The sequence below is a fragment of the Hyaena hyaena genome, unplaced genomic scaffold, assembly GCF_003009895.1.
Source record: "Hyaena hyaena isolate Hyena2069 unplaced genomic scaffold, ASM300989v1 scaffold_1513, whole genome shotgun sequence".
Taxonomy (NCBI): Eukaryota; Metazoa; Chordata; class Mammalia; order Carnivora; family Hyaenidae; genus Hyaena; species Hyaena hyaena.
The window spans coordinates 117,117-261,295 of NW_024082146.1; the positions used below are offsets into that span (position 1 = coordinate 117,117).

The 144,179-nt window shown below is 38.8% G+C and overlaps 1 protein-coding gene across 4 annotated transcripts; it reads left to right on the forward strand.

The window, feature by feature from the left end:
* The first annotated feature begins 354 nt into the window (after positions 1-354).
* Positions 355-67,107, forward strand: WASF1 (WASP family member 1). Of its 4 annotated transcripts, none has more exons than XM_039223968.1 (9): positions 355-541; positions 47,184-47,344; positions 52,712-52,846; positions 58,171-58,324; positions 59,406-59,550; positions 61,016-61,188; positions 63,031-63,210; positions 64,301-64,929; positions 66,243-67,107. In XM_039223968.1, exons 2-9 carry the CDS (start codon positions 47,212-47,214, stop codon positions 66,398-66,400), a joined length of 1,707 nt encoding a protein of 568 aa, XP_039079899.1. In that variant the 5' UTR covers positions 355-541; positions 47,184-47,211; the 3' UTR covers positions 66,401-67,107. The 4 variants fall into 4 exon arrangements, with proteins under 4 accessions (XP_039079899.1, XP_039079901.1, XP_039079902.1 ...); XM_039223970.1 differs by having other exon boundaries at positions 59,406-59,523; XM_039223971.1 differs by having other exon boundaries at positions 59,406-59,523; positions 61,019-61,188.
* Positions 67,108-144,179: the final 77,072 nt, after the last annotated feature.

Consider the following 144,179-nt stretch of genomic DNA (forward strand, 5'->3'; position numbering starts at 1 on the left):
GAGATTGGGCAATACCACACAGCCCCAGGAAATGGGGGGGAGAGCCGTTTTCATGGTCTCTGTTGGGTGAGTGGGCGGAGGCCGAGTTTTCCACCACGGCTGCACCTGGGCACTGAGAGCTGAAGAGGAAAGTGAGACTCTTACGTTGGAAGACCTTGAGTGGTGGAGAAAAGCTCCTGATGGGAAGGATGGGAGATTAGGTGGCGAGGTCCATCGCCCCCCACCCCCCCCCGCTTCAGACGCGGATCTCCGCGCCCGGTTGTGGAGCGTCGCGCGCGGGGAGGGGGCGGGTGGGGGGCGGCGGCGGCTGCTCACGGTGTTGTTCGCTCGCGCGTCGAGCACACGGTGGGTCCGGCGACCGGCGGGCGCCGCAGGCGGCGTTCCCAGTAGCCCGGTGCCTCGGCCGCTGCCCGGAGCGGATTCCACTCCGGAGCCTGTCGCTCCTGGAGGCTCTAGGTGGAGTCCTGGGAGCTGAAGGGGACCGGCGGCCGCCGCCGAAGCATGAAGAAGGGATAAGGCAGGAGCCCCCCATGATTTCACGGTGAGCGCGAGTCTCTCAGGAATTGTTTTTTGGTGGGGACAAGGTGCTGGGAGAGGAACTCTTTCTCACTGGCCAGAACGGATAGAGGTGTGTGTGGCGGCTCTTGCCCGGCAAAGGTGACGGGGATGGGCGCGCCTCCCCCGCGACGGCCCCCACCCCCATTCCCGGCTTCCCAGAGCTCCGGCCGCCCACCCGCCAGCCGCGCCGGGTGCCGAGGCGGCCGGCCGGCCGGCGCGCCTGATCTCGGTTGCAGGGACCGCCCGAGGCTGCCCGAGGCGGGGAGACTGCGGGTCTCACCTGGGGTGCCACCGCCCGAGCGCCCCTGCCCCGCCGGCCACCCCCGTGCCTCTCGCTGTGGGGGCGGCTTGCCGCACCGGGTGGCAGCGAAGCCCCCGCTCGCGCTACGTGCGGGAGGCTCTGTAAAGCCGGCTTGTGTGCGTGTTTGCAACGCGCGTCTTTATATTACGGACATAAAGGTAAAGCGAGTGCGGGGATCCCTTTCTTCCCCCGAACGGGGGTGGGGGGCGAAGCGGGGCGGTCGCCTCGGATGCCTGGTAATGGGGGAGTGCCTCGGGCAGAGTTAGGGAGCCGCTTACTCAGCTCCGTCGTCGGCGGGGCTCGCCCATTGTGCCACCCAGATAATTATTCAACTATGCAGCATCCATTGCACCTTTCCCATTTTTCTTTTCCCCTTGCTACAGCATGCCCCCTAGCTTCGGTACTCTGACGCCTTCTCTTGCTTGCACTTGGCGGATGATGAACTGGAATAATGATGAAAAGAAAGCACATCTGACCTGAACGTTCACAACCTGCCCTAGAGCCGATTAATTAACTAATCCCCAGCTAGGCTAGATACTTTAATACGACTCAGTCTAATCCTATTCTTTTCTGTGTAAGGTGTGCTTTGGCTTATAATTTAATTTTTTCTTTGGTGTTAGATTCACATATTAGTTAAGTCTTATTTCTTGTCCGGTAATTGATTTCTTGGTGATTTGTCCCACCTTCTGTTCTTAAATGTGATATATGTGATAGGTAACTTTCATCTTTCTAATTGTTGATAGTACTGTGTCATAATTACAAATGCAGTCTGTGAACTCTCAGGAACAGTTTTTTCCGTATCTAAGTTTCTGTTAGAAAGTATTTTTATTTATGGCGGATATTTAAATAAAGTGCTCTTTCAGGTTTTGAATGAGAAAAGTTTTGTATTTCTTTATTTTTCAGTAATGAAATATTTTATTGCTAATCAATCCTAGCCTTCAGTTGAATGAAAAGAAGCGTGTAATATATTAGCTGGGGTTTTAACTGCCATAATGAGCATTCCGTAATTTCTCTAAATTCTATTTTTTATTCAGTTCTTTGCAGTATCATGTATTACTTGTTACGGAATTTTTCTTACGTTTTTCCAACTTCTTTCTACAAGGATGGGCAGGTTCCAGGTTTGCATGATCTACCTAAAAGATGAAATATTTTTTTGAAAACAGAAGGAGCAACTGTTGGTTACTTGATTATTATGTTAAAAACTGTTTGCCTTTCATTATTTAAAAATAAATGATTCACTGCCAAAAATAAGTGTTTCCTTTTTTTTATTTGTAATCCTCCCCTACCAGCTTTTCTCCTTTAAGCTTGTTGCCATAACCCTCTTGATAAAACAGAATTGCACATAGGCATTGCAGAGGCAATTGATTTAAGGTACAGTAATTGTTTTATGTCCTTTGGAAGTGGCGCACATATAATATAACTTGATGGTGTAGGATCAGTTGCTTGGTTAGGAAATGACCTTGCAATTTACAAAATGGACACCTCTGTGACTTGGTTTCCTTATATGCAAATGGAGGAAATACTTATTAATGCCACTGAGAAGTATGCATAAATTCAGTAAAAATGTTTTCATAATGGTTTTAAGGAAAATTTAAATATTTTAGCTGATGGATGATGAAAATCCTTCAGTGTAAAACACAAGGAAAAAATGTCAGGATATTCCATGGCATGTCAGAGTGGCTGATTTACATTGAATTTTACTTTGGAGATGTATAGCTCTAAATTGAAAAATGTTTCTCATCCATCAAGAGTTTTTATAAATTTAATAGACATTATAGTTAGCATCTATATGTAGCTATAAATGTATAGTTTATATTGATGAAAAAAGTTACATGACTTGATAATAAACAAATAGAATCCTGAATTAAGTTTGTAAAAAAAAAAAATTTTTTTTCCAGAAAACGTTAAGGCCTTTATTGAAATATTTGTAGATAACGTGATCTAAAATACATAGTTTTGATCATTTGTAAGGTATAATATGGAGTTTTATTATTTGGGTTTCTAATTAATTGCATATTCAGACATAATGTAGTAATAATGTGTAATATTACATTTAATTGTACATTTTGCTTTATTTTCAGAATAAGTTAAGCTATCAATTTCCAAGTGTTTGGTATTCGTTTTGACAGAAATAGTATTAGTAGCTTTTGATTTCCTTATTAGAGTATTATTAACTCAGTTAATTTTTATAGCAAAAGCTACTATTATAATATTAAGTTATTAGAACTTTTACCAAAGTTGTATTTTACCAGGGCTTTGTGGGGAAGCTTTATATAGATGATAAGTTTATTGAAATGTCTTTAAAATTACTATTGTATAGTTTCTCTTTCTGAGAATGAATTTGATTGCATTTTTAATGTTTTCGCAAATGACCAGCTTAACATTCAGCTGTCATTATCTCTTGGATAAATACAGTTAATTAAAGGTTTTTCTAAGTTCCTTGAAGACAGGAACTAACCTGATGTTTATTGTCATGAATCCAAAATTGCTAGCATAGCGTTTAGCAAATAGTAGGAACTCCTTTTTGTTGTTGCTGGACAAATAAAATGAATGAGTGAAGAGTATCCATTGATTTAATGTACCAAATAGAAATTTTTAAAAATAAATTCATCAAACAGATTTTAACTCATGAAAAATAGCTTTATCTCAGGAGAAAAGAGAAAATGTTTTGGAGGTGCTTTGAACTTTATTTACCTATTCAGATAGCATTCCTTTACTGATATAGTTTTTGGAAAGAGCACTAAATACTGCATATTGTATGATGTCAACCTTTCATTTATAAAATGATTAATTTTCTTACCCCTTATAGGTCACTTCATGTTGTTTTTGTTGTTGTTTTTCCTAAATTTGATGAGTATAGAAATGTTTGATTATTTTTTACTTGCTCAGTTTTTTAGTGAAATATTTAAAAGATGTACATAAATTACATCCTGTGCTAAATGTGCCTAAATACTGAATTTTAAAAATAAATGACTTCCGAGGTGGAGTTTTTATAATGTACAGAGTCTTGTATTTTTAATTTATCACATTTAGTTTATAATTTTCAGTCTTTGTGTATTGCTCGTTCTTAATTTAGCATGAGATCTATATTTTAAAACTTGGAAAATGGTTTCGAACTTGGAACTTTCTCAAAAACTATGCTTAGTGGTTAGATTCACAGACAACCTACCAAATTCAACTCATAATATACCTAAGTTATAAGATTAGGCTAAAAATACTAGAGAATTAAAGAATTAATAATTAGGATAAATGTTATATTGAAAATACCTACACTATGTACAACAATTTTTCTTTGGGAAAATCCATTCAGAATGGATTTGGTAATGCTAGGAATACATTTCTCTTATGTTAGACATGACAACATTTTTAGGAACTTGTCCTTTAACACCCACTGGACATGAAGAGGAGGATCTTCCTCAGTTCAGTGAGCCTCACATTATATGGGGCAAGAGGTGAAATGAGAGAAACTGGAAGGAGCTAGGGTCTTCTATGTGACGTTTGACAAATCATTTTCCCTTTCAGCGTCTTTGGTTTTCTCTATTATAAAATGAGAAGGTTGACATAGTCTCTGAAATTCCTTTCAGCTACAAATAAAATTCAAAGGCACTTGAATGCTCACTGTAACCACTTTTTTTTCTGAGAGTTCACTTTTCCTTTCTAATGTTACTGCTTATATACCTCCTCTCATGGAGTCTCTTCTTTCTACATCTATCTCTGAAAAGATTATAGTCATGCTTATAATCATTTTCTGTCATGCCTATTCTCGGAAGCAAGACTTTCTAGGTTTTAAAGGAGTTTTTTGTAACGTTTGTTACTTTGTCTGCTTTTATTTTTATTCTACTTTATTTTTTAACTCCTAGCACCACCAAGAAACAGAATTAAGATACTTTGCTTTGTTCTCTTCTTTTGTTTTTTTATTGACAGTGTTTAAGTCAAGTCAAGGTAGGTTATATTTAAACTTGGGAGAGTGATCATATCTGGTGAATCTCCAGAGAAATATTTTTTGTAAGGAATATTATTGGAACTAAGGTTTTGGAGTGGGTTTATGAAGGTAAAATGATGGAATATGGCCTGGGAGTAGAGTTGTCAGGTACAGTATGAGATAGCTTACATTTTTGATAGATCTTGCAGTCTTATTTTGGGTACTCTAGAACTTTGGGCATGGGAAGAACATGAGTGTGGTGTGGTTGGACACAGAGTGAAAAATTGAGTTTATGAATTCCTTGAGAACAGAAACAGTTTCATTGGTGTTTTGCTTGGTGGTTTTGTTTTGCTTTGCTTCATTTTTGTGTTTCCAGAATTAATTCTTTAAGTTAAATGGATATTTGAGTGGATGCAGTTACTTCAGAGATTATCAGGTAACTCTCTTAGGTGGAAAGATCAGGATGCTCTGAGAATAGGGGTCATGAAACAGAGCTATGATGCTCATATATATTGGGATATTTTGTTGGTTTTTAATTCATATCTGGAGGTTAATAATATTCAAAAATAATATGCGACATGTTCTCCCAAGTGGAAAAAATTGATATTACATGTTATATATGCAAGTCACTGTATAGCCACTGTTATATTTTTAATTTTATTTAATTAATATTATAGTCATATTAGAATTTAGTGGAAGAAGAAGGTTAGTGGAAATAAACAAGTGGTTTATTCTCAGCAGAAACTCAGGTTTTCTGGGATGCGCTTTCTCTTCCCTTTTCCTCAGTAAGTTACTCTGGAGCAACCATTTCAGTAACTTGATAACAGTAATTCTGCCTGCCTGCTACTCTTCCCCTCATCTGTAATTGGTCAGTCTAGTGGTGATACCACTTGTCCTGTGCTAAACCGATTATTCACTCCACATAATGTTGAAGACCAAGTAGGTGCTAAAAGTATACAATGGAGAGCAAAACAGACATCTCCATACTCTTGGAGGTAACAGCATGGTTAGACAGATTATGAACAAATGTACATTTCTGTAATTAGAAATTGTGCTAAGTGCTGTAAAGGAAAAGAAAAGGGAACCTGATTTACCTTGGGAGACAGAGGGTTCTTTAAGGAAAAATCAGTGGAAGTTAGCTATGAGAAAAAGAAAGAGATGCAAAGAATACATGTTAAATAGTTTGGAGGTGGGAAAGAACTTGGTAGCTTCAACTAAGAATTGAAAAAAGGCCAGAGTAGATAAAGCTCAACTATATAGGGAGCAAGAGGGATTGTGGCTTAATGTAAGGTTGTAAAGGTAAATAAGACTCAGACCATATAAGGCCTTCTTAATTAAGTCTTGTTTCAGTTAGGGCTCTGAATTATATTTTAAGTGTATTGGGAAAAGCCGTGAAGGGTTTTAGTCAGGTTAGCAACTGGACCTAATCTAATCTGTCTTTTAAAACATGACTCTGGAAGATCAGTCACAGTTCTGTCCATTTTTGTTGGTGCAGTTCTAAACAGCTTCACTAAGCCAGGATGCTCAGAACTTTTCCTGAATTCTAAGTGCCCAGAGTTTTGAATAATTTGTTTTTTCTCCAGTGGCTGAAACTATAAGGCATAAAACTCAGAAACTGTTAATGGTGTTGTTTATTGTCATGTGAACTAAAACAGAGGCATCTGGAAGAAAGAATAAGAGAAGCAGATTATATAGAGTTCTGACAGTATTCACCTGTCTTTGTCCATGGTCCTGAGATTGGGTTCTAAGAGACACCTAAGTGTAATAATAATAAAAATCTTTGTAATAAGTTGTTTGTTTTTTCCCCCATAAATTAGTTGGAATTATATTTCTGGTACTTGGCAGCCAACCAACCACGTTCCATCATAGATTAATTTGTACAAGGTCACATGTCTAATAAAAATGGTAGAGGTGGAATTTGAACACAGATTTTAAAACTCTTTTTTTTTTCCTACCACCCTGTGCTAATAAAGTACCACTTATTAAGCTAATGGCTCTAATGGAATTCTAAGGAGGTAGAAGTTGGATGTGGTTGACACCTGCTAGATGATGATGGCAGCAGTGTTTTATTTTGGGTATGTTTGACAATGATACAGCTTCCCACCATTCTTTCCTCTTGAGTAATGTTAATCAGGTCTACTGTAATAAGTTAATGTTTCCATACTGACTAACTCATTTGAAAAGAAAAAGAGGTCACCTGAGTGGCTCAATCGGTTAAGCATTGGACTGTGGTTTTGGCTCAGGTCATGATCTCCCAGTTTATGAGTTCAAGCCCCAAGTTGGGCTCTACGCTGACAGTGCAGAGCTTGCTTGGGATTCGCTCTCTGGGATTCTCTCTCCCTCTCTCTTTCTGTCCCTCTCCGCCCCCAAATAAATAAGTAAAAACTTCAAAGAAAAAGCTTGCATATCACCACCAAAAATGTGAAGTCTATCAGTTTTTCACATTATGCTATGAAAGTAAGCTTTTTGAATTTCCACTCTTTATTTAGACTCCATTGTCTTATATATCTTTTGGGCTGGGATGAATTTTATACATGTGCTAGAGATGATGTCAGATAATTGTAGAAAGGTTAAGGAAAAAAGGAACAAGAGAAGCATTTTATATTTTAGCTGAGGATGAAGACTAGCAATCAAATATTTTGTTGATATATTTGGTTTCATTCATTTTCTCTGTTGATTTCCTGTTTTCAATTTTGTTAATTTTTACTCTTATTTTTTGCTGCGTCTGCTTGCTTTAGGCTTCTATGCTATTCTTATCATAGTTTCTTAAGATGGACCCTGATTACTGATTTTAGATCTTTCTCCTTTCCTAATGTATGCATTCAGTGCTCTAAATTTCCCTCTAAGCACTACTTCTGATGGATCCCACACATTTTGATAAGTGGTATTTTCATTTTCACTTCAAAGTATTTTAAAATTCCTCTTGAGATTTCTTTGACCCATGTGTTATTTAGAAGTGTGTTGTTTAATCTCCAGATATGTTGGGATTTTATAGCTATCTTTCTGCTATCACTTTCTATTTTATTTCCATTGTGGTCTGAGAGCATACATTCTTTTAAATTTTGGAGGGTGTATTTTATGACCCAGAATGTGGTCTATCTTGGTGAATAGTCTATCCGAATTTAAGAATGTGGTTTCTGCTGTTGTTGGTTGTAGTACTATATAAACGTCAATTAGCTCCAGCTGATTGATGGTGTTGTTCAGTTCAATCCTATCCTTACTAATTTTCTGCCTGTTGGATCTGTCAGTTACTTACAGAGAGGTGTTGAAGTCTCCTTAATAGTGAATCTATTTCTCCTCCCAGTTCTATCAGATTTTGCCTCACATATTTTGACGTTCTGTTGTTAGGTGTATATACATTAAGGATTGTTATGTCTTCTTGAAGAAATTACCCCTTTATATATGTAATGCCCTTCTTTATCCTTGAAAAATTCCCTTGCTCGGAAGTCTGCTTTCTCTATAGTTAATATAGCTATTCTTGCTTTCTTTTGATTAGTGCTAGCATGTCTCCGTCCTTTTACCTTTTATCTATATATATCTTTACATTTAAAGTGGTATCTTGTAGACAACACATAATTGGGTTTTTGTCATTCACTCTTAACACTCTCTTTTAATTAGTGTGTTTGAATCATTCACATTTAAAGTATCTATCATACTGTAATTTTTCTATTCATTACATTTGTTCTCCCTCCACTTTTCAGCCTTCTCTGACTATGAGTGTTTTATATGGGCCTATTTTTTCTCCTCGCCTTGTATATAGATTATACATATTTTTTAAGTGTTTTTTTAGTGATTGTCCTAGAGTTTGCAATATATATTTACAACTAATCTACGTCCACTTTTTAACACTCTGTGATTTCACAGGTATTGCAAGTGTACCTTAGACTCCTCATAATGGAATATTCCCAATTTCTCTCTCCCATCCCTTATAACATTGCTGCCATTCATTTCGCTTATCTATATACTATAACCACCTGGGACTTAGTGGCTATTACCACTTTGAACAAACAATTATCTGATATAATCAGAGAGGATTAAAAAAATAAAGATTTTTATCTTCCCTTTATCCATTCTCTGTGGCTCTTTACATAGAATGGAACTTCTGACCTTTTTCTCTAAAGAATTTTCTTCTTGCAAGGCAGGTCTACTGGTGACAAATTCCCTCAGTTTTTATTTGGCTGAGAAGAGTCTATTTCTTTCTCATTTTTGAAGGATAATTTCTCTAATAACAAAATTCTAGGTTGGTGGTTTTTTCTTTCAACACTTGAAATATTACACTCTACTCTGTCTTTTTTGCATGGTTACTGATGAGAAGTCCAATATAATTCTTATCGTTGTTTCTCTGTAAGTAAAGTGCTTTGTTTTTTTTCCCTCTGACATTTCAATGTTTTTCTCTTTGTTTTTCCCTCTGACATTTCAATGTTTTTCTCTTTGTTTTTAGTTTTCTGCAGTTTGAATGTCATATGCTTAGGTATAGATATTTTTGTATACGTCTTGCTTGATGTTTTCTGAGCTTCATGAATTTATGGTTTGGCTTCTGTCATTAATTTTGGAAAATTCTAAGGTATTCTTCACACATTTCCTCTACTCTTTTCTCTCTTCTGGTATTTCTTATGTATATGTTATGCCTTCTTTTATTTATTATTCTGCAGTTCTAAATACTCTGTTTTCTTCATTTTCTTTTCTCTTTGCATTTTAAATGTTTGGGAAGTTTCTACTGATACTTCTTCAGTCTCATTGATTTTTTCTTTAGCTGTGTCCAGCATACTGATGATCCTATCAAAAGCATTATTTATTTCTGTTACAGTGTTTTTGATCGCTAATGTTTCTTTTTTATTGATTCATAGAGTTTCCATCTCTCTGTTTATAATATCCATCAATTTGTGCATGTTGTCTACTTTTTCCATTAGAGCCCTTGGCATGGTAATCATAATCCTTGTAAATTCCAAGTCTGATGATTACAAAATCTGCTCTATATGAATTTGGTTCTGATGCTTGCTTTGTTACTTTTAAATATGCTTGTATTTCCTTTTAGCATGCCTAATACTTTTTTGTTGAGAACCAGACATGATACATAGGCTAACAGAATCTGAAGAAGGTAGGTATTTTATATGAGGTATTGTATTTCTCTGACTAGGAATTGGGCTGTGTTACTGCTTGTTGTAGCTGTAGGTGTCAGAGGTTTCACTCTCCTCTAGTGTTCTTGTTTGTTTCCCTTGTTGTCTTCGGGTTTCCCTACAAATACCTTCTTAAAGAGAGTGTGAGCCTTGCAGTTTTTCAGCCATAATCCTATTACTGTGTAGGAGTCCTGTTTTAATTTTTTTACATGTTTACTTTTTTTTGAGAGAGAGACAGACAGAAATGAGGAGGAGAGGGGCAGAGAGAGGGGGAGACACAGAATCCGAAGCTCCAGGCTCTGAGCTGTCTGCACAGAGCCGATGCAGGGTTCGAACTCATAAACCGTGAGATCATGGCCTGAGCTGAAGTCAAACACTTAACCAACTGAGCCACCCAGACACCCCTGTAGGAGTCCTGTTGATGTCGTGGTAAGCTGTGGGAAGTGGGGAGGTAGTCTATAATACTAGCTCTTTTTAAAAGGATTTTTTTTAATGTTTTATTATTTCTGAGAGAGAGGCAGTGTGAGCAGGGGAGGGTCAGAGAGAGCGGGAGATACAGAATTCGAAGCAGGCTTTGAGCTTGCTGTCAGCACAGAGCCTGAGGCGGGGCTCAAACCCATGAACCGTGAGATCATGACCTGAGCTGAAGTCGGAGGCTCAACCAACTGAGCCACTCAGGTGCCCCAATACTAGCTTTTTTTTTTTTAAGATTTTATTTTTAAGGAATCTCCACATCCAACCTGGAGCTAGCACCTACAGTCCCGAGATCAAGAGTCACATGCCCTACCAACTGAGCCAGCCAGGCAACCCTATAATCTTATGTTTAGATATCAATCTTTTACTCAGTCTGTACCTCCACAAGTGCTTCTCAATTTTCTCAATTTCTCTTCCTCTCCCCCCCATCCCTCCCCCCTCCCCCCAATCGTAGGTATGTCAGTAAGGCTAGAGTGGATAGGAACTGGGTAGTTTTCATTTCTCCCAAGTTGAACAAGGCTCTAAAGTCTTTTCCTTTGCTTGTGGAGAATTCTCTGGACTTGTTTTAAGATGGTTATTGTTTTCCTTCCTCTAGTGAAGCATGAGATTTTTCTGATTTTCCCCATGAGAACCTTGTGGGGCATAAAACCTAGGCAAGTGTAGCAGCCCCTCTCAGACTAGACCCTCTTGCCCCCCAAAAGTTTTAAACTCGCAAGCTAGTCCACAGTCAGCCTCCCACAACTTGTTTGAAGTTACCATTTAAGTGTTCATATCAGTTCCTGGCTTCTGTGCTTTCATCTTCAGTTAGTTAATTTATATTCTCTGTATTAATTGTTCTAATTTCTTGTGTGATAGTTTGTCCTCTGACCTCAGTATCTCAAGGACCAAAGATAAAGTCCATTAGCTCCCGATTTGTTCAACTTTTATTTTGTTGTGAGAGAAGAATGATGATTTCCAAATTGCATGTTGGAGTGGAACCTAGAAGTAACTGTAGATTAAAAACAACTGCATAGTATTCCACTACATGGATATAACAAAATTTATTTCACTTGTTCCCTACTGTTAGTCTTTTATATGGCAAGCCGTACTCTGGTAAAACTCTCCTTGAATAAACTGAAATTTTGATACTAATGGCTATGTTTCAGTTATATATATCTCCTCATGTAATTACCCAGAGATTAATGAGGAATTGACTGTATTTAAATCAGAAGATTGGATTTAATTCTTAGTGCTTTCACTTATGTAATATTGGACCATTTTACTTCCTATCTGTTTCCTCATTTGTAAAATGTGAATGATAACCACCACCTGGAAGAATTGTTATAAGATAAAACTGTATATTAGAAGGTATTTGTGAGCTCTAAAATACTATATAAAAGTTAGGTAACATAGGGGGTGCCTAGATGGCTCAGTAGGTTAAGCGTCCAACTTCAGCTCACTTCAGTTCAGGTCATGATCTTACCGTTCATGGGTTCGAGCCTCATGTTGGGCTCTGTACTGATGGCTCAGAGCCTGGAGCCTGCTTCAGGTTCTGTTTCCCTCCCTCTCTTTCTGCCCCTCCCCCTGCTCACACTCTGCTCCTCTCTCAAAAATAAACATTAAAAAAATATTTTTAAGTAGGTAACTTAGGTTTACTAAATTGTGATATACATTATGAGATTTAATAAATAAGCAAGCACCTTGGTAATTAACTAGCTTGAGACCAGGCTGTCCAGGACTGTGTTTTGAAAGACAATTCAATTTATTGATAATTCTAAGAAAGAAAGGACAGTTGATTCTGAGGGAGATAGCTAAGTAACACCTTAAAAAATTGATGAAATAATATGTTGATAGGATTTGATAGGGAATATTGCTTAACTTATGATAGAATACTTCAGGTTTTATGAAGATAAGGACTAAGAAAAATAAGCAAAGCCATTTTTATATAGCTCTGCTACTGGGCAGGCACTCACTGTATTTCTAAAACACTTAATAAGACTGTTAATCAGATAGAATTTAGATATTTTACTTATTCCAATATTATTTTCCAAATTACTTAGTGATTTTTGAGGTAACAGAGTTTTTAGTGACATACTCAAAAGTGTGATCTGTGGACCAGTAGTGCCAGCACCATCTGAGAGTTTGTTAGAAATGCAGAATATTAGACATTAGGTCCACTCCATATCTGCTCAATCAGAACGTACTGAATCAGTTTAACAAGATCCCTGGGTGACTGGTATATACATTAATGTTTGAAAATCACTGACCTAGTATGCATGAATCTTTTTTTTTTTAATTTTTATTATTTTTTTAATGTCTTTATTTCTGAGAGAGAGAGAGACAGCGTGAGCAGGGGAGGGTCAAGGAGAGAGGGAGACACAGAATCTGAAGCAGGCTCCAGGCTTTGAGTTGTCAGGCTGATACGGGGCTTGAACTCACGAACCGTGAGATCGTGACCTGAGCTGAAGTTGGACACTTAACTGACTGAGCCACCCAGGCACCCTGTTAGTATGCATGCATCTTGCAATATAGAAAGGCCTTTGTCAAGGTTTTCAACTACATCATATCTCTGAATGACTTATGGTTTAAAGAGAGAAGTGCATACTGGGTTAAGTGTAACTTTACCAGTATTGATAAAATTATTCTAAACAAAGGGATGCACTAATCTATTTTTAAAATCTTACACACTTAACAAAGATGAGAATAGGTTTTTTCTAAACCTGGTGATCTATAGATCAGTATTGAAATAAGGAAAGAAAGTAAGGTTAATTTTTAAACTTGTAAAAAGTGGTAATGGTTCCTTCCTGTAACTTGACTGAGAATTTAGAGTCCATTTTCCCAAAAAATTATAGCTTCTCCCTATAAAAGTAAAATTTGTAGTTTAATTACTTTTTATGGGAATAGTTCTAAAGGTATTATGCAGTCCTCTGCTTCCTTAAGAATAATATGTGGAATGTAACTAAACTTTTTCTAAATGAAAAAAGATTTCCCTATCCTCTACCAAAGCCTTATATGTATAGATGCTCTGGGATAAACTGATTAATTGACTCATTATGAAAACCTACTGTTATGGTAGTTGGTTGTAATACAAAGATGTTGGTTATTAGAGTATATAGGATTGTTTATCCATGTAACAAGTTATCCTGCATTGCTGGCCAATGTTACTGTGTTTGGTACTTTGAAGTTTATATTTCTCTGTCAATATTTACATGCCTGCTTCTAGCAGTTTCCCCCTGTAAATTGTTGCTTCTGATCTACTGCATTCTAGGAAACCAAATGAGATTATACATCATAGGAGGGTCTTGGCCTCTCTATTAATTAATTAATTAATATTTATTGAGCAGCTGTTATGTGCTAGATTCTGCTAAATACTGAGTATTCAGTGAGGAACAAAGCAATCCTCATGTGGGGCTTACATTCTTGTGGGGGAAATAGGCAATAAACAACCAATCTAATAATGATGGGAAGTAATAAGTGCTATTAAGAAAAATAAAGCAGGACATAGATATAGAAAGTAATAGGAGGAGCCACTACTTTTTTTTTTTTAACGTTTATTTATTTTTGAGAGAGAGAAACAGTGTGAGCGGGGGAGGGGCAGACAGACAGAGAGACACAGAATCTGAAGCCGGCTCCAGCCTCCAAGCTAGCTGTTAGCACAGAACCCGACACGGGGCTCAAACTTACAAACTGTGAGATCATGACCTGAGCTGAAGTCAAATGCTGAGCTACCCAGACGCCCCCAGAGCCACTACTTTAAATAGTTATTAGAGTGAGGGGAGTATAGACCTGAATGAAGTAAAGTGAGATATGATAGGGTTTTTTTTTTTAATGTTTATTCATCTATTTTGAGAGCAAGCATACGAGCTGGAGGGCAGGGAGAGAGGGAGAGGGAGAGAATCCCAAGCAGACTCCGCGCTGCCAGCACAGAGCTTGAGACAAGGCCAAATTCATATACCAGGAGATATGACCTGAGCTGAAACAAGAGTCGAATGCTTAACCGATAGCCACCCGGATACCCCAAGATACAATAGTTTTTAAAAGAAGAATGCATAAATTTAGTACAGAGACTGGGGCTTCCTCTGCCTAGAATTCTCAGGTGTTTATTAAGGTATAAGTTTTAAATATTTCTGCAGTTTTAATTTTGTTGTATAACATGGGAACCAAAAGTATGGTAGCCATCACACCATCTAAGAAATTTTATGCTAACTTCTGGGATAAAAGGTAGGCTGAAAGATACAGTTAGATGATAAAATGTTGGAACTTTGAAAGGCTTAAAAGAACTATTATAGTACAGGAATCAAAATCAGATTGTTCTAGAAAATTTAGGATTTAAAATAATACTGTAACAAATGTGTGCTGAAGAAATAGAATGGCTTCCCATGTGGCCATACTGCTCCTTACTTAATAGTAACAAATAATAACAATAATACCACTTTTTGAGCCCTTATTATATGCTAGGCACTGTACAAGGCATATGCGATATGATCCTCACAAAAACCCTGTGAAAAGATATAAGTTCTAATTTTTATGAGGTACAAACTAAGGTTTAATTGTAGATTGCAACAGAGTCTCAGTACCAGCCCAAATTTAATTGCTTAGTCTCATATGAAGCTTACTCCTGACTCAAGCTTCCTCTACATATAGGGGGAAACTGGAATTATTTTGATTACTTATTGGGGAGCAAAACTGGAGGTATGTGTTGGAGATTGGTTCCGGAGTTCAGGCCATGCACAGTAAAAATAGTGTACCATATTAGTGTACCATAATTAAATAAATATGACTTACAGTTACTTTGCCAGGAATTCACATACAATGAAAAGATTAGTGAATTGATTATAAGGAATGCAGTACTTTGGTTTAATTTAAAGATGATCTCAAATTCTAAGTGGTTTGGTGTTGTTACTAGAAATAGAGAAATCTTAAGAATGAGTAAATTTTCTTTTTGGGGAGTCTTGGATAATGAATTTGAATTTAGATGTGTTGAGTTTGGGTTAATGAGACATTCTTGTGTTGTCTGGCAGACTGATAGCGCAGGACTAAATATTTACAGAGATGTTGGGGTTGTTTGTGTAAGTAATTCTGGGGTGAGTTCAAGATTTGAAAATAGATGAATTTATGAAGAAGAGAGTGTACAAAGAATGGGGTATAAGAAAACTGTTGACTCCTGACTTAGTATTTACAAGGTAGGAATTAAAAGGAGAACCAGAAGAGGATGCTGAACGTGTGATCAGAAAGGATCTAATATGTTGCATTCTGATATGGCTGTTCTTTTGGGACCAGAAGGTGAAGTGTTATAGGCTGAGTCACTTCTCCTTTGAAGAGGAATCTGAAATGCTAGTGACATAGGCGTGGAAGCAAACCCAGAAGTATGTTGATGCTTTGAAAATAAAGAATGAAAGGATTACAAGGACTTTGGTAAGGACAAAAAATTTTATAATGAGGAATTGAAGGGGGTAGGATAGAATATTTAAATCAGAAAGGAACATTTCAAATATGGAGGACTTTGAGGTAGAATCTGTACATAGACCCTTGATGTGTTTAGTAGAAGGGAAATTGCTAACTCCTCAATCCTCAGGTCTGGAGGTACTGACAGTGGAACCCTCAGGAGAAGTGGGATGTACTTTGAAGAGCCTTGTTCTAATCTGTATTCTTCTAACACTTGATTTGGGGTTGGCAAGCAGTACATATGAGGTGGGACTCTTCAAGGGAGGAAAGGGGTCATGGATTACTAGTGAGTGTTCAATTATAAATGTATTCTCTTTCTTGCTTGCAAAAATAAATCTTTTTTCATTGTGATAGAGGCAGCCAACATCTATATACATTATGTATAGTAGATCAGTATTAATGTCATAAAAATCATTATTTTCATGGTCAGTCTAGCGAAGGAAGTAAATGAATAAAGCACATCTCTTTACCAATTTGTATATAAAGGAATTAGTTTCATTAGCATTAAAAAGAAAATGTAAATTTCTTTTCTGTAATGTTATACTAAATACAGAAAGATGGCATTAATGACCTGTCATCAGTTGAACATGAATTTTAATATATATTCCTTGTAGTGGGGATGGATTTATGATTCTCCAACTAATTTTAAATTCATTAAATTCACTCATTAAAAGTCTTACTGTTATATGAGAGGTCATGTTAGGAGCAGAAACTGCTGGTTAAAATAGTATTTATTGTAATATCCTTGTGGAGTCTTTTGTAGGGTAAAATGATCGTTATAAAAGGGCTTTGAAACCACTTTCTATTAATATAGGTTGTTACTGCTATAGGCCACAGGACTAGGACTGTAGATAAGACCATGATTTATATTTTTTCTGAAATATTTTAGTGTGGTATTTAAATGTTTCTAATATAATAAATGACTAGACTAAACACTAAATATTTGTTTTAGTACTCATTAAGTTTATTATTTTTAAAGTGATTCCCTTTACCAGTCATATTGAGGTTAAACTAAAGAAAGATGGTGATGATTTATTGAACATTAAGTTACTTATTTTACTTAATTTTTTGTTTCTGTTTTCATCTGTTTTTCATCTGCAGCTGTGTCCTCAAATAATGCTAAAATTCTCTATAGTTGATTCTATTTGAAGATGACAGTAAAGCATATAAATTTTTTACATTAAATATAGATATATCTCACCTTAAGAAAATTTAGTATGAAATCATTAATGGAGTGAGTGTAACTAAAAATAAGAAAAAAGATCCAAGGACTGTGTCGTGTTTGGAATACTCTAAGATTTAGACATACAGAAGATGAGGAGAAGGTGGCAGGAGGAAAGCCAGGAACTTGAGGTCTCCTGAAAACAAGATTAAGAAAGTATTTTCAAGGAGTGAACAACTGTGGAGGATGTAGTTAAGAGGTTGAGTGAGAAGAGGCTTGAGAATTAGCTTCTGGATAGAGCAAATAACCATAGAGAGATGGTTTGGTACAATGCTCGGAATAAAAGCCTTTAAGGGATGGATTTAAGTGAGAATTGGAGGAGAGAATCAGAACTCATTCAAGGAATATTGCCATAAAGGAGTTCAGAGAAATCAGGGGAAGGGCACGGGGTGGTAGGTTTGCCAGAGGGAAAGGTTGGGACCAAGAAAGATTTGTTTTTGTTTTTGATGTTTTTTTAAGAAGGATGAAATTATAGCATGTCTCTATGTTGATGGCAGTGATCCAGTAGAGGAGAAAACAGTGATGCAGAAGAAAGAGAGGATAATTAATCCCTACTGCTTAAATAGGATTTGGGGACTGGTCTGGAACTTTGCCATGTGAAGTGGTTTCTGTGGAGAAATATTTTACTTTGACATAGGCAAATTACAAAGTCTAGTCATCCAACTCATCTTCTATTTTATAGCTGTGGATTATTTTTAGTGATGGGATAGAAATTGTTAAAGTTGCAGACTTCCCAGTTTCCTATTGTGATTACTGCATTTATTTTCAAGTCAAGAATAGGACTGTCCTGTGGAAAGAAGATAGCAGAGATCACTCATCTACCTGAGCTTGTCTGAATTTGCACTATGCTTTAATCCAATAGTCTGCAAAATTTTTTGCTTGAATATTTCCAGAAAAATTTTTGACAAACCATGTTCTCTTGCACATTGAAGTTGATGTCTAATATTATTATCCTAAGTTTAAATCATCAGTTGTTTTGTTTATAGGTGGTAGGAAATAAGCATTTTATAGCATAATGTGAGTATTGACTCTATTGGAATAAATAATGCTATTTGATTAAATGAATTTTTGATAGCTGTATTGAAATGTAATTGACATACAGTAAATTACACATTTGGATAAGTTTTGGCTTACGGATGCTTTCCTGAAACTATCATGACAGGATAATGAATCTCACCAGATTTCGTAGTCTTCCTTTGTAATTTCTGCATCCTGCTTCTCCCTGCTCCTTCCACCAACCTCTCCAACCCCACCAACCCCCACCCCCACTCTAGGCAACCACTAATCTACTTTCTGTCACTACAGGTTAGCTTGCATTTTCTGGAACTTTATATGAATGGAGTTATATAGTATATACTCTTTTTTGTTTGGCTCTTTTCAGTCCGCATAATGATTTTAAGATTCCCCCATGTTTCATCCATAATTATTAGGTCATTTTATTGCCAAATGCTATTTTATTGTATGAATACTATTCCATATAGGAATTTGTTATTCATTCATCTGTTGATGGACATTTGGGTTGTTTTTAGGTTTGGGCTATTGGAAATACAGCTGCTGTGGACCATTCATGTAAAAGGCATTGTTTAGACATATGCTTTCATTTCTCCTGAGTAAATTGGTAGAAGTGGAATGGCTGGGTCATATACTAGGCACAAGTGGTTTTCAAAGTAATTCTGCTATTTTATATATTTTATACAAGCAAGTTATGAGTTCAGTTGCTCTACATCCTCACCATTCTGATTTTATTTATTTGAAAACACTTTTTTAAATGTTTTGCCAATTTTTGAGAGAGAGAGTGCAAGCAGAGGAGGGGCAGAGAGAGGGAGACACAGCACAGAGCCTGTTGTGAGGCTCAAACCCACAAAGGATGAGATCATGACCTGAGCCAAAGTCGAATACTTCACCAACTGAGCTACCCAGGTGCCCCCTCACCATTCTGATTTTAGCCATTCTAATAGGTTTGTAGAGGTATCTCCTTGTGGTTTAAATTTGCATTTCCCTAATGAGTAACGATCTTGACCATCTTTTCATATACCATTTGTATATTTTCTTTTGTAAAGTATCTGTTCAAATCTTTAGCCATTTTTCTATTGGGTTATTTGTTTTCTAATTGAATGTGAATTTTTTTTTTAATTCTGGATACATGTGCTTTATCAGACAATTGATTGCAAATATTTTCTCTTAACCTGTGGATTGTTTTTTCATTCTCTTAACAGTGTCTTTCAAAGAGCAGAAGTTCTTAATTATGTATTCCGATTTAGTAGTTTTCAGTTTATGGATTGTACTTTTGGTGTTGTATCTAAGAAATCTGTACCTAACCCAAGGTTACAAAGATTTTGTTGTTTTCTAAGAAGTTTTCTCACTTTACAGTCTACATTTAGCTCTATGACCTGTTTGTGCCTGGTAAAGATCAAAGTTCTTTTTTTTTTTTTTTTGATGTGAAAAATTGACTACATGTGTGTGGGATTATTTTTGTAATAAGTATTGAAATCCAATTGTATAAGTCATTCAATAGTGTTTCTGTTTTTCAATGGGCTATGTAGGTTACTTACTTCTTGAGTGAGCCTTAGTAGCTGTATCTTTCAAGTAATTTGTTCATTTCAATGAAGATGTTAATTTATTGGGATAGGTTATTTATAATATTCCCTAATCTTTTTTAAAATAAATATATTTACGTAAGTAATCTCTACATCCAGTGCAGGGCTCGAACTCTCAACCCTGAGATAAAGAGTCACATGTTCTTCTGACTGAGCCAGCAAGCACCCTCCCTATTCTTTAATATCTGTAGAATCTATAGGTAAGAGTTGTTATCACACCACTTATCCTGGATATTGGCAATTTGTATCTTTTTTTTTTTTCCCTGATCATCTGGCTAGTGGTTTATCAGTTTTGTTGATATTCTCAAAGAACCCTTTTGTGGTTTCATTTTTTTTCCTCCATTACTTTTCTGTTTTCTGTTCCATTGACTTCTCTAATCTTTATTATTTCTTCCTTTTTTTACTTTGAGGTTAATTTGCTCAATATTTTCTAGTTTTCTTGAGGTGAATGTAGTTGAGACCATTCATTTGAGATCTTTCTTCTTTCCTAATGAGATTTTAGTGCTATAATTTCCTCTATGTACTACTACTTTAAAGTAGTATTACTTTAACACCTTCCCTCAAATTTTGATATGTTGTTTCCATTTTCAGTTAGTTCAAAATAACTTCTAGTTTTTTTAATTTTTTCTTTGACTCAGGTTTATTTGGAAATGTTTTCTTGTTTCCAAATATTTTTATATTTTCCAAGTATTTTTCTGTCATTGGTTTATAATTAGATTGTGGTCAGAAAACATACTTTGTAGGATTTGAATCCTTTAATATTTATTTATTCTTAGCACAGACTATGGTCTCTGTTGGTGAATGTTACTTATATACTTGAAAAAATATGTATTCTGTTTTGAAATAGAATGTTCTATAAAATTAGGTCAAGTTTGTTGGTGGTGGTGTTCAAGTCTCTATATTCTTATTTTCTGTCTACCTCTTCTATCAGTTATTGAAAGAGATGTTGACATTTCTGACAGTAGCTGTGGAGTTTTAATTTTTTCTTAAAGTTCTATTTTTTCTGTACTTTAAAGCTGTTTACTTACAAGTTGTGTAAACATTTCAGATTTTTGTGTCTTTTTGATGAATTGACTTTTATTATTTTGATTTTCTTTATCTCTAGTAATAGTCTTTCTTTAAAATGGACTTTGAGATTAATAGTCTCTCCCACCTTTTATTCATTAGCATTATTATTAGCATAGTATGTCTTTTTTCCATTCTTTTACTTTTAACTTATCTGTGTCTTCATATTTAAAGCAGATTTGTTGTAGGCAGCATATAGATGGCCCTTGCTTTTTCAAGTCCAGTCTCACAGTCTCTGCCTTTTAATTGGCATGTTCAGGTCATTTATGGTTAATGTGAATATTGATATGATAGAGTTTAAAAAAAATTTTTTATGTTTGTTTATTTTTGAGAGAGACAGAAAATGAGTAGGGGAAGGGCAGAGAGAGAGGGAGACACAGAATCTGAAACAGGCTCCAGGCTCTGAGCTGGCAGCCCAGAGTCTGATGCAGGGCTTGAACCCACGAACCACAAGATCATGACCTGAGCTGAAGTTGGATGTGTAACTGACTGAGCCAGCTAGGTGCTTCAGTATGATAGAGTTTAAATCTATCATTTTTCTATTTGTTTTCTTTCTGTATTGACAATTCATCAATCCTGTTTATCTCCTTTTTTGGTCTTCTTTTAGATTGAGTAGTTTTTTTTTGTTTTTTTTTTTTTTAATGTTTTATTTATTTCTCGGAGAGAGAGAGAGAGACAGCGTGAGCAGGGGGAGGGTCAGAGAGAGAGGGAGTCACAGACTGAAACAGGCTCCAGGCTCCGAGCTGGCTGTCAGCACAGAGCCTGACGCGGGGCTCGAACCCATGAACCGCGAGATCATGACCCAAGCGAAAGTCGGACGCTCAACCGACTAAGCCACCCAGGCGCCCCAATTGAGTAGTTTTTTTAATGGTTCCATTTCATCTCTTTTGTTGGCTTAATAGTTATAAGTCCTTGTGATGTTTTATAGTTTATAGTGAACACCTTTGACTTACCATAGTCTACTGTCAGGTGGAATGGTGGGTTTTTCACAAATTAATTCATCCTGCTTTCAAATTAACATTATGTCCTTTAGGGCTCTTACTCCTTTGGACTTCGAAATCTACCTGATTCAAATCCTAGCCATGATCCTTACTCAGTATAGGATAGTTTACACTTTCTATGCCTTAATCTTCTCATCTCTAAAGTGGAGTTAAACTCTTTCATACTCTTGTGAGATGTAAAACATTTAAAATGGTAACTGACATGTAGCACTATAGTTGGTAGCTACTTTTATTAAAAATCATGTTGATGAAAATGTCTTATAGATTTCAGTTAGCTTGACATAATTCTACTTCTTAACCACCCTAGTTAAAATACTTAGGACTTCTTTAGATTACCCACTGGCCTGCCACTCTTCTCTCTTTCCCAGTTTGAATCTGTCCTCTTGCCACATTAATCTTTCTCCAGGGGAACACCAATCATATCCTGTCATTTCTCTGTTCAAACTATTTCTGCCTAACAACTACTCACTTTCTCCAGGATTAAGGACAGGCTCTTCATCCTGACAAGCAACATAGCACATAGTATCTGTCCTTCAACTTTCTTTAACTGCTCTTTTAACTTTATTCGATATAGCTCAGTCAAACTGCAGTTCTCTTTCTTCCTCCAATATGTACCTTACAGGTGACCCTTGAACAACATGAGTTTGAATTGCACAGGTCCACTTACATATACATTTTTTATAGTATAGTACTGTTAATATATTTTCTTTTCCTAATGATTTCAATATTTTCTTTTCTTTAGCTTACCTTATTTTAAGAATAAAGTATATACTACACCTAACATACAAAATATGTATTAATCAATTATTATCAGTAAAGCATCTGGTAATAATAGACTGTTAATGATTAAGTTTTAGGGTAGTCAGAAATTACATGTGGATTTTGGACAGTGCAGTAGTTCAGCACCCTTAATCCTTGCATTTTTCAAGAGTGGCTTCCTGTCTCTAAATTTGTTGTTGCTGCTTTGTATGTCTGAAAAGTTCAGGGAGCAAGTATGTCTGAAAATTACCTTTTGTAACATTTACCTGTGTTTGCCTGTCATAATCCTTTACATCCTTGAACTGTCATTACATGTTAACCTATTACATGAAGCTTTGAATGATACGTAGCTGGCTGTGGTCTTTCCATTCGTTATTTCTACAGTTATCCTGTGCTTTTCTTATATCACTACCCTTACACTACCTTGGCTCATACAGGTCCAAGTTCCTTATCTGTAATTCTGAAGTCCAAAAGACTGTGAAGGTCAGGAGTATTTTTTAAAACTCATTTGGTGGCTATGGTGTGCAGAACAGTGGATGCCCAAAGATGTCCATGTCCTAATCCCTGGAACCTGTGACTGTGTTGCCTTACTTGGTAAAAGGGACTTTGCAGAGGTGATTAAATTAAGGGTCTTAAAATGGGGAGATTAGCCTGGGTAATTGACACAGAATCAATATAATTAAAAGGGTCCATATAAGGGGGAGAGGGAGGCAGGAGAGCCAGAGGAGATGTGATGGCAGAATCAGAGGTCAGGGTGATGAGATAACTGGCTTTTAAGATGAAAGAAGGCCAGAAGCCAAGGAATGCTGACTGCCTTTAGAAGCTGGAAAAGGCAAAGAACAAATTCTCTCATAGATTTTCTAGAAAGGACCCAACCCTATAGACATCTTGGCTTTAGCTCAGGGAGATGTCTGACTCCCAAAACTTTAAGATAATAAATTTGTATTGTGTAAGCCACTAAGTTGTGGTAATTTGTTACAGCAACAATTGGAAATATACAGTGATAAAACCTCACTTAAACTGATGTGAGGGTATTGGTAGTCTTCAGTTATACCAGTTAGGATAAATATTCATACATTTTACCATATGAATAATAAAGTTTGATCATATGGTACTGGCCTAGACCCTGCTGTGTGGTTATTTAACATGAGTATATTTATTGTATTACCTTTCTAAGATTTGAGAAATTCCAAATTCTGAAACATTCATCTAGAAGGGTTTCAAAAAAAAAAAGAGTTTGTAGACCTAGAGAGAGTCATTTACACGAAATAATGTCTCTTTCCTGCTACAAAATTGTGAGCTACGTGAGGGCAGAAATTAAGACTTATTGTTCATCTCTGTGTCTCTCAGCTTAATGATTTACATTCATAGCATGACAAACTATTATTGAATTGACCTTATGTTTCTGTAAACACTGTAAGGAGTATAAAATGTGGGAGACTTGGGAACTGCCCAGATCATCTCAGATCCTAGTAAGGGAAATAAGACATATGTTGGCTTATGATGAGGTACCATAATGTAAATGACATATAAATAGGATAAGGACTGAAATAATCCATGGAAGTTCCACCAAAGAGGTGACAGTTTAGGCATAACAATGAATACCATTTGTATAGCACCTACTTACTAGGCTCTTAATGTGTATTATTATTATTATTTTAATTGAAGTAGAGCTGATGTACCATGTTCCATTATTTTCAGGTGTATTACATAGCAGTTCAACAACTCTGTATGTTATGATCATCACAAATGTAGCTACCATCTGTCACCATACAATGTTATTACAATATCATTGACTATATTCCTTAATCCCATGATTTATTCATCCATAACTGGAAAACTGTAAATCCCACAAAAATCTTGTGGTAAAACAGATGCTCAGAGATGTTAAATCGCTCTTAATTCTAAAGGTGAGTAGATTGAGATCGGGTTCATTCTTTGAGGAGAGAATGGCATGAACAAAATCTGTAATTGGATAGGCACAGAATATATAGAGAGAATTAGATTCTCTTTAAGAGTATGTCTACATTAAAAAAAAAAAAGGTAAGTCTACATAATACTGTAGTCAGTCTAAAATGCAGTTATTTATTGAATAAAATTTAACTGTGAGTCTCTCTAGTTGCTGGGACTTGGGATGATTTTTATTTTTATGTATGTGCATATTTCCCAGATTTTTTTCCAGAAATGTATTAATTATTTAACCAGAAGCAGTAAATGTTATTTCACATAATTAAGAGACAGATTTGTTTTTTCTGAATATAGTGGAGAAACACTTCATTCAATGCTAACTACTATTCGATAAATTTTTTTTAAATTAGTGACCTACCTCAATTTAGTTTAGTATACTAATTTACATGCCAAACAGACATGTTATTCCCCTTTAAAATAACTGACCTTAGAAATTTCATTTTTCAACTACCTACAATCATTATTTAAAAATCTGTTTCAGCACAGTTACTGCTTTTATGCCAGAAACAGTGTAATCCTGTCTTTGGAACTACACTGTGCTGTATTTGGGAAGTAGTATGTAAATTTCATTTCTGTATGTTTCAACAGCCTAATATTTAACCTGGTAAATGCTTTTATAGTGGAATAGGAAAAGTGAGGAAAGCCTGTTAAGAAGTTACACTAGCAGTGATAGGATTATCTCTGTGTTTCTAGGTAGCAAACTGCTAATCCTAGATACTCCAGGCACATAGGAACTAGGCTTTATTTGTCAGACAATTAATAATTTAGGGGATGGTGACAGACACTTATTTTTAGGTAATAAATTTTATTTTCATGTTGGGTGTTGACCCTGGAGACCTTTGCATTTTAATTCTCTGTGGTGAATTTAGTTTTGTACCTTTCACTAGTTGCTGTTGGCGAATAAACCAACATGATGTCATGTAGAAAGTAAACATTGCTTATTTTTAAATGTACTTATTGAACACTTACTATGTAGCAGGTAGTATGGCAAGTATTGGGACAGTAATGAATGAAGCATAGTTGTTACCCTAATTTATAACCTAGTAGGAAAGATATAACAAACAAGTAAATATATATTTATAAGTTGAAAACATGCTATGAAGAAAACAAATAGGACACTATAATAGGATAACAAGGAGATCTATTTAAGAGGAATTAGGAAAGGCCCTTCTGAGTCTTGAGAAATGAAAAGGAGCCAGAAATGCTAAGGGGAAACAGTGCATACAAAGACCCTACAGTGGAAGAGAGTTTGGTGTGACAGAAAAGAGGATAGTGTGACTGGAGCAACAGAGAGAAGGGCTCAAGGTGAGGATGGAAAGATAAGCAGGGTCTTAAAGGCTACAGTGAAGGGATTACATTTATAAGAGGGAAGCTATTGTGAAAGGTTTTAAGCAAGAGAAATAACATGATCAGACTTATATTTTAAGAATATCAGTAGCTGCTCTGACAGGGCAAGAATGGACACAGGGAGATCAAATGAGTGTCACTTGTGGTCTGAGCAGCTTGATCATGGAGTGTTAGTGGAAATGGAGAGTAGTGGATGGATTTGATAGATATTTTGAAGGTAAAATCAACTAAATGGTACAAAAGATGTGGGTGATAAGTAATGGGAGAGATCAGGAATGACTGACAGGCTTTTGACTTGGGTAATTAAATGCATATTTGTGTTGGCTTATTTGTTACTAGCTCTTGCAGAGTTTGAATGTAAAAAGGCATATGTTTCCATTAAAATAGTAGATTCCAGAAATTCCTCTGAAAATAACCACTCCCCTTATTAATACTTTATTTTCATGATTCAAGAAGGGCATCGTCATGTGGGGAAAACTTTGAAATAAAGTTTATGAAAGAGATTATTTTGCTGTATCTTTAGTATTTAGTACAGTTACTGACATAGACAATAGGCATTCATTGAATGAATTCCTTTTGAAAGAAAAACGAAGTTCTAAGAATCAGTCTGAAAGAAGAGGGCTCCTGTGCCATGTGAACAACTTATTTAAGTTGATTTGTTAGGCTGGGCAGACTGTGCCAAAGTAATCAAACAAATTTGCCTTACATCTCAAATTGTAAGATAAAATATTTTGTTATGTGACATTATTTAGAGGCTACTCTGTGGAGGTGTTAGAGGACCACTAGGATCTTGCAATAGATTTCTAGACAACATAGGATGATACAGTGGGGAGAAAACATTGAGCTAGGTGATACCTAGTTCAGCTGGCTGTCAGCACAGAGACCGACGTGGGGCTCGAACCCATGAACCGTGAGATCAGGACCTGAGCCGAAGTTGAACGCTTAACTGACTGAGCCACCCAGGCGCCTCTAGTTACTACCCTTCTAAACTTCAGCCTCCCTGCATGTAAAACAGGAATAGTCTATCTCTCCCCTAAGAACTTTTTCTAAGGACTTAATGTAATGATTAAATACATAAAAACATACACATCTACATGTATGTAGCATTTAGCAAAAAAAGTTCCTGGCACAGAGTAAGAGTTTTATTTCCCTAAAAGACCTCAGTATTACCCAATATATGTGTCTGTGGTAGATTGCAAAAATGACCACAGTGAGTGGATTGGCTTGGCATACCACCTGTTTTTCTCATTAATGTTTCTCTTTTCCCAGCTATACCCATGATACCCCTTAAATCTAATTTTGCATTACTGCATCCTTATTCCTTTTTCTTTGATAAAACCTTGGCCTTACCTATTTGACTCTGGTACATTGTTTCCTTTATTCTAGAATTCATGCTCCTTGCAAGGAACCTACAGGAAGAAGTGGAAGAGGTGCTAGATCTTCCAGAATACTGTATTCAGGTTTTATTGTGCATCCTAATTACCTGGGGATCTTGGTAAAAAGCTGATTTTGATCAGAAGTTCCGGGGTGGGCCTAAAATTCTGTAGTTCCTTGAATGAGCAATGCTCTAGAGGGTCTAAGCCAGAAGGAAGTAGTTAGAAAGAATATTGCTTTAAAGGAAACTTAAATGATGATGTTATTATTTTTTTAAAGCTTATTTATTTAGAGAGAGACAGCGCTGGAAGAGCAGAGTGGGAGAGAGAGAAAGAGAGAATCCCAAACAGGCTCCATACTGTCAGCACAGAGCCCAATGTGGGGCTCAAATCCACAAACCATGATGAGATCGTGACCTGAGCCAAAATCAAGAGTCAGGTGCTTAACCGACTGAGCCACCCAGGTGTCCCAATTATTATTATTTTTTTAATAAAAGCTCCCTTACTGCTTCTGTCACATGAAGACATAGCAAGAAGACAGCCATTTATAGAGTAGGAAGGGGGTCTTCACCAGATGCCTTGATCTGTTCTGATCTTGGGACTTCCCAGCCTCCAAAACTGTGAGATTTTTGTTGTTGATAAGCCACCCAGTATATGGTATTCTGTTATAGCAGCTCAGGTGGACTGAGACAGTAGTTTGAGTAAGATTAGATAGAGAAGAGACAAACATCTAAATAGAATATACTCTTAGTCCTAATATTGCTAGAACCCTCTTAGGACTTTCTTGGGGGAAAAAAAGTATACATAACAAAATTTACCATTTTGACGATTTTGAAAGTGTACAATTCCTTGGGATTAAGTACATTCACATTTTTTATGATTTTTAAATGGATTTTATTTTTTATAGCAGTTTTAGGTTTACAGCAAAATTGACTACAAAGTACGAAGACTTCCCGCATTTACCTTCAGGTCACATATGTATAGCCTCCTCCACTATCAACATTTTCAACATCCTGCACCACAGTGGTACATTTGTTACAATTAATGAACCTACACAGACACATCCATAATTTACTTTAGGGTTCATTCTTGGTGTAAGTTGTTCTGTAAATTTTGACAAATGTATGATAACTGTATCCACCATTTTAGAGAATGCCCTAAAAATCCTCTGTGCTCTGCCTGTTCCATCTCTTCCCTCCTCCAGAACCCCTGATAACCACTGATTCTTTACTGTCTCCATAGTCTTTTCTTTTTCAGAATGTCGTATCATTGGAATCATACAACATATAGCCTTTTCAGATTGGCTTCTATGCATTAAGGATTCTTTCATATCTTTTCATGGCTTGTTAGCTTTTTTCTTTTTAGCACTGAATATTCTGTTTTTTGGATATATCATACCCTGTTTATTCATTCAACTGTAAAAAGACATCTTGGTTGCTTTCAAGTTTTGCAATCATGAATAAATCTGCTATAAACATCTAAGTACAGGTTTTTGCATGGACATAAGGTTTGTCCACTCATAGGATGTGATCACTAGATTATATGGTAAGAGTTTGTGTAGTTTTGTAAGAAATTGCCAAACTTTGACCCAGAGAGGCTGTGCCAGCATGTATCCTCACTGGCGGTGCGATTTCATGTTGCTCCACATTCTTGTCAGCATTTGGTTGGTATTGTCAGTGTTTCAGATTTTGGCCACTGCTGTGTTATCTTCTAGGAGTTTTATGGTTTTCCATTTTACATTTAGATCTGTGATCCATTTTGAGTTAATTTTTGTGAAGGATATAAGGTCTGTGTCTAGATTAGACTGTTATTTTATTGTAGGGTTTTGTTGTTGTTGTTCTTGGCATGTGAATGTTCAGTTGTTCCAGTGCCATATGGTGAAAAGACTATCTTTGCTCTGTTGTATTGCTTCTACTCCTTTGTCAAAGATCATATATTTATATGAGTCTGTTTCTGGGTTCTCTGTTTTTTTCCATTGATCTATTTGTCTGTCTATTCTTTCATCAATAGCACACTGTCTTGATGACTATAGTTTTAGAGCAAATTTTGAAATCAGATAGTTTCAGTCCTCTAATAACTGTTCTTCTTTAGTATTTCATTGGCTATTCTGGGTTTTTTGCCTTTCTGTATAAACTTTCTAATCAGTTTGTCAATAGCCACAAAATAACTTGCTAAGATTTTGATTAGGGTTGCATTGAATCTATAGCTTAAATTGGGAAGAGCTGACATTTGACAGTACAGAGCCTTTCTATCCATGAACATTAAATTTCTCTCTCATTTATTGAGTTCTTTGATTTTTTTTAAACATTTATTTATTTGTTTATTAATTTTGAGAGAGAGAGAACGTGCACTTGCACATGCAGGTCCCTAAATGTGGGGAAGGGCAGAAAGAATCCCAAGCAGGCTCCAGGCTGTTGTGCATAGCGTAACGTGGGGCTCCACACTCCTGAACCATGAGATCATGACCTGAGCTGAAATTAACAGTCAGACACTTAGGGATGCCTGGGTGGCTCAGTCGAGTTAAGTGTCTGGCTTTGGCTCAAGTCATGATCTCGTGGTTCATGAGTTTAAGCCCCACGTCAGGCAGGCTCTGTGCTGACAGCTCAGAGCCTGGAGCCTACTTCAGATTCTGTGTCTCTTTCTCTCTCTGCTCCTCCCCCATTTGTTCTCTGTCCCTCAAAAATAAATAGAAACTTTTTTTTTTTTTTAAAGAAAGAGATGCTTGGGGCGCCTGGGTGGCTTAGTCGGTTAAGCGTCCGACTTTCGCTTAGGTCATGATCTCGCGGTTCGTGGGTTCGAGCCCCGCGTCGGGCCCTGTGCTGACTGCCAGCTCAGAGCCTGGAGCCTGTTTCAGTCTGTGACTCCCTCTCTCTCTGACCCTCCCCTGCTCACGCTGTCTCTCTCTCTCTCCTAGAAATAAATAAAACATTAAAAAAAAAAAAATTAAAGATGCTTAACTGACTAGCCTCACAGATGCTCCTCTTCTTTGATTTTTTTTAAAAATGAGAGTTCTGTAGTTTTCCTCCTACAAATCTTGCAAGTATTTTGTTAGATTTATACCCAAGCATTTTGGGGTTTTGGGTGCTTATGTAAGTGTGCTTTTAATTTCAGATTTTAATTGTTTATTGTTGGCATACAGAAAAAGTTGAGTTTTGTATATTAACCTTACATGCTGCAACTTTGCTATAATTGCCTAATAGTTCTAGGACTTGTGGGGAATTTTTTTTCTGATTCTTTTGTATCTTCTATGTATATAATCATGTCATCTGTGAATAAAGACAATTTTATTTCTTCCTTCTCAGTCTGTATAATTTTTCTTTTCTTACTGCATTAGCTAAAACTTTCAGTATGGTGTGATGAGGAGACATCTCTTCCTTTCTCCTTGATCTTGGCTAGAAAGCTAGTTTCTCACCATTAAGTATGATGTGAGCTGTAGGTTTTATGTAGATGTTCTTTATCAAGTTGAGCAATTATCCTCTGTTCCTAGTTTGCTGAGAAGTTTTATCATGAATGAGTGTTAGATTTTGTCAGATGTTTTATCTGCATCTACTGATGTGGTCATGAGATTTTTCTTTAGCCTATAGATGTGAAGGATTACATTAATTGATTTTTGAATATTGAATCAGCCTTCCGTAACTGGAATGAATCCTACTTGACTGGTATTTAATTTTTAATACATTGTTGAATTCACTTTGCTAATTTTATTGAGTTTTACATCTATATTCATGAAAGATACTGGTCTGTAGTTTTCTTGAAATGTCATCTACTTTTTGTTTTAGTGTAATGCCAACTTCAGAGTTAGGGAGTATTCCCTGTGCTTCTTTTTATGACTTTTGAAGCAAGAAATACGCTATCTGCATTGCATATCTTAGTTTATATCTTACTTGTCTTGAGAATACAATGAAAAAGTGAAAATGTGATTAAGTCAGAGTGGACTGTCATAGAAGAGTAATCACAGAAAAAATAGAAGTCAAGTACAATTTATGTCCCCCCAAATAGAATTTTTTTCATATCTAATCATTCTTTATGTGTTGACATTACTTTTATTTTTTAAAAACACTTTGAATTAGTTTTCTTAAATGTACTAAAGTTCTCAATGATCACTTCAGAAAGGTCAAAGGTCTATCATTTCAGAAATTCAGATAGAATTCTGAATTTCATCACTTATTTATATTGTTTCAAAATTGCCCAGTAATGAACTTTGGATTTATTAAGCTCAGTTGGTAAGCTTAATATTAATATTAATTAATTAATATTAATTGAAGACTTCCTATATGGGCTAGGTTCTTGCTGAGATGTGGTCCTTCCATTGAGGTTAGATTAAGGCTGTGCTGTGGTTCTTACTGTCGTATACTGTGCTCATGGAAGATTAAATAACATTATTTATCATAGTAAATGAGAAATCTGGAATGCAGACATCTTTGTAATAATGCATTAAAATGCATTTAATGTGTATGATATTATATTTTATTAGGCATATAGGCAACAAAATCAAACCACTGAAAAATATGTTGAAAAATAAGTAGAATTTAAAAAGTAGGAATTTAAAGTCTCTGCCTATCAACTCATTTTCTTATCAAAGAGTTTGTAGACTCCCATTTCTTGAATGTTTCTTCAGATACAAGAGACATCACAGCTTCTCCTGAAATTTACTTTTGAAAATCAGAAGAATCCTTCTCATTTTCCACTTTATAAATACTCTTAATTCTTCTCCCACCTCTCATTCCCCCCAGGTCTTTAAAACAGACTTATGTATATTACCCAAGAAAAACAAAATACATGTCCACACACAAACGTGTACAAAATGTTCATTTTAACTATTTGCAATAACTCAAAACTGAAAATAATCCAAAAGTCCATCAACAGATGAATAAATAAACTATGATGCATCCATACAATGGAATATTATTCAGCAAAATGAATGAATTATATTGATACATGGAACAACACTGATGAATCTCAAAATCATTACGCTGAATGGAAAGAATGCAGGCAAAGAGAAAAAGCAAATACTTTATGATTCTGTTTATGTAGAATTCTACAAAAAGCAAACAAATCTATAGTGATATAAGGCAAGTCAGTGGTTGCTTGTGGACAGGGATAGAGGGAGGGATTACAAAGAGACACAGAAAGTTTAAGCGGTGATTGGTGATTTCACAGTGTTAAACTGTTAAAAATGATCAAACTGTACACTTTAAGTATGTGCAGTGAGTGTATGAGTTTTTGTTGTTGCTTAATGAATTAACCACAAATTTAACAGATTAAAATAACTCCTATTAATTATCTAACAGTTTTGTAGGTCAGAAATCTGAGTGGGCTTGTCTGTTTTTCTGCTTAGGGTCTCAGAAGGCCAAAATCAAGGTGTCAGCTAAGTTACATTTGTTTCTGGATGCTTTGGGGAAGAATCAGCTTACAAGCTCATTCAAATTGTCAGAACCCATTTCCTGCATTTTGGGAATTAAGGTTCCTTATTTATTCCTGGCTATTACCCAGAGGTTGCTTTAGCTTCTAGAGGCCACACTCAAGTCCTTTTCAAGTGGCCCCTTCCATCTTAAAGGCAGCCATGGCCTGGTGGATCTCCCTCATGCTTTGAATCTCTGACTTTCTCCTCTGCTATCAGTGGAAAATACACTGCTTATTTTAAAGAGCTCATGTGATTAGATTAGGCCCACACACATAATCTCCCTATATTAAGTTAGCTGATTAACGACTATAATTACATCTTCAAAATCTCTTTTAACACACAATGTAATATAATCATAGAAGTAGCACTAGGGGCAGGAGATTTGAGGGCCATTTTAGAATTCTACCTATTACATGCATTATATCCTGCTTCATTTAAAGCTCAATAAAGTTCATGTATTTTTTCCTAAAAATATGACAAAAAGACCTGAAAATAATAGTAATGATAATAATAAATACTTGGAGAGGGATGATTGTGAGATTCAAATAAGATGTAGAATGATTATTCTCACTGATTTGATTTAGAGTAGCATTTCCATGTCCAAGTCAGAGAATAGAACTAAAATGTTGATAAAATTTGTATTTTCTTTTACCAGTCATGAGAGAAAATAGAGAAGTGAAGAAGTAACTAAGAATTGAACATGATAGAAAAGAAATGATTTTATAAGTGTCTCAAGTTCTTGACTCAAAATTGTGATTAATATGGTACTTAATGTAGGTCTATAAATCTAAATTTAATATTTTAAAATCCCTATTTTTAAATTAAATTTGTATAATAAATGAATTAGTGTAGCTGTACATTTTGTTGATCTTGTTACTAATTAGAATCATAGAATTCTTGACTTCACAGAATGTAGGGAATACTGTTTCTATATCTGATTGCTGTTTACTTCCAGAAAAGATTAAATCAAGAATAATATATTTAATATTTCATTATAATTATTATTTAATGGCCTAAGACTTTAGGAATTAAAATTTTTGATAGATTAGATGAAACTTTAGAATAAAATGTGGTTAGTCTTGCTTGAGTCATCAAGTTAGTAGTGTAGAATACCATGTGTTAGCAAGATGTCAAACAACTGGGATTATCATAAATTGCTGGTGGGGCTGTACATTGGTTCAAACACTTTGGAAAACCATTTAGCATTATTTACTAAAGCTATATATACATATATACATATACATACCACAAGTGTGATCCAGCAGTTTACTGCCTCATCATTCCATATTTAGTCCATAGGAAATCATAAAATCTCTTTAAAATTCTTGAAAACCAAATATTTGTGATCTTTTACTCCTTAAGAAGAATCATGTTCTTTATTGAATATCATAGTTCAAAGTCATCAATTAACTACCTTTTTTTTTTTTTTTTTTTTTTTTTTTTTTTGAGAGAGAGACAGTGTGAGGAGGGGAGGGTCAGAGAGAGAGGGAGACACAGAGTCCGAAACAGGCTCCCGGCTCTGAGCTGGCTGTCAGCACTGATCCTGATGTGGGGCTTGAACCCACAAACTGTGAGATCATGACCTGAGCTGAAGTTGGATGCTTAACCGACTGAGCCACCCAGGCACCCCTACATTTTTGTTTGCCTTTTATTTCTGCCTCTGTGTACTTTTCCAGCAAGTTTGCTTATTTTTCATCCCTTATGCGTGACTTGTCTCCTTATCAGTTTATCCATCTTGGGCATTAGTGCCATCCAGTAGGACTTTCAACAGTAATGGTGTAGTATTCTCTAACAGTGCTGTTACATTTGACAATCACAAGCCACATGTAGCTTTTGAGTACTTGAAATGTGGCTAGTGTAATTGAAAAAACTGACTTTTAAATTGTTTATTTAATTTTAATTTAGTTACTGGGGCTACCAGTTAATGTGCACAGGTCTGTATCAGTATTGTCTTCCTTAACCTCTGTAGATTGTTTTGATTATATTCTGTCTGCATACCTAATAATTTATTTTTTCCTACTTTTATTTTTTTATTAAAATGTTTTAATGTTTATTTTTGAGAGAGAGCATGAGCAGAGAAGGAACGGGGACGGGGGGGAAGGGGACAAAAAATCCAAAGCAGGCTCCAGGCTCTGAGCTGTCAACACAGAGCACAACACAGGGCTCAAACCCACAAACCAGGATATCATGACCTGAGCTGAAGTCAGATGCTCAACAAACTGAGCCACTTAGGCACCCCTATTGTATTTTTAAACCTTAACCATCCATATGTTCATTTTTATTTTTTTAAGTTTTTGGCATATATCTTTGCTTCCTGATTATCTTGGAAGCTTTTGGGTAGTGAAGGTATTTTACTTCTTTTAAATCTCTTACCACCTATATTTTGATCATAATACATAATCTGAAAGTATTTGTTGATAGAGGTAGTCATTTGGGAATTGGAAAACTTCAAAATAACATAGAACATTTTTTACAGTATTGTGAAATTAGGGAGACTCAGGAATACAAAGTGAATTTTTTTTTTAATTTTTTTTTTTTTATTTATTTCTAGGAGAGAGAGAGAGACAGTGTGAGCATGGGAGGGTCAGAGAGAGAGAGAGTCACAGACTGAAACAGGCTCCAGGCTCTGAGCTGGCAGTCAGCACAGAGCCCGACGCGGGGCTCGAACCCACGAGCCGCAAGATCATGACCTAAGCGAAAGTCGGACGCTCAACCGACTAAGCCACCCAGGCGCCCCGTGAATTTTTAAAATAGTAACAGACTAAGTGTAGAACAGTAGATTAAAAAATCTGGAAACCTAGGGACACCTGGATGGCTCAGTTGGTTAAGAGTCCAACTCTTGATTTTGGCTCAGGTCATAGTTTCACATTTATAAGTTCAAGCCCTGAGCCAGGCTCCACACTCACAGTGCAGAGCCTGCTTGGGATTCCCTCTCCCTCTCTCTCTGCCCCTACCCTGCTCACTTGCATATTCTCTCTCTCTCTCTCTCTCTCAAAATAAATAAATAAACTTTAAAGAAATCTGGAAATCTAAAATCTAATCATAGCTCTCCTGTTAATTTTGTTAATAACACAAGTTTCTTAACTTTTTCAGGTAAATTTGCTCATCTATAAAATGAAAGATGAATTAGTTGGCTTTTAGTATCTTTTCCAGCTTAAGATTCTTAAAGTAGGTTTTTCTGAATTGAAAATTATTAACAGTGGAGATTTATGTTGTTACTAGTTTTTTTTAAAGTGTATTTTTGATGAAGTGTATTCTTTTAAAAATAAATTTATTAAATTTGAGAGAGAGAGCATGGGAAGGACAGAATTAGAGGGAGAGAATCCCAAGCAAGATCCTCACTGTCAGTGCAGAGCCTGATGTGGAGCTCAAACTCACAAACTGTGGGATCATGACCTGAGCCAAAACCACGAGTACAACACTTAACTAACTGAGCCACCTATGCACCCTGTTAGTAGTTTTATTTTATATTTTAAAAAATGTTCAGGAAGAGAAAGTACATGCTGAAATGCCCAGGTTTGAAATGCCAGATAAAAAATTATGTGAAGACTAAGAGTGGGCAGGAAAATAGCAAATCAGCTTCTTTTTTTTTTTAATTTTTTATAGTTTTTTTTATTTTTGAGAGACCGAGCATGAGTGGGGGAGGGGCAGAGAGAGAGGGAGACACAGAATCTGAAACAGGGTCCAGCCTCTGAGCTGTTAGCACAGAACCTGATGCAGGGCTCGAACCCACTAACCGTGAGATCTGACCTGAGCCAAAGTTGGACGCTTAACGGACTGAGCCACCCAGGCACCCCACAAATCAGCTTCTTTATAGCAAACAGTAAATACAACTAAAGAAAAATAAAACTATATTCAAATGACTATTTATTCCAGGTAATTAGTTACAAATCCAGGAATAAAATTTAGGAGAGAATGTCAACATGTTATAGTGGACAGGAAAGAAGGACAGTTAAAGAAGAAAACAACTGAACTGGAAGTCAGAGCTGACATTATTAGGTCTCCAATGCAAATAATTAGCTGTAGGACAATATGTGGTAAAGTTTGAACAAGGCATTTACTTCTGCATGCCATAGCATCATCTCTTGACACCTTTAAGACCATAGCATAAACCAAAGAGAATTCCCATATTCTTTTCAAAAACCTAGAAATAATTCCATTATGTTTCATGTCACTGTTTTTCTGAGTCAGCTAGTAGAAGTACAAGCTGCCTTTGTTTTCTGTTATCTTCTGAACTCACATCTTTATACTACTTTGAATAGCTCCTCATTTGACCTATTTCTCCATCTTTCCCAAATCCTTCCACTGTGCTCCAGAGAGCTTCTGCCTCTGTGACTTTGCAGATTCCCCTATGTATAGTTATTTTCATCCTCTTTTCCAGACTTCAACCTTCCATCTCCTTGCCCTATCTGATAACTGACTAGTCCCTAGTTGAGGGGAGGGGAGTGCTACCTATATTCATACATCCTACCTATATAAACTTGGAAAAGATGTGGGGTCAGTATCTTCTTTGCCACTCTGAAGAGAGAGCAATGCTTCCATATAATTTTTCCCACTTTAAATGAATCAAAGAGTACTATCAATTCTGTCTCTTAATAGTTAATGTTGGTGAGAAATTATAATGGCAGTAATATTTATTGTGTACTTACTGTATGACAGGGACTAACTCCCCCCTCCAAAAAACAGTAACAAAAATTACTGTTTTTTTGTTGTTGCGAACACATTTAAGATCCACTTTCTTAGTAATTTTTAAGTATATAGTACAGTGTTATTAATGATAGTCACCATGCTGTACGTTACATTCCCAGGACTTATTTATCTTATAACTGGAAACTTGTACCCTTTGACCAACATTTCCCCATTTTTCCAACTCCCAGCCCCTAGCAGCTACCAATCTGCTCTGTTTCTATGAGTTCAGTGTTTTTATATTTCACATATAAGTGAGATTATACAGTATTTGCCTTTTTCTGTCTGGCTTATTTTACATAGCAATACCCCTCAAGATTCATCCATGTTGTCATAAATACCAAGATGTAAAACTTCATTGTATATATTTACTGTAGCTTCTTTTTTTTTTTTCTTTTTTTTTTAAATTTATTTCTAGGAGAAAGAGAGAGAGAGAGAGACAGCGTGAGCAGGGGAGGGTCAGAGAAAGAGGGAGACACAGACTCCGAAACAGGCTCCAGGCTCCGAGCTGGCAGTCAGCACAGAGCCCGACGCGGGGCTCGAACCCACGAACCGCGAGATCATGACCTAAGCGAAAGTCGGACGCTTCACTGACTAATCCACCCAGGCGCCCCTTACTGTAGCTTCTTTATCCATTCACAGACCCCCACCCCCCGCCATGGGCACTTAGGTTGTTGTATCTATGGCTTGGCTGTTGTGAAATAAATGCTGCAGTGAACATAGGGGTGCAGATATTTTTTCAAAATAGTGATTACATTTTGGGAGTATATACCTAGAAGTGAGATTGCTGGATTATATGGTATTTCTATTTTTAATTTTTTTGAGGAACTTCCATACAGTTCTCATAGTGGCTGTGCCAGTTTACAATCACACTAATAGTGCACAAGGTTTCTTTTTTCTCCTCATCCTCACCAGCACTTGCTATCTCTTGTATTTTGATAATAGCCATTCTAACAAGTGTGAGCTGATATTCCATTATGGTTTTCAGTTGCCTTTCCCTGAAGATTAGCTATGTTGAGCATCTTTTCATGTACTCATTGGTCATTTGTACATTGTCTTTAGAAAAATGTCTATTCATTCCTCTGCCTATTTTTTAATTGGATTTTTAGGGGTTTTTGCTATTGGCTTGCTATTTCAGTTCCTGCAGAGTTGTGTGAGTTCCTTATATATTTTGGATAGTAAGCCATTATCAGATAAATGTTTGCACATAATTTTTTTCTATTCCATAGGTTGTCTCTTCATTTTGTTGAGTTTTTTCCTGTGCAGGAGTGTTTTAGTTTGATGCTTTTATTGCTTGTGCCCGTGGTATCTTATCCATAAAATCATTGCCGAGACCAATGTTGAGATTTTTTTCCCCTATGTTTTCTTAAGTTTTTTTTTCTTGTTGTTTTCTTGTTTTTTGTTTTTTTGGGTTCTTTTAGAGAGAGGGTGCAAGTGAGCGGGGGTAGAGAGAGGGAGAGAGAGAATCCCATGAATGGCATAGAGACAGAAAGAGAGAGAGAGGGAGAGAGAGAGAGAGAGAGAGAGAGAGAGAGAGAGAGAAGTGGGACTCACCCAAAGTGGGACTTGTGTTCACTGGAAGCGTGGCTCCTGCACACCCGTAGGGGGACTTGAACTCATGATCCGTGAGATCATGACCTGAGCCAAAGTCAGATGCTTAACCAGCTGAGCCACCAAGGTGCCACTATGGTTTTAGTTTTTAAATTTAAGTGTTTAATACATTTTAAAGATTTTTGTGCGTGCTATAATATAGGGATCCAGCTTTATTCTTTTGCATGTGAATATCCAGTTTTCCCAGCACTCTTTATTGAAAGGACTATCTTTTCCCCATTGAGGATTCTTGGCCCCCTTGTCAAATATTAATTGACCATATATGAATTGGTTTGTTTCTTGACTCTCACTTGTTCCATTGACCTATGTGTTTATTTTTATGCCAGTATTATACATGTGTTAATTATTATTGCTTTGTGGTGTTTAAAATCAGGAAGTGTGATACTTCCACCATTGTTCTTCCTCAAGATTGCTTTGGCTGTTGGGGTCTTTTGTGGCTTCATACAAATTTTAGGGTTGTTTTTTCTATCTCTGTGAAAAATGCCATTAGAATTTTGATAGGGATTGCATTGAATCTATAGTTCCACTTATTTGTGAAACTTCTTCAGTTTCTCTCATCAGTGTCTTAATGGTTTTCATTCTATAGGTCTTTCACCTCCTTGGCTAAATTTATTCCTATGTATTTTTTGGCTTTGATGCTATTAGAAAGAGGATTGTTTTCTTTATTTCTTTTTCAGGTGGTTTGTTGTTTCTGTATAAAGAAATATAACTGATTTTTTGTATATTGATTTTGTGGTTTGCAGCTTTACTGAATTTCTAAGTTCTAACGGTGTGTTTGGGTAGTCTTTAGGGTTCTCTAGTTATAATATGTCATCTTCACATAGACACAGTTTTACTTCTTTCCTTTTTTTCTTTCTTCTTAATTGCTCTGGCTAGGACTTCCCATACTGTGTTTAATATAAATCATAAGAGTGGGCAGCCTTGTGTTGTTTATAATCTTAGAGTAAAGCTTTTAGCTTTTTCCTCTTCAGTATTGATAATAATTGTGGGATTTATGTAAATAAAGCTAAAAATATATGGCCTTTAATATGTTGAGACATGTTTCTTCTATACCCAGTTTTTGAAAGCTTTATCATGAAAGCATGTTGAATTTTTGTCACATGCTTTTTCTGCATGTTAAGATGGTAATATTATCTACCCTTCATTTTGTCAATGTGGTGTATTGCGTTTATTGATTTGGGTATGTTCAAACCATCTGTGCATCCAGGGTTAAATCGCACTTGATCATAGTATATGATCCTTTTAAAGTGCTTGTTGAATTTGATTTGCTAGTATTCTGAGAATTTGCATCTGTATTTATTGGAGACTGGCCTGTAGTTTGCTTGTAGTCTCTTTATTTGGCTTTGGTATCAGAGTAATGCTGGGCTCATAAAATGAGTTTGAGAGTTTTCTTTACTCTTCAGTATTTTGAAGAGTTTTTAAAGCCAGAAGGACTGGCTTTAATTCTTCTTTAAATGCTTGATAGAAATCACCAGTGAAACCATCTGGTTTTGGGCTTTTCTTTGTTGGGAGGTGTTTGATTACTGATTTGATCTTCTTACTCATTTTTTGGTTTGTTCATATTTTCTGTTTCTTAGTAATAATGCCATGGTAGGTTGTATATTTCTATGAATTTATCCATTTTTTAATAGATTCTCTAATTTGTTGGTGTATAATTGTTCACAGTAGCTGCTTATGAACCTTCGCATTTTTTATGTCAATTGTGATGCTTCCTCTTTTAGTTATGATTTTGTTTATTTGATAAATTTTTTTAATGTTTATTTTTGAGAGAGAGTGGCACGTGCACTGGCACACTGGAGAGGGGCAGAGAAAGAGGGAGACACAGAATCCGAAGCAGGATCCAGGCTCCGAGCTGTCAGCACAAAGCCTGACACGAGGCTTGAACTCATGAGCCATCAGATCATAACCTGAGCTGAAGTAGGACGCTAAACTGACTGAGCTACCAAGGCACCCCATGATTTTGTTTATTTGAATCTTCTCTCTTTTTTTTCTCAGTTATTCCATCTACAGATTTGTCAATTTTCTTTATCTTTTCAAAAACCAGCTCTTAATTTCATGGACTTTTTTCTTTTGTCTTCAAGTCTCTATTTCATTTATTTCTCCTCTAAGCTTTATTATTTCCTTCCTTCTGCTGACTTTGGGCTTAGTTTGTTCTTTCTTTAATTCTTTGAAGTGTATATTAAGGTTGTTTATGTGGAATCTTTCTTTTTTATTAATGTAGGCATTTATCACTGAATAAGGCTCCCTATAAGAGCTGCTTTTGCTGTATTCCATAAGTTTTGGTACGTTGTGTTTGTATTTTCTTTGTCTTCAGATATTTTCTGATTTCCCTTTTAATTTCTTCTTTGACCCATTGGTTGTCCAGGAGTGCCAAGGACTTTTCTAAAAACTCTGCATTTAACAACCTTTTTAACCTTCATAAGAAACACTTGAGTTAGGTGCTGTTATTTTCCTTATAAGTAAGGAAATTGAAATATAAGAGGTCTCATAGATAGTAAGTAATGGAGCTGAGAAAGCATTAAAATATCCTTATGTGTGGTAAAAATGAAAATGGAATAATTTTACTGGAAGCAGTTTGGAAATAAATATTTCAAGGATCTTGAATTTTTCATACTCCAAGAAAATAAGCAGGAACTTGTATAAAAATTTATATAATGTAAGTTTATCCAGTATTATTATAATAAAAATTTGGAAGTAGCCAAAATGTCTAGCATTAGGGAAGTGTCAAATTATGGACTATCTTATAGAGTATATAACATGGGCTTTGAAAAGCCCAAATGTTTGTGAGGATGTGGAAATACAAATTTATGCAAAATTTTGGCAGATTATCAATATTTTCAAAAATTTTAAGGAAAATACCAGCAGTTTGATACCAACAGGTCTTCTGCTAGGAATTGAATAGATATTCTTATAGAGATGAGTATGTTAAGATTGAAAAGAGGCAAAGAAGATTCTAATAGGCTGTACTTTGATGGAGCTATTAGCTAATATAAGAAATATAGAGCTAAGTTTTACTGGGTGTTATATGGAAACCAACTTGACAATAAACTATTAAAAAAAGAAATATAGAGCTAAGTTTTTGCTAGGGAAAAATAATGACTTTAGTTCAGGGCTTATTGACTTATTGATTTTATTCATGGGGACATCCAGAAAGAGATAGTCAGTATTTGGAAATACATATGTAGAGATAAGAGAAGAAAGAACATGTAAGAAAGATTGGGGAGGGGGGTAAAACTTTCCATATTTTGCATAAATCAGGTACAGAAGGAGACCGTTGGTAGGCTTGTTATCATCTATGATACATAAACTGACACACTTTTCTACTTTTTAAAAATGTGTGTTCATCTGTTTTAGTTTGTGAAAGAATCCTTTTTGATTCTCCTCCTAAGTGAAGCTTTGCTCAGTCCCTGAGTAGTGAATTGTTACATGTTTTTTTTAAAGTTCACATTATATAAATACATCTTAATATGAAAGAAGCAATAGAATTTGATAAAACACACATGTACACAAATAGTTTCTGTTGCTAATCTTGTCTTTTGAACAACTCATTCCACCACTTCTTGAGTGATCTCTTTGGTTTGGCCTAGAATGGTTCTCAGCCTGGACATAATTTTAGATGTTTGTGAGTTTTCTATGTGAATTTTAAAATTTTTTAAATTCTTTATTTTGTTAAATTTTTAAAAATTTGAGTACAGTTGACACAGGGCTACATTACTTTCAGGTGTACAATATTGTGATTCAATATCTCTTAATGTAATGCTGTGCTCACAAGTGTAGTTACCATCTGTCAATATACAGTGTTATTACAGTATCATTGACTATATTCCCTATCTGTGTCTTTTATTCTCATGACATATTCATTCCATAACTGGAAGCCTGTATCTCCTATTCCCCTTCACCCATTCTGCCCATCTGTCCACATCTCGCCCCTCTGGAAACCATCAGTTTGTTCTATGTATTTATAGGTCTGATTCTGCTTTTTGTTTTATTATTTATTTGTTTTATCTTAAAAATTCTTTATTTTTAAAAGGACTTAATGAAAGCATATTCTGAATCATTTAGATGTCCTGGGAAATAGTTTTGGTATCTCTGTTTATGATTGTGTTTAGCATAATTTTAGTGCCACGTAGTACACCTTTAATTGTACCTTAATATTGTACCTTGATATTACAGGAACACACTTGCATCTAAATGTTGTATTTGAACATAGTAAAGCCTAAATAGCTTAATTAGGTAACATGGATAAAATTTCACAGTAGTTCAAATAAAGGAAAGGGAAGAAATCACAAGATTTCTCCAGTGGGGCTTAAATAGGTAAAGTAGGCATATGTCATATAGGAGAATAATGAAATATAAGGAAAAAATAAAGAGAAAGAAGAAAGCCACTAAACACTCTTTCATCTCCTTGATAATCAGTTTTGGCTAATGCCCTGCTCTGAATATCATTAAATTATTCTCTCTATGATCCCAGTTATACCTGGTTGTACTTATTACTAGTGTTGGTCGTAAATCTCTTCCTAATCCCATAGATTCTATAAATAGGAATAATACATTGATATAATAGATCTGCTTCAGAAATAGCTTTTAGTTTTTGTCTGACCATGGAAAGTTTCTTAAGCCACAAATTTGGACCTCACCCCATATCTAATTCATCATCAGTCTTATTGATTCTGCCTTCAGGATATATATTGAATGGACATGCTTCTAGATATCCATCACCTAGTCCAAATGACTACCATCTCTGTCACCTGGACTATTTCAGTCGTTGTCCTTTTTTTTTTTTTAATGTTTATTTTTGAGGAAGAGAGAGAGACAGAATGTGAGTGGGGGAGGAGCAGAGAGAGAGGGAGACACAGAATCCAAAGCAGGCTTCAGGCTCTGAGCAGTCAGCACAGAGCCTGACGTGGGACTTCAACTCACGGACCACGAGATCATGACCTGAGTGGAAGTAGGATGCTCAACCGACTTAGCCACCCAGGCGCCCCTATTTCAGTCATCTTCTAACTCGATCTTCTAATTGGTCTACCTGCATTTATTCTGCCATTGCTCCCCTCCTCACCAAGTCTTCATAGAGCAGTTAGAATGAATGGCGATTCCTGATCTTGGTACTCTTTTCCTTAAAATCCTTGAATGCTCTCCCATTAGAATAGTCTTGACAATCTTCAATATAACCATCAAGGTCATACTTGATCTGATCCCCTGCTGACTCTTAATCTCTGCTTATTATACTCCTCTCTACCAGACTGCTATCATATTGTGTAGGTGCATCAAGCCCCTCCCAGTTCAGAGCCTTTGCGAATGATGCACCTTCTAATTTAGAATGAAAACACACACAAACTATACACATATGCTCCAATTCTCCCAGCCTAGCTAGCTAACTCCTAATAATCCCTTTGGTCTCAATTTATATATCATTTCCTTAAGGAAATAGATCTATTTATAGTGCCCAATACTTTTACTTCATTGCACTTACCATAAGTATAATTAGATAACTTGATTCTAGCTAATCCATGGGAGACTGGTTTTGCTCATGCCTTTTTCTTTAGCGCTTAGCACAGTGCTTGAGTCACTGGTGTTCCGTAAATGAACGGCTATCTGAATAGATGGATGGCAGTGTATCAGTAGTGTAATTTCTCATATAAAGTGCAACATATTTAATAGGTAATTAATGTTTTTAGAAGTATTAATTTTTGATAGTGTAAAGAACACTTGATCTTGTTTTTCATATGGTTTAATCAGGATTTGTGGTTTACATACCTCAAATTTCAAATTAACATGTCTTAAAATCACTAAAAATAACCTTAGAGCAGTATTATATTTGTATAATGATTTGTCTAGTGTCTGTGGTGGTTGTATTAATTTAAAAATATATATATATATTTTCTTTGAAAATGGCAAGGAATCACGTAATTACTACTATCTAGTGAATCTTATTATTTACTTAACTATCCTGAATTTCATTTCTGCTCTATAGGTGTTTAATACTATTTGTTATTTCATTAGCCTCCAGTTTTCTTCTTGAGTCTAACAGTAGTGTCCATAATGAATTGCAGAATATGTAGCTCATTTCTTTTCAATATTAACCTATCAAAATTTAATACTTTGTTATTGTAATTTAAGATGAAAGGTATAAATTATCTTATATCATGACCTGAGCCGAAGTCAGATGCTTAACCAACTGAGCCACCCAGGTGCCCTAGTTATTTTTATTGTTTTTAAGCAGAAAATGGATCATTTTCATTATTTAAAAATACTGAAATGAATTCAATTTTAGTTTTGCTTGCTAATTAAATTTAGATCTTAGATTTAGATGAAATTGTTAGATTTTATTTTACTTTTTGTCACCAAGATGTTGAGTTACTTAAGTGACCATTAGAATCACCAAGGAATAAGAAAAATAAGAAAAAGAATCTAATACTGGAACTAAAGTAGAAGGATGAGGAAGAGAGTTTTTCTTTCCAAAACACTTTTGAATTTTACCTAAAAGCACTATTTTAATCAAAGCAAAAGCCATCCACCCTTTTTTTTTTTAATTTTTTTTTTTTAATGTTTTTATTTATTTCTAGGAGAGAGAGAGAGAGAGACAGCATGAGCAGGGGAGGGTCAGAGAGAGAGGGAGTCACAGACTGAAATAGGCTCCAGGCTCTGAGCTGGCAGTCAGCACAGAGCCCGACGCGGGGCCCGAACCCACGAACCGCGAGATCATGACCTAAGCGAAAGTCGGACGCTTAACCGACTAAGCCACCCAGGCGCCCCCACCCTTTTTTGAGATGAGGATATTTTGAAACAACTTTCTTCATAACCATTGTTCAGCAGTAAGTACGGGTAGTCCTCACTTGCATGGTAGTATGGGACTGAAAAAATGACCATACAGACTAAAACCACACATAGTGATATTAACATTCAATGGGAAAAATTACAATTGTTCTGTGATCTTTAAAAAATGTTGTCAAGACCTTAAAAACTGTCCTATTTGGTTATAAATGAATAGAGAGAAATGAAAAAAAATTGTAAAACTAATACTAGTTTATTACAATGCAATATAAAATATTAAAAACAATTAAAATTAAAGTGTTTTATTTCTGTAAAAAACTTACCAAGAGTAGCTTGAACAGTGCTTTGCCATCTCCTTGTATAATAAGTTAGAATAGCAGATCTAGCGGAGTGAGCATCTTTTCTGTGCCTTGGCAGATTGTTCATTTGGATCAGCTTCCAACATTTTACTTCTGCATTTTCAATGTCGGGAAATACCTCCAAGAGTTTCTTTAATGTGAGGTTTTTTTCTGGCATCACTTCCTCAGGGATATCTTCCTTTTAGTCACAACCACTTTCCTCACTTATGTCAGTAAGTTTGCCTTCATTAATTCTTCTGTGTATCTAGAATCTCTCAGACAGTGATAATGGCAGCATTCCCACAATTAGCTGTTTCTTCTCTTACTCCATTTCCATTTGAATCCAGTTTCACCTCCATCTTTATCGTTTTTCATTTCTTTGCTGTACTTTTATCTTTATTGGCCAATTCACTCTTTTAGTTACCCATTTTGTAAAATTTCAGGTGGGTTTAGGAGGCAAGAAGGTAACGCAGCCACCTTTAGGCAGGTGAATTGAATGACTAGGCACCAACCAACTTTGGAAAGAAGTGATCAGTTATTGATCATGATATATATCTCTTATGAACATAGTACTTTGTAGACTGAAGTGCTAGCAAAGAAGTTTGTATTTATGCAGTTGCAGTTAACATAGTTTGGAAAGTGATATTGGAACTGTGTTGTTGGAGACTGGAATATATTATTGAACTAAACCTCTGGTAGCTGAAATTTGTGCAGATGGGAGATGTGGGAAGTCAGGGCTGCCTATAACTAGAAGAAGGCTGAAATGTTTGGATCAATTAAAGATCTGATCAGTGTTGATAAAATTGAAAATGTAGGACTAGTTGGACTATTTGATTTCTGAGCCATTGAACGCCTGATACATTTTATGTGGAAGTGTAAGTTTGATACTGTTCCTCCAGCTTCTTTAATCCTCATAGGCACTTCCTTAGAGAAGACCTTTCACACCATTTCTCTAAAACAAAATCCCTAGTTGTAGTAAAAACAGTGGTTTTAAACCAGAGAATAATAGTAATGGTGATTATGAATTCATTATGAAGCCACAGACTTTGAAAGTTTTTTTTTTCAATTTTTATGTAATGTTGACATTCTAATAATTAAATAAGTTTTGATTCATTTATACGGTAATTCTATTTTCATTGTTTTCATACTAGGAAATATTTTGCTATTAAATGTGAAAGGGGAAACCTTATTCTGTGTTGGGTGCAGTTGAATAATGTTAATTTATTGTTTGGTTTCCTGCAGGTGACCTGGCACAGCGGTTGATCTCAAGATGCCATTAGTGAAAAGAAACATCGATCCTAGGCACTTGTGCCACACAGCACTACCTAGAGGCATTAAGAATGAACTAGAATGTGTAACCAACATTTCCTTGGCAAATATAATTAGACAACTAAGTAGCCTAAGTAAGTATTTTTATATCAGTGAAAAATACTTCTTGCAAACCAAAATGTGAAGCTTTAAAGTATTAAGAAGATGTTCTTGTGATTAATTTGGGAGGGATATTTGGTGAGAAGAGTACAGTTATCTTGGAAAATGTAGTCATTTTAAATAAAATAATGAATTTTAGAATAACAACTTCTCTGCATGTTTCCTCTGGGAAAGAGAAGTAAGGACAGAATTTTAGGAACAGCATCACATGATAAGAATTATTGAAATTGTTTTTAAAATATGATTTGATCTATGAAAGGTTGGGCCAAGTTTGTACTTTTGCTTGCTTATTATCACTATCACTTTTTTAGCAGCCTCAATTTGTGTTTTAGGATACTAGTATCTCTTTCTTTATGTATAGCCTAGGAAATATTTCTATATTATTAAATATCTAGAAGTAAAAGGTTTGGGGTTCTAGTTAGAGGAGTAGGTTAGTCAAGTGAGTTGTCTAAAGGACATTAGGATATCAGTCAAGGGCCTGATATGCAGCATGATGTGAAAATAGCAAGTGAACCTGGCTTCTGACAGACGAAAGGTAAGCAGATTGGCCAGAGAGTAAAGGCCAATGGAAGGGACAGGAAAGGGAGGAGGAGACAGGCAATGTGTTTCTAGAACAAAGCTACTAAATTAAGGACTTACATAATTTCCTATTATTCTAAATTTAGTGTTAGAAAATTTAAAACCTTGTCTTGTGAATTGATGGCTTAGCTTTTTAATAAGACATTTATATTTCATTTGTTTAATGTTTCATTTTAAAGATAAAACAAGATGTTCTTGGCCTAGATGTATTCTCTGAGTGGTCTTAGATATATCTTAGGCATACCTACCTATGTAGATTGTACTTATAGGCAGGATTGACTCTTCCTTTTAACTTTTGTTCTTTCTTTTTATAATTGAGTACAAGGTAAAGAGAAGTTGTTAATCTGTTTTGCTTCAGGTGAGAGCATTTGGACATACACATATGTAGCTAGAGAAACATAAAAATTACATTTAAATGCTCTTGGTAATAATACTAAATTTCTACATTGCCTATCAAATGGTTTTAAAAATGCAAGGATGTTTGTTTGAATTTAAATATATTCTTTGCCCCTTTCTGGTAGTCATTTTTTTCAGGTTAGTTATTGACAGTGAATCACTAACATTGTTTACCTGTTTCTTTCTTGGGAAGGTCAGTATAGAATATACTTTTGAGACAAGTCAAAAGAAAAGTCCTAAATATTAATATATGATTAACCATATTTTTAAAAGACATTTGCTGACCTTTTTTTGACCTATCACTAATTGAATCTAACATAACATGACTTCGTATAAAATTTGTATTACTACGTGTACGTGAGTACATCAGTTAATATTAAAATACATATTAAGAGCATAGAAATGATAATAAATTCAGTTAAAATATTTCTTAAACTGAATTTTGGATCTAATACAGGCATATTGTTTTAGGTATATTCCCAATTAGAACTAAGAACTAATATAATGATTAAGAGTGTTCATTTCTGTACAAACCCAATTTTTATACAACCCAAAGGTGAAAATTTAAGGAATATTCAAGGCTGGTACAGTTCATATAAGCAGCATCTATCAGCAAGCACATGGTCATGTTGTAGCCAAACTCTGAAAATAGAAATACTTTGTAAAAGTATAACTAAATTAGGTTTTCAGTGCTTCAGATTTGGAATCAGAGACCATTGTAGACATTTTCTAAGCAGTTTGTAGAGATTCAAAAACACGAAAATCCATAAAATAACTGTAGCAAGGTGTCTCAATAGTTTACTGCCCTGGAATTAAGCATTCTGGCAGCTTTCCCACTTGACATATTTGGGAATCTAGGATTAAATTTAGAAAGCCCCTAGGTACCCAGAATAAATAAGCACATGCACTAAAGACTATGCACATAAAATAACCAATTGATCCTTCTCTCAGAGCCTGTTTACTTTTACTTGGATAGTTCAGACAGGTTTGATGATCTGGTTCCCAAACATTTAGGCTTCAGAGCATTAAAAGCAGAGGTATTGGGGAGATAAAAATAGAAGCAGGTATTACCTAAGCCAGCCAAAAGAAGTAGTTTACAGCAAAGGAAGAAGGGACATAAGGGGAGAAGCAATATAAAAACCAGAAAGAGGCCTTTTCATGTAAAAGCAGATATTCTTACACATTTCAGGGCTGCTTTCTAGCTTAGAACATTTTGATTTCATAATCAAGTCATCACTGAGTTCTCAAGAAAAGGTTAAATTATGTTTAATTTTGTGTTTCTACTTAAGACAGGGAAGCTTAGAATAGATTTTACATCAGCATTCATTCAAAATAGTTAAAATAATTAGTGCATTAAATAATCTCTGAATTACCTAGTAAACTTGGCTATCCAAAATGGTTCTAGGTAACTGAGATGTTCATTAGCACTAAAAGTGTTAAGAGAACACAGTAAGAAAGGGAAACTGCAAAGCTTGTTGGCCATGGCTTAGGGGACATCTCCTGACTTCTTCCTCACAAAAATGTTTTTTCCTAGTAGAACACAATTCTGTTTTAGAAAAGATAATAGATAATTACTGGAAACATAGAATTCACTTTTCTATAAATTTCTTCTGTTACACTAAAATTCTTCCCCATCTTACTATTGTTTTACTTAATGACCATTGAGACTCTAATTACCTGAGGGATCTTTTATCATTCTCTTTTCCCAAAGCCATTCTTCTATTGAATACAGTCAGTTCATGCTGCGAAGATGAGTTGATAGAACCTATATTTGACAGATAGATAGCAAGGTAGGAGGGAGGATAAATAGATTGGCTTGATAAGACTAATGAGGACCACAGACAGTGGACAGATAACACTGAACACTTTGCTGTGTGATAAAGCTACAAAGTTCTTGTCTGAAAAGAGTATACCCCATTTGAATTTAAGTGTTGAGTATGATAAATACTGAGGTTGTTCTAAACAGTGTGATCATGTGTTTAATTAAAATCGTGAGTTTTAGATTACAGAGACTGAGAAGAGAGATAAGCATAAGGTGAAGTCCTTGTTAGAGGAGGCTTGCTCAATGAAAGGTGAATTGAATTGAGCCTTTAAGGAACAAAAGAATTTGGAAAATGGAGAAGAATGAGGAAGGAAGGCATTTTTAGCTTGCACGAAGAATTAGGCAAATGAATAGAGGCAAAAATAAAAATGTAAGGGAAGGGACAGATGATGTGGGATATATATGGTAGACCCACATTTGGAAGACAGAATTTTAATTGAGAAGATTCAGATTTTTAACATAATAGATGATAGGTGGCAAGGAAACCAAGTAGGTTCTTGAATAGGGAAGTAGTATAATACTTCTAAGATTAGTTCAAATTCAGATACATGCCCAATCAGTTTTACATTGCAAACTTTATTCCTTTCACCTTGAAGAAAAGGAGGAGGTATATTTGGAAAGTAAGAAGAGATATAAAAAGAGAACAGATGGGATGTTTATTTTATCCACTGAAGTACATTAGCTCTTAAGCCTATAGTGGGGGAAGCATAGACTGTTTTTAAAAAATCTGTTGAAAAACTATGGGTCTTCTCTCTAGAAAAATGCAAATACATTAAAAATATGTATATGATTTCCATTGGCTTAAATTAAGGAACTTGTATTTAAATTAAGCTCTTTTAGGGATGAAATGGTCTCTTCTCTCTCTTTATTGCTAGCATTTGTATCCCTAATGTTTGTTGAAAAAATGAATGGCTTACACTTGGCACTTGGGATACCGTTCCTTATCTGCCAGAGAAACTATCTCTGGAAACGTCTCAGACACCGTCCCACATTCAAAGTTGGGTGCTTCTCTGTGTGCGTTCTGTGGCTCTTACCTTGTATAGAATAAGAGGTGCTTATTGTTGACCTCCTACCCTGTACGTGGAACTCTGCCAGGTCCTTTGCTCACTGTGTCTCCTTTTCTTATAAATTCTTTTTGAAGCAGATATTTTTATCCCTATTTTACAGGTGTGAGGAAATTGATACCAAGGTCTCAAAGTGAATGGAACAAAGATTTGGACTTATTTATTAAATTGCTTTTCATATTTGTTTAGATGTCTGTTTCTCCCTCTGTTCAAAACTCATCAATGGCAGAGACCTTCTTCCATCATTTTTATATCTCCAGGGTCTGGTACAAGGTCTGGCACATAAGACATTTTCAGTCAATTTGGTTTAAAGATATATGTGAGTAAATGAATATATACGAAACTATTCTTTCTTATTGTATTTTTCTAGAAACATTAAGGTTATTAATTTATTATTGAGACGTTAAATTTCTGATTTTTTTTTCATAAAGATAATAGAATCCTCTAGGCCAGGAATTTTATGTTTTACTTTTTGGTGCCTTCAGTAGGTCATAAACCTGCCTGGCACAGGGTGAGCTCTCATTAAATGTTTGTTGATTTAACAGATATTGTATTGAAATACTTTGAAAAAACGCAATATTATTCAAATATAAACTAGTGAGATTAATGAATTCTTTTAATAAATATTTATTACCTCTGTCTCAGGAACTGGCTCTATAATAGAGTTTACTATTGAGCTAGACTTAATCTATACAGTATGCTTGGGTCTGAAATGTTTTAATTTAGGAAGACCATCAATTTTTTTTATTCAAAGGTATACATAATAATTGACTCATCTTTACATTGTAAGTATGCATTACTTTATATGTTCTAAACACTTGAATATTTTTCATTATAAATTGTCTAAACTTTTCCCTGGCTTACTTACTAGATAGAAATTTGTATTTTTTCTCCTTTTATAATAGGATTATTTTCTCTTATTCTTTTCAGTAATAGAAATTTATATGACTAGAGAAAATACAGTAACTTTAGATTTATGATGATTTTTCAAAGAAACTAGAACAAGAAAATATAAAATATCTCATAAATTTTCAGAATGTACGTTTTGAGCATATCTGAGACTGGTTTTCTCCTGGGCTCATGAAGACTCTTAGATTCTGCCACTTGGCCTGAAATTCAGTTCTGGTGTAGGGTTTATTTATGAACGCTAATTTAAAAGATGTATTTTTGTATGTACTTTTTCATCATAACGTTCTCTAACCCTCACCATATGGGCAGGTATGGATAAAGTAGGTAGAGTACTTGCATTTTAGGCACAATCACCTAGCAGGATGTGGTAGAACTAATATTTAAAACCAGATTTCCCAGTGTTTATGTTTTACCACTCTGTCTCAATTCGGTTACTTTTAGGCTAGAGTTGTATAAACTAGTTCCAAATAATAAATGCTAAATTCATTAGGATAGCACTTCTAAGTATTAAATTGTTTGATATTTCTCTCTCATCACCTTAAATTTATGGTATATGTTTCATTTTTGCCTAGGTAAATATGCTGAAGATATATTTGGGGAATTGTTCAATGAAGCACATAGTTTTTCCTTCAGAGTTAACTCATTACAAGAACGTGTAGATCGTCTATCTGTTAGTGTTACACAGCTTGACCCTAAGGAAGAAGAATGTAAGTTTATTCATATTATATTTTCTTTTACATACATATTTTGGGTTTGGTGAGATGAGCAATATATTTAAGAACAGTGTTAAACACAGATTTATCGTAAGTCTTTTTTATCCATGACCTTTGATGTACGTGTTGTAATTATCTATAAATACCGTTACAGTGACTCTTCTGGCTTTTTTATTCTCTCTTTTTTTTTTTTTGCCTCTTTTCTTTGTATATTAAATAGCTTTTAATTTTTTAGACATAAAATTTTTAGCCAGACTTTTTCTCAATTCTTTTTCCTTTGTAATTTATTTGTATACTTCTGTCCTAGAAATAAGTTATTTGAAAATTATTTGAAATTTCAGGTTTGATTCTGTAAGAATGTAATTCCTTTTAATATTCTTTTGTGTGTGCATATTAAATTTCTGAACTCTGATCTAATTATTTGAATGTTACTCCCCACCTTAAATGAATATTTCCCGAAAAACCCAAATTGCGAGTATGTAGGATAAAAGTAGGCTATGCTGAGTATTAAATCAGGGATATCATGGAAAAAAACAACACATTATAGGCTGAAATAATGGTAGAAACTTTAGTGGTAAAATGACATTTTATACTTTGATAGAATACATTGAATGCTGTTGTGTCTCAAATTCCTCTTTTTGATTTTTTTGGGGTTTTTTTCTTCCACAAAAAGGAATGAAACTATTTAGAACATAATTTATAGTTATTTTCCCTAAAGAATCATTATTAAATAATATATATGGTATATCTCTTAAATCCCTTTGTTCAAAATATTTTTTGTTGAATAATATTTTTAGTACAAGTTATATACAGTACCTAAACTTGAATACAAATAATAGAAGATATCACTGGAAAAAGCAAAAAGTAGAATGTAATGGTAGATATCTTCATGACTGAACCAACTTCTTTATATATATTTATATATATATATACATATATACGTATATATAACTTGACAATAAATTATATTTAAAAAATTCTTTATATGCTCTTGGCTTTAGGAGTAGATTCCCATGATTCATCACTTACATAAAACAGCCAGTGGTCATCCCAACTTTTTTTTTTTTAATGTTTTTATTTATTTCTGAGAGAGAGAGAGAAAGAGCGTGAGCAGGGAAGAGTCAGAGAGAGAGGGAGACACAGAATCTGAAGCAGGCTTCAGGCTCTGAGCTAGGTGTCAGCACAGAGCCCGACATGGGGTTTGAACCCACGAACAATGAGATCATGACCTGAGCCGAGGTCAGATGCTCAACTGACTGAGCCACCCAGGCGCCCCATCATCCCAGCTTCTTTTGATGTAACCTAATAAAGCCTTTATAAATAAGTAGAGGTAAATATTTGCCATGTTAAGTTTCTACTCCTTGCAAATATATAAACCCATAGGTCTGGATGTGAAGAAAATCAAAATAGTACTCTTTTTCTTAAACAGCTTTATTGAGATATATTCATACACTGTACAATTAACCTGTCTAACATTAAAGTGTAAAATTCAGTGATTTTTAGTATATTCACAGAGTTAACACAACTATCACCATAATCAATTGTACAACATTTTCATCATTCAACAAAGAAACCATATACCCATTTGCAGTTGCTCCTTATTTCCTCTTTCCCCCAGCTTCTAGCAGTCACTACTTTCAAATAGAAAATCTGTTTTCAAGTTCCATGAATTTGCCTATCCTAGACATTTCTTATGAATGGAATCATACAGCATATGACCTTTAGTGACTGACTTCTTTCCCTTAGCGTAACGTTTTCAATATTGGTTCATGTTGTAGAATGTATTTGAATTTCCCTGATGACTAATGATATAGAGCATTTTCTCAAGGCTTGTAACCATGTAGAGACAAGTTATCCAGCAGGAAGTAATAGAGCTAGGATTTAAAACTAGGGTTTAAATGACTTATCAGACATGTGTGTTTCTTCTTTGGAGATCCTTTTCCCGTTTTTAAATTAGAATATTTTTCTTTGTGTTGTTGAGTTATAAGAATTCTGTATATGTTCTTGATTTAAGTCCCTTATCAGATACATGATTTGCAAATATTTTCTCTCATTCTGTGGGAGATTTTTCTTAGTGATATCCTTTGAAGCATGTATATGTATATTAATTATACTTCATGAAATTCTTGAAATAATTGCTAGTAGTGAAAAGATATTTTATGACCATACATTCAGATGTATCATTTACATCCAAATGTTTAAAAGTTAAACATTAAAGTTATATGCCACCTAATAATACATATAGGAGATAGTTCCTGTATGTAACCAAAATAAAAATTAATAGTTTCAAAATACTATTAAATGTTTACAAATATCTTAGCACTCAGTTAAAATTGAAAACAAACATACACATAATAGTTAAATAACTTAAAAGTTATGTTTAAGTATTTTAAAAAATCTTAATGTGCCAGTAGCTATCAGAATTGTTTATAATTTCCTTTAAAGTTATGGGGAACATTGAAGAAGGATTCAGAATCTAAAAGCTGAATTGCTTAATTTGATATTGTTTAGAGGATATTGTATAGAAATGTTCTAAGTTATGTAACCTAGATTTTTTTTATAAAGCCTTTAACATTTTAATTTTATTTTTTTATTTTATTTTATTTTATTTGTTTTACAAATAGTTTACTGTCAAATTAGTTTCCACATAACACTCAGTGCTCATCCCCACAAGTGCCCTCCTCCATGCCCTTCCCTCCTCTCCCCCACATCCATCAGTCCTCAGTTTTTGTCAGCATTCAAGAGTCTCTCATGGTTTGCCTCTCTCCCTTTTCCCCACCATTTCCCCCCTTCTCTCCCCCTTGTTCCTCCGTCAAGTTCCTCCTAATCCTCCTATACGTGCAAACATATGATATTTGTCCTTCTCTGCCTGACTTATTTCGCTCAGCATAACACCCTCAAGGTCCATCCATGTTGCTACACATGGCCAGATTTCATTGTTTCTCATTGCCATGTAGTATTCCATGGTATAGATAAACCACATCTTCTTGATCCATTCGTCTGTTGATGGACACTTAGGCTCTTTCCATGTTTTAGCTATTGTTGAGAGTGCTGCTATGAACATTGGGGTACATGTGCTCCTATGCATCAGCATTTCTGTATCCCTTGTGTAACCTAGATTTTTAAACTCAGTGGGAGTTCACATAAAGTAATATTATGAATGTAACACTTAAATTACAGAGTATAATATCAGTATTTTTGTTTTTAAGTTACTATTAAATTAATTAAGTAGTGGTGAGAACTACCAATATAATTTAGAAAGTGTGTAAAAAAATGAGTTTTTAAACAAAGACATATACAATACTACTTAATTATGTTTACAAATATTGTGTTGACTTATTGTGTTACATAGTACTGTTTAAAAATCGGATATTGTTTTGGTAACTGGAAGACTTGTCATAGTGGGCTGTTAATAAGACAAATGGTAAATGAGAGCAGTTGAAGTTGGAAGAGTGCTTATTACTTTATATGTTCTTTACATACTTGAGTAAGAAGATTTTGAGAGACTAAACACTAGGTTCCATCTTGGTTATATACTTATGATAAATAAGTGGGGTGGGAGAATGACAAGAGTTGATCCATTTTGATTGTAGAAAACAGAGGCCACATCTGATGGCAGCCAGAGAACAGCATGTGTTCTCTGGGCAAAAGGGTCAATCTCAAAGACAGACGCTACTGCTTTTATTCTGACTTTTCTATTTTGGGTTTTCTGTTCTGACGCTACTGCTTATTAGCCATTTTGCCTTTGGCCAGTTTTTTTATTTTTCCTTGTTTTTCTTTTTTTTTTTTTTTTTTTTTTTTTTTAACACATGTTTATACCACAAGTGGTTTCTAAAAAGTCCTAGTCTTCGTTTTCTTATATTTAAAATGGAATAATAATTTCTATTCTCATTAAATAAATTAAGTAAAAATTAGTTAAAGCATCTAGCACATACAGTGTACTCATTACATATCTTTCATATCACTCTTTAGTGAAAATGAGAAAAGATTTTTTCCTTCTCTGAATTTCATTTTGGTGTTTTTAAGTATATTACAAATCATACAGCAGAGAAATTGCTGGGAATGTAATCATGGTGTGACCATTGTAGAGCCATACTGCTCCAGCTATTCCATAGATCTGAACATTCATGCTGAGTGAATACTTGTGAGGATAATAGAGATACTATTTTAGGGAGAAGAATAGTTTAAGGATTGTTTAAAGAAAAGTTTAAGAACTTGGTATATTATAAAGCATTTATCTGTGTACTTAAAACCATATTTATTAAATACATAAGAAATCACCTACTTTTTTAATATCAGAAAGTCATTCCAAGAGTTAAGAATATACTACTTTGGTACATTTTGTGGGCACCTGGGTGGCTCAGTCAGTTGAGTGTCTGACTTCAGCTCAGGTCATCATCTTGCAGTTCTTGAGTTCAAGCCCCGTGTCAGGCTCTGTGCTGACAGCTCAGAGCCTGGAGCCTACTTCAGATTCTGTGTCTCCCTCTCTCTCTGCCCCTCCCCTGCCAGCGCTGTGTCTCACTCTCAAAAATAAATAAGCATTTTTAAAAATGGAAAAAAATATTGGTACATTTCTTATTTTAACATGCTTCATGCTTCAAAAGAAAATGAGTAAATGAAATTATTTTAGATCATCATATATGTGGTGGAGCTCCGCTAGCTACTGGAGATACTAATAATGTACAAGACAGTCATAGTCTTAGCTTATAGCTAAGTCAAGATCCTTTTAGTCTAAGATAAAAGATAAGTGAAATAGATGATGATATAGATTGCCCAATACTTGGAAATAATTTCTTTATGGTAAAGTATGTTTTAAGTTTATAGCTTATGTATAATATTTATAGTCTAGCTAGCATAGAGGTCAACAGTATGTTTAGCCTAGAATGCCACTAAGGACTAAGTAATTCCTTCAGTGCAATTGGTATAAGCTAAATAAAAGTAATAAAGAGAAATGGGAGAAAAAGATTCTTTAAAAAGGGAAGAAGAGAATGTAGGTTAGTAGGGGCTGGTGATGGCAAATAGAAAAAAGAAAACATATTTTTTGCGGGAAACGTCGATATATTTCAGACATCATTACAGCCTTTGAGCCTTAGAAATCAAAGGTGCATTAAAACGTATCTGACTGGGAAGATCAGACACAAAATGATTATTGAGACATAATGATAGAGCATTTAAAATGTGGTTCCTGATTCTCAAGCCACTACAGGCACAACTGCCTGAGCCATGCTGACTCTTAAACAAGTAAAGTATGTGAATTTGTCCTTATGTTAAATCCGCTTAGTAAAATAAATAAAATACATTTTTGATTTTTGTTTTAGTGTCTTTGCAAGACATAACAATGAGAAAAGCTTTCCGAAGTTCTACAATTCAAGATCAGCAGCTTTTCGACCGCAAGACTTTGCCTATTCCATTACAGGAGACATATGATGTTTGTGAACAGCCTCCACCTCTCAATATACTCACTCCATATAGGTCAGTGGGCTAATAAATATGAAGGCTGGCTATTTAATTTCATACTGCATGTTCAGATAAGTAGCAGTCTACCTTTGTATTGTCAGTCCCCAAGCATTCTTTATGTCACTGGACTTCTGACCAACACAGAGAACCCTCTTTATCCACCACCTTAGAAAACTTACGCTTTTTTCACTAGGTGTGTTCCCAAGGTTCTGGCATACAAGAGACAAGACTTATTCAAGGGAGTTGTTTTGAGAAGTATTATTAGCAAAGCAAATGGCAAACTTATTAATATGAAAGGACAAGGAGTTATTATTGTCTTTTTAATGCAATATCTGGTCAGATGAAAATTTTTAAAGGGCTCAAAATTTCACCACACTAACAAAATTAATATCATTTTTGCTTGCTCATGTCTGCTCTTGATCTATATGCATTAAGCTTTTACATAATGAATACATAGACTCTATCTTAAAAATGTGTTTTACCATTTAAAATGATATCTGGAATTATTCAGACTTGCTATGGGGGTATTTTCACATGACTTGTTAAATGGGTAATTTAAGATACACCACACATATCCTAAGTAAAATGGTCTTCAGATACTTATTTGAAGCTGTTTTGTTAGTGTGCAAGTCATTGGATAAAAATAACTGTTACTACTAGAATGACTATTAAAGGAAATGTGGGAGGTTTCAAGATAATAAGTAAACCAGAGTATTAGAAGATACTCTTTGTAATGTCTCTATTGTAAATGATATTATTGCCTTTTCAGGGTTTTATCTTTGGCAGAACCTTTTGTGATTATTGGAGTTTCCCAGAAGACTTTTAGAAAAGTTGGCATTCAGCACTAGAGATGAAAATTGTCCATTTGTTCTTCAGATTAGTAACACCAACTCTGAAAAACACCTGGTTTTCCATTTTCCTTAGTTTTTTGTCTGATTTGTGAGAAGTATCTCCTTGATGCAATATTCTAATTTATTTTGTCAGTATTTTCATACATTCTGTATTTCACTGGTAGAAAAAACATTTTAGTAAAATTATTCTGATTGCCTCTCTAAGTCTTGGTGATAAATGTTTTAATTGATATTTTTTATTTCAGAGATGATGGTAAAGAAGGTTTGAAATTTTATACCAATCCCTCATATTTCTTTGATCTATGGAAAGAAAAAATGTTGCAAGATACAGAGGATAAGAGAAAGGAAAAGAGGAAACAGAAGGTATTACAAGAGATTCAAAAAATTGAAGTTAGTTTTCATGTATTTGTGTTTTGTTGCATACATGGAACTTTATTAATCTTGTACTTTGTCAGTTTTATACTGAAGTCTTTATAACCACACAGGAAGATCACAGACTCATTGGGGAACAAATTAGCAATCAGACTCTTATATTGTGGCATGATAAGTGCCGTAACAGAGGTGTGCATGGAGGTTTTAGGTAGCCCAGAACAGCACCTGCTTTAGCCAGAGGAGAGGGTTGGTAAACACTTTCAACAAAGCTTATAATAAATATCAAAGAACAAATAGGAATTAAGTGGACCAGGGAAGAGGAGGGCATTCTGGTAAGAAGGGATGAAGGAATTATTTTACAGATATTGGCAAAGTAGATTAAGCTAATATTTTCTTAACATAGATCACATCCTAAATGTTTTGGAAAGACTATTATAGTCCTTCTAAATTCCCGTTATCTGTCTGCTGTGTTACCAAATCCTACTTTATAATAAAATTCATTTGGATCTGTTTTATTCCGTGTTGATGAGAATTAGAAATAAAGAAAGAAGCAAAATTGGATTTAGGCAGAATTATGAAAGAGGCAAAATCTGCCCTCATCATCCCTCTGTTTCTTCTGTAGCTATCTCTCCTTTCCTCCCTTTTCCCCATAATGCCTTCATGTTATTATTTTCTGTACTAGACAGTATCCCAGTGTTCTAGCCAGAGTTTACAAACCGGTGACTGGCAGCTCAGAATATGCCTGCAATCAGTGTTTTGTTGGACAAACACAATGGTTTTAAAATTTTTGAACTGGAAAGCCTTAGATGGATGTGCTTATTTAGTCAGTGTAGTCCTCATCTTACGCCTGACTTTTTTGATTATGTATGTGATCTGCTTAGCCCCTTTGGGCATTTGACTTTGTTATACCTACTCTAGACCCCTCTGTGCTTTTTCCCACAATTTGATTTATTTTGTGTTCTTTTTTTTTTTTTTTTTTTTGATATCCCATTTTCTGTTGAGTGATACAGTTATAATGAGTTAATTAGATGGTTGGATTTTTTCTAATGTATTGGCTGGCTAATTGGTCACTTTCCAGATTATATAGCCTTAATAAAATTTCAAGTTTTGGTTAAAAGTAGGCAGTGTCATTGGTAGAAATTTCACTCATTATAGCAGCAAAAACTAATAGATGTGGGAGCAGAATTGGTGAATCTGTTTTTCATCTGGAAGGACTTTCTGACCTCAAATTTTACTATTTAGGCATACTATTTTTATCTGGTGCATCAATTCAAATCAGAAGTTAAAGAAACATGACAAGAAACTGGGATTGCAAGCAAACTAAGATTTAATTCCGAGTGTACAAATGAACTGTCTCTATCTTTATATTATGATGGCATTGTCTTTTTCAGTATTAATGTTAGAATTTATTTTGATTGTTATAACTTCTTTTTAAAAACTTAGCACCTCAGCATTTGGCTTTGTTTCAATACATCTGTTATAGCAGAAAAATCTAGATCGTCCTCATGAACCAGAAAAAGTGCCAAGAGCACCTCATGACAGGCGGAGAGAATGGCAGAAGCTGGCCCAAGGTCCAGAGCTGGCTGAAGATGATGCTAATCTCTTACATAAGCATATTGAAGTTGCTAATGGCCCAGCCTCTCATTTTGAAACAAGGTTTCTTTTCTTTTGTTTGTTTTTAACAAAATTGATGATAAAACACTGGCTTTATTTCTAATATCTGTGCCTCTTAAGTCCTACTTAGGTAGATCCTGAACTGTTCAACCAACTACTTTAGCTATAGAAATAATTTTGAAACTCTGACCACTGTGAGCCTATTAAAGTCTGATCATGGGCAGGTCATTTTCATACCTGGATTTTGCTTTTGTCATCTATAGAAAGAGGTGGTTGGAGGAGATGATCTTCTGGGTTTCATATGAAATCTTAGCGCTCTCAGTATGTCAGGCAGAGTCTGCTATAACTTGGCAATAGAGCAATGGGGTCTGGAATTTTTTTTTTTTTTTAAATATTACAGATTCACTAAATATAAAAGAGGAACTGAGAAAGGGTAATATTTTGTTTCTTTTTCTTTCTCCTGACTTCCTTTCTATACCACATCTCCCACCTCAGTTATACCAGGACTTTTTAAACAAAATCACTCACATCCCCTTTTGGCAGAACTATAGAATACGTCTTTTTCCTTTCTCAGTAGCCAGGGGCCCCATCTAAGTAACATGCTACCCTAATAAACATTATACTAGCATCTCTCTGTGAAGAAATTTGTGTGTAGTTGGCTGATTATAGTTATTATTATATAATAAGTATTGATTTTTGAATGGAAAAGAGCTTAAAGGTTTTTTTGAAATAATACATGTAAAATATTAGGCCAATATCTTAGCCAGTTAGGAGTAATATATGTGTAAGATACTTATATGCATTACTGAAAGAAAAAGACTGAAAGAATTGAGATTTATTTTTTTAATAATCTATAGATAAACATCTATTTCTACTACTGTTAAGTAATTACAGTATTACCTGATCCAGTAGTATAAGTACAATACAGTTGATCCTTGAACACCAAGGGAGTTAAGGGCACCAATCCCTTTTGCAGTTGAAAATTCACATGTAACTTTTGACTCGCCCAAAATTTAACTACTAATAGCCTACTGTTGACTGGGAAGACTTAAGTGAGAACATAAATAATCCATAACATATATTTTGTGTGCTATATGTATTGTATACTGTACTCTTACAATAAAGCTACAGAAATAAATGTTAAGAAAATCATAAGGAAAATACATTTACAGTGCTTTACTGTAAAAAAAATCCTCATATAAGTGGACCTGCTCAGTTTAAACCTCTGTTCAAGTCAGCTGTAATTTCTAACTTGCTTTGTGTACACGTGTCCCCAACATGCACTACAATCAGTAAATATCTGTAAACCTTAACATGCTCAGGGTATCTAAAATTTTGCTTAAATCTGATCTTACGTCGTTTGTTGCTTTGTTACTCAGTTATTTTCTGAGTACCCTAACACCTTTGAAAACATCAAAAAGACAAAACAATGTCATTAGTCATCCTTGTGGTGCTAGTATCATGGAGGCCTTTCTTGCTGAAACAAGACATTTGGAAGTCATTTAGGTTTGAGATTCCAGTGTTCATATTCTAGCTTTTTGTCATTGGTAGCTTGTTTAAAAAAACAAAAGAGGGGTACATAGCTTTGAACACAATTTGCTAAAAGTTAATTCTTGTTTATGAGATTCTGTAATACTTTTTATCCTTGTGAATCGAATTAGTATTATGTTAGAAAATAATAAAGTAACTGCAAGGAAAAGTTGCACTATGAGCACCATTCTTTCTTTTAAAAGCAAAATAAGTGTAATAAATTTCTGAAGTTTCTTAATAGTGATTAAAACATTGTCATTCAAAAGATAAATCCTAAATGTCTCCTGTACAACACTTTATGCCACCAGTAATTCAAGAAAAATAACACTGATACTGAATTTTTTTTTTTTTTAGACCTCAGACATATGTGGATCATATGGATGGATCTTACTCACTTTCTGCCTTGCCATTTAGTCAGATGAGTGAGCTTCTGACTAGAGCTGAGGAAAGGGTCTTAGTCAGACCACACGAACCTCCTCCACCCCCACCAATGCACGGAGCAGGAGATGCGAAACCCATACCTACCTGTATCAGGTATGTTGGGACAAGCACTTGATATTTCTTCTCAGGGGTTGGTAACCTTTTTCTCGAAAGGATCGGTTAGCAAAAGTTTTCGGCTTTGTGGACATACGGTTTCTGTCATAACTACTCGATTCTGCCATTGTTCCCTAAAAACAGCCATAGACAGGCTATACATAAATGACTGGGTTCCAACAAAACCTTATTTACAAAAACAGGGAGCAATTCACATTTGACCTGTGGGATGTAATTTGCCAGCCTCTGATAAGAGCTGACCCGTTCTCTCGGGAAAAATGTAGCTAATGAGAATTTAAAGATTAGGGTATGTTTCATTTTATCATACCTTTATTATCAAGCACATGATATGTTGTATATTAATAAAAATTATGAATATCTACAATGTGGTAAGGAACTAGGAAATGGGAATCAAAGATGTGATTCTAAGTGTTAATTTGTTATTAGGGGGAGTACTCTGAGAATTTGAGAAAGAATAGGCAATTACTCATAATTTTGAGTAAAGCACTTTTGACATTTAATTTTGTCCATTGCTCTCCAGATTATAAAATTTTTAATAGGTAAATAGAGATCAGCTTTATAATTTTCAGTTAAAAAGATCAACCTCCTGTCCCTGAGTCACTCAATGTTCCATCCTCAGGAAGGGAGTCATAATTTTCCTCTTGTGGTTTGTAATTAGATGTCATTGATTTAGCTAAAATGACATATGATGAGTCTTACTAGCCTCAGTGTAAATGCAGCATTGTAATGACCACAGGTATTGCTACAAGTATTGTAATATGATATATGTTGAGTCATTATAAAGACTCCTATCACAGCATAAAATTGAGCATTTTATTTATCAAAGTAAGCTTAAAATGCTTGAGAGTATTCTGACAGGTGCATGAATGGATGAGATGAATGTTACAGATGAAAGTACCACCTATTAATTTTCTGGGTGTATTTATTTCTTCCTAAATACTGAGGAATTTTTATTGTCTATAGGAACATGTTAATTCATCTACCTTGATATAATTACTGATAGTCATATATGTCATGTGGTTAGGTTTTTCCCTTTGAATAACTTGATAGGATTTCTTTATCTTTTCAGTTCTGCTACAGGTTTGATAGAAAATCGCCCTCAGTCACCAGCTACAGGCAGGACACCTGTGTTTGTGAGCCCTACCCCCCCACCTCCTCCACCTCCTCTTCCATCTGCTTTGTCAACTTCTTCATTAAGAGCTTCAATGACTTCAACTCCTCCCCCACCAGTACCTCCCCCACCTCCACCTCCAGCCACTGCTTTGCAAGCTCCAGCAGTACCACCACCTCCAGCTCCTCTTCAGATCGCCCCTGGAGTTCTTCACCCAGCTCCTCCTCCAATTGCACCTCCTCTAGTACAGCCCTCTCCACCGGTAGCTAGAGCTGCCCCAGTATGTGAGACTGTACCAGTTCATCCACTCCCACAGGGTGAAGTCCAAGGGCTGCCTCCACCCCCACCTCCGCCTCCTCTGCCACCACCAGGCATTCGACCATCATCACCTGTCACAGTTGCAGCTCTTACTCATCCTCCCTCTGGGCTACATCCAGCTCCATCTACTGCCCCAGGTCCCCATGTTCCATTAATGCCTCCATCTCCTCCATCACAAGTTATACCTGCTTCTGAGCCAAAGCGTCATCCATCAACTCTACCTGTAATCAGTGACGCCAGGAGTGTACTTCTGGAAGCAATACGAAAAGGTAACCTTTCTCAAGGCTGTTAAAAGCATTGCTGTGGTAGCATTAGAAACTTTCTAAATATTTTGCACAATAACATTTTCCTTGCTTACAAAATTGTGATGATAGTGTTTTGGTACAAATGGTTTTTAGAAAGGAAAGCTATGTTCAACTTATATTTTTTTAAGTTTTATTTATTTTTAGAGTGCATGGGAGTAGGGATGAACCAGCAGGCTCCACGCTGTCAGTGACGAGCCTGACATGGGGCTCTATCTCCCAAACTGCAGATCATGATCTGAGCCAAAATCAAGAGTCAGATGCTCCACTGACTGAGCCACCCAGGCACCCTTAACTTTTATTTTAAAGCATTTGCCAGAAAATATATCACATTTAATTATTTTCCTACTGTAGGGATTCTTTTTTTTTTTTTTTTTTTTTTTTTTTAAATGTTTTATTTATTTCTAGGAGAGAGAGAGAGAGACAGCGTGAGCAGGGGAGGGTCAGAGAGAGAGGGAGTCACAGACTGAAACAGGCTCCAGGCTCTGAGCCGGCAGTCAGCACAGAGCCTGACGCGGGGCTCGAACCCACTAACTGCGAGATCATGACCTAAGCGAAAGTCGGACGCTTAACCGACTAAGCCACCCAGGCGCCCCCCTACTGTAGGGATTCTTAAAATGTTTATTGAATGAATGAGAGTATCAAACTTACAAGTTATAGAAAATTTAGTTAAAATCCTTTATTTGTATTTAGTATGTATGGCAGCTCTTTTAAAAATGGTATTTTCTTCAGAGTAAGGCTGTCTATTTGGTGTATCAGTGATACTTGCTCTATCAGATGTGTTTACAGGATTAAAGTTCCTCCCTTAGTAACAAAGGAAAGACTTCTCATATTCATTCATTTATTCAGCCAACATTTTCTAAGCATCTGCTATAAACCAGACACTAACAATATAGAGTGAATAATAGTACCTTTCCCTCAAGTACTGGGGAGAGTAAAGCCACAGAAAACATATTCAACAATGTTTATTTGACCACTGGTTAACTTTTCAGGGGGGTTTGGTGAGTAGGGAGGCACAGTAGACCATCGTGGCTAAATAAACTGTAAATATTCACTGGGCTGCCTGGTAAGTTTGACCAACTAATATCGCAGAGAATGAAAGAAATAATTGACCAAATTAATGTGATTCTAAGCATGATCCCTTCAAATTATTTTTAATCGATCTTGCTTTTTATTTTCCTCTTAGTATTCTCACATGTGTTTGATTTTATTCCAGAAAGATGAATATGTTGTATTTAGTATCTTGGCTTACAATGAATGCTTTGGTTTTTCTCTATCAGGTATTCAGCTACGCAAAGTAGAAGAGCAGCGTGAACAGGAAGCTAAACATGAACGCATTGAAAATGATGTTGCCACCATCCTGTCTCGCCGCATTGCTGTGGAATATAGTGATTCAGAAGATGATTCAGAATTTGATGAAGTAGATTGGTTGGAGTAAGAAAAATACATTGATAAATATTACAAAACTGAATGCAAATGTCCTTTGTGGTGCTTGTTCTTTGAAAATGTTTGGTCATTCCAGTGTTTTGCTTTTTTTCCCTTATGATAAATAACCCTTTTCCTTCATAATTTTTGATTTCTACGAAAAATATTAGCATACACTTCAAACTAAATGTTTTACAGTGGCTTATCTTTTTTATTTTTCCCTGAAAAGATAATTTGGTCAAATAAACCACTAAGTATTAAGCATGGACAGCTGTTGCTAGAGTAGCAGATTCAGTTTTTTGATATATCTTAATTGTGCACTTTGTGAATTTTAATTTAAAGAAAGCAACTGAGATTGAAATCTTGAGGGCAGCTGTATCTATTAATGAGCCTTATTTCATTTCCTGACGTTTTAAAAGAAGAAACACTGCCTTGATTATATGAATACACTCAGAAAGTACATTTAGCTAGTAGTATTGAATTCTCTTAAAGGAATGCTTGAATTTTTTTTTTAATTATTGTTTTACTGTTTTAAATACTTGCCTTATTTGAATGTTTAGCAGTACCCCTTCCCACTTATATATTGTGTGGTACGATTTTGCTTGCCTATAAGAGTTTAAAAAATTTCCATGTGAAATACTCGGACATAAACATACATGTAACTTACATTTACTGTTAAGATTAACAGTCTGATTTAATAAATGGTTCATTTTAAAGGTTCATGGGTGTTGTTCTTTGAATAAAACTATTTCTGATAACTTGTCAAATATACATAAAGTAGGTTTTAAATACATAGATAGTAAGTAAAAAAATTTAAAAGCCACTTAAGCTTACAATTTCCTCTTAGTTATACAGATTCATGTTGTCTTGTGTATAAAGATAGCTTTTAATATCATTTTTTTTTCCTAAGGTCATAAAGGTAACATTTTTATAATTCCTTATGCTCTTAAATTAAAATCTCAATTTGCTGTCTAATTTCAGTACACCTTGACTTCAGTTTAACAGCATTCTTGAAATCATATTTTGCAATGATAAAGTGATTTGTTAATGTTTACACTATCTAGATTCAAGGATGGAGGGAATCTAGCAGCATTCATACTAGATTGTTTCATGTGAAGGTTTGGTAGTCGGACTGTTAAAGTGACTGCAGCCTTCATCCTTGTTTCTACCCCTTTCACAGTGCAGTTTCGAGCCCCTCCCATCAAGAGATCATTTCTTTTCCCTCCCACCCTTTGAATCTGAGTGTTTTGAGACTGTTTAAGCCAGTAGCATTGTCCCAGGTTGATCTCTTGGTAGCCTGCTGGAAGATCAGAAACCTCATGCAGAGAGCTTTGCTGGGTGAGACCATCTTAGAGTAGCCAAGCAAAGCTCACCTGCTGGCCCACTGTACACAGATGAGCAAGGCTAACCAAGATTTGCACAGCCCAGAAGAATTGTTCAATTGATCTATACATTTATGAGCAAATAAAATAATACGTATTGTCTTACAAAATCTGAGTTTTGAGATGGATAACTTCACACAGCATTATTACAGCACGAATAGATAGCTGATAGATGAGGTTATTGGTAATTTGATAATTTGAAGGTTATTTAGGTAGGTAACTAATGATCTGTACCCTTTGTGGTATAGGAATGAGGAACTAAGTTCTATTGTGGCAGTAGTTTGAACATAAAAAATTTTTTCCTAATAGGTCTAATTAACAAAAGATTTGCTTCCCTCTTTTGGGTAGCTTTGCCTAGAACAAGAAATTGGATGGCCATTTGAGATTTCTTTCAAACTTTACAAAACTAAAGCTCACTTGTGGCCAGTAACGAAAATGTAATGGTACTGGCATTAGAGTACTTAAGAGTAATAAAAAAGGAAATGGTTGAAGACCTCTTAATAATAGAAGTGGATCCGTTTTATAGCCTGGCAGTACATATCCTAAATCATTTGATAGATTATTCTGTTGTTTTTCAGAACATTCCTGAGAGATAAGAAAGTGCCCACAGACAGAAGAGGCCATATATGTTGTGTCTATTTTGAAATCAAAATAACCTTTTGGTCTAGATATTCAGCTTAACTTGGTGAGAGAATTTTGGAACAAATCATTCAGTGGTCAATTTTAATACCATAAGAATAAAAGTTACTAGATAATTAGTTTCTTCTTATTGAATTATATTACTGTTCCATTAGGTCATGAATTATAGAGGTAGAAAAATGAATTGTATATCATGGGGAAATAATTGGCTTCACTTGTTTTGGTCAAAATTGTCACCTGTTTACCTTCATATTACTAAATTCACTTTGAATCTTTAAGTTATTTGACCTTTAGTCTGTATGTATCAAACACATACAGAATATATTTGTGTATTGTATTTTGTGTATATTTTTCAAAAGCTGTGTGTGTCTGTGACACTGTTCCTTCTCCTTCACAATAATGTGAGGACAGAGGAGGAAGAGGGAAATACCTAGCAGCAGTGCAGTTGGGGATAACATTCAGTCATTATAGAGAGAAAGAGTGTGTCTTTAACTTTTTCTAACGCATATTTGCAAGCTGCCTATTTATAAGTAATTTCAAGCTATAACTGTCACTTTTCATAACTTTATTTGGGCAGACAAGATGACTTCTGAAGCATTTTCATGTTATAAATAGTTATTAAAAGACAATTAAGAACTATGTTCATTTGGATTGGGCTCTATAAACTATGAAACACCTCCCTTCGTTTCCAGAAAGCCCTACCCTTTCTTCATCAACGATCTTCCATCCATATTTTTATGAAGTCTTCTCAGATCGCCACAACTAGAGTTCATATATATTTCTTTTCAATTTCTCTAGTTCTTTTATTATAAGCTTCCTTCAAGTATACTGAAATGCCATTTTGCATTGCAGTTATTACCTATTTGAACTTGCCAAATAGATTACTCACAAGACTGCAGGGGCCTTGTCTTAAATAGGCAACTTATAATTATCTCTTCTTGTAAACAACTTCAGAACTACCTTTTTTTTCTTCTGTCCTCTAGGGCTCTTAAAATCTTATCTTCCTAGGCACTGTTTCTGCTTAGAAAAATTTCCTCCACTCATCTCAGTAGCACAGCTGAGCTGAAACTAGTCCTAACTTTATCAGAACTGTGTGTGTGTGTGTGTGTGTGTGTGTGTGTGTGTGTGTGTGTGTGTGTGAGATCTAAAACATGGAAAGCATAGGATTGACTCTGGCCAAAAGGTAAGAGTCATTAGTATCTCTGAAGTCTTGTCTTAAGGCAGAGAGCAAAATTGATAAAATATTTTTATTTAGTAAGAATTTCAAAATACATCTTTAACTTTGTCCTTAGTAAACATTTGACTGCTGTTATTTTTTTTTTTTATTTTCACTCCACTGCATTTACCTTGACCTCAGCTTTTTAAAAAACTACCTCCCTAAACTGGAGCAAGTACAAAATAAATTATTTAAAGCTCCTAAACAATTTAAGAAATTCCTTCTGGAGTTCATGATCTCTGTCTACTTAATAAAAAAGTACAAATAAACCAATGCAAGATACTAATCATGTAGTATCAGAATTTGACAATGGCTTTGCTCCATTGAACTAATGAAAATGAAATATCAAAATATGATTATTTCTAAGTTGTATCATTTAAGTGTGATTAATAAATCTTACTGAAGCCAAACAATGCATAGGAGACCCTTGTAATCCAAAGAATAAGCCTTTTCCTGCCTTTATTCATTGCTGTACGAAGAACAAATTTATTTATGTTCTCCATGACTTGGCTGTAGAATGCATCAGTAATCTCTGTTGCTTTTCAAGCCTGACAGCCAGGCTCTGAATAAAGAATGAATACCAGCCTTGAATGAACATTTCAGGCAGTTTTTTTTTTTTTTTTTTTTACAGACTAGTTATCAATACCTTTTTCTCATTATTGTAAGGCCAGCTGCTTTGACTTTTCTCCTTTAGAAAAAAAATTTAAACCATTGACCATGTATTGAAATCATCTTTCTCATAAGATTTATAGTTTCTCCTCTTTCTTAGAGTAGATAAAATTTGTTTAGTGATAATGATTTTTAATATTTTATACTGTCTATGTAAATATGTTCCTGGTGTATATGTGTGTGTGCTATACTCAAAGACTTCTGGATAAATTTCTACTTACCCATTCTGCCTGTAGTCTAGCTTTTTCAATACTGCTGTTTTGATACAGGACATTGATGTCTCCAGGGTTAATATCTGGAGACATCACCTTTTTGGCTTGGAAACCATATAAGAGACCTAGGAACCATGGAATCACAATAGTCTTCTATTGTAACAGCTTCTAATATTACTTAAAAGTATCTATTTCATTCTTACCTTTGAAAACTATGAAATGTACACTTGTAACTTTAAAGAAAATCTACAGGAAATCTCTGTCTAGACCATTCCAGATAAAAGACTTCGTCTCTTATTATTATGCTTTATTTTTATTTTTTTAATTTTAATTTTAATTTTATTTATGACCTTTCTTCTAACTTATTTGATGATTTTTTTTAATGCCTGCACAATTCTTTTGCTGGATATTGGGGCCACAGCAGTGAATAGACAGAGCCCTACTCTTTGAGCATACAGATAAATTAACAAAGAACAATGAGTGTTATGTTAGGGAAGCACATAGCACTGAGACCAAACCTAGTCTAGGAAATCAGGAAAGGCCTCCAAAAGGAAATGGCATTTAAAGTTTGAGGTGGACCTAGACAAATAAATACTGAAGTGAGGGTGGACAGTCAACCAGGCAAAGGAAATAGGTGTGTGAATGTCTGGAAATGCTTGATGCAAAGAGTGGTAAAACTAGAAATAAAGTATGGGGTGCCTGGGTGGCACAGTCAGTTGAGCATCCAGCTTCTGCTCAGGTCATGATCTTCCTGTACATGGGTTTGAGCCCTGTGTTGGGCTCTGTGCTGACAGCTCAGAGCCTGGGTCCTACTTCAGATTCTCTGTCTCCCTCTCTACCTCTCCCCTACTCACACTCTATTCTCTCTCTCAAAAATAATAAATGTTTAAAAGATTAAACAAAAATAACTAGAAATAAAATAGAAAGGTAAGCAAGAGCAAATCATGAGAAGGTTAGGAACCATAATAAGGAGTTTGCATTTTATTTTGTGGACTAAAATTGAGGAAGTGATCTAGCAGAATAGCACATTGGAAAGATAATTGGCAGCTACAAAGTGGTAAATGAATTAGAGAGTAGTAACCTTGGAGGTCAAGAGACCAGTCAGGCTGTTGTAATAGATGACAGATAATTAGAGATTGGTGGTGACAAAGGAGGTAGATGATGAGATAGATTCGAGAGAAATTTAGGATGTGGATTACAGTGGACTTGGTTAATTAGAGAAGGAGTTAAGGATCACTTCTAGAGTCCTGGCTTACTGAGAGACCAGTGGCAGAGGAGCAGGTAAGGCAGGATGGGCAATGCAGTTTGGGACATTAGGCAGGGAAAGGATAACCTACATGGTTGGAGGGAAGAATTAATCTTGGGTTTGTGAAAGGCAACCTCTTTGCAGGAAGGAGAGAAGGATAGATGTGTAAGCAGTTAGATTTAAAACTCTGGTGCCAAAAAGTTGAGAAAGTTTCCTTCTGATAGCAAACGTTTTCTCTTTGAGGTAGATGACAATACCGCTGAGGGTGATTGGGGAGACAGGGAGAATGTCAACAGTTTTAAGAAAAGTCAAGTCATTAAAAATGACTGTTTTAATGAAATAGTCATTGTGAAAAAAGGAAGAACTTTACAGGGAAAAAGAAATTGTCAGTGTTGCAAACATAGTTGAGATTGGTGACCGTGAATTTATAGTGACTCCTGGCTACACTGATTTTTTTTTCCCCCAGGAGTTTGAAAATCGTCAGAAGGAAACTGTTGGATTCTTTCAGAGTTGCGTTTTGACTATATTGTAGGATGGAAAGAATATTTCTAGGAAAGATTGATTAATCTCCTTAATATCTTAACCCCATGATTAAAATCTCATGTTGCAGCTCTTCTCTTCGGATTTGCTGTAATGCTTGTTTGATCTTCTTTTCTCATTAAGTACACTCAGAGGCTAGATTGTCAAATCATACAGATGAGTCTTCTCTCATTTTGAGACTATATTCCACCTCTAGACTCAACATCTTCTTGGTTTTCTTTCTGTATATTATGCAGCTCCTCCTTTCTATCCTGTTAATACCTGCAGCCTGCTCTACTCCCATTTTAACGTGTTCGGCTACCCTTTATTCTGTTGTCTTTCAGATCTAGAAATCTTCTTCTAAGGATTCTGTCAAAGATAATTCTGCCATGAAGGTTATGTAATTCAAAACAAAGAAGCAGCAAGGGACTTGACTTTTTCTCTCTCCCTTTCATGTCTGAGTTACCTCATCTGCCTCATTTACTCAGTTGGCAGGAATCCATTTTCTTTTGATGACACTTCTCTCAGCCTAAAAAATAAATACTATGCTTGATTCTATTGATTTTCTTCTTTAGAGCATATACAATGAGTCCAAATTTTTAGATTTGATTCTTGGTTTAGTTAATAGCGAACGATCTAAGAAATGTCAGGCATAGAATCTATGTAAAACAATCTGGATAATTCAAGTGAACTGCTTACCATTAACAAAAAAATAACTCAAAGAGTTATTGTTTAGTGTTAACCAAGCACTAAGCCTTTCATTTTGGTATCAAAGACTGGCTTATTCCTTTGGTTTGCTTGTTTAATCTCTTTTATTGTGAAATATGCATAACAGAAAAGTACATAAAATATTCAGCTTAGTAATTTACTGCAATGTAAAGTATCAATATAACCACCATCTAGGTCAAGATATTGTTATCACACTAAAAAGCTACTTTCATGCCCCCTCCTAACTACTGGCCCTTTCTTCATCTCCAACCCCGAGGGTAACCACTATCCTAATTTATGGTAGTCACTTCCTTGCTTCTCTCTAGACTTTTACCATCTAAGCATGTATTTTCAAATATAATTTGTTTACTTTGGGCACTATTTTGAACTTTACGTCAGTGGTTTCTTTTAGTATGTGCTTTATTTGTGTCTGAGCTAAAATTTTGTTTGTGATATTCAACCGTGTTGCATGTGAACTGCTTTGTTCATTTTCATTGTTGTCTAGTAGTCCATGGTATAAATAGGTCACAATTTATCTGTTCTACAGTTGATGGATATTTTAGTTTGCAGTTTGGGGCATTTACAAGTAATACTGGTATGAAATTTTTGCCTGTGTTTCTTGTTCATATGTAGGCATTTCTGTTAGGTATATACCTAGAAGTGGGGGTGCCTGGGTGGCTCAGTCAGTTAAGCATCTGACTTCGGCTCAGGTCATGATCTCACCACTTGTGGGTTCAAGCCCCTCATCGGGCTCTGTGCTGACAGCTCAGAGCTTAGAGCCTGCTTTGGATTCTCTGTCTCCCTCTCTCTCTGCCCTTTGCCCACTTGCACACCGTCTCTCTCTCTCTTTCAAAAATAAATAAACATTAAAAAATTGAAAAAAAAAAGTATATACCTAAAGGTGAAATTGCAAAATCATAGGATATGAATATCTTCAGCTTTAGTAGATCATGCCAAACGGTTTTCCAAAGAAGTGGTACCAATTTATACTCTTACCAGCCACCCAAGAATTCCTGTTGTTCCATATCCTTGCCATGGTTTCTGGCATTATTCTGTGTAATTTTAGCTATTCTAGTGTGTTTATGACAGTGTCTCATTGTGATTTGTTTTCTTTTCCCTGTTTAGAGGTTGTGTCTTTCCATATGTTTACTAGCTGTATCTTCTCCCCCTCTGTGGCTTCTCTTCTCACTTTATTGTGCTCTTTGAAAATAAGTTATTAACTTATTTTATATAGTCGATTTCATCAATTTTCTTTCTGGTTAGTGCTTTTTCAAGAAACTGGCATTTCCCTATGCCAAGTTTATAAATGATTATTCTCTATTGTCATCTAGAGACTTAACTGTTTTATCTTCCACAGCTGGATCTATAATCCATCTGAAGTTGATTTTTGTGTGCCATGTGAGGTCAGAGTTAAGTATCATTTTCTTTTCCTATGGATATCCAATCAGACCAACCACTTATTTTTTTGTTTTGTTTTATTTATTTCTAGGAGAGAGAGAGAGACAGACAGCATGAGCAGGGGAGGGTCAGAGAGAGAGGGAGTCACAGACTCTGAAACAGGCTCCAGGCTCTGAGCTGGCAGTCAGCACAGAGCCCGACGTGGGGCTCAAACCCACAAACCGCGAGATCATGACCTAAGCGAAAGTCAGACGCTTAACCGACTAAGCCACCCAGGCGCCCCTCAAGCCAACCACTTATTGAAAAGACCGTTCTTTCACCCCTGTTCTGCCTGGCCATTTTATAAAAAACACACATGTATTTGTGTTGACATATGGTTATATAATATGACTGTATAATGATAGTACAGATGCACACAGATATATGAATCTATTTATAGACCCTATTCTCCTCTACTGGTCTATCATTCCACCTGTATCACAGTTTTTTTTAATGATTATAGCCTTGCAGGAAGTATTGATATCCAAGAAAGAAAACCTGTCTATTGTTCCTGAAGATTATCTTTACTATTCTTGGCCCTTTGCATTTCTATATAAATTTTAGAATCAGATTGGCTGCTAACAGATTGGACATTTAAAGGCAGCAAGGACATTACCTGGCCTTGGTAAGTGGGAGCCCATTATGTAGTTTTCATTTCCACCACAGCGGCTAACTCTGTTCATGTGCCTTCATGAAAATTTGCCTGGCCCTTGCATAGTAGATCTCCATCAACTGAGCATTTAAATGTCTCTGAATTCCACGACTTTAATGAAAAATCTTCAGTCAGCTGTTCAGTTATATCTGCTCTAACATAGCCAGAAATAAGGATCTTTATGTAAGCAACAAACTAAGCTCTCACCCATAGTCTTGAATGACTTGTTAACAGCCCTCACATTCTCATTATCCCCCTGAAGAACATCATAGCAACTTGGCAATAACCGGCCAACTCTGCTGTTCTTTTAGGCATTGTTCTCCTCATTTCATTCAGATGTCTGAATCATTACACACGCGAGGACAATCACTCCTCCAGGATGTTTTCCCAAGTCACCCTTGGTGAAATCTGTAGCAGTTTGGCCGCTCCCCTGTGCCAGGGACTATCCGTGCCCCATATACCACTCAGGGTAACATTCCTCTTTGCCTTCCAGGTAATGAATAAACCAGTTCAAAACTCCATCCCACTACTTGTGTTCTTCAACCATTCCAGCCTCCATATGAAAGACAGTATTAGATGTGTAGGATATGTATTGGGTGATGGGAAAGGGAAGGGAGTCAGAGAAGGCATGTGGAGAGCCCTTGGATTGTGAAAGGAGAGGAGGGAAAAAGGAAGATTGGTTGAAAAGTATCTTAGACAGCAGTGCTATTCTAAATAAGTTTTGGCTACGTCTGTGGGGAGTCTTTCATTCCAACGTTGCCTGTTAGAGGGATGGACCACTAATACTAACCCTGCTGTGCTTAATCATTGGCTAAGAGCAGCATAAGGTAGCATAAGGCCTTGGCATGAATATAATAGTAGATCCAGAAGGCTAGCAGCTGGGGCCTCAGTTAATTATACTTCCCCCGGCAGGAGATCTCAGTGCATTTTTACGGCCACCATAGATTGCTTTGGTGACTTTGTTAAATTCAAAAGAATGTATGAATATGGGTTTATTTCAAGGCTCTCTGTTATTCCATTGGTTTATTTGTCCTCTGCCGCTACCCCCCACAAATCTGATTAGTGGTACCTTTTATGAGTCTTGGGGTCAGGTACTAAAAACCCTTCAATTTCTTCTTTTCAAGATTGCTTTTAGGTATTCTAGGCCCTTTGTATTCACTTGTGAATTTTAGAATAAGCTTGTCAGTTGTACAAAAACTTTTATGGAAATTTTTATTAGAATTGCATTGAATCTGTAGCTCAATTTGGAGGAAAATGACAACAACCTTGAGTTTTAATTTCACTTTCCAGTTGTTTGCTCTTAGTATAGAGAAGTACAATTAATTGTTGTATATTGACTTCAAACCTGCTAAACTCACCTATTAGTTCTAATGGTTGTTTTGTAGAATCCAGAGAAAATTTTATGTAAGCAGTCATACCATCTATGAATAGAAACAATTTCTGATCTATATGCCATTTATTTATTTATTGTTTTATTGTTTTTATTATTTTATTACTCTGGTTAGGACTTCGTTGAAATGTTGAATAGGAGTGGTAAGAGCAGACAGATTGCTTTGATCCCATCTTTAGTGAGAAAGCATTTATTAAGTATGATGTTACCATTAAGAATGATGTTAGCTGCAGGGTTTTTGTCAGATTTAGGAAGCACTCTTCCAGTCCAAATTTGAGTTGCATTTTGTCAGATGTTTTTTTCTGTATCTGTTGAACTAATGATAAGAATTTTTCCTTTCTTCTGTAATAGGATGGATTACATTGATTTTCAAACATTAAATCAACCTTGCTAGAATAAGCCTTTGCTTGTTCATGATCCTTTTTATGTTAGATTTGATTTGCTAATGTTTTATTAGAGATTGTTGTATTACTGTTTAGGAAGGGTAGTAGTTTTCTTCTTTTGGAATGTCTTTGTCAGATTTTCACATAAGAGTTATGCTGGTTTTATAAAAGTGTTTCCTTTATTTTCTGAAAGAGTTTGTGTAAGGTTGACATTCTCTTTTTTAAATGTTTGATAAAATTTACCAACGAAACCATCTGGGTTTAGAGTTTTCTTTGCAGGATGGTTTATTATGAGATTTAATTTCTTTAGTTGTTGGCTTATTCAGATTTTTCAATTGTGTCCATTTCATCTAAATTATTGAATCTGTTGGCATAGAGTTGTTTATAATATGTCTTTATTATCCTTTTAATGTCTTTAAAGTTTATGGTGATACGAAGTTATCTATCTTCCTTGGAATCCAAAGGGCTTTTTGAATCTGTGGCTTGATACCTGTCATCAATTTTGGAACATCTTCAGTCATTATTTCTTTAAAAAGTCCTTCTGGCCTATTTTCTTCCTTTCCTCCTAGAACTCCACAATTACCTACATGTTAGACCTTCTGAGTATCACCTCTTTGTCTCTTAATATTTGTTTCCTATTTTCTATTTTTTTTGTCTATGTTAAATTTAAATATTTTCTTATGGCCTCTTTTGTAATTAATCTGTGTCTAATCTGCTTTTATGCCTATTGAATGAGGTCTCCTAATTTCTATGTATTTATCATTTTTAGAATTTACAATTTCTTTTTAAGTTTCCAGTTCTCTGTCAGAATTTTTAATCTTTCATCTCCTTGAAAATAGTAAGAATGGTTATATATCTGATAATTCCAGTATCTGGAATAAATCTGGATAAATCAAATATCCCCTGTTTCTGATGTCTGTTAGAAATGTGTTTGTTTTCCTTATATTGTCTTTTCTCCTTATGTACCTAGTTATTTGTGATTATAGAAGTATAGAAGTGAAGGCTTTTTTTTTTTTTTTTTTTAATATTCCAGAGAGGAGTTACTTTTGCTACTTCCAGACCCAGCAGTCAATATAGGATTACTTAGGTCCAGTGTTAGGAATGGAGATATTTCAAAGTTGAGTTGCACCCCTTGTAGGGCCTGTCTACTTCTGATTCAACCTTACTCCTAGGGTGCAGCCCTTTTAGGGTCCTGGCCTAAAATGAGGAGGCTCACCTGCCCTCCCACTACATTCCTAGGCTCCAGGTGCACCATGAAGGTGTTAGAAGTACTGCTTATTTTCTCAAGAGCCCCTTCTGGAATCGTTAATTTCACCCAAGAGAAAGTGGCTGAACCATCAAATTCCTCCAGATCTTGGCTTGCCAATTCTTTACTATTTTGTTACCTCTCAGGTAGTTTCAAGCACATAATCTTCAGTATTTTGTCCAGCTTTCCAATTATCCTTAGCAAAAAGGTAGGTCCAAATTACCTAGTGCCCTATTACCAGAAGAGATTGGTCAGTCCAACCTCTTTTTTGTTCCTTTATCAACAAAAGGAAAATCAATGTGAAGTCCATTTTTGGTACTTATGAAAAGTTAAAATTAATAACCAATCATTTTTCCATCTTGAGCATGAGTTACATAAAATGTACATTTCCAGATTTTAACTGAGTTCTTTAAGCTCACAATTAAACTGTTGGCTATGAAACTGCATGCAGCTGCATTTAAAGACACATCAGAACAAAAAAAGAGAACTGTGAACAATCCAGGTTATTTTTAACTAACAAAGGGAAGTGTTCAAAAGCATAGATACAGAAGCTTATGTAAGTGGAGTCCGTGCATCCCTGGAGTTTTCTAAAGAATGAGAAAAAGCAAGTGACAGACATGTCAAATGGCTCCCAATTTACTGCTTCGGGACTTTTAGAATGCTATTTGAAGTTGCACATACTGTAAAAAATTTCTTCATAAATTAAAATTCCCCAGTGGCACTTTACTTTGAAGCAGTCTTGTTTGAGGGAAGAAAGTGTGTATTTCAAGCATTTATTTGTACTAGCAATTCTATTTTAGCTTTTTGGTGACGGTAGAGCCTTTGTCGATCACAAGTGGTGCCCTAAGAGACCTCACTGACAGTACCTCCGCGAGAGGATACAGATGTTGCCTTATTCATCTTTCTACTTCCAGCTCTTGGTATAATACATGTTTATTAAAATACTAGCTATTTAGAATTCTTAAAAAATAAATCAGTCTGGATAAATCTCCTTTCCAAAAAATTAAGGACTAAAACTTTACATATTATAAAGGAAGTTGATTACTATTACTACCATTACCATCCTCCACCCCCACCAACCGTCTGTGTAGGCACTGCCCTAAGTAGTTTACATTTTCTCCCCTCTGTTGAAGTGCATTTTTATTTTTTTTTTATTATTGAAGTATTTTTGTTATTAAAGTATAGTTGAATACAGTGTTCTATTTCAGGTGTACAACCTGGTAATTTGATAGTTCTATACCTTACTCAGCGCTCACCATGGTAAGTGTAGTCACCATCCGTCACCATACAATGTTATTAGGGTATTATTCACTACACTCTTTGTGCTGTACTTTTCATCCCTGGAAGTTTGTACTTCCTAATCCCCTTCACCCGTTTCACCTATTCTCCCCCCTCCTCCTGTCTGGCAACCACCAGTTCTCTGTATTTATGAGTCTATTTCTGGGGGTTTTTTTTGTTCATTTGTTTTGCTTTTTAGATTCAATATATAAGTGAAATCATATGGAATTTACCTTTCTCTGTCTGACTTAGCTTCATTTAGCATATTACCCTCTAGGTCCATCCATGGTGTTGCAAATAGTAAAATCTCATTCGTTTTTATGGCTAATATTCCAGTGTGTGTGTGTGTATGCACATCTTTATCCAACTGTCCCTGGACACTTGGGTTGCTTTAGTATCTTAGCTATTGTAAATAGTGCTGCAATAAACATAGTGGCACATATATCTTTTTGAATTAGTGTTTTCATTTTCTTTGGGGAAATACCCAGTAGTGGAATTATTAGATCATATGGCATTTCTATTTTTTTATTTTTTGAGGAGCCTCCATCTGTTTCCACAGTGACTACACCAATCTACATACCTACCAACAGTGCATGAGGGTCCCTTTTTCTCTATATCCTTGCCAACGCTTGTTTCTTCTGTTTTTGATTTTAGCCATTCTGATAGGTGCCAGGTGATATTTCATTATGGTTTTGATTCACATTTCCCTGATAATGAGTGATGTTGAGCATCTTTTCATGTGTCTGTTGGTCATCTATATGTCTTTGGAAAAGATGTGTATTCTGGTCCTCTGCACATTTTAATTGGATTATTTGTGGGGGGTTTTGACATTGAGTTGTAGAGTTCTTTATTAACTCCCAATTGGATATATCACTGTAAATACCTTCTCCCATTCTGCAGGCTGCCTTTCCATTTTGTTGATGTAGTTTACATTCTTTATCTCATTTAATCCTCCTAACCCCAACAGGATGAGGTAGGAACTAGTATTATCTCCGTTTTGCAGAGGAAGGAGCTGAAGTTCAGAGAAGTGATTTGACCCATGTGTCACAGCTCATAAGGAGTAAATTCAAATTCACAGTCTGAATTTAAATGCAGGTTTGAATTTGAATCTGACTCCAAAACCCATGTCCATAGTTACTATTTTTGCTAAAAGCTATGATGAATTTTCTGTCTTTTAAAAGAGAATATTTTGGGGGAGCCTGGGTGGCTCAGTCAGTTAAGCATCTATCTGACTCTTGATTTCAGCTCAGGTCATGATCTTGTGGTCTGTGAATTTGAGCCCTGCATCAGGCTTTTCACAAACAGTGCAGAGCCTTCTTGGGATTGGGATATATTCTCTCTCTCTCTCTCTCTCTCTCTCTCTCTCTCTCCCCCACCCCCCTCCTCCTCGTCTTCCCACTCTCAAAATAAACAAGTAAATAAATAGACATTAAAAAATAAAAAAGGGTGTTGTGAACATCATTTCCATTTTAAAAAGTAATACTAACATGACACCTGAATGCATTGTAATTATTTGTTTATATTACTATCTCCTTACATTAGACTGAGTTCTTAAGAACTCTATCTTGTTAATTTTTGTGTCTTTAGCCCTTAGTATAAGCCCTAGCCTCATTGGAATATGTTAAAATAATGAAAGAATGAGTGTCACTATTACCAATAGTAATTATTGTGAGGTGCTAAAAAGCAGATCTAGAGGAAGTTTGTGGTGCATGAAGCTAAAAGGGTCATGTGTCCATCCTTGCACTTGAACATTTCTCTTTTGAGAAGAGTTCCAGGTGTCACTTTTTCTTTTTTGCTCATTTCTTTCAATCATTCAACAAATAGTTACTAATAGTCCCTGTGATAATTATGTGCTTGTAAAGAAAATAAAGACCCTGATCTAAAGTAGTTACAGTCTTTTTCTCATAAAGGAGTGAAGCCAGTATAGCTGCACCTCTTTTAAGAAGGGTAAGATGGGGTTTTTCCCCCAGAAAAAAGCATTCTTAGAAATTAGAGACTGAAACATTCTTATCATAGAGAATTTTCTGGCTCCCAACAAAATCCTCTACTGTTCTATTATGTTGACTGGTCAGCATGATTGATGTCTCAGTAACACAGCGAATAAGCTGATACCTCTCATAAAGCTTCTGTCTGCTCTTCCAGTTCACTTGCACGATTAGCTCATGGGGTGAAGAGGAGTTGCTTACCATTTTCCCAATGGTTTTTAAACTTGGCTGATCATCAGGTTCATCTATGGAACTTTTAGAAACTTCTCAACCATTATCTCAGCGAATTCTTTTTCTGCCTTGTTGTCTTTCTTGTCTTCTGGAATTTTAATTACACATGCTTAATTATTTGATGTCCCATGGCCGCTGGATGCTCTTTTCTAGTACCCACCCTCCCACATACTCCTTTTTTCCTTTTGTGTTTCAGTTTGGGTAATTTCCATTGCCTTGTCTTTGAAGTTCATTGATTTTGATTTTGGCTGTGTCAAGTTTACTAATGTCAGAAGCATTCTACAGCTCCCCACTGGACTCCTAATTTCTAGCATTTCCATTTCATCTTTCTTAACATTTCTCTCTCTCCCTGCTGAAATGCCTTTACAGCTTATGTGTGTTGTCTACCTTTCCCATTAAAGTCTTTAATAGTAATCACTGTTGTTTTAAAATTCCCTGTCTTACATTCCAGCAGGAATGGGTGCTAACCATCTTTGCAATTCTGATGAATGTGAAACTATATCTCTTTAGATGATTGCTGTTTTTTTCATATCGTTTCTTCATCTATTATCTTTTTTATCCTTTGCCCATTTTTCTAATCGAGTATTTGTCTTTTTCTTACTGATTTGTATTATACAATAATATGAACTGTAAATATCTTCTCCCAATCTGTAGCTTGCCTTTAACTTTGAGTGTGAAGAGTTTTATGGGAAGTTTTAAGTTTTATACAGAAGTTTTAAGTTTTAATGTGCAGTCACACTTGTTACTATTTTTCTTTATGGCTATATTTTTTGTGGCTGATTAAAGACATCTTTTTGTACCCTGAGGTTATAAAGATATTTTCATATAATTTCTTCTGAAAGCTTTAGAAATTAGCTTTTTCACAGTAGGTCTTTAACTATCTAGAATTTATTTTTGTTTAGGGTATGAATCATTTTTATCTATTATACAGTCCTTCCTATCTCCACTGAATTGTAAAGTCACACTCCCCCACATCACATTCCAATGTGTGAATGAGATTTATTAGTCTTTCTCTACAACAATACACTTTCCTAATTACTCTAGATTTCTAAGTCTTGATTTCTGATAAGCCAAGTTTCTTTAGATTTTTCTTAAGAACATCGGCTATTTCTGGCCCTTTATTCTTTCCAATGAGTTTTAGGAACAACTTAGCAAGTACAGTGAATACTTGTTTGGAGATTTTGATTGAAATTGCATGGATTGCTATCTATGCATAGATTGTATGGATAGAATATGATCCTACTGTCTAGGGAACACATGTTAAGCCACTCCCCAAACCTCCCTTTCCACACTTAGATGACAATCTGGGTTGGCCTACAAGTTTTGCAGCTCAGCCAGCAACTGACTAGCTAGAGAACCCATTGTCCGGCATCTCCAATCTCTATTAGTCTCTCTTGAACCAACTGCCCTCTCTTCCCTTCACTCAGCTAGTCATGAATCACACACTTAAGGTCACTGCTGACCACTCCTTTGTCCTTGTAGTGCTCTACCTAATACATTGGGCAGGAGTAGAGGTGGATGGTGGTAATTCTGTATCCTCTGTATCCAGCAAAGAGTCTGGTCCCAAATGTGGTTGGTTCATAGTCATATCCTGTAGGTGGTGGACTTGATACCTCTTGACCTCATTTGTGGTCTTAATAGTTCTGAGATAACACAGCAAAAAGTCGCGCTCAACTTTGTGTTTACAGTTAGATTACCATTTACCTCATCATCTTTTTTTTTTTTTTTAATAAGGCAGAGATTGTAAAATCTTTGGGAATAGGCACCTGTCTTGAACGTGGTATCTCTAAGTATTAACACAGTATCAGGACAAAGGAAGTGACCGATAAATGTTTTATGGGATGCCTAGAAGCCATACGTGATTTTCTAATTGTTGATAAAAATAAAAAATAAGGGGCGCCTGGGTGGCTTAGTCGGTTAAGCGTCCGACTTTCGCTTAGGTCATGATCTCGCGGTTCATGGGTTCGAGCCCCGCGTCGGGCTCTGTGCTGACTGCCAGCTCAGAGCCTGGAGCCTGTTTCAGTCTGTGACTGCCTCTCTCTCTGACCCTCCCCTGCTCATGCTGTCTCTCTCTCTCTCCTAGAAATAAATAAAACATTAAATAAATAAATAAATAAATAAATAAATAAATAAATAAATAAATAAAAACATTGAGCATCTCTGAACCTTTGAGATCTTGAGACTGAGAGAGAAGTTTTTCGGTATTTGAGACATTTAATTCTATTAGTTTCATTGTGAAACTAGCACCTTCGGTAATGTTTAAGATATAAAGGAGGGATAAGATACAAATGACTGTAGCTAGTATCTAGGACTGAACATCTCAGAGGAAAGCAGTTCAAAGCAGGGCCAGCCACGAAGGTGCCATCGCATAGAGGACAAAAGTAGAGGCTCTGGCAGGAAGAAACAGCTGCTCAGGGCAAGAAGCAGTATGAGTAACAGAGACCTTCCCCACCCTCCTTGGGAGATCCCAGCCTCCTTAACTGGTAGGTGCCTGCTCTCTCCTTCTACCCTTTCCACTTCATTAAAGATAAAACCTTGGGTGGGCCGTCCTCCCCTACCCACCCACCTCCACCTATTATTTTCCTACACAATCCACTTGCCATTAGCTCCATTGTGAAAATGTTTTGCTTGTGACCAAAACTAGTACTGAGCTACTGACCAGCCATCTATTCCTGAGCAGGGACTCTGCTGAGAGACAGTCCTCCATGACTCTTGCACTCCAACAAGGCCCAGAGTGAGCCTTGCTCTGGGCCCTTTCTCAGGGTTGTTTTTCAGTGAGCAACCTTGAGGGATGAGGTAATCTCTCTCTCCCCAGCAAAGAGCTGAGTCGCTGCCTGCTTTTAAGAACAGGTACCCAAGCTCAGTTTTATTCCCCTGTAATGCAGCCCACTGGGTATGCAGGCCCATATACATCTCGGCCCATTCACATCATTCCAGTGGGGCCTGGAGCTTGGGGAACCATTAAAAACATCTGATACTCTGGCTTTTGCTGTAAGTAATGAAGTATTTCATTTCTTACTCAGCTGTCTCATGTCTTCTGTCAGCTTCCAGAAAAACAGCTTCCAAATGGGATGAAATCTCAGACTCATTGCAGTTCTTGACAGACTGAATTGTAACCATGCAGCCAATGAGGTTGTCCGGGACTTGCTGGGAACTGGAACCATCAGAAATGATTTAATTTTGTCTTTGCGCTATCAGCCTGCCTACATCATTGCAGGAACACTCTTGAAAACTGGGCATGTCTTAGAGGAGGATCTTTCAGAACCAGTGCTTGGGACTGTGAACCAGTGCCAAAAAGGAACACTTTTTTTTTTTTTTTTGCTAGAAAATTGGCTATATAAAATCTTTCTTCCCGTAATTAATGAAAGATGACAGCCAACATCAGACCTGGAACTTATTATAGCATCTAGGCCTCAGGGGACTCCTGTGTTCTTGCCTGGAAACTTAACATCTGTCCCTTTTCTTCATCTTCCTCTTCCCACTCTCTCTCTCCCCTAAACCCACAAATTGGCCAGTTACCTTTTAAAAAATGCTTTATTTGGAAATATTTTCAAACTTACAGAAAACTTGCAAGAAGAAGTACAAAGAACACCCAGATACTTCTTGTATATAAGTTTACACCTGACAGCCACCCTTTCCTAAATTCCATTCTATGTACTCAGAACATCTTTGTTATCTTGAGAATTTAATAAAGAACTTAGTGGTTGAACATTTGGGCACCTAGTATTTCTCCAATAAAATGATTATTTTCACCTCACAGGAATAGTATGATATTTTATATCATTGTTCCACATGTATATACTATAATTTGTTATTGTCTTCAAAGCATGATTCCTAGAGGTACCATTAATTTTTTTATTTCATTCCTTCCATAGGATTAGATAAAATTTAAAGTTCATGGTGTCTGCATTTACTTGGAATGTATAATTTTAAAATACATAATTTTCTCAGATTTTATATATGGTAATGACAAATGGTTTGTATTGGGAAACTACAGCAAAGAAATTCTGACTGATTATCTAGACTGAAAACCCTTTACAAATGCCAGCACTACACAGATGTTAGTGTAGTTTGCAGTGACTGTGCACGGTACCAGTCTTCCATGTAGAAAAAAGAAGAGTAGAGGCACCTCGGTGGCTCAGCTGATTAAATGTCCACTCAGTGCGTCAGTGCCATTGTCGTGGCACCATTCTGATGCCAGGAAAATATTGCAGAAGATATTCTCTGAATATTTTAATGAAAAATTCAAAAATTCAGAAATATTAATGGTGGTTATACTTCATTAAAACATGATTTTATTATTAGCCAGTGGTGATGTATAACACTGAAACCTGAATGGAAATGAGCAGAAATCATAGCCAGTTTGCTTATACCAGTTTAGAAACTTAGTGCTGGATCCACAGTAATTCTACAGTTAGTTTCAAGAAAGAAAGGAGTTGTTTTTTTTTTTTAGGATTGAAGTTTCCTACTGTGACATGTGCTTGGAGAGCATCACATCAAATGACTTGGAAGCTATCTTCCTAAGAAAGTAAAGCCGGCACCTTCTTACCAGAATTTTACATTTTGGAAAGGCAAATAATAAATGAACCTGTGAAAATTTCAGATAACTTTAATAAAATATGTGAGCTAGCTTGTAACAAAAGCAGGAAGGCATTCTCATTTCATATGTTTTGCAATATATATGATTTATGAAATATAGAGGCTAAGCCATATGAAATCCTTGTCTTCCCAGGAAACTTTCTAACATGCTAATGTGTACGTGTACTATGTGATTTGTGAAGAATGACCTTTCTGGATATGGCTTAGATATTCCAGGGACAAACAGGGTATGCAGTGATAGAAGTCTTTTCGGAGAAGATGTGGATGTAGACATATACTCCTGGGAATCAGAGTAAAGTAATTCTGAACAGAGAGGCTGGAGACATGAATCCTAATAAACTTGAAGGTAGAATTGGCTAATGGACATGGTTGGCTCTGATTGGTACATTGGAAAAAGAGCTGGGGGCCCAGGGCCAGGAGGCAAAGGCATATTTATGATGTCTTAGCAGAGCCCAGAAGACAGCAGGCAGGTTGGTCTAGAAAGCTTGGAAAGCACTTTGGATGTCAGAGGATGGACTTAGGTCCAGACAGGGAAATACATGCTGCTCCAGAAACAAGGACAGCCTGTCTGAAAGAACTCAACCTAGCATGGGGTTAATAAGCCCTCAGGCGACCAATGTCCTCCTTGCCCCCTTCTCATCCCCAGGACTAAAAACTAGGAAAAGCATTCACAGCATGGTCTGAACAAGACAGTTTAATCTGAGTCAATCTGACTTACTTAAGATTTGCCTTGAACTACAGTTAAAGATTACAGCCAACAGCTGTGCTGTGTTACAGGGAAAGGGAAGTGGGGATGGGGCTTCAGCTATGAAAGAAGAGAGTGAAGTAAAATCATGAATACAAGGGCGCAGACTGTTTAGGTGAGATTTACCTTGTGTTGTTTTGGGAGGTGGGGGTTTGGGGTGAGGGAGGGAGGTTTTCTGGATAGCAGCTAAAAGTAAACCAGAGCATAGAAGTAAATCATGACAAAGGGCAAGAGTTTGGAGGTAGACACAGGACTTGGGTTTTATTCCCAGGGAGGAAACAACATTGTTAAACAGCACCAAGAAGGTAATTCCTTTCCTTAGGAAGGGAACATTTAATGCTTTCTTTGTTGTTGTTGAAGAAACATATATCCAAATTCTTAAAAATCTTATAAGCATAATCCCAATTATGCAAAAATAATAAAACATAGAGCTCTTGAATGAACTACATCAGATTTATCTCTAGGCCATAAGATTGTCACCTTTTTCTACAGATAATATGCATTTTCCACATAAAGAATTTTATTTTATAAATAAGATTTTTTTTTAAAAAAACATGCTTGGACGCATAGGTGGCTCAGTCAGTTAAGCATCCAATGTTAGCTCAGGTCATGATCGCATGGTTTGTGGGTTCAAGCCCTGTGTTGGGCTCTGTGCTGATAGCTCAGCCTGAAACCTGCTTTGGATTCTGGTTCTCCCTCTTTCTCTCTGCTCCTCCCCTTCTCACTCTCTCTCTCTCTCTCTCTCAAAAAAAAAAAAAACATTAAAAAATTGTTTAAAAAGCAAAATATGCTTGAGAGCTTTAAAAATCTGCAGAACACCACACCGATGCTGGGTTAGAATCACCAGCCAGGACCAGCCTGGGGTAGGAGAGAGGGAAAGATACACACATACACACACACACACACACACACACACACACACACACGTGCACTAGTCCTCTTCTGTATCACCAGGACACTTATTGTCCACTAGCAGTAAGTCAGTAAGCTAATCACCAAAAAGGTTTATCGTTAATGGTCTATTACCTATCGCATCTTTAACAGGAGATATTAAAGACTGGAAAAGCTTAAACCAAAATGGTGATAAATTTAATTAAACAGGTGATTTTTGACATTTCATGAGAGTTTGGGGCCAAGGTGTCCTGGATGCCTCTCAACTCACACCCAAGACTTGAGATGTCTTGGTTGTCTTGTGATTTTAATACTGACAGAGAGCCTGTAAGTGATGTCCAATAAACACAGCTGTAGAGGAAGGAACATCATTCCGAATCAAGCTGTGTCAGCTGAGATCATACAGCCTTGCTGTTGCCTGTTATGTGACCCTGAAGACCCCAATTTTTCTTTGGTAAAACTCCCCTTATTCTAGATGTAGCCTTTTGAGATCTTGGGATAAATTAAATTGCACTAGGTGTCCCATTATCCAGTATGAGATGTAGTCTTCCTAGAAATAGGATAAAACAGAACTGTATCTAGTCTTTCTAGAATTAAGTAACATAGAATATCAAATGAAGCCATCTCTGGGCTGGTTGAAACTTAAAAATACTACATTCAGTTTCTGGAAAAGTTGTTTGAAGGAAGAAAATATATATTATGCATGTAAATTTGTTTGATATATTCTGGAATGAGCTACATTTTGGATATATTTACGTACCTTTGTAATTCATCAACAAGATTTATTGGACCTCTAACATCAGTATTGATTCAGCCTTACATTTTCAGCAGGAAATGATTTGTCTTCTCAAAGAAAATGTGTAATCTCTGGAATTCTTTCAAATATGTTCCATTTTCATGCCTAAAAATAGTCCTATCAAAGTGAGTTTTTTATCAATAGCAGCACAAGCTGTCTTGAATTCTATGTGGCTTTAATTTGATGTTTGTTAGCTAAGCTAAAAGGTAAAATACTAAACTCACTGTGTTTCTTTCCTGGAATCCTGCTGAATGCCACAAAAATAGAAACTGTTTAAAATAATATGGAATAGAATTTTTTCCTACTTTGACATTTTAGAAAGAGCTACTCTAGTTAAACACCAGAACACAGAGGATGTAGTATCTAAATGATAATGCTCCTAACTAATTTTCAGCCACCCAATTTAAATGCTTAAGATGACCATTACTTTGCAACAGATAAACAAACATTAATTAACATTTATGGGAGAGGCATTTCATATGCAGGGAAAACATCAAGCATAAATATTCAATAAATATTTGTATAGCTCTATCACATAATAATAGTAAAACATCACGATGAGAAAGACCCATTCATTCAGTGTGTCTTCAGAGGTTCCTAAATCCTCAATGGTACAAATGTTCTCCAAATCACATGGGATCACAGACCTGCCTTTCACTGAGATATGTTCAAATGGACCCTGTATCTCCTTTAGCTGAGGAAACTAATGTCAGCATGTCACTTTTTTAAAGTCTCACCTTGGGATAAACATTTTTTTTTTAAGATATGGATGTGGAATATATGTCTGTGTGGTGTCTCTTAACTGCCTTGTCTCTGTTGTCAGCGGTTCTTACTTAAAGCAGAAGAGACAAGTGTTGACTGAGCTCGGTCAAAACTGGATGTTCTGCCAAAGGACCATGTTTAACAGGGAAGGGATGTAGAAAGGGTTTATGCTGTCCTGATGGGCCATGAGAATTTAACGACTCTGGAGGGTCCCCTGACATCTCTGCCACTTAATGTGTCACCTGTCACATGTGGACATCATTATTAGACCGTGAGACATCAGAGTGAAACTGGAAATTGTTAAAGAAAGGAGCGAGATATGCTTTATTTTCTATTGTTTCATTTAACAAACTAAAATCAATTGCAAAATTGAATGCCTGCAAAATCTGAAATAAGAAATGTTTCAATTAGTAAGTAAAATCATTAAAAGCTAATCCTAACAGCTACAGCACTTTACATGCATTACGTTAATTCTTCTTCACAGCAACCCTGTAGGGTAGGTATCAGTATGATCCTTATTTTACAGAATCCAAGGCAGAGCAGGTTAAATAAATATCTTGAGGTCACCCAAGCTAAGCTAGAATTTGAACCCAAATAGCCTGGGCTTTCCACTACACCATTCTACTTATGCAGCAGGAATATTTTCGGTGTTGGACGCCTGGAGGAGGTAAGGCAGTTAAGTGTGTCCTTTAGCTGGACCTCTGATAAACGCAGCTGAATTGAAATTGGTGACTGCTGTATGCGTGCATTATTGAGTGCCTGACTCTGGTCTCAGTGTACTTGCTCATGATAACAGATCAGCCTTTTCTGTTGCGTTCTACTTAACTCAGAATGTGGGGAATTGTCTCTTTAGAAAAGCCATGTGTCTCTACTAAACCTTTGGATGTGGTGTTGGAGTTTTCCTTCTTCTTCAGTGTGACATTAAATATGACATTTTCCCAGTAAGAGAGGACCTGTTATGGACCACAAAAAACAAACAAGCAAACAAACAAACAAAAACCCCCACCAGAACAGATTACCAGGAAATATGGAAGAAGCTTATTCAAACTCTACTGTTATCTTTGAAAATCAATAAATAGATGGTTAGAAAGCAATTTTGAAACTCCCACAATATTAGGACTATAGTTCCAAGGATAGGCAATAGTCTGTTGAGCAAGAAAAGTTTTGAAATTAAGTGGTCTCAATAAAACGGAATTAACCTTATGATTAACCTGTGCAGAGAAGATCCAGAGAAAACTCCATTGCCTCACAGAGTTTCCCATGCCTGGTCTGCCTCTGAAATTTGATAAGTACAGTATTCAATCTAGAAAAAATAAGTTTTTCTCTGTTGTTCCCCATGAGTGAGGGTACTTATTTTAAACCTGGTGCAGACCATATACAGTATGGTCCTTAATTTTATCACTTTCAAAGACTAACCACTGTATGTGGCCCTGATGGACTCTTGGTAGCTAAATGGCATTACCAGGACCTGCCCTGGTCCTAATGCCTAAGCACACAAAATGAATTATGTGGCCTTGAGCAAGTCAGTCCCTTTGGGCGACAGTTTCATCATCCCTAACAGAAGGGGATAGGCCAGAAAGTTTCTCGTGCTCTGTGGTGCCTTCCGATTCCAGACATAAGAACAGTAGTCATTTATTTATTATTACCAGGCACCATGCTAAATGTTTTGTATGCATTTCTCACTAAATCCTCACAGCATCACTATGAAATAGGTACCATCATTATCCCTGTTGTACAGATGACGACACTAAAGCTTAGACAGGTTAACAAACTTGCCCAAGGTCACACACACAGCAGGGGGGTGGCACAGGGCCGGGAAGCAGATCCTGGCAGGGGGGGTGGAGAGTGCTCTCTCTCTCAGAACCACAGAGAGCAGAGGTACCCACAGAGCATCTTCCTCACAGTACAGATGAACAAACCCCAAGAGAATACGAGTGACTGGTCCAAAGTCACATTACCAGGTAGTGTTAGAGCTGACATGAATTCTCTTCTTGGCTCTTTCTTCATTGTGACTTCCATCGGGTAGATTCTGGAGAATAAACATCCACTCTGGGCCTACTTTACTCACCTTCTCACCAGGAACATATAAAACCTAGTTTGGGGCAGTTGTGTACATCTCCCATGCATTACATTTCTACATTTTTATGTTAAGTCTGACCTGATGTGCCTGCCCCCGCCCCCTTTTTTAATTAACATTTTATTTGGAATTTGTATTCAGAATCTAACCTGGGTTTCACAGAGATGCTGTTGGCTGTCAGTATGATGTTCTAGCCCTTCTCTGCAAGAACTTACCCCACAAATCCACTCCAAGATGGGTCTGCAGAAGGCTGAGGCTGAACTGACCTCCAAGTGCCTGTCTTTCCTCCCACATGCTAAGCCCTAAAACAAGGAGTCTTTTACACTGTTAACTCCTTCACACCATCTACAGACTTTTGAATTTCAGATTGAATTTAAGAAAGGTGATGCTTCTCAAATCTGGTTGTGTATTAGAATCATCCTGGAGCGCCTGGGTGGTTTAGTCGGTTAAACATCCGGCTTTGGCTCAGGTCGTGATCTCACAGTTTGTGAGTTTGAGCCCCATGTCCAGTTCTGTGCTAACAGCTCGGAGCGTGGAGGCTGCTTCGGATTCTGTGCCTCCCTCTCTCTCTGTCCCTCCCTTACTTGTGCTCTTTCTCTCTCTCTCTCTCCTTCTCAAAAATAAACATTTAAAAAATTATATGTATATAAAAGAATCATCCAAGGATGATTTAAAAACAATGCTAGTAATTTGGGGCCCACCAACCGCGGGAACCATTGGAAACTCAAAAACCATTGATGGCATTTGCGTGGGAACATGTGGGGACATGATATGGGGAATACTGTGTATGCTTTGGGAAGGATGTTCAGGTTGTTCATATCCAAAATTAACTGGAGTGAGCTTTTTACAGGTTTTTTTTTTTTTAAAGAGCCAGGGTTTATTTGCATCTTAAACTCCCAGTTTGGGGCTAATCCTGAACCATGGGTTCCCCACATACCCTGTTCTTTCTTCTCATTGTTCCCCAGGGAGTTTACCTGACTTTCTTTTCTTTTTTGCAATTCTCGCTCCCCATGGAACTGTGTGGGGGAGCACATACCTCTACACTGTTCCCTCCCTACCTTTTTATGTTTTTATTAAAATTTTTTAACATTTATTTATTTTTGAAAGACAGAATGGGGGAGGGGCAGAGGGAGAGGGAGACACAGACTCTGAAGCAGGCTCCAGGCACAATGCAGGGCTCGAACTAGTGAGACTTGAGATCATGCCCTGAGCCGAAGTCAGATGCTTAACCGACTGAGCCACCCCAGGAGCCCCCTCCCTACGTTATTATTAATCTGGGAGAGATATTTTGTTCACGTGTTAACAAAATATCTTTGTTGTGCACACCGCAACCCCGAGTAAACCATGGGTCTCCTGCTCTCCCAGCTCCCAGCCTCTCAGCTTTCCTCCTGGGAACCACCAGCTTCCAGGTCTTGGGGTGTCCTTGAAGACATGGTTTAGGCACATACAAGCAAGTATTATGTTTACAGCTTTCCCCAAATGGTAATCTTGTAAACACTGATCCGTATCTTGCTTTTTTCCCCTTTTCTCTTTTATCTCCAAAATTAAGCATGTAGACCTTTCTTCTTCCAGGTTTTTTTGGGGGTTTTTTTTGTTTTTTTTTTTTTGTTTTTTTTACAAGGGAATGAAAAGGATAATGACAAGAACTCATGTAGGCGATCCAGGACCTTTAAAGTTGTCATAATCAGATTTCTGCATTCCTTGTCCAGTAATACATGGCTGGAGCTTCTGGTTCTCTTCCCTTCCCTTCTATACCTGAGGGTCAACTCTCCAGATCTTATTGACCCTCCCTCCCCCAGCGTCCTGAGTCCCTGACCCCATGTAGTGCAGTGTTTTGTTTTGTTTTTCTGTCCTTCTTTGTAAAAGTGCCTCTCACTAGAAAGTGGTACTGAAGTTATAGTTAAGGTGAAACAATGCTTAAGATTAGCAGGTTGTCGGGGTACCTGGTTGGCTCAGTCAGCTGGACATTCAACTTCAGCTCAGGTCACGATCTCACAATTTGTGAGTTCGAACCCCACATCGGACTCTGTGCTGACAGCTCAGAGCCTGGAGCCTCCTTCGGATTCTGTGTCTCCCTCTCTCTCTCTGTCCCTCCCCTGCTCATGCATGTTCTCTCTCTCTCTCTCTCTCAAAAATAAATATTAAAAGAAAAAGAATAGCAGGTTATACTCAGGTATTCCCTCCTCTCATTTAGGAAGCCCACATCTCAGAGGAATTAATGATCCACAGTCACCCTGGGCAAGCTGTCATTTATTAACTTTGGCAAGAGACAAGAGTCTGAGCTCTGCCATTAAAAGTCGGAATTCAAAGGAAGGGGTGAGTAGAAGAAAGAATGTAAGGAAGAATGTGATACAACTTGATGACTGACTAGTTCATAAATGGAGAGAAAGGAGCGAACAACGGTCTATGCCTTCAAATTGAAGAGTTTAAGCTCAAGCAACCAGAAGAATGGTGGAGTCAGCGTTAAACAAGACATCCTTTGTAAAGGGCTTTCAAAAGCCTTATTTTTTTTCTAGGTTGAATACTGTACTTATCAAATTTCCGAGGCAGACCAGGCATGGGAAAATCTGTGAGGTAATGGCATTTTCTCTGGCCCTTCCCTGCACCTTTTCTGCTGGTTTCCGTGGGCTTTTCCTCCACTTGGCTGCCTGTCCTCTAACCCCTTCTAAAATGATGAGCAGTATCATGTGCAGGCTGATAGAGGCTAAAGCTGTGCCCTCTCCCAGGGGAAGCTGCATTTTTAAAAGGGGTCTCAGGAAGAAAGCCTTAAGACAGACAAGAAAGAAAGAAAGGAAGGAAGGAAGGAAGGAAGGAAGGAAGGAAGGAAGGAAGGAAGGAAGAAAGAAAGAAAGAAAGAAAGAAAGAAAGAAAGAAAGAAAGAAAGAAAGAAAGAAAGAAAGAAAGAAAACACCTACAAGAGTAGAATTCATTGGTCCTGGGGTTAATTTTTTTTTTTTTTTTTAGAAAAGATGGTAGTCCTCAAGTCACACAACTGGTTAATCATAAGGTTAATTCTGTTTTAGACTCCATCAGGGCCGCATACGGTGGTTAGTCTTTGAAAGTGATAAAATTAAGGACCATAATAGGTACAGTCTGCACCAGGTTTAAAATAAGTACACTCACTCATGGGTAACAACAGAGAAAAACTTGGTGAAAGTTACTTTTTTTAAAAATGTGTTATTTTTTTGAGAGGGAGGGAAAGAGAAAAAGAGTGAAGGGGGGGCAGAAAGAGAGGGAGAGAGGATCCCAAGCAGGCTCCACGCTGTCAGTGCAGAGCCTGACACGAGGCTTAAACTCACGAACTGTGAGATCTTGACCATGAGATCACGAACTGAACTGAAATCAGGAGTCAGACGCTTAACCAACTGACCCACCCAGGCACCCCAGTGAAAAGTACTTTTTAAGCAGATGTCATACAATACCTTGTGGTGAAAGAAGTAAAGAGGAAAAGAATCGCAAATACAAAAGGCATACTTTCCTACCTAAACTGGGATTCAATTCCAGATACTTGCTTTAATTAATCCTACCCCCTTTTATAAAATGCTCAAGGCAATTTCTTCTACTGGTTTTACATTTACCAGTAGTTAGAACTGGCTCCACCATAAAACTTCCTGGCCGTCCACTCACCAGAGGCAGAAATATCTCAGAGGAGGAAACATAGACCTGGACTTACACCCATTCATCCACTGCCTGCTGTGTGACCTTGGCCAAGTCACTCAGCTTGTCATTGCCTTAGCTTCTTCATCTTTAAAACGAGCAACGCCTCCAGCTAAGAAGAGAGAGAACGTGGATCCCGAAATCAAACCTCAAGTTGAATTCTGGCTCCACAGCTTCCTAGCTTCCTAACTTTGGACGAGTCATTCAGCATCCCCTGGGCTTGGGTCTCCTCATCTGTGGAACAGGGCTACTGAGAGGACGATCTCACAGGGTTGCTTCGAGGATCAGACAACACGTATATGGCAAACAGCTAACGCTCAACGCATGGCGCTATTATTAAATAGGCTGTAATTCTGTAAGGACATGGGGAGAATTTTGGTTAGCAACTGAAAAGAGGGTTCCTCTGTGGGGAGGGGCCTGTATTGGAAGGATGGCTGGGTGGGTGAGCATGGGACAGGTGAGCCATAAGACACAGCATGGAGGAGGTTTGTATTCGTTTTGGAGGCAGAGGGGCGTATATCTCCCTTGAGGGGACAGGTCCCTTCTAGCTCCCAAATCCTATCGTTCTAATTCTCTACACACTCCTCCCTTGGCTGAATTTCTGAAGCTTCGTTTAGATCAGAGACATGGGCTAGCGCCATGTTTTGACCGCAGATGTTTTTAATTCCCTGGCAGAATGATTCCTTTTACCACCTCATTTGTTACAGGAGGCCGATCATTTAGCAACAAAACCAGAAGTAGCTTAAAAACCACTCTACCATTGCGTGTCACAGCCAGCGCATTACACAAATGTACCATTGTTTTCTGCATGCGTGTGTTCATTCATTCATTTACAAATATTTGCTGATCACCCACCATGTGCCAGGCGCTGTTCTGAGTCCTGGGGGAAAAGCAGTGAATTACAACAAAAAGTCCCTGTTTTTATAAACCTCACGTTCTACTGAGGGAGATGAAGCCTTCTGATAATATAGGTAGTGATTAGTGTGGCAAAGAATAGTGAGGCAGCTTAAAGGGGTAGAATGGAATGTAGGGGTGAGGGCTGTCAGGTAACAGAGGCAGGGAGAGGGAAGAAACTGAGGGAGAGGGGATGAGCTATTCCAGGAGTTCCAGGCAGAAGCAGCAGCAGGGGTGAGGTTCTGAGGTCAGGTTTGAAGCAGCAAAGAAACTAGAGTGTCAGGAGCAGAGTAGGCAGAGGGGAGGGTGGTCTCAGAGGAGGCTGGAGAGGCAGGCGCCCCTCATCATGGGGGGCCCCGATGGCCCTCCCAAGAACTCTGGATTTGGTTCTTACTGTCACCAGAAGACATTGGAGGGTTTTGAGCGAGGTAGCCATGGGATCTGAATTGTGTTTTTCAAAGAGTCTGCCTGCCAGTGGAGAATGGACTGTAGGAAAGAGAAAGGGTGAAAGCGGAGAGCTCAGGACACCACTGGGTACAAGCCAGGTGAGAGATGAGGGTGCCAGGGTGGGAGCCAGGGAGCGGTGAGAAGCATTCATGTGTGGGATGTACTTTGACGGTGGAGTCACCCGTGTACTTCAGGACGACAGTCCGGGGTGTGCTGTGTATGCAAGGCCCGCTGGACGGGCCGGGCACATACTGAGGTTGGCTACATCAGTCTTGAGTCTAAGAGCCGCTGATATAAATGTGGGCATCATGAGCGTGCAGAAGTAGTGAGAATGAGGGTGCTAAATGAGGTCACACAGGGTATGAAGGTGGGTTGAAGGAAGGACTTCCAAGCCATAGATCACCTAGAGTCAGGGAAGAAAGGAAGATCCTGCAAAGGGGAGTGAACAAGAGTGGCCAGCCGGCTGGGAGGGAGACAGGAGAGCTGGTTCTCTGGAAGTCAAGTGGAGGAAACGTTTCAGGACAGAGGCAGCCATCAGCTGCCATGAGATGAGTAAACTGAGCCTGAGTCCACGTTGAGATGCAGCACATCAGGCCCTTTTCAATGCAAGGGATGTTCTCCCTCTTCAGAGACGGATTGCTGATGGTCACTGGGGTTAGTCTAACTATATTTGAAGAGCTCCTTTTGCTCCAGGCTCTTCAATGACAACTATGAAGGATATAATGAGAAGAAATAAGCTCACTATAGGATCAACTATCTGCACTTTACTGATAGTGAATCATAACATTTTTGCCGCAACTACAAAATCTATCTAATGCGTGGTGAGGTTCTGGGAAGAACCCCAGTCCGTCCTCCCTCCAGAATGGGTGGAGGAACCTTATCAGAGAGCCTGGAGGAAATCCCCTTGACCCTCTCTGGGTTCTATCAGTTCTCTTGGTTCTCGACTGTGTGTTGATCTTTTTCCAGGCCCCAACCGAGTTTGCATGCGAAGGGTCACAACTGGGCTAATGTATTTGTTCCAAAGAATTCTCATTCTGTTTGCAGGAACTCAAAACCCACTTCGTCCATCGCCCTATGCTTTCTTGTCCTCGGTCTGCTACTTCATAGAGCCTCGCGTGGCTAAAACTTAAAAGAGATTTACTTTCTTTTGTGCATCCTTTGTGTAGCTGGCCTGCCGCCTTTCCCCAATGGCTTCTGTCTCCTTTCCGTGTGCTGCTCAGAGGGCCGGCCGACAGAGCCTACCTGATTTTTGGCTAGGAAAGACCAACTTCTGAAGCAAGTTGCTATAGTTACCAAGTCTTTCCCCACTGCATAGCAGACACTTACTCTGCGCTCCTTTTTTGTGTTGCTCTATCAGACATTCTCCTCGGGTACAGCAGCTTGGGGTTTTGTGATTAAGCATTTCATGCCCACTTATGCGTGGGCTACACACAGTGAGAGCACAGGGACTCCATTATAAGGAGCACACACATACACCCACACACCCCTACACACATATCTCAAATTTGACGTGCTTTACATCACAGATGTTTTCCAGCTAGGATTTCTCGCACCAAATCCATCTTTGAAGATTTTCTACAATGCTAACAGATTGTATGTGGAATCATCTCGTACATGCCAGAGAAATGTTTGTTTCTATGTGTCTGGACATAAATTATGCACGTGGAAAGTTTTCCCAATTCTTTTCTCCGTAATTATCTATCTTCTATCTCTAGGAGAAAAGAAATAAAATAGAAGTTGATTGTAGATGAAATGATTCATCTGCGAGAATTTTCGGAAGTTAATGTTTCAAATCAGACCCACTGTTGAGTTTTTTTCCATTGTAGGTGCATGATGGTGATTACTAGAAACTGTGACACTTAGAGCCTGATTGAGCGCCTCTCTTATCTGACAGGCACATATGTTCTAAGCAGAAATTCAGAAAATGAATGTGGTGGGTGATGAACACTATATAGACTTTGCTTCACCCAGCTCTCAAGGAAAGCAGACACACAGACCATAAACCAGAGTTGTAGTCAGTTCAGGGTCACAATGCAGGTGTGGTGACAGAACCCCATGTGATTCTGGCTCTCTCTTCCCACGAGCTTCTGGTTCCATCTGCTCGTCCTTCCCAGGCTGCCTCTCTTGGCTGCAGGTGTTGCTGGGAGTGAACAGGCCACCGGCCGGCTCTCTGGGCTGACTTTTTGGCTAGAGATTCTTTGTTTTGCCTTCCCCTCTGGCTACAGAGCCACAATGGGGCTGTTGGGGGGCAGCCCTGGTTCTCTGACGCCTATCACATCACATCATCACATCACATCACACGCCCTCTGGCAGACTGAGTTGGGGATCACTTCCTCTGTAAGAAGACATTGGTCCTAAGGACTGATAGGAAGCCTGTCCCTGACACTGCCTCTGAGGTGTGCAAGGCTGGGCTGCCCACGGGGAAGGTCAGCCTGGGAATTGCATGCACTAGAACATGCCAAGTGATCTGGAGGAAAAAATATGGAGCCCACAGGGGTGGGCTTCTTGGCCTCATCAGCTGTTTCTTACTGGGAAGTTGGCAAACACATGTGTGATGTTGAATTTCCAGACAGGTTCTTCCAAAGACAAGCCTGAAAAAGAGCAACCCCAGCTTGGGGAGCCTGGGGGGCTCAGTCTGTTAACCGTCCGCACTCTTGGTTTCAGCTCAGGTCATGATGTCACAGTTCATGAGTGCGAGTCGGGCTCTGAACTGACAGTGTGGACCCAGCTTGGGATTCTCTGTCTCCCTCTTTCCTATTCCTCCCATGCTCTCTCTCTCTCTTTCTCTCTCTCTCTCTCTCTCAAAATAAATAAATAAGCATTTTTAAAAACCCAGAACAACCCAGCTTGAAGGAGAGGCACCCCGAAAGTCCCAAGGGGCAGTACAAATCCCCACAGGCCATGCCAGCCCTTCTCACCTAGTCCCTCACCACCAGCAAAGGCTCAACCTCTTTCCCCTGGACTTAGACTTTCCAAGAAGAATGGAGCCTGTTTCTCTCCCATCCAGGCTGCATACCCTATTTTTATCCACTCACCAGGCTACCTGCAGCTCGTTCTGAACAGTCTGCCGCCCTCCATCCCCCCTACACACACTGCATGAGACCCAGATTTCAAAACACTTCAGGATCTCTGGAAGAAGAGAAAGAAAAGACTAAGGCGGTCTCCCTGAACTCTGACTTGTGTCTCCTGGAATAGGAAGACCATCAGGCTCTGCTTAGATTTTCTCTCCCTGACCTGCAACCTGGAAACTGTCTCCAAGCAGTAGGCTGTGTCAGGAGTGGGACTCACCTCATTTCTTTCTTTTCTCTCAAGGCCAGCTTTCTTGTGCTTTCTGTTTTTCAATGTCTGAAAACTATTGCTTCACCGACCTCATCGTTTTAGGTGTTTAAAGCAGGAGAGTAAATCCAATCCCCGTCATTCCATTGTGGCCAGAAGCAAAGTCCTCTTCTTCATGACACGTGTTCTTTTCTAATGGCTTCCATGACCTGCCATTGTGTGGCTCGGCCTCCTGCTTCTCTGGAAGTTCCTCCGCAGCTTTGCAGGCTCATTTCTCCATTAACTATTAGAGTCCTTCTATCATTCTCAACCTTCCCTCTCCACCTCCTCTGTGATGGCTCCCTGGGCGAACATGTCCATGCCCAGGGCTTCGGTCACCATCTACATCACAAATTAGATGCCCAGACCAGGGATCCTATCACAGATACCCAACTGCCTCTTTGTACAACCTGAATGTCTCTAAACACCTCAAACTAAACATGTCTGAAATGTATTCATTATCCTTCCTCAGATAGGATCCTTTTCTTGCTATACAGCCGGTTATGAAGACAAAATCCATGTGTCTTCCTTGACATTCCCTCTTTCTCATCCCCATGTTAAGCCTACCACCAAGTCTTGTCGACCCTTCTTCAAAAGATCTCTAAAACGAGTCCCCTCCTGCCCATCTGTACTATCACTCTGGTCCAGGTGATAACTCCTAACCGGTCTCCACCATCCTTTCCTATTTTGTTCTCTGCTGCAGTGAATACTGTTTTTTTGTTATTTTTTTTTAATGTAAATCTGATTATTTCATGTGACTGTTTCACAGATGTTAAGGACTTTGCATTTTCTGGCTGATCTGGCCCCTCTCCAGGCTCATGGCACAGCCCCGCACCCCTCCTGGCCTTCTTTCTGTCCTTATAGGCTCATGCTCTCTCTTGCCACTGCTGTCCCCACTGCCTAGAATGCCCATCGCCCGCTTTGCCTACTCCTCCTTCAGAGTCAGCTCAGTCACCACTTCCTAGGGAGGCCGACTAGCTCAAGTCCCCAATTTCATACTCTAGCGGTACCATGTGCCTTCCTTTCTTGGCACTTGGTGCAATTATAGCTTTGCTTCTGTTTGTCTAATTCCGGAATTAATGTTGCTTCTCTCCCCTAGACGTGGTAAGTTCCGTGATGGTTTTTACATTTATGTTTCCCCTCACTGTCCTGTTCCCAGATCCAGCGCAGGGCTTGGCTCCGGGTTGGGACTCAAGAGATACCCTGCAGAGCACACAGGTGCCATATGGGTGTCCAGGAAGTGGGAGGAGAAGCCGAGCAGGGGAAGTGCACAGATGGGGGTGGGGGGTGGGATGCAGGGACCACAGCTGCTTTACCAAGAGGAGGCGCGGACAGGCACCTGCTGAGGCCATGCCACCCACAGGCCTCCCCACGCTGCTATGTGTCTGATGCCGGTAGTGTCCTTTCTTTCTTTTCTTCTTTTTAAAAAATGTTTTCTTTATTTCTGAGAGAGAGAGAGAGAGAGAGAGTGAGCAGGGGTGGGTCAGAGAGATAAGGAGATACAGAATCTGAAACAGGCTCCAGGCTCTGAGCTGGCCATCAGCACAGAGCCCAATGTGGAGCTCGAACCCATGAACTGTGAGATCATGACCTGAGCTGAAGTCGTCGCTTAACCGACTGAGCCACCCAGGCGCCCCTGGTAGTGTCCTTCCTGCAACCAACAAGGCAGAACTCTTCTAAGATTTTAAGGTGATCTACTCAGCTTTCTTTCCGGTGTTTTAATGAAACTTTAAAAAAAAGAAAAAAAGCCAAGCAGGAACACTGCAGCTGTCACCTCAGTGCCCAATGGAAGAGGCTGTTACTCTAAGCCATAGGCACATGACTGGCAAGTGGAGCTTGACCCTGAACCTCTGTCCAGTGGCTCTAAGAGCCCCAGGACATCTCTGGCTGTGAGATGCCCCCACCTCCACTACCCCCCCCCCAACCCCGGACCCCTGTCCTCTCTTCATTTCTCTGCCAGCACCAAGAAGGCTTAGAAGACTGGCCAAGGCCAGGGACCACGAAACCACACACAATCCCTTGGTAATTTTGGATCCTCTGTGTGAAATGAGCAGCATGGTCTGTGCACATGATGCCTCAGTGGTTAGAAATCCAGCAAGAAGTGCTTTGTATTTTCTCCTTTATGCCACAGCCCAGCAGAGATTTTTCTGTGGGGGAGCAGCCAGCCCTCTGTGAGGGGTGAGGTTGAGCTCACCACTCAGGGTGCCCTTCTGACACCAGACAGCCTCGGGGTGCTTCTGCTCCAGCACAACAGGACCATTTCTTTAAAAGGTCCTAGGCAGAGACCAAATATGTTCATCCTTAGCGAGGATTTCAGCATGCGGCACACTAATGTGGGCATTTGGGGGACGGAGAGTGAGTGTGTGAATTCCAAAGAAGGCCCCAGGAGAGTCATTAGCTGGGCTCTGACGGCAGATGGCATTGGTTCTGAAAGAATATATCAACTCCTGATTCCGTCTTGGAAACTGAAAACCAGCACTTTCCTCGCTCTGAACTCTTTAGGAAAGGGGAGGAGGGTCAGGAATGGAGGAGGGTCAGGAATGTGGGAGGAGGATCAGGAGTGGGGGAAGAGGACAAGTGGTGGAGAAGTCCAGAAGCCCTCTTGGGGGCAACAGCCATTCTTAGAGCCTAGTGGCAGCTCTCCCTGCTCAGGACTCCGCAGGGGAAGCAGTGTGGGCCCTCAGGGGAACGCCAGTCAGCCAGAGCCCCCTTGCCCAGTCAGGAGCCTGGCATTCGTTGCTGCACTTGCAAAGGCATGTGATGGAAACGTCTGCAGCTTATAGTTCCCACTCCTCTTTGGGAATATTTGACAGGACAGAGATGGTGACCCTTGTGCAAAGAAGTGTGTGCATGTGTGTGTGTGTGTGTCTGTGTGTCTGTGTGTCTGAAAGAGAAAGAGAGAGAGCTGTAATTATAGGTGTGGGGCATGGTGCCAGGTAGGGAGGACCTGGGAGCCAATAGTTGAATGAATGTTATTTACGCTACAGTTCTGCCCCAGTAAGGGCAGGGATCCCTCAGGCCAAAACGCTATCCAAAGGCCGGAGAGTCAGACAGATTTTGTAATCGAATATCAGATTTCCCATTTGGCCAAGTTTCTTAAGTTCCTCCTGAGCCAGTTTCCGCATCTAGAAAGTGTGAATCCCTACCTATCTCTTCTTGGTGCCTGTCTGGGGAAACAGACTTTGAGGAAGAGATCTGCATGCAAGAAGTTCCTTGGAGAATGGCTTTGTGGGGGTGGGGAGGGCAGGCGGGGGTGGGGGAGGGAAGGAAGCAGGACCTGGCAGGGGGAGAAGTTGGGATAATTTGTCACTAGGTCTTAGAGTTTCACAGGGCGCTCCAGTCTTGCCTTTCAAAGCTGTGCCACCTTGAGTGAAGATGGGCCAGGCCTTTGTACTTCACCTGTTATCCCCCATCAACTAGCCACTGGGCCCTGGCCTTCCCTGCGGAAAGGGAGTGACCCTGGGTAAGGAAAGTGAACTCAAACACCCACTACCCCTCACCCCCACCAGCTGGGGAGGATCTGGGCAGCGAACTTCCACACCAACTATAAGGTATTAGAGGAAATTAAGTGATATAACATCTGTATTATAAGGTAAGCATTAACAATAAATACATAAACAAAACTTAACTAGTTCATCTTTTCCCAGCTTCGTCCTTAGGGAAAAATGACATTGTGTTATTAAAGTTCTGAGCTGTCATCCTTAAACTCAAGCACCCCACAGGGGAGAGAAAAAGCTTTTGTGTTTCAAATTCACTTAGGGGGAGCAGGCTACAGGGTCCTAGCCCAGAGAGGGTGGAGGCTTGTTTGGAGATGAAGAGATGGGAATGGTCCTGTTTAAAGAGAAGGGGAGAGGAATTCCTACAACTGAGAAAAGATCAGTGGCTGTGGATTCTGATTTGTGAGGTTGGTCTCCTCTCACTTGTATTTAGGCCCGCAGAAGGTATGGGTGTGCATTTGAGAGAAGGAAGATTGTACATTTCCTGTTACTGCTTTGGAAATCTCAGAGAAAACCCTCTGGGCTGATGCCTGGCAGAAAAGCAGCAGAACTGACTCAGTCCAAAGACTGCACAGAGTTCGCCAAGAGAAGCCAGTAGAAACTGAAAAATGGATGCCCTTTCCAGAACATTCTGAGCTGCATAAGACTTATTCTCCTGGAACTTCTGCATGACACTAGGGAGGGATAGCTCCTTCCATCACTGAGATAGATTTTTTTCCCCACTAGCCAGGTGGACGGGGGCATAGAGGAGTGGGTATTTGATTTAGAGAAATAAAGAAATGAAACAAATTTTGTGGAGTAAATTTCATACCCACATCACATACTTAGCACCTAGGGGGCACACAATGAGAACCCCATCCGTTTCTGATTCTTAGCCCCTTATGTCAGGGATATACCTAAACCTTGTAACCAGTTGAAAATCTTTTCCTGTCTAAAACAAAAACAAAAATTCTGGACAGAAAGACATGCTTCTTTCTTAGCTTTGCCAATCAAACACAAATGTTTATTAAATATTTACTATGTTAGGTTCCAACCAAGATGACAAACTACCTCAGGCCCTTTGCTAATCAATACTGAAGAAATGTAAGCAAGAGGAAAATGCGTATATGGGAGAACAACAACAACAACAAACAAAACAAAACCAAAAACAACAACAAAAGAAACACACAAGGCCCCCAGTTAGCCCCTGGGGAGGTTATCTGGGTCTCTGGTCTGTGGAGGGGAGGACTGTAGCCTGGGTTGAGGAAACCAGGGGCGGCACAGTGAGGAGACCAACTGGAGAAAAGCATTTTAGAGGCTGTCCTTGCATCTCCCTGTAGTAACCTTATGACAGTCACTGCCTGCCTCAGCACGGGCTCCTGTGGCCACAGCCTGGCCTATTGGTACAGGGCTCTTCTGGGCTCATGGCAGCACAGAATCCCAACAAGGGGCAAGAAGTGATGACAATGGATGTGGATCAAAGAGCTAATCTTTAAGAGTCATCCCTCTGCTCCTCCCTCTCCATGGCCCCAGGGATGGGGGACTGTCTCCTTCCAATCCTGCCTTATCCTAAAGATTTAAGGACGAAATCTTGACCAAAAAAGTTTCCTGATGGAAGGCCAACAGCCCAGAGGAATCCGTATTGATCCCATGGTGTGGGGACTCTCCACCCCAGGGCTCCAACCCTTTTTTTCCCCTTAAACTCACTGCAGCTGAATAATTTAGCCCCTTTGGCCAAATGTATGGGTAATACATATTACAAAATAGAGGAAATGTTAACAGGTGAAATAAGTAGAGGAGAGGAAGAGAAGCTCATAAGCAAATGTAGCAGGAGAAATACAATAAACAAACAAACAAGCTGCATAACATATGCCATTGGGCAGAAGTATTTGAACATATGGGCTGAGAATTTTAAACAGACACTCTAAATACACCTAAAGAAATAAAGGAATCTATTAGCAAGAATTTAAAAAATCACCAAAAAGAACCAAGTAGAAATATTATGTTTGAAAAGATAAGCAATAAAATTAAGAATAGCATCCATGGGATAACTAGGAAGATTGATACAGCTAACAAACTACCAGTGAGTTGGGAGATCAGATTGAGAAATTCCCCCAGAATGCAACAGAAAAGCATAAAATAAGAAAGAAAGTAAACATAAAAAAAATAATGCTCAGAGAATTGAAAGATAGAGAAATGTCTACAGCCACATGGAGTCCTGGAAAGGGAGAAAAATAAAAACAAGAAAAGGCAGTACTTAGATAAGTAGGAAAGATGAATTCTCTGGTATTAAGTTATTTTGTCCAGCCAATCTGTTAATCAAACATAAGGATACACAAAAAATATTCTCAGGCATATGAAGCTACAGAGGTTTAATCACAAAAACATCCATACTGATAATACTTTTGGAAGAAGTTTTTAAATAATAGGAGAAATAAATCCTGACAATGAAGCAAGAGTTGAAGGAAATAAGAGTGATTGTGTATCTTGGTAAAGTTCTCTATTATCTTAAAAGCTAGGAGGGAAGGAAATCTATTTCCATAATGTGGTATAAGAAGAAAGATACTTGGTCTTTGTCCCAGATTCCTGGCACAAAAGTCCTACAACTCTTGGAATTTCCTGAGTAATGAGGTGGTAAGAGCATTTTTTGTGCTAATGAGACAACTCCTGGATGGCCCCTAGATAGCTTCAGGGAGGGGGCTGGTGGCCAGAAAGACCAAGCCTTGCTTAGAAGCTTGGAACTTTCAACCTTACCTTCCACCCTCCAAAAGGGAAGAGGGGCGGAGGTGGAGTTAATCACCAAAGGCCAATGACCTCATCAATTCTGTCTATGTAATGAAACCTCTGTAAACATCCCTAAACGATGGGATTTGGGAAACATCCACATGCTGGGAGACTGGTACACCCCAAATCCCCAAAGACAGAAGCTCCTGTTCCCTGGACATTGCCCTGTGTGCCTTCTCCATCTAACTGTTTATTTGTAACTTTTATAAGAAATCGTAATAATAGGTACAGGGTCTTCCTGAGTTCTGAGTCATTCCAGGATATTAACCATTCCAGGTGAGGATTGTAAAAAACCCTGACTTTATAGCCAAGTTGGACGGGAGGCTGGGTGGCCCCGGAATCCTATGCTTGTGGCTGGCATCTGAAGTGAGGGCAGCCTTGGAAGGCAAGGCCCTTAAACATGTGGAATCTGACAAACTCTGGGTAGTTAGTTTCAGAGTTGAATTGTAAGACACCTCGTTGGTGTTGAAGAAGTCGATTTAGAAAAAACACCTTGTGTTTGATGTCAGAAAGGGAAAAACCCCTCTCCCATAATAACCAAGAAATCAAATTCTATCAGCATTATGTAGGGGGCAGAGTGAGAGGGTGCTCAAGAGGATGTGAGATCATAGTAAAGGAAGCGGGGAGGTATAGACAGTAATGTGTCTAGGGAAAAAGAGGAAAACGTGAGTGCAGGATGTAAGGACATCCGCCATAAGGAGAAAAACAGAATGTTATCGTCTCAGTCTTACAGAAGAAAACTTGACAGAGCCAGCAGAATTTAGGAACAGAGAAAAGAGAAAAGAACAGAAAGAGAAAAGAGAGAAAGAGAAAGTAAGCAGAACAAATGGAAAATAGATCATGGAGACAACATGGATGGACCTTGAGGGCACTATGCTAGGTAAAACAAGTCAGACAAGAAAAGATAAATGCCACACAGTCTCAGTTATATGTGGAATCATAAAACAAAACAAAACAAAACAAAAATTGAACTAATAGATACAGAGAACAGACTGGGGGTTGCCAGAGGAGAGAGGTGCTGGGGTTGGTGGTGAAATGCGTAAGGGGAGGGGGGGGTCAAAAGGTACAAACTTTGGTTGTAAGATAAGTAAGTCTTGGGCATATAACGTATACCATGGTGACTGTAAACATAATAAAAAAATAAATAAGATAGTGGAACTAAGTCCTAATGTAGCAGCAGAAAGGTTAAACTCACCAAAGGTGAGGTGCTCGGAGGATATTCAAAAACACAAAATTTGATACAATATATTGTATCAAAATTGACAATAAAAATAGATAAATATACACCAGACAATTACAAACAAAAAGAACATTAGGACAGCAATATTAATACCTTATAAAATAAGAATTTAAGGCACAAGAGACAGATGATAGACATTATATGCATAAAAGGAATAACAGTAAGAAAGATAAACCCATTATAAACATATATATATTATTAAGAAAGCTTTAGATATATTTCAACCAACTGAGGGAACGACAGAAAAATAGATAATCCTACTTAAAGAAAAAAAGAAAAAAAAAAGCAGAGCTATCAGTGACCTAACAATAAAATAAAACAAAGATTTCTTTTCAACCATACTGGAACATTTACAAAAACAAGTCAGGTCCTAGGCAACAAATTAATAATAACTACATTCAGAAACTACTAAGAAAAACAGAACTAAGCAATTCCTTTTGTTAGGAAACCAAATAATATGCTGCTGAGCAACCTTTGAGTTATAGAGAGAATCATCAAGGAACTTAAATAATACCAGAACTACAGTGAACACTGTACATAAGAATTGTAAGCTCCAGGGGCGCCTGGGTGGCTTAGTCGGTTAAGCGTCCGACTTTCGCTTAGGTCATGATCTCGTGGTTCATGGGTTCGAGCCCCGCGTCGGGCTCTGTGCTGACTGCCAGCTCAGAGCCTGGAGCCTGTTTCAGAGTCTGTGACTCCCTCTCTCTCTGACCCTCCCTTGCTCACGCTGTCTCTCTCTCTCTCCTAGAAATAAATAAAAAACATTAAAAAAAAAAAAAAAAGAATTGTAAGCTCCAGCTGAAAATTTCAGGAGATTTGCAGCTTTCAATACATTTATCAGGAAATAGGGATGTTAATATGAGATGAAGTGAGCAATCGATAGCGGAATTTGGGAAACGGCAACAGAGCAATCAAGAAAGAAGAAAACATTTATAAGGGCAGAAATCAACAAAATACTGAAAAACAAGGAACAATTGACAACGTAAACAAAAAAGTGTTTCAAGAATGAACAACATAGATCTCTGGCAAGACGGATTAAGAGAAAAAGTACATGTGAATTTAAAAATACAGAATAAAAAGAGGGAAATTAACTACAACAGAAAGATGAAAAGAGAATGGAAGGCCACACGCACACCTATCTGCCACTAAATTTGAAAGCTTAGATCAAAGAAATGAATTCATAGGAAAATATGAAATGTTAAAATTGGCACAGGAAAGAGAGGGCTTGAACTGGGGCAATAAGCATGAAATAAACGGAAAAGAAGGTCAAAGTCCTACCTCCCCCCAAATCCCAGGCTCAGACAGACTCACAGGTGAATGTCACCAAACTTTCGAGGAACAGACATTCCTGTTTTGTACGCTTGTAGCGGTTGTGCCAGCAAATAGGGAAAATGAACGCTGCCCAGAATATCTGATGAATTTAGTATAACCTCGATTCCAAAGACAGAAGATAAAGAAAATTATAGACTTGTTTCATTTATGGATGTAGATGTATAAGCAGAGAGTAAAATACTGACCAAATACCTGAGTTTATTTAAAAAACAATACATCAAAATCAAGTAAGGATTATCCCAGAAATGAAAGGATGGCTCAACCTCAGAAAATGAATCAATATAATCCCCCACATTCCACACAGATAAAGGAGGATTACATAATTATCTCAATCTTTGCAGAAAAAGCTTTTGGAAAGGCTTAAAACCTATTTAGGATGAAAACTCTTATTAAATTAGAAAGAGAAAGAAATTTCTTAAATTGAGAAAGCTTATATACCAGCATCTTAGCAGATACGTGCTTACACATCGTAGGAAGAGTTTAGATGTAGCTCCTTTAAGATAGGGATCAGAACGATAATAACGCCTCTTCTATACTAATAAACACTACAACTGCTAATACCCCTAAATACTATCTTACAGAAGACTAGTGATCCTGGATAATGTTCAAAAAGAAGAAAAAATATGTGTGTCAAGATTGAAAGGGAAGATGGGGCGCCTGGGTGGGTTCAGTCAGTTAAGCGTCTGATTCTTGATTTTGGCTCAAGTCAGGATTTCAAGTTTTGTGACTTTGAGCCCTGTGTCAGGCTTTGTGCTGACAGCGGAGCCTGCTTGGGATTCTCTCTCTCTCCTCCCCTCTCTGTGCCCCTTCCTGCCTCTCAAAAATAAATAGACATTTAGAAAAAAAGAAGATTGTAAGGGAAGAGTTGAAATTTTCATTGTTTCCAGGAGTGCTATTGTCGATGGTCTTCCTAGAAAGATTATGAGGAATTAAAAATTATTAGCAGCAATACAAATTCAGCAACATTGCTGGATAAGATCAACCTGTAACTATTGATAGTGCCTTTTATACTATATAACCAGAATTAAGATACTATTTATAATAGAAACAAAAAACTATAAATTATCCAGGAATTCACTTGACCAAGACTATATGATAACGCTATGGAGAAGACTTTATTATTTTTTTATTTTTAATTTTTGCTATGGGGAAAATTGTAAACTGTTATAAACACCATAAAATATGTCAGTGAAAGGAGAGACAGTCCATACTCTTGGATACTATCGTATGATATTATAAAGATATCAATTATTCCTCAAAGTAAGCTATAAATCAAATGTGATTTTAATCAATATTCATGCTAGAGTTGCTGTTGTTGTTTTTTTGTTTTTTGTTTTATTTTCGGGGGGAACTTGATTAACTTACCCTAACATTTATATGAAAAACTAAAGATTCATGACTAATCTGCCTTAAAAAAGAAGAGTAAACATAGGGAGGGGGCTAATCCTAGTAGATACTAACACACTTGCATGCCAGTATTATTGAAGTGTCATTTTGCAGTAAGAACAGACAAATGGATCAACAGAAGAGCTCAGACACAAATTCCAAGGGTGTGTGGAAGCTAATAGTACAGAGGTGGCACCACAAATCAGGCTATTTAGGAACAGGCTATTTAGTACAAATGGGAAATCTGATTCACTGTATAAAGAAAAATAAAACTGGGGCGCCTGGGAGGCTTAGTCAGTTGAGCATCCGACTTTCGCTTGGGTCCTGATCTCGCGGTTCGTGGGTTCGAGCCCTGTGTCGGGCTCGGTGCTGACTGCCAGCTCAGAGCCTGGAGCCTGTTTCACTCTGTGACTCCCTCTCTCTCTGACCCTCCCCTGCTCACGCTGTCTCTCTCTCTCTCCTAGAAATAAATAAAACATTTAAAAAAAATAAAAATAAATAAAACTGGATCACACCTAACACCACATCACCAGTGAACAGTGAACAGTGAAACCAAAATATAAAAAATAAAATTATGAACTTAGTCCAAGAAAACACAGGAGTTACCTTGGTGACCTAGAAACAGGGAAAGAATTTTTAAACAAAGCTTTGAAAGCACAAATCACACTGCAAAACAAACAAACAAAAAATGAATTGGATTAACTAAAAATGAAACTTCACTGTTCAGTGAAAAAGTTAACGGAGAGACGAAAGTCTAAACTACACCGGAGATTAACAGTTAGACCACACAAGGACCTCCTGCAAACACAAGATGAAATGACAGAAACCCCAACAGAAAAATGGGCAAAGGTTAGGGTCAGCCATTTATAGCCACCCCAACTGCTAACTGTATAACACAATGTAATGTATATGAAGAGATGCTTCAAATAATTAGCAATCAGACAATGCAAATTAAAACAACAATGGGATGTTAATTTGTACTACTTAGCCTGGCAAAAATATGAAGTTAGATTAGGTCAGGGATTTGTAAGGATATAGGACCCCTTAGCACCACTCAAAGGAAGGAATGACTTGGGGCATTTGGGTGGCTCAGCCGGTTGAGCGTCCTACTTCGGCTCAGGTCATGATCTCAAGGTTCGTGGGTTCGAGCCCCACATCGGGCTCTGTGCTGACAGCTAGCTCAGAGCCTGGAACCTGCTTCAAATTCTGTATCTCTCTTTCTCTCTGACCCTCTCTTGCTCACACTGTCTCTCTCAGAAATAAAACATTAAAAATTAAAAAAAAAAAAAAGGAAGGAAGGACTTGTTCATTCCTCCTGGAAAGAGCAGAGAGAAGGTTTCTGGTCCTACTTAGAAAAATGTAGTATTTGCATCTCACAATGAACCAACAGTTTTCTCCTGAGTGTTAGCCAGAGAAACACTCTCCAGGTCCATAAGGACATTGCTCTTTACAGTATTGTTTGTGGGGGCAAAGAGTTGGACATGAACTCAGGGTCCCTGATTAGGAGGACAGTGATAAATGCGCTGAGACACTGCCTGGCCACTTAACACCACTGGTACCTGCTTGGTTACTGAGAGAGTAGCTTAGAAGGACACCGAAAACATAGTGCTCGTGAAAAACGTCACAAAGACAGTGAGGTTCAGAATGCAGCATCAAGCATATAAATACAACTAAAACAACAACAACAACATTTTATAGGAACACAGACATGCAAAAATATATACATGAAAAATACTGCATTGTTTGCCTATGTGAAAACTATTAAAGAAGAATGGGTGTGGAATAAGAGGATAAGGGAATAAGGTTTTAAGAATGAATGAACAAAGAAGCAAATAGAAAATATGTGAACGTCATAAATAGCTGGGTAGAGGTCATTTCAATAAATGTGTTGCTGGCGAAGTTTCTGCTTAACCAAGCCAATTTTGATTAATTTGTTTTGTGTAAACATTAAAAAAAAAAAAAAACTACTGTCATTTAGAAATTGTTCCCACAAAGCCTCTGGATATCTCCTGTAATGAAGTTTGAAGGATAATCATAAAAGCGAAATTCTGTGTTAATCTAATTAAAAAAGAAATCTAAAAAACCCCACAACATCTAAGAAGGGAACAAAAGGGAATCGCTAATTCAGACAATGATAGGACAGCCCATTCTCCAGTGGTAAATCATTTAAAATAATTATAGGGGCACCTGGGTGGCTCAGTAGGTTAAGTGTCGAACAAATGCTCAGGGCATGATCTCGCAGTTCATGAGTTCGAGCCCCGGGACGGGCTCTGTGCTAACAGCTCAAAGCCTGGAGCCTGCTTCAGATTCTGTGTCTCCCTCTCTCTCTGCCCCTCTCCTGCTTGTGCTCTGTCTCTCCCTCTCTCTCAAAAATAAATAAAAACATTAAAAAAAATTTTTTTAAAGTGTTGTCCTCTGCAGCGTTTTTCTATATCCAGTGTATATTTTGTGCTGAAATATAAACTCCTTTTCTCTTGTTTTGTCCTCCAGAGAAGGTGCTCACCCTGTAGGTGGACATCAGTGTGTTGGGCTTCTGTTTTCCATCACCTCAGCCTGGCTTTCTCCAGACTCCTGATCTCCCTCCCTCCCCAGGAGGCCACACTACCTCTACTCTCTCCCGCCTACACTGACTGCTGATTTCTTGACGGCTTTTCTGTCTCTCTGGCTTCATTACTAACATGCAGATTGCTCTTTGAAGGGAATTCTTAGCTGAAGCAGATTGGCCACTCTTCTTGGATGTGTGGATTCCTTGGAAAGCAGCCAGCAGCTGGAGGAATGGGGTCAGGAAGAGAGGATTGGGGTGGAAGAAGGAAACTGAACAGGGCAGAGAAAACACACTTCCACTTCCTCACAATTTTGTTCTGAGGCTCGCTGTCTCCCGCTAAGCCTCAAAGACAAGTGGAAGACCAGAGTCAGGTACACAGTCGGCTGTGGGTGCCCCTTGGTTGGGTCTGAATGAGGTCGATGGTCATCTTGTCAAAGATTTCCCTGGGACTCTCCTTCAGCTCTCCGTGCCTTATTTCCCTGGGGTGGTAGCCTTCTGCAGCCACAGGAGGCTGATGGGTGCTGGAGGCTCCTGGCCTACGCCCTGCGCTGGTGCACAGTCGTGCTTTGGGGGTTCAACCCGCTTTTCCAAAAGGGTTTGCCCTGGGGAGAGATTTCCGTTGGAAACACTCAGCTGCCCCCTGCTCCCTTTTCAGCCTCATCTGCCCGGAGCAGATTTCCCTGTTTCTGGTCCCCCTTCCCAGACTTTTCCCCTTACTCTCCTGATCTTGCAAGAATAACCCGTGACTCCCCTCTCTCTGCACTCCGGTTTCAGTGCAGAACACTGGCGACTCTCCAAGACTATCTCAGGGGGGTGTGGATAGGAAAGGCAACTTGGTGTTAACTTTTTTTGCAGAATAGTAAAATACTGTTTTATACCGCGAATAACATGTAATGCTCTGTATAAAAAACGTGTAGGGAACAAGCATGTGTCTTTTGGAAGTCATCGGTTTTGAGGGTGCATTCGCTTTGCAGAGGTGTGCTGGGGTCGGCACTGGCCAACTATGCACGTCTCTCCCCAATTCTGTGGTCTGTCACATCATGGCTTGAAAGTGACTATGGCAGGAGGATTCAAACCATGGAGATTGGTAAACACTACCCATGAGGGCTTTCCGCACCCCCCTCTAAGGTGGTGGTAGAGGGCTGGTTAACATTTACCAGCCTCCGGCTGTGTGAGGGTCGCAGGAGGAGCATAATGGGGACTTAGAGAACAAGGTAGATACAATGACAAAGACCCTCTCCTTTGGGGATAATAGGCCTCAGATTCTCAAGTCATCGCTCAGTCCTGCACTGAGGAAAGAAATTTGCTGTTGCCAAGTGCGGCTGACAAGTCCTTCTAACCAACTATAAGCACTGGAGTCTGAGGCATTGAATAACTAAGCCCGATCCTGAGGTAGTACATCTGAGAATGAGTAGGTAAAATAAGTAAACACATTTAGAAATATCCAATGTATTTAATGAGTGTAAGTAGTGTTTGGAAAATTTTAAGACATTAGATTCTTTTTAAAAAATGTTTATTTTGAGAGGGAGAAAGAAAGAGAGTGGGGTGGGGGAGGGCAGAGAGAAGGAGAGAATGAGGATCCCAAGCAGGCTGGGCACTGGTGATGCAGAGTCCAACACGGGTCTCGAATTCACAGTCAGATCACGACCTGAGCTGAAATCAAGAGTTGATGCTTAACTGACTGGACCACCCAGGCGCCCCTACGGTATAATTTTTGATGTTATACTTAGTTCCTAAAATTCACTTGTAATGTGTTGCCATTAGGTGTTACTAGGTACCCAGAATCTGCAGGATTGGAGCTGAAAGTCCCCACTTTCCCCACCTACCAGACGGCCTGTCAAGGGAAGTGGCTCGCCCAGCCCACAGCTGACACAGAACAGAGCCTGTGTAGTGGTCATGCAAAAACAGAGCCTGGAACACTTGAACTTGAAGCTCAAGACCTCTTTACTTCTCTGACCCTATATAACTTATAAATGTATATGAAGTGGGCACCTGGTTATTCAGAGGTGACTTTTCCAATAGGCAACTGGTATTGATAGGTGATTTTCAATTCTATTCACGAGTTATTTGTGTAAAAATGGACGCATGGGTCAGGTATATAAGATATCGAATTTTCTAAGTATTCAGCACTAGTAAAAGGTTGGATTAATTTTTACCAGTGTGTGTGCATGGAAATTTGTGCTCAAACAAGGATTCTGAGTGATCAACAGGTGGCAGTATTTCCCTGCCTTAGGCAGACCTGTTAGCCGCTAAAGGGAGGGAGGATCATTCCTGAGCCCCTGGGATGAACAAGGATAAGGAACTTCTCCAGAAACGTTGTCAGGCCAGTGGAGGAGCCAGGGCCTGACAGTGGCCCCAGGGAACCCTTCCCAAACCTACCTGCCACCACCTTATTAGAGGGATCACGCGACAAAGTACCCTCCTCTAGAATAATCTGCCCTCACCTCTCTGAAGGGAAGAATTGAGAGAAGGGAATAGCAAAGCTGACCAGACTGGGCTCAACTGGACTGTTAGTTACTTCAAGCTTAATATATAAAATGCTTTCAAAAGATTTGTTTTCCCTTTGATTTTAATTTAAAAACATAGCGGGGCATACTCGAGGTAGGGGTGAGAGCTGGAAAGATGTTCCCAGTGGCAGCTGAACGGGGGTGGAGAGTGGGGGTGAGGAGTGGATGGCGGGGGGAAGAGAGGGGGGGCGAGGCGCATTGCAGACAGCAGAACCGGAAGGAGAGCAAACCACAAGAAACATACAGACTGCTGTGCCTGCTTGTGTGCCCGGTGCCAAGAAACGAAGCTAGCAATAATAATAGTAAACATTTATTGTGGCCTTACTATGTGCCAGGCGTCGTTATAAACTTTTGACACAAACTGTTGGGTTTATTTCTTACAACCACCTATGAGGTAGACACGATGATGATATCCATCTGACAGATGAGGAAATGGAGCTTCAGAGAGAGAAACTTGACCATGTAACTAGGAATGGAGCCAGAATGTGAACTCAAACCCAGGGAGTCTGATTGCACACGCTGCTAACTGGTTGACTCTGGCTCCCCCAAGCAGAGGGGACCTCCAGCCGTGCAGAGCTCAGGCTGGCTGCATTTGTTCTGGGCAGCCCCGGGTCTTTAAAAAGAGTGGTGGTGTCTGGCTGGGGGTAAATTCTGTGTGGAGACAGCCTCTGGTGCCTGGCTGGGGTTGCCCTAACCAAGGTTGGCTCATAGTTGCCACCTGGATGGAGATGATTGACTAGAGCTTCATCATTGGTGAGAATTACACTCACCATTTTGGAATGATAACAATCTCAGACTCTCACGGCTTCACCAAATAGCAGGAGTCAATACCCAGGGTAAGAGTGGCCTGCATTTTCCTAACAGTCCCCCAGGGCAGTATGGCAGTGCCCTTATTGGGGAGGTCCATATGGAATCTTAGTCTAGGCTTTGATTTGGCATAGACAACACCAAACCCTCTTATTTCAAGCTTGAGGGATGCTTATGAAGGTCTGCAGACTGAGGAGCAGCATTTTTTTGTAGGACACTGATAGGTGGCGATCTTGTACTGGGTTAAAAAACCTTGCCTAGATATTTGGTTTGTTTTTGTGACTTCTTCCACTCCATAGAATATGGGTTAGATCTTCATTCATTCAATCCTTTTGAAAGCATTTACTGATGCCTCTTATGCACCAGCCTCTGTGCTCAGCATGGGAATAATAATAATAATAATAATAAAGAAAGAAGAAGAAGAGGAAGAAGAAGAAGGCGGAGGAGGAGGAGAAGGGGGAGGAAGAGGAGAAGCAACAGCTAACATTTATTAAATGCTTATCATATACCGAGTCCTGTGCCAGTAATCTTTAATTTAAATCTTAGGAAAGTGTGTCTGCTCTGCATTCAGAGTGGGTGCCTGTGGTCTCTCTTAACTTTCACCACACCCAATGAGTGAGGCACTGTTAGTATTCTCATTTGCATATGGAGAAATTGAGGCACAGAGAAGTTAAGTAAACTGCCCAAGGCAATACTGTTGGAACATACAGATCTAGAAGGTGAGCCCATTAGTCTGAGTCCTTAAGCTCAACCACTGAGCCCAGGCCGTGCTGAAGATGTATGGTATATGAATAATTGTCACTTAGGTAGGTCTACAAAGTGGCTGTCAAAGAAGATGAATATAAGAATCAGAGCCATCCTTCTAGATGGAGTCAGGATTCAAACCCAGATCTGTCTTACTCCAGAGACCTTCTTCCAGCCAGTTGTGCCATACCACCTGTTGGAAAGTAGATCAGGATGCAAGTTTGGGTGCAGTAGCAAAGATTGAGAGGAGAGTGGACAAATAAGCTAGAAGTTTACTTCTGTTGAGCACTACAGTCCTGGGGGCTGTGGGGTGGGCATCAGGCTCCCTTTGCCTCGGCGCACAGCCCCCCTCAACACTCAGCTTCCCCCTTACAGTGTGAGCTGCTTTCACTCCAATGACTGTGTCTGCATTCCAGCTTTGGGAGAAGCAGGAGTCTCCCTCCCTTTGAGGGTACCTTCTAGAAATTGTTCACATTATTTCTTCTTATGTGACAGCACTCAGCACTTAGCCACATGGCTGTACCTAGCTGCAAGAGAGGCTGGGGGTACAGTGGGAACTGCCTAAAGTCTTATTCTTTTTTAAGATGGAGGGAATGAAAAAATGGCATACATCTAGCATTCTCTTCCACAGAAAATACATACCTGAGGTGAGGCATAGGAAGGACCAGACTGGGGGCCGGGGGGTGGCTTTTGGGAACATACACTCCCTGGCGCAGAGTCAGAAGTAGGAGATCTGGAGTTCAGTATGCTGGTTGCACTGCTCACACAGCGGTGTGATTTTTTTTTTAATTTTTAATGTTTTATTTATTTCTGAGAGAAAGAGAGAGACAGCATGAGCAGGGGAGGGTCAGAGAGAGAAGGAGGCACAGAGAGAGAAGGAGACATAGAATCGGAAGCAGGCTCCAAGCTAGCTGTCAGCATAGAGCCCGACGTGGGGCTCGAACCCACGAACCATGTGATCATGACCTGAGCCAAAGTCAGACGCTTAACTGACTGGGCCACCCAGGAGCCCCATAGCGGTGTGATTTTAACCACAAATTACTTTATCTGTAAAATGTTGTGATATTATCACCATACCTTATGTGGATGTTATGAGTATTAAATGAGCTAATTCATCTGAATGTCGCTATTTCTTTTTTAATCTTAGCCTGGGTTCCCTAGAAAGCAGAGTGTGAAGCAAAGCCTAAGTGCTAATGCTTTGTCATGAAGTGCAACCTTGGGGCAGCCAGAGAGAGGCAGGGTGGAAGGGGGAAGCAAGTACGGGGCAGTGTGTTACCAGGCTGACCCAAGCTTCAGAGGAGACCCACCTGTCAGTTGGCCCCGTGAGATGTTTGTTGGACAAGAGGAGGGGAGATGGGGGTGGCATTTATCTTCTGGGTCCCTCCTGACTCCTAGCCCTCACTGGCCCAAGTTCATCCCCGGTGGAGTTAAACGCCCCACACTTTTGGGTCGCATCGCTCGCCCGACCCTGTGAGCGATGGCTGAGGAATCCTACACCATGCCCTGAGGCGTGGCTCTCCCTCCAGGTCCAAGGGAGGTGTCGGGCGTCAGCCTCAAGCAATGGGCCATCTGGCACAGTGGTAACAAAAGCAGCCGAGGGCCGGAAGACTTAGAGCTTAGAGAATCCAAGGCAGCTCATGACATGTACCTAATAGATTACTATTTTGTGTTGGGGAGAATAAGCTTTGGAGTTAGACACAGCTGCCATTTCTTTAGCTGTGGGAACTTAGGTTTAGTGTACCCTCTCTGAGACTGGGCTTTCTCACATGTAAAGATGCAGTGATGTGGCCCATTTGACAAGGTTGTTGTGAAGATCAGGTGATGTGGTTTATGTGAAAGGACCTGGTGCCATGCTCAGTAGATAGCAGCTTCCTGACTGGTCTCCTCCTCTCAGGCGGACAGAACCAGACTCTCCTTCCACTGTAGTATTTGATGAGAAATTGACATCGATTTTTCAATCTTCTATAATAGCTATGCAAACAAGAATGAAGACACATCTCATACTCACCTTCCAAGGAGACTGAGAGAGTCTTGTTATGTACAAATTCTAGAGCAATAGGGTCACCTCAAGTAAGGGTAGGGAGCTCCTGGCTGTGGCCCAGAAAAGCTTCTCCAATTATAAACTAGGCTTTGGCAAAACCCCCGACCCCACATCTCTTCTCGTGGCTCTATCCTCAACATCTGGAGGGCAGGCAATGCATTTATCTGGTTCACTGCTATATCCCCCAAACCTAGCCTGGAATGGAGGAGAGTGATGGTAAGTTATTCAGCATTTTGTGATGTGTAAAGTACCACTCTGAGCACTTTTGAGTCCTTAATCTACTTTAAGTCTATGCAAGCCTCCAGGTGAGGTCACCAGCTACCTTCGTCAGAATCACCTGGAGGCTTCGTAGAAGCAGACTTTCAGGGTCTTCCTCAGATCTGCATCAGGACTTTGGGGGCAGGGCCCTGTGGCTGCATTTATAACAAGGGGTTCAGGTGCCTCTTTTAGCCCACAGCCCAGAGCTCCAATCCTGTCTCAATTTCTTTTGGGACCCCAACTGGCCAAATCCTATAAACTAACAAGCATTATTCATCTCCAAGTGAGAATGCTTCTTTATGTAACTCTGCCACCTATAGGGAAGTTGAGTGCTTTGCCCCAAGGTATGGGGTGAATAAAAAAATAGCCAACCATATTGTCATAACATTGTGCAGAGATGGATGGTGACTGCACTTTTCACGGTGCGAACTGGGTAATGTACAGAATTGTCGAATCAATAGGTTGTACACCTGAAGCCGGTATACCAGTTGCAGGTCACCTATACTTCCATAAAAGACAACAGAACAAAGCAGAAAACCCAGACCAGAGTCACAGTTCTGGAACCCAGACAGCACTTCCTCCCAGCCCAGAAGAAGAATAATGTACAAGACATCTATGTGCGGCTTCAGAGTCCCTAGGCTGTGCGTCTTGCGGCCCAGAGTGAGCTGGAGTAGGAAGGCACCACAGCTGCAGTCAGAGGCGCTTGGGTAGCAGAGCAGCTGTTGTGTGGTTAGGTCCCCACCTCTACTCAAGGCTGTCCTTCCAAGCCCCTCGTAGGCCGGCTGCGGGGCCACTGATGGATCCCTGCCTCCCTACTTCTCCCTGGGCCTTCCGATGAGCCCCTTGGTACTGAGATACTCAAAATAAGCCAGAAGAGCCTCCTGAGATGGGGGTGCCACTGGGGAGCTCAGGACTGAGGGTTATAAAACCCTGGGACTGTCTCTCATGAAGGGATGACCTGGTCCAGGGCCCTTGCTCTCAGCTCAGAGCTTCTGGGTAAGAGAGGAGCCTGGACACCTGGTTAAAAATGCAGTTTCAGGGTCCTGGGTCCTCTTGGAAGACTTCCCTGATTCGGACGTTCTGGGTGATCTGGGGGAAGTGAGCTTGTGGCCTGCCTGGTTGCTCCTTCACTGCCACCTGGAACTGGGCTTTCTGGCTCCGCTGCAGAGCAGGCAGTGTATTTTGTTTTTTAAATATAAGCATTTATTTCATCTTCTTTTACAATGACTTAAAAAGTGGTTACTGAAGAAACCAATGAATATTTAAAAAGTAAGCAGAGGATAGGGCGCGCTGTTTGTCCCACTGAGCCTTCCTCGGGGCCCTATTACAATCCCAGTCCCCACCCGGCACCAGCATGGGCTCTGGCCACCCTCCCAACCTGCAGAAGCATGTTGCTGCTGATTTGAGCTTGTGGGGATGTTTCATTTCCCCCAAACATAAAATAACTTGAAAAGAAAGGAAGAACAGAAAGCCAAGGAAAGACGAGCTGTCTAAGTAGACTCAGGAGACTGAAAGCATTCACACCGCTCGTAAGGCTCATAAGATTCATGTCAGGCCAGAGATGCCTGAGTCTTCCCCTCCTCTGCTCAGGGTTAGGTGAAGCTCGGTGCTGCAATGCATCCTCCCTGCTCCTGCGGGGGATACTGGGCCTCACCCTCCCAGAACCAAGGGCAGAGTTCCCTCACGCTTGGATCTTGCCTTCCTTCTGAGCTCCCAACTACCAGCCCACAACTCACATCATATCAACTCGCCTTGTACTCATGCACAAAGTAACGTGCGCTTTCCATCTGCAAGGGAGAATGTTTCCTTTAATCACGTAACTCTATTACATATGGACCCAAAGCTTCTCCACACTCAGTTGCCTTTCTTATACGGAATAGCCGTTTGGGGTTGCAGTGGGGAGAACATCATTGCTGTTTTTACATGGCTGAGTTCCTTCTGATGGGTTTAAATTATTTCTGCAGTGACTTCCTGCCAGGGTTCCAACCAGGGTTTGTGGGCCTTAAAGCTTTCATCATTTTGGAGGCCCTCTTAAATTAAGACAAAAATACACATTACAACATTAGATATAAAAGTGGGTATTTAATTAAAACGAAAAAGAAATTATGAGTAAAAAATATCACAAAGAGTATAAAATTCAAACAACATACTATTTTCATTAATTCTTTGAAGTACCCTTAGAACTCTATTCCTTTTGTTTTTCGCTTGCACACTCTTTAATCCCCTATTCATATGACAATGACTTTGTAATATATTTTATGGAGAAAAGAGAGAGATACTTCATTTTTCATCAAATCTGGCTGATCAAAAATTTTCATTCTTCTATTTCAGTAAACTTTCTTCCAACTGCACACATCTTCATCGGCATTGTGTTTCGACTTGTCGTCAATGTTTGAAAATTGCCATCAAGTTGCTTTTATATGGGAGCTGTAAGAACTGGATGGACTTTCCAGACTTGCTTCTGGCTTCAGACATTCCAAATCTTGATTCTCCTTCACTACCCCACACTTCCGGAATGTGCCCACACTGCTACACAGCCGCTGGCCTTGCTCCTTTGTGTCAGGAGGAGAAATGAGAACACCCAGGGGGCGGCAGGAGATTTCCCAGAGGTAGTTGCTCAGGATGGCCAGCAATAGTCTAACAACACATGGAAGGAGCTGCACATAAAATGTCCAGTGAAACCCACATGACATGGACCCCTCACTCAATCCCTCGTCCACTGATGTCCAGAATGTCTTCTGCTGCTCTTCCACTGTGACCGAGGGGCTATCAGAAGGGAAAACATCCTCATAGACTAAGGTTAAAGTATTTCACATCTACAATGTTTACAAAAACATACGACAAGTGAGGGCATCGCTAGGACCCTTCCCAGAAGCCTTGAAGTGGAGCGTCCTAGCACTGAAGGCTCATCACCCTCAGCGTAAATCCACCTCTGCACCTGCCCGGTTTGTGGGTATGAGGCAGAGCCTCTTCCTGTCCCGGCTCTGCGCTTAGCCACTGTATCAGATTCACGCGTGACAGGGACAGGCCTCCGTGTGGCTTCCTCTGTGCCGGGACTGCTGTCGGTTTAGCCTTGGGCCCAGGACAGAGCAGGCCGAACCTGCTTGGAACTCCCCAGCTCCTTTGCTAAAATGCAGGAAAGGCGCTCCCTTTTCTAGTTCTAAAAACAGTGTTAGAAGTTACTGTGTCCCCATTCCAGTGATTTCTACCCCAAGGAAAAGGGAGGCGAACTCTGCTTTTCTTATGGTCCAAAGGAAGAGTGTGTGGAAGGAGAGGGCTGAGGTCTAATGCCTTGTGTGGGCTGGTGTTTTGGTGTTCCAGTTTGACAGCTCTGTGTGAGCGGTTTCTTGGGAGAGCTCCACGTGTCAGGAAATTATTTCTTGTCAAATTAAAGGTGATAATAGGCAATACCTGGCAGTGTTTGAGGGTATTGAGAAAGCAGTGAGACAGAAGAGAGAATTTCTTTCCTTGTCTCTGCCAAGCCAAAAATGTAGGTCAGCACCAATAGCCTGGCTTATCGCGAAATTGAGGTCCAGGTAGTCAAAAGCCACATGAGACCTTCTGTTTAGGGGCTCAGTATTAGTTTTTATGTTTTTATGGGACTTTAAATTTGTCACTGGAGATGAAGGGGTCAGGCTGATGGGTCTGTAAGGTCTCTGTCTATACTAGTTTGCTATAATGATTGTCTTTGGTAAAGCACGGGCCCCGTCTTAGAGCGAGTGCCCTTGGGAAGGGTAACAACAGGCTGCCATGTTTATTCACACCACAGTGAGAACCATTCATCAGCCGATTCCACAGATGTGATGTCTAGGATTATCAGGTTGGAGACCAGCCTTGTGAAGTGTTGGGGGGACAGTACAGGAGAGTTCTCCCTCCCCCACTTTCCTTCAAGGAGAGGGATCCGAGGAATCTGTGAGTAACAAGAAAGTCCTGGCATCAGGAATGGGGGGCAACCTAAACCAGGGGTGAAGTTGGAAGAGTGTCAAAGAGAAATTCCAGATGCTTCACAGGTTGGTCTAGAGCTGACCTGGAGTCTCTCAAATAACTATAGTCTTCTGTTCCCAGGAGCCTTGCTGAGGAGAAGAGAAGGTATGTGGCTTCAGGATCTGGTGCTAATGTGACTATATTCTCAGGACGCCCCAGGATCTGGGCCATCCTAAGTGTTAGCAAAAATGGTAATGGTTAACATGCCATGCTTGCCTCTTCCCTCTTTCTTCCTTCCCCAAATATCCACTGAGCACTAGCCTCTTTCTAGGTGTTGGGATTCAGAAGTAGACAAACACAGACTAACTCCCTATCCACACAGGCTTACGTTCACATGAGGAGGGACCATTACTATGGTCATAAACCATTACTATATGACGTGCTAGACACTCTACTTCATGTTTATCTCAAATCTCCCCAGCCACTCTGAAAATGATGATTATTATTCACATTTTCCAGTAAGACAACAATACGTAGGACCATGTCTGAAAGATAATACTTATTCTGTAGAATGAATGAATGAATGAACTAGTGAACAAATGAGTGAACAGAGGCACCATGACTGTAAGCTGCCGACCCATCACCATACAGCTCATAAGGGATATGGCCTGGGTCCGGCTTCAAAGCCTGGGTCTGGCCTTCCAAATTGGGTGGGGTTAGACTCTTTCCTGATTTTGGAAACAAAGGCACGTAGGCCTCTCCCTTCTGTGCTCATCACTGCTGTCACCCTTTGTCCTTCTTCTGTCAGTGTTTATCTTTTCTTTCCCCTTCTTTCTCCTATGTCCTATCCCCCTCCATCTCCTCCTTCCTCCCTTGGGGCCTTTGGGTCTGTGGAATCAGCTGCCTCCTGGAGAATAGTTTGTGGTGACAAAGAAGCTAAGGAGAAGGAAGAAGAATCTGGTCATTCTCACCTTGACGTCACACACCCGGGAAAAGGGGCTGAGGAATACTCATAAAATGGTCCATCTTGAGAAGACTCTTATGGGCTGAAATGTGTCCTCAAAACTCATATATTAAAGTCTTAACCTCTACAACCTCAGAATGGGACGATATTTGGAGATTGCATTCAGTTTTTAAAATTTTTCTACAGATATTTTTTGTAAAGCTTATTTATTTATTTTGAGAGACAGAGCGAGCACAAGTGGGGGAAGGTCAGAGAGAGAGGGAGAGAGAATCCCTAGCAGTCTTCTTGCTAACAATGCAGAGCCCAAGAGGGCTCCAACTCACGAAGTGTGAGATCATGACCTGAGCCGAAATCAAGAGTCGCACACTTAACCGACTGAGCCACCACTCAAGTGCCCCTGGAGATTATGGGCCCCAATCCGATCTGACTGTTGTCCTTACAAGGAGAGAGGATTGGGACACATGAAGAGACACCAGGGGCATGTGTACAGAGGTATGACCATTCTGAAGAAACAGCAAGAGGGCGCCATCTGCAAGCCAAGGAGAGAGGCTTCAGGAGAAAGTATTTTTTTTAATAAGGTTTGTAAGGGTTTTTTTTTTTTTAAGTTTATTTATGTTTACTTCGAGAGAGAGAGAGAGAGAGAGAGAGAGGACAGAGGAGGGGCAGAGAGAGAATCCCAAGCAGGGCTTGATCCCACGAACCGTGAGATCTTGACCTGTGCCAGAATCAAAAGTCCCGTGTTTAACCGACTGAGCCACCCAGGCGTCCCAGGAGAAAGTAGATCTATGGGCACCTTGATCTTGGACTTCCAGCCTGTTGAACTGTTGTTTAAGCCACCCGATCTGTGGTATTTTGCGATGGCAGCCATAGCACACTCATTCTTATTCTCACACCCTCAAAATACTTAGATGGGGGATGCTTCTGCTTGTTTAAAACTCCTCAGAGGACAGAACCTTCTTCCCTGCATCCTCTCATGGGGAGCGGGCACTGCCAGTCAGGATGCCTGCCTGGGTGGTCTGGCCCTTCAAGAGCCTTCCTCAGTCCCCCTGGGCCCGTCCACCTGAGAGGGCTGACAGGTGCTGCGGTCACCCAAAAGAGCAGGACAGCAGGCCAGGGGCCCAGGGGACTGCCCGCAGGGATATTCTGAGGCCTAGAATTTAGGCCTCATGCAGAGTCTGCACTCTGGGGCCAGAAAGGGATTTGGGTCACCAGGAAGTTGAAAACGGAACTGATACAAGGTCCATTCACCTGAAGCAGAACTCGGCTCGGCCTCGGAGGGGACAGTGTGAAATAGGAAATAATTAAATGTTGTTTGGTGCCCGTGCAGCCTGCAGGGTTCACTCGGGGGCCTCTGGGAACAGCTGCCACAAGCGGCCACATCCGTTTCCTACCTTTCTAATCGAACCAGCGGCTTATTCCGAAGTCAAAACAACCGTTTTCATCGTGTTGCATGTGGAAAGGCCACTCACAGTGGAGCCGTTTTCTAAACCTCCCAGGCGCACTTGGGTCGGCTGCGGTCGAGTGTTTCATGGGTAAAGAGCTCGCTGGTGCTGCCGTCCTTACCCCCTCTCCACGAGAAGCCATGCTCGCCTCCTTTTGGACTTCTTCCAGGCATTTGGTGAAACAAGTACCTTTAGAGCATTTTTCCTCAGCTGAGGATTTAAAAAAATTTTTTTTAAGTTTATTTATTTATCTCGAGAGAGACAGAGTGAGGGAGGGAGGAGCAGAGAGGGAGGGAGAGAGAGAATCCAAGCAGGCTCTGCACTGTCAGCACGGAGCCGGGTGTGGGGCTCGAACCCACAAACCCCAAGATCATGACCTGAGCTGAAATCCAAGAGTCGGACGCTGTGACTGAGCCACCCGGGTGCTCCTGGGCTGTGGATTTCTTGAGGGCATCAGCCATGTCTTCTTACTCACTCAGGTGGACCTAGCATGTGTTAGATGCTCGGTAAGTGTGTATCAAATGAATTGGGTAAAGGAATAAATAAATGAACTGGTTAATTTTCAGCCAGGATGGTGGGAGCGAAGCAAACAGCACTAGCTGCTAAGAGGCTGGGAACCACGGGTACTTGTTCCAGATGAAGTTGATTTCCTTAAAAACAAACACCTGACGTTTGTACAGTGCTTCACAGCGTGCAAAGCGTTTCCTCGCCGAAGAGCTCTGCCACCATCTCCAGGTGTTTCCACCCCTTGGTCGCCAACTTCTACCTGGTCCACGGGTCGGAAAGGTAGCCCTCCAGGTGTTCCAGCTTTGAGTGTGGCTCTCTCTGAAGCACATGTGAGCTGCCCCTCGCTTCAGGTGTCTGCCTCTTGGGGATGAGCCTCCCGCTGACTTTGAAGGTGACAGCTAAATTCTCACAGCTAACCCCCCCCCCCACACACACACACCCTGTTCCCTTACACCTTCATTAGCTGTGGTGGGTCCCGATGTCTAATCCAAGCCATCTGCTGTCCTGGATGTCTGCTGGGTTTTAAACTCTGTACACTCTGGAAAGTTCCCTCTCTGTCTGGGTGTGTGCAAGCATACCAGCATGCACACGTGCGTTTGCGTGTGTGAGTACTTCGTTATTTTCCTGACTTGTTTCCTATTGTCCGCATGGTCTGTTTAGACTTCAGGTTAAAGAAGCCTGCTCCTTCACCTGCTCCTCCGAGTTCTTTTGAAAGATACAACCTGTCCCTCCTCTTGTCTGTCCAGGTTTGCTGCCCCTTTACTGCAGAAAGGTTGCCTTTTGTACACGTCAGGCAAAGGGATTAGCATTAACGCCCTGTGCTGACTCTGCTCGCAGGCAAGCATTCAGTGAAAGTGGCTGAGACTGTCTGGCATTTCAAAACCATTTTAAAAGCAGTACATCACCAGTGCATGCTGCCCTAGTTTACTACCATAGTTTTACATCTAAGTAAGCCAAGAAGCCCATGTTAGCCCCGTGATCTCTATAAGAAAGGGGGGCACCCTGCAAAGAGTACAAAGCTGCAGGGTCCTTGGTGTCGACTCTTGGAGGTCTGAATGCCTTTAGACTCTTCCAGTTGGTTCCACAAAGTCAAAAGAAGCCGCAGGACTCCAAGGTTACCGTCAGCAACCAGACATAGGCAACAACCGAGTTCCGGGGCACCTTATTTAACCGTTGAACTAGCAGTTACTGAATTCAACTGAGTGCTGAGGAAGACAGCTTACAGGGGCCAGGAGTCAGGAGCCAAGGTTCAGGACAAGCACTGCCTCTTCCATGCAGCCTTCCATGATAGCCCATCTATATGTTGTTATTCCTGCTTTCTCCTCCCTGATCCCGGAACACTCCCCCTGCTCCTTCATTAGCGTGTGTGCTGTGTGTTATCCTGAGTTGTGGGATACTTGTTACCTGTCCCATCTGTCCTTGTAAACCTCTTAGGGGTGAAGAGAGTGTCACCTAGGGCACACATTTGCAACATGGGGGTGACTGAGGTTTGCCAAATGGAAATGAATTTAAAAAGTTTAAATCCTCACTATTTCACATACTCTTCCCAACGTTTCTGGAGGTGCCAGGTCCTGGGTTCCAGATAACACAGGGGCTTAGGTGATGGAGGCAAGCCCGCCATACCTGGGAGCAGCCGTCTGCATGTGGGGGTGGGGGTGGCCAGTCTGGCCCGCCCTGAGGGTCTTCAGCCCCTGGAGGGGGTCCAGAGCCATCTCGCTCAGGGATGTGGGCCCACTCAGGGGCTGCCTGCCCGGCAGCTCCTCATTCTCTCCCTGCCCTTACTGCGAGCGAGGCTCCGTCCTTGCCCTTCCCATCTCCTGCCGCGTGCTGCATGAGACTTCAGACAGCACGGCTCTGTTTTTAGATTTTGCCTCACGTGTGTTCCACTAACTTAATGAGCTCTCTATAGGGGTAGCTGTCTTGAGAGACCGTTGCTAAGGGCCAGTCACACGTTTCTCACTGTGTTGTGATGGAAACATGATGAGATGCTGATCCCAGCTCAGGCAGAACCTGCTGGAGTGTCTGGTTGGAGTGGCCTCTTGTGCAGGAGCCTGTGGGATTTCAAAGGCCGACAGATGCAGCCCTGTGATTTCAGCCGATGGACAAAGGGTGGTAAAATGCCAGGAGGTGGGGGTTCAGGAAGACCTCATGCAGTTAAAGGCACATGCCCACTTCAATGGCTTTGCCTGAGTGCCACCTGCAGTGGGTACCAAAGAGGCAGGACCTATGTGGCCCCCGCCTTTCAAGAGAGTAGAAATGGTTGAGGAAGTGAGATAGACAGAAATGGGTAAGTGGCCATCTGGAGGTCCCTAGGCCTAAGTACAGAAGGTCAGGGGGTCCTGAGGAAGGAGAGTGTGTATGAGGAGGCGTTCAGGTGGGCTGGAGTGATTGGGAAACATAGCCCTTGAACTAGAAGGTAAGGGGCCCTCAGGATGGATCAGCCTGAATCAGGCTGGAGGCTGGAGTGACCCCCCCCCCCGGCAAAATGATGGTGACGGCCATCGGTCACTGACCACCCTCTCTGGGCCAGACTCCCCTTCTAAATGTTTCCTCCCTCTCTCCTCACCACTACCCTCAAGAGTTGGTGCTGTTCTCCAATTTTACCGATGAGAAATGAGGTCCAGTGACGTTACACACAGTGTTCATGCTCACAGAGCTGGTAAGCTGCAGTCGAGTTAATCCCAGGTTGTTCTGATGCTGAAGCATAGAAAGGGAGAAGGGGGTGAGCTGCCTGACAGAAGAAGAGGTCTGGCATGGGGTGTAAAAGGTGGCAAGTCAGTCTATAGAGAGACATGACAGTCCCTGAAGGCTTGGCCTGGACGTTGTGGTTAAGGTTCTCCAGAGGAGCATGGCACACTTCATGTGAACCACACGAAAATCCTTGGAATGGAAACTATTAGTGTGTACATATTTATTAGACGTGTGTCACTATACCAGTAGACTATATACTTCATAAAGCACAAAAATATAAAAAATGTTAATGACATGAAATGAAACACACTCTCATACATATGCCACACATATTTTTTAGGTGGAATCCTTAAGGTGGAAAATATTAGTGTTTATATTGCATAAGATATATAAAATATTAGTGTGTGTACATAAATACTATATATAATATATTAAAATATATGAGGAAAAGTATTTTATCTCATCCTTTAACACTATATTGGTACAATAGGGTATGTTTATAATTTATATATAAATAAATAACTGTTTTTATGTTTATTTTTGAGAGACAGAGCATGAGTGGGGGAAGGGCAGAGAGAGGGAGACACACACTCTGAAGCAGGCTCCAGGCCCTGAGCTATCAGCTCAGAGCCCATTGTGAGGTTTGAACCCATGAGCCATAAGATCATGACCTGAGCTGAAGTCGGATGCTTAACTGACTGAGCCACCCAGGCGCCCCTAAATAACTTTTTTAATGTTTAGTTATTTTGAGACAGAGAGTACATGCGCGAGGGGGAGGGGCAGAGGGAGAGAGAGAGAATCCCAAGCAGGCTCTGCACTGTCAGCACACAGCTGTTCAACACGGGGCTCAATCCCACAAACTGTGAGATCATGAACTGAGCCAAAATCAAGAGTCAGATGCTTAACCAACTGGGAAACCCAGGTGCCCCTAAATGTATATATGGGGGTACAGGTGCAAAAACGTTTTACTGATGGGATTTCTGGTAAAATTAATTGGGTATCTACTTCCGAAGATGATGTTCAGGGAAGGGCACGTGGAGTCCCTGTGAGCATCAGAATTATAAACTACACAGACCCCTCAGGAGAAGGTAGAAGCTGGAGGGCAGTGGGAGTTCTGGAAGGTCTGGGGTCTAGGGGGCCACAGAGGCATGGAGATGATGGTGAGAGATCGAGACCCGGAGCTGGACCTATTTCCTAGTCGGGAAGACCTGTGGGAGGCTGAGGCCAGGGGCCAAAAGCTACATCCCAGGGGTACAGCAAAGTGTTCATAGCAAGGTCACACAGCGAAGGGTGCAGTGGGCTGGGGGTATCAGGATCAAGCGAGTTCTAGTCATGGGTTTGAGTCCAGGCCAGGAGAGTTAGCAGGAGCAAGGCAGGGCTCCATGCTCAGCGTGCTGAAAACCCGGGGGGATTCAGGGATCGTAACTGGTATAGACAAGATGGGTGAGTAGAGGCCGTGTGGCCTAATGGTTAAAAGTATGGCTTTAGAGTCAGAGCAACCTGGGCTTACAACCCAACTGTGCTGTTTCCCAGCTGCATGAACTTGTACGGGCTCCCCAGCCTCACTGAACTTCACCATCCTTACATGTCAAAGGAATAATGATGCCAACTCCATAAGGTAGTTGCGAGGAGTAAGTGGAATCTGTTGGGCATACATGCTGGGTATTGCATAATGTATTATACCTGCTGTCATTATTTTAGAGCTGTTGTTGCTTTAGTGAGTCTTGGGAATAAGGCAGTTGCCTGGGAATCACAAGTGGGGTAAAGACTAGAGGCGGGTCCTCTGCTTGGGTAATTGGATGCCCATCCCTTCAATTCCACCAGCCTCTGGTCAGGAAAGAAAGGAGACTGTGGATAAAAAATCAGTCCAAGTGTAACAGCGGCTCTCCAGCCCTGATAGAGCATGACTTGTGAAGGTCTATCCATCTAGTGATGGCAGTTGTTAAGGGGCTCGCTCGCCTTGCATCTCGGGGTCTTTGCACCAGCCACTCCCTCTGTCTGGCCTGCTCTTACCCTGATTTCTACCTGGCTGCTTCCTCTTCATCATTTATAATTTTAACCTGACCTTTCCTGAAAAGCCCTCCCAGACTGCTCTAAAGCTACCACCATTTGTAGAGCATCCCACCCAACTATAGCAGACTACTCACCCCTTTCAAGTATACATAGATCATTCACCAAGAAGGCCACGTAGTAGCCATAAATCATGTCTTAATATATTAGAAGGGCTGAATTCATACGGAGTACATTCTTTGACCACAGTAGAACTAAAATAGAAACCACTAACAAAAAGAAATCTAGAAAATCTCCAAGTGTTCAGAATTATATGACACTTTTCTAAACAACCCACAGGTCAAAGAACAAATCAGAAGGGAAACTAGAAAATATTTTTAAAGTTAAAAGAAAAGAAATTTCTTTAACTGAACAATAACTAAAATACAACATATCAAAGTGGGTGAGGTGGAGCTAACTCTATGCTAACAAGAGATCTTTTAGCTTTCAATCCCTGTATTAAGAAAGAAGAAAGATAAAACTATGAATACATATACCAAAACATCATGTTATACCCCGTGAAAATGTACAATTTTTATATGTTAATTATACCCCAATAAAGCTGAGGAGAAAAACAAAGGTCTGAGATGAACAATCTAAGCTTTCATGTTAAGAAGCTAGAAAAACATGGACACCTGAGGAGTTCAGTTAGTTAAGTGTTCAACTCTTGATTTCAGCTCAGGTTATGATCTCATGGTCATGAGATTGAGCCCTTCATCAGACTCTGTGCTGGGTGTGAATCCTGCTTAAGATTCTCTCTCCCTCTCCCTCTCTCTCTACCCCTCCCCCACTCAAGCATATGTAGGTGTGGGTGTGCACGCACGCTCTCTTGCTCTCTCTCAAAAAGGAAAAAGAAGCTAGAAAAACAAGAAATGAATGGAGATAATAAAGAGAAAATTGATGAAATGGAAAATGGATAAGCAATAAATAAAATTAATGAAACCCAAAGCTGGTTCTTTGTAAGAGTAAATAAAACTGATATACCTATACTAGATGAATTAAGCAAAAAAGAGACACAGACTGCCAATATGAAAAATGAGAAGGAAAGATAAAACTACAGATTCTGTAGTCATTAAAAGGATACTATAAAAATATTATGAGTAATTCTAGGTCACTAAATCTGGCAATTTAGGTAATATGGACAAATCCCTCAGCTGTGTCTGACTCCATTATTTAATGTTTGCTGACAGCTTTTAAGCCTCACTTCTTTCTCTTCCCCTTCTGTTCCACATCTGGACAAACTCATACAAAACTCAGATGCTTCCTGCTTTGTTGCAGGGGAGAGGTTCAAATAATGCAAGTCCTGGGGCGCCTGGGTGGCTTAGTCGGTTAAGCGTCCGACTTTCACTTGGGTCATGATCTCGCGGTTTGTGGGTTCGAGCCCCGCATCGGGCTCTGTGCTGACTGCCAGCTCAGAGCCTGGAGACTGTTTCAGTCTGTGACTCCCTCTCTCTCTGACCCTCCCCTGCTCACGCTGTCTCTCTCTCTCTCTCTCTCCCAGAAATAAATAAAACATTAAAAAAATAAAAAATTTAAAAAAATAATGCAAGTCCTTTCCCCCTGCACAGGAGCCTTCACTCTGGTCCCTCCACACAATCACCATAAAAACTCCAAGCCAGTTTCCTTTCTCTGCTCTCATGAACCCCAAACCAGGCTGTGCATGCAGCAAACCAGGTGCAAGCTAGCCGTCTACACATCTTCCATAAACAATTTAGATATGTTGATGCAGGGGCCTTTACAAGAGTTTTACACTTTAAATAGCACATTGTAAATTACTAACTAATAACTAACATATCTCATTCCCATCTTGGCCAAAGTGTCAGTTTCATGGCCCCTTGTGTCCACAGAGTAAGTACAGAGCTGTCAAAGACTAGCTGTAAGTTGAACAGCTACAACTTATATGTATTTATAGATACAAGATACATAGATATATATTTCTTGTATAAATTTATATATTTATCCATATACAAAAAGGGCATTTACAAAAATTCTACTACTCACAACTTACTTCATGGTGAAAGGCGACACTTTCCCCCTTATATCAGGAAGGCAAAGTATCCACTCCTGAACTCTGATTCAAACTCTGATTCAATATTTTACTGGAGATCCTGTCTGGTACAATAAGGCAAGAAGAAATAAAAACCATGCAAATTAAAGAATCTGGAAGGAAAACTGCTTTTATTTGCAGATGATGTGATAATGTGTGTAGGCTATCTCAGAGAATCAACAAAAATCTATATGAAATAAAAACTGAGTCTAACACAGTTGCTCAATACAATGTCAGTGTCAATAAGCAAAACTTAATTATACTTTTGTATACTAGCAACAAACAGTTGGAACATAAACATTTAAAAATAATACCAGTTATTTATAATAGTATCAAAATAGATGAAATACTTAAGTATAGGTCTAACAAAGGCATCCAAATCATCTGCAGAAAACTATGAAATGTCGCTCAGAAAAATTAAAGAACACCTACGTAAAGGAGAACTATACCGTTTGTTAAAATATAAAGCAAATTACTTGCTTTATTACATTTCAGTGCTTTCTTAAAATAAATATAACAATATAATTTCAAACATACAGTGAGAAATGAAGCACAGGTATGGAAAGCATGGCAACAGAAGACTTCAGACTCAACGCTTTAGAAATCAGACAGCCTCTCATTACTTGTGTTCATGATTAGAAGCTTCAATATTGTTAAGACGTCCTTTCTCCCCAACTGATTAATAGGGCAATTCAACTCAAGGTTCTCGCAGGCATTTTTAAAAATAGAAACTCACAAGTTAATTCAAAATTTGTATGAAAATACAAAGGGACCATAAGTAGCCAAAACTATTTGAGAAAGAACAAATGTGGAGACTTTATATTACCTGACGACAAAACTGACTGTGCCACTATGGTCATCAAGGCAGTGTGGTGTTGACATACGGTAGCTGTGCCTATCAACGAAACAGAATAAATACCCAGAAATAGATCCACATATATATGGTCATTGGGTTTTCAATAATATATTTTCAGGTGCTAACACAATTCAATGAAGAAAGGATAGTCTTTACTTTTTTTAAAAGATTGTATTTTTGTGTGTGTTTATTTATTTATTTAGAGAGAGTGTATGCAAGTGGTGGAGGGGCAGAGAGTGAAGGAGAGACAGAATCCCAAGCAGGCTCTGCACTGTCAGCGCAGAGCCCAGTGTGGGGCTCAAAATCATGAGCCTAAAATCAAGAGTCAGATATTTAACTGACTGAGCCACTCAGGTGCCCCTAAATTTATTTTATTTTATTATTTTATTTTTTTAATTAAAAATGTTTATTTTTGAGAGAGAGACAGACAGAGTGTGAGCAGGGGAGGGGCAGAGAGAGAGGGAGACACAGAATCCAAAGTAGGTTTCAGGCTCTGAGCTGTCAACACAGAGCACAATGTGGGGCTTGAACTCACCAACTGCGAGATTGTGACCTGAGCTGAAGTTGGATGCTTAACTGACTGAGCCATCCAGGTTCCCCTAAAGATTTTTTTTAAAATAATCTCTACACCTTGTGTAGAGTGGGGCTTGACCTTACGACCTCAAGATCAACAGTCACCCACTCTACCGACTGAGCCAGCCAGGTGCCCCAAAAGTGTAGTCTTTTCAACAGATGATGCTGGTATCCATTTGGGAAACAAACAAACAAACAAATGTAGAATCTGACATTAAATAATATGCAAAAATTAATTCAAAAGGGATCACAGACCTAAATATAAAAGCTAAAATTGTAAAACTTCTTGAAGAAAACATAGGAGAAAATCTTTCTGATTCTGTGGTAAGCAAGGAATTCTTAAGATGCATAAATCACACACTATGAAAAAAAATTTGAGGTAATGGATCTATTCAAAACTAAAATCTCTGCTCTTCATTAAGAAAATGAAAGGGAAAGCCACGAAATGGGATAAAACATTCACAAATGTATGTGTTTATATTATAAATAAATTACATATGTAAATATATTTATTTTGTACATTCTACAGCACATATAAAATATATGTTAAATAGTTGTATTTATATTCATAAATATATAAGATATATCTATTACTAAATATAAATAAATATATTTGTGAATATACTGGAGGATATTTATATCTATCTATCATCATAAACAGCTTATATTCAGAAGATATAAAGAACTCAATAAAAGGAAGACAAACAAGCCAGTAAAAAAATGGTCAAAAGATTTGAACAAGCACTTCACAAAAGAAGATATACAAAAGGTCAATAAACACATGAAAAATGCACAGAATTATTAGAGGAGAAATGCAAATTAAATCCACAATGAGGGGTGCCTGGTTGGCTCAGTGGGTTGAGCGTCTGACTTCGGCTCAAGGCATGATGTCACCATTCGTGGTTAGAGCACCATGTCAGGCTCTGTGCTGACAGCTCAGAGCCCGGAACCTGCTTCAGAATCGCTGTCTCCTTTTCTCTCTGCCCCTCCTCTGCTAGCGCTCTGTCTCTCTTTGTCTCAAAAATAAATAAACATTAAAAAGAATTTTAATCCACAATGAAACACCATAACACAGTCTCTAAGAGGGCTAACATTTTAAAAGACTGGCAATATCAAGTGTTAACAAGGATTTGAAACTACTGGAACTCACACGTTGCTGGAAGGAGTGCAAAATGGCACAATCGCTTTGAAGAGCGGTTTGGCGCTTTCCTATGAAGTTAAAGATACACTTACCATACGACTCTGGGTCTTTACCCAAGAGAAATATAGGTCCACCAAAAACATTTTTATGTAAATGTTCATAACACTTTTATGCCTAAGAGCCCTAAACTGGAAATAGCCCAAAGACCCATCAACAGATGAATAAATAAACAAAATGTGGAGGATCCATAAAGTGGAATACTACTCATCAATGAAAATAACCAAACTGCTTTTACACTTGCCACATGAATGAATCTTAAAAACATTACTTTGAACAATAGATGGCAGGTACATAATAGTGCAAACTGTATGACTCTATTTGTTTGAAGCTTTACAAGGAAAACTTAATTATGATACAGAGAAGTTAAGTGGTGGCAGAGACAGAGTGTGGGGTGAGGGATTGACTGGAAAGTAGCAAAAGAAAAATTCTGAAGTGATGGAAAATTGCTACATCTTGATTAGGGTGATTGATCTCTAGGTGTCTGCATTTGTCAAAAATATATAGTCTGCATCTAAAAGCAATGCATAACATTGTTCTTCTTTTAAAAATAGTTATTCTTTAAAAATGTTAATTTCACTTTTTAAAAAGACTAAATAAATTAATAAATTTTATAGGAGTGATTTTTAGTGTTCAAATCAGAGATGGCTTTGATCCTGGGGTGCCTGGGTGGCTCACTCGGTTGAGTGTCAGACTTCAGCTCAGGTCATGATCTCAAGGTTTGTGGGTTCAAGCCCCGCATGGGGCTCTGTGCTGACAGCTAGCTCAGAGACTGGAGCCTGTTTCAGATTCTGTATCTCCCTCTCTCTCTGACCCTCACTGGCCTCTCTCTCTCTCTCTGAGAAATGAATAAAAACATTTTTAAAAAATTAAAAAAAAAGGAGATGGCTTTGATCTTGCAGCTGAATTTCTTAGAGAGGGATTTATTAGAGCATTTCTTCTTATCTATCTATCTATCTGGGTTTTTTTTTTTTTGAGTATAGTTCACACACACTAATGTTACATTAGTTTTAATGTTAACTATATAACACAGTGATTCAGCAAGTCTGTACATTATGCTGTGCTCACCACGACTGTGGCTACCATCTGTCACCATACAAAGCTATTACAATGTCATTGACTATACTCCCATGCTGTGTGTACCTTTCATCCCCATGACTTACCCATTCCATAACTGGAAGTCTTTATCTCCCACTCCCCTTCACCCATTTTGCTCATCCTACCCCCAACATCAGTTTGTTCTTATATTTAAAGATCTGATTCTGCTGTTTTGTTTATTCATTTGCTCTGTTTTTTAAGTTCCACACATAAGTGAAATCATATGGTATTTGGCTTTCTCTGCCTTAGAGCGTTTCTAGTCAGGGAGCATGTTAAGGGCACTGAGGATGGCTTGTGCATCTGGCCCAAGCTGTACTTCTTTAGAAGGAGTAGGGTCGGGAACTCTGTGACAGTAGGCATAATACAATATTTGATTAATCTGTGTGCTTCCTCTTTTCAAAAATGGATTGGAGCCACTTTATAAAATTATCTATAACAGGATAAAAGAGAAGTAGTTGAGAAAACAGAAATAAAGGGAAAATAATGGAAGGAAAGCAGATAAAGCTAGAGGTGAGGTTAAAAACACTGAGATAACTACCAACAGTTACGTTCTGTACAGCAGAAGTGGGTGGCAAGATTGACTTTGAGCTTCCTAGCAACCGAAGCAAGAAAGGGAACATAATCATAGTGTAATCACAGTGGCCAGAGACAAAACAAGCCTGTTGCTAAAAATAGTATATTTATCACATCAGCTTTCTTATTAAAGAGGTTAGGCAAAAAGGGAGACTTTTTCATGTAAATTTATGTGGTATCTTTCAGGGAACTTGAAAGCGTTTTATTATCATTACTATTGTAAACTTAGTAACAGTTTCTTTCCCAGTCTAGGCGTGATTTGGAAATACCATGACTGGTGAACACTTAGTTTTTTTCAGCTCCTGATCAAATTGAAAATCATAAACTTACCAGTAGGTTTTGAACCCAGCCAAGATTCTCACATGCTTCAGCCTCAGATATATCCTTCCCGCCAACCCGGGCTTTATTGAAATATAATTGACATATAACATTGTATAAGTTTAAGGTATACAGTGTGGTGGCTTGATATATGTATATATTGCAAAATGATGACCACAGTAAGGTTGGTTAATACATTCATCACTTCACAAATAATTATGATTTTGTGTTTGTGGTGAGAACTTTACAATTCTACTCTCTTAGCAACTTTCAAATATACAATATGGTTTGTTAACTACAGTCACCATGCTGTACATAAACTTGCTTATTTTATAAATAGAAGCTTACCTCTCAACCATCACCATTTCCCCACCCTCTTCCCTTTCCCCTGGCAACCACCAATATGTTCTCTGTTTCTATGATTTGGTTCTTTCTAGATTCCACATATAAGTGAGATCATTCAGCATTTGTCTTCTCTGACTTATTTCTCTTAGCATAATGTCCTCAAGTTGCATCCATGTTGCTGCAAATAAAAGGAGTTCCTTCTTTCTGATGGCTGAATAATATTCCATCATGTATATGTGCCACATCTTCTGTATTTATTCATCTGTCGATGGACACTTAGGTTACTTCCATATCGTGGCTTTTGTAAATAACGAGCATGCAATGAGCATAGGAGTGCAGATATCTGAGATAGTGATTAAATTTCCTTTAGATATGTACCCAGAGGTGAGATTGCTGGATCGTACAGTAGTTCTACTTTTAATTTTTTGAGGAACCTCCATACTGTTTTCTACAGTGGCTGCACCAATTTATATTCTTTCAAACAATACACAAGGGTCCCTTTTTCTCCACACCCACACCAGCGCTTGTTGTTTATTGTCTTTTTGATGATGGCCATTCTAACAGGCATGAAGTGAAACTTCTTCACAGTTTTGATTTGCATTTCCCTGATGATTAGTGATATTAAATACCTCTTCATGATTTGCATATCTTCTTTGGGAAAATGTCTATTCAAGTCCTTTGCCCATTTTTAACATTGGATTGTTGGTGTTTTTATTTGTTTGTTTGCTATTGAGTTGTATATGTTCCTTATTAGGTATGTGGTTTGGATATTAAGCCCTTATCAGATATGTGGTTTACAAATATTTTCTTCTACTTCATACGCACCTCTTCATTTTGTTGATTGTTTCTTCTTCTTCTTTTTTTTTTTTAAGCTGTGCAGAAGCCTGTTCGTTTGATGTAGTCCCACGTGCACATTTTTGTTTTTGTTGCCTGTACTTTGGTGTCATATTAAAATAATCGCTTCTAAGACCAATGTTAAGAGAAGAAGTGCCCCTTTGCTGAAATGGATCCCAGAGAGGATTTGGGGACTCAAATGTGACTAAGATGAGATTGCCTCTTTGGCACCTGGTGGGGAAGTGAAGGACTGTGGCAACCCAAAGCTGGGGCAATCAATTCATCCAGGCATCATGGGCCATTGGGATATTCAGGGAAAGATTGGCATTCACCACTCCAGTCATCATTCTTGACAAGATTCACAATTTAAAAATCATATTAAAATAGATATTAATTCTAGGGAAAGATCTCTTCCATTTTATATTTTAACTAAATTAAAGGATAAAAAAGTAATAACTCAAGTGGGTACAGATGTTTTCATATTATATTCTTGAAATATCTGTATCCCCTAATGTTAGAAGTTACATTTATTAGCTGTGTAACTTTTAATTTTTCAATCTGTGGACAACATTATTAATAGTTACTAGTATTAAACAGACAAAAAATTCACAATGTTTTACCACTATATATCAAACGCTATCCATTATTTTGTTCTTGTATTCTGTTTTTATGCCGAATGGTGGCCCTTAAAAGATTAAGGCAGAGGAATGTCACTTTGTAGGTGCCCAGGCCAGATGGAGGACAAGATGGGCTAGTTTGCATATCAAAGCCATACTCCTAGCTGAGTCCTTTGTTATCTCTAAGAATTGGCTAGCCAGAGACAGGCAATCTCTCCTTAGCCTGAAGGCTTTTTTAAGATGTCAACATATCATAATACACAGAACACACAGACACACACGCTCTTCACGAGTCAAAGATTTTTAGGGCTTTTAACGTGTATTGACACATTGATTTCCATACTTCTGTATCAAATTGCAGTAACACTTAACAATGTACAAATGTACAAGTTTTATTAGTCTCATCAACATTGGGTTTTATCAGATTTTCTACATTTTGTGTAGGTAGTACATATACTCTCCTTCTTCTTATGTTAATATTGTGTTTTGGTGGTTATTTTGGGTGATGGAGGGGATGTGAACATTTTCCCTATAAATTTGGTGAATTATATCTCTTCTGTGGGTTGTATGTATCATATCTCATTTATAGGTCAGAGATTTTATGTTTTCTTAATAAATCTTTGTGAGTTATTCATATAATGTAAATATTAATCCTATGGACTTTTAATGAAAATGTTTTCTCTAGTGTACTATTCTTTCCATTTTTGTCCTGGAAGACTAGTATGCTTTTGGCAGTCAGTTCTATTCATCTTTACTTTTGTATTTTCTTTTGTTAAGAAACACATTTCAACTGAGAACGCTTTAAAGATCTTATTGGCTTTATTCAATGATTCATGAACTGGGCAGTATTCCATGTAGCAGATAGAAAGGAGCTCTGATGAGTTGTACAAAAGGGAAGACTTGTGTAGCCAGAAGAGAGCAGGAACAAGGAAGTTACACTGGGCAAAGAAGCGATTGGTTGTTGCAAGGTTAATTTCCTAGAAAGGATGGCTGGGCCCATCAGGCAGATCACCTAACTAGTGCTGATCAGGTGATTCTCCATTGACTTGCCTACATTTCCACTCTAGGAGAGCCAAAACTGTAATTAAGTTTTCTTGGTTTGGTGATGTGGGACTTAGCTTTAGGGGACTCCATTCTGGAACTATTGTCTTGTTTTTAACACTTTGATCACTTTACAGCTTTAAGTTAATTAATCCACCAGAGACCTTATAATCATCATTTTGTTTTCTGCTAGTTTGTCTTTGTTTTATGAAAAAAATGTTTAATTCTTTAATACATATATGGAATTTATTCTCAGTATATGGTGTGAAGGGTTAATCTAAATTATTTTTTCCAAATAGCTTGATCTCATCCCAAGAATAGTTAAGGAATCCTTCTCTTTGTCATCATTTTGTGATGGCTCCTTTATTATCTATTAAGTTCTTGCCATCAGAATGAACCCCCAATACTTTCTATTCTCTATTTATTTACATGTCCACCTTTTTGTCAGTAGCCTGCTGCTTTTATTCATTGAATTATATCATATTTAAATATCTGGTAGAACTAATTCTCTCTGCTTCCCTTTAAAATTATGTTTTGTTTTGTTGAAATTAACTAATAGTCCTAATAGTTCCTATAGTCTGAGTACTGACCTTGCTTTTCATTTACACCATCCCATTTACCTTTTGCCACAATCCATAAAGTAGAATTATTGTTACTCCTAATAAGAGGACAATTGGCATTTTATCCCTTACTTAGCCCTCCCAGATTTCATTTCCACATTCAGGGCTTGTACGGAATCGTGCTCATCCATGTCCGTCACAAAGCGTTTTTGTCTTCATACAGGTCTCATACTTGGAAGGCGGGGGCTTATTTCTAAGTACTTCCCATGTATTGTCGCTGTTGTGAGAGCAGCCCTTCCTGCTGAGGCTGTTTCAAAGGATTCCTTTGGTAGGCACCCCAAGCATGTTAAAATCGTCTTGATTTCCACAAATTGCTGGCCCACACAACAGTCAGAACCTGCCCTGACTGACTCATAGCCAGGACACCCTTTTCTTTCACGCTGACATGGATATGAGCATCTATTATGATTCTTTCCCACTATCTCATTTTATAGGGAAAGCCGGTTTCCAGGCCAATGTGAATAGGGAGCTGTGGAGATAGATTTGGTGTTCCATGACTGATCCAGAAACAACCACCAGCATCTGCCATTTAACCAGGGTAAAGCAGAGCGGGTCTGCAGACTCCTGCACACAGGAGGGAAGGCTGCATTTTGTACAAGCCCTGGGCTAATTCCTTACTGGCATTCTGGGTACAGCCACTTATAATTTGCTGGAAGGGTCATTCAGTCAGTGCCATTTACGGAGTTCCTATTCTGGGACCTCTTGGGAGCAATTTAAATGCAGCTACCACTTGCCACCAAAGAAATGGAAGTCATTGGGACTCCTTTGTTTTCTCTCTCTGGGGAAAGAATGGATCTTAATGAACAGTCTGGAGCATAAGCATCTCTTTGAACACTTCCCAAGAAGACTATTCATAGTAAAATAATGAGTATCTTTTACAGCAGAAATCCTTCTATCATCTTATGTAAGATAAAGCAACAGGGAGCCAGGAATGGACAGGATGTTAATAACAGGCCATTCACTAAGGGCAGGACTATGTGGGGCAAAGCCCTCCACATCACCCCTAAAACTCCAAAAGAGCCCAAACATGGATTTATATGCCTCTTGGCAAACATTACACACAGGCCATGTGAAGACTGTTAGACTCTGGGATCTATCATTAACAAACACTGAACTCTATTGGTTAGTTGGGATGATCTCCATTTCTTCAGCTGCAAAGATGTAAGGAACTTATTAATACAAGAAATGATATGAGGTGCCTGGGTGGCTCAGTCGGTTAAGCGTCCGACTTTGGCTCAGGTCATGATCTCACCGTTGGTGATTTCCAGCCCCAAGCCCCGAGCCCCGCATAGGGCTCTGTGCTGACAGCTAGCTCAGAGCCTGGATCCTGCTTCGGATTCTGTGTCTCCCTCTCTGTCCCTCCCCTGCTCACGCTGACTCTCTAGGTCTCTCAAAAATAAATAAAACATTGAAAATTTTTTAAAAAGAGAAATGATAGCAAAAAAATTTTTTTTGCAGTATAAGTGCCTGCCTGACAGGGATCTTGAAGGCCAAAACTACTTTCAGATGCACTGCAATATATGGGAAAATGGAGAGTTCTGGGAATGAGTGTACAAGTACTTAAGAGAAAGAACTCTATGTGGGCTGAGGCAGAGAAATCTTGATGGACCAAAAGGGACAGGGAACGAGAGAATACATACCCCAGATTTAAATCTGCAGATCTGAAGCACTTGATGAAATTTCAAGGTGTAAATGTCTGGGTTCTCAAGAGAAACAGAATCAATAATATATGTGTGTATATATATATAGTACTATATATATATATAGTCTTATAGTCTTAGTCTGACGGCTTGAGAACAGAGAGAGCTGGTGGTATTTATCCGAGTTCAAGTCCAAAGGCAGGAGCAGGCTGGTGCCTCAACTCAAAGAGAGTCAAACAGAAGGAGCAAATTCTCTCTTTACTCAGCCTTTTGTGTCCTATGCAAGCCTTCAGTGGATTGGGTGAGGTCTGCCCTATTGGGGAGGGCAATCCGCTTTACTCAGTCTAGTGATCCAAATCTCATCCAGAAACACTCTGAGAATATTGTTTAGTTAGATGTCTGGGTACCCTGGTGCCCAGTCAATTTGACACAAGATTAACCATCAGAGAAGGCCTTGGCTCCACCTTGGAAAATTCTGATTCTGTACGTCTGGAGTTGGATCAAAGAACTGTATTTTCAATAAACTACCCCCAAGTGATTTTGACACACAAGTGTCTTTAATTTTGTTTCTTAACCGGGGTGCTGTGGAAGGGTTCCTACATGGCTGACAGAATAGCAGTGAACATTCAAGGCCTGGTCATTCTATACTGACTAGCCTGGTCCCTTGTTGGAGAGGAGAGAGGAGGAAATGAGAATTGCAAAGGAGGGACATGAGATGATGTTTTTCATTTCCTGTATTTCATAATGTTTTGACATCTTGGGGCCTTGCTAACTCTGGAGAGACTGCCCCTCCCCAGGGTTAGCTAATTCCTGGAGACAGTAAAACAAGGGGCCTGTGAGCACTCCTTTCAAATGCAAATCACCTCCTTGATCCCGCTCACACACCAACCCAGTTTGTCCCCTGCCCTCAATCACCTTGTTGCATCTCTTTCTTTCTGCAAAAACCATGATGAAGTCTTTGGTCTGTGTTTTCCCTTCACTCCTCCTGCCTCCTGATCAACACTAGTGCTTCCCAGTGTGGCCCTGTGTGGTACTCCATACCTCTTATTTCTAGAAATCTGCTGGTAAAAATTTCTTCCTAACAGTCGTTTCCATGTCTGTGTGCCTTACAAATCCCACATACATTTGAAAACAATATGCTTTATAGAAGAACAGGGAGGAGACTGAGTGTTTCACTGCTAACACTTCGTTTTGATTTTTGTCTTCACAAGCTCTATGGATAAGAGAATCTTACCAACAAAGACAGCTGGCCCGAGAGCAGTTATCTCCATGGGCCATGGACAAAAAATGTGGGCTTCTAATGGAGCACGTGGCACATGTACCCAGTCAGGCCCCTCCTTACCTTTGTCGATGTTACAATGCAAGTTGCTAACTTTGAGAAAGTGCCAGAGAGAAACTGCATATAATTCTGTAAGCAGCTAAGGGGCTTCTGACTCTTCTGAAAGGCAAGAGACAGACCCTCCCTTCACAAGAGCTAAAGACAGCAGGGGGACACACTTTTGATTTTTACCTGGAGTCAGTCTCATTGGGTGACCAGTTTAGAAGTAATATAATGTAATCTTAGGCTTCTGTGACAATGAGTGCATTAGCTTTGGTGCAACTACTTCAGGAGTAATCTTTTGCCAAAGCCTCAAAGAAGGCAGTTAGGGACTACTTGTTCAATGCAGGAGAAATGTCTATTCTATTCTAGATAGCAGACTTTTTTTTTACAATCACCAAGATTATGATTTTTTCTCCTTTCTTTCCCTCTACTCCATCATTTAAATTATTTTGAGTTGCTATGGCATGGTTACAGTTTTGAAATATATTTTTGTTTTATAGCCTAATTATTTTTAATAATAAATTGCATTTGTTCTTTCTAATATTGTTGGCTTGCTCCTCTGGGACATCTCTACCAGAATGAGAGCTATTTCCTTGGAGAGAAAGCTGTAAAACTCACAATGCTTTGAAGTGAGGAAC

Coding starts and splice junctions, on each gene's coding strand:
- WASF1 (XM_039223968.1), top strand. CDS start 47,212: ATGCCATTAGTGAAAAGAAACATCGATCCTAGGCACTTGTGCCACACA. Junction 59,551..61,015: donor AAGAGATTCAAAAAATTGAA/GTTAGTTTTCAT, acceptor CATCTGTTATAG/CAGAAAAATCTAGATCGTCC. Junction 63,211..64,300: donor CCCATACCTACCTGTATCAG/GTATGTTGGGAC, acceptor TTATCTTTTCAG/TTCTGCTACAGGTTTGATAG.